The following is a 122,474-nucleotide window of genomic DNA, read 5'->3' as shown; positions in this document are numbered from 1 at the left end:
GGTTTTGTTTTGTTTTGTGAGTGCTTTAACATGTATACAACCACCAATGCAGTAGATTTTAATGTGTATTCCAGGGGAAGAAAAATCTGTTGTTCAAGTCTCAGAATGCACTTTACTCTTCTCCCTTTCTAATTGGAAGACTATGAGACTACAAAGAAAATTCATCAAAAATCAAAGCCCTGCTATACTAAGTATACATATATAACATACAGTTCTTATCTCAAAGCAATATTTGTCTGTATATTTTAATTATATGATTGCAGAGCCTGTTGAAACAATGAAGCCTCTTTGATAGCCACAGCCTTTTCAGCATATGCATAAATAAAACCTCACTTGTGTTTCCTTCAGTGCAGTGGCTAACTGATGAAAGAACAGTGGGAAAGCCTGTTTTCCTCTGCCCACTGTCCTCTGTTCTTGATATGAAGCAAGACACTTTGAGAAAGGAGCACCTCTACCAGTTTTGCAATACCAGGGGCATTTTAATCAAAATTTCTCAGCTGAATTCTTTAACTGCAGCTAATATTGTTAGTGGGGAGAAGGAAATTGCACAAATCTTATTTTCTTGACTCATCATAGAAGCACTGCAGTAATTACATTTAATATAATGAGCCATCACCAGACTGACTTCTGAGGCTTTTGTGTTCATCAAAGTAATGAAGCAATAATCAAGAACTGGGAAAGCAGCGCTGTCATGATCTCTTAGTCCATGCACAGTGACTCCCAGGAAGTCCCGGGCACAGCCCACCTAAACCCTCCTGTCGAGCTCTCCTATCTGCAGCTAGCTTGCTGGGAACAAAGCCAGGAATATTTTTATTGTTCTTAGATTAAGGTGTCCAACCCGTACCCTATCTAAGTCTTGTTTAAATCACTGGGGTGGTCCCTCTGCTTTTCTGCCTGACATCTGGCTGCATGCTGTGTCTCCTTCAGGCAGACTAGTCCCACACCAGGGTGTCCAGGCTTCACGAATCAGTTTAACCCCCCACGCCAACACCCTGCACAGGGCTTCAGAGCCAATGTGCCCCTTCCTGAGGCTGGCATTACCAGCACCAGACACATCCCCAGCAGCTGCAGGTTCCTGATTTCTGTAGTGGCTGCCATGCCCCACGCTCCAAAGTGTTCAAAATCATTCCATGATATTTATGGGGGCTCGTCAAACCAAAGGCTTTTGAGGTTTTCCATTCAGGACTGCTAAAATCAGCAGACATGCAAGGCACAGCCAAGCTGTCTGCTGCGGGTAGCCAGCTGCTACCTTGCTTCACATCACCCTGAGGTGTGGCACAACCAGATATGATTTTTCTTCCTCTGCTTTCAAATGGAAACAGGAAACAGGCCGTCGGTGTACATTTGAACAAATAAGATATCAGGTACCTGGGAGACACGATAAAAGTTCAAACCATGGCCAAGGCCCAGCCCACACCAGGTAACAGCCCCAGGAGACCTCTGGACAGAGCTGGGAAGACAGGAGCTATGCCTCTTGGCAGGTAACAGGGCCTTGCTGCTTCTGCATTTCCTCTTGCCCTATTAGTACGGTGCTGCCAATGGAGCACTTAAAACCATGGAGAGATAGGGCTCACAAAGACACAAATGTCTTTAAAGAGATACCTTGACTGGTAGGTGGCAAAATCTCCCACGGTGATAACTTTCCACGCTAGGAGTGTGCTACCATTGCTGTGCACCCGGTGTGAAAAGCACTTTTTTTTTAACATCAGCACAGCACTCAAAGCCGTTATAAAGCCATAAAGCTATACTTCAGCCCAGTGGCTGTTTTATGGGTGTATCTCTACAAAATGTCATATTTATGAAATCACTATTTCTTTCCAACACTGCAGTGAAACAATTTTTTTTTAATTTAAAATTTGGATTAGTAAGCTGTGAGATAAAGCAAAGCTGCCTTACAGGGTACCCAACCTAATATAGAACATGAAAATATGATACAAAATTTATAATAAAACATGTTGTTGCAACTGTTGAGGTCCCACACGGCGCCCAGGCCGGGCGCGGGCTCCCGGCTGCACGGCACCGCCTCCCTGCAGCGCGCAGCACGGGGTGCACCGGCGGCTGCGCGGGGTCTGGGGCCACCGAGGGTTCCGGAGTGCCCGCCTCCGGAGCTCGGCACCGGCCCCGGAGTAAGGACACCCCGCTCCCTCCTGCCGCCCGGGGCGCAGCGACATGCGCGTCCCGGCTCACGGCACCGCCGCAGACACGCGGCAGCCCGACCCGGGGCACCGGTCGGCAGCCCGACCCGGGGCACCGGTCGGCAGCCCGACCCGGGGCACCGGTCGGCAGCCCGACCCCGGGCACCGGTCGGCAGCCCGACCCCGGGCACCGGTCGGCAGCCCGACCCCGGGCACCGGTCGGCAGCCCGACCCCGGGCACCGGTCGGCAGCCCGACCCCGGGCACCGGTGCGCCGCTCCCTGCGAGTCCCCGCCCCGGGTGCCAGCTCCGACTGCGCATGCCCAGACGCCCCGCCCCGGGACGGGGGCGCGGCACACGTGCCGCCGGCGTGCGCGGGGGCAGGACAGGGCAGGAGGGAACGGGGCGCAGCGCGCTTGCGCGGGCGGCTGAGCGCATCCCGGCGCGCATGCGCTGTGGCGCGGGGGCGGGGCGGGGGACGTTATAGCGGTTCTGCCCCGGTACTGGCTGTGCTTCCTCCCTCATCATGGACGAGCAGAGAGTGAGTGCTGGTGGCGGCGGGTTGGGTTGAAAGGTGGGCAGCTGGCGGTGTCGCCGGGCTGCGGCGCGGGGGCTGCGGTCAGGAGCCGCGGTCAGGAGCCGCCGACGAGGCAAGCGAGGCATTTTCCCGGGTTGTCGGCGTCGCTCGGTGCTCGGCCTGGCTGCCTGAGGAGAGAGGCGGCGGGGGAAGAGTTGAACGTTTCACGCTGCCTTGTCTGCTGGCAGCAGGGGGGGAAAGGCGCCAGCCTCCCTGGGCTGTCATAAGAGTTCGGAAACTGCCTTGAGTGGAGCGGCACCGGAGCTGCGAGAGACCCCTCCGTGTCCGCTAGCTCCTGCAGTTGCTGCCTCTGAATGAAGTGCGGCCCTGGTGTAGAGCCCCTTCACACTGTGTATTCCTGTCATAAGTAATTACGGGCTATACATAGGCCCTTCTGTTTCCCATTGATGTAATCCTGTGTTGAAGGGAACTAATTAATAAAAGGGGTTTTTTTCTTTTTTTTCTTTTTTTTTTTCCCCCCCCTCTCTCTCCCTGTGCCTGCTATGCTATAATTATCTCCTTCATTTACTTGTTATCTGCTCCCTCAGGGGAATCACTGAGGAGCAGGCATGTGTCAAGCCAAGTGCAGGGCTTTCTAAAAATGATACTCTCTCCAAAAAGTTCTGACTCAGCCTTTCGGCCTTCAGTCTGTCATCCAAAAGGGCTTCTGTTACTGCCTCTGTGAAGACTATCCTTAGCTTGGAAGCTGGTTTGGGAGTAGGGTCTGGGTAACTAGTGCTGCTCATGGTTTGAAATGTGTAGATCACAGATGCTTGCTCTTTTAGTTGTTTGTGCACTGCCACTCCATATGCATCTAGGCTTTGGAAGATGAGATGTGAAATGCCAAAAGAGTGTGCTTCTAGTAGATACTATGTGAAATTGAGTCAGTCTGCCTTTGCCTGCTTTATGTAAGATTAGTCTCAGAGAAGGAGTAAATGAGGGCTGTAGTTGTTGTGGGTGCTCTGAGTGGATGTTCTTGAGTTGCATCATTGATCATACTTGAATTTCAGTGCTGCTCAGAGGTTCAGAATACAATAGTAAAATCACAGTTGATCTCGTATTTTAAAATACTTCGTTAATTTGCTGTTGTCACTGGTAGTGTTTTAAGTACTCCTTCAAACTCTGGCAACTTCAATTTGTGGACAAGTGCAGAAGATCAAATTAATGGAGGCTAAGTAAGTCCTCCTGCTTGAAATTCGGTCTGCACATGAAGGTTTGTCTGACACAGGATTTTGTCCTAGGCCTGACGCTGCTTCAGAAACTCTGTTTTGCATCTAATGATGTAATAAGACTTCAGTGTGATCCTGAGCAAGTTGATAAGTTGTTTCTTAAACAGAACTAATGTAATTATTTTGTTTATCCAAGTTTATTCTTTAACTTTTATGAGGTGCCTGTCTGTTTCAACAGGTGCTATGCGATGTTAGTTACTAGCTATTCAAAGAAGGGTATATTGTCTACTTGCATGCTCCTGACAAGAGTAGAAGCCACCACATGTGGGAGGTCTTCCTTTTCCATATCCTTCTATGTTCTTCATCCCATGTATATCCACAGTTACTTTACAAATGCCATATCTTTTTTTTTTTTTCTGCAAAGAGCGTATTTGATTCAGAGAACAAGAACAGTGAAGAGCAGTATTAAGCTTACTGACAGTAGCAAAAACAACTTCTGTAATGAACGTGCCATGATGTTTTTAAAACGAATTTGAAACTGACCTCAATATGTGCTAGCCAGAGAGAAAATAATGAAAAAATTGTTCATAATAGAATTCTATGAAGTACCATGTCTGTCAATGTGCCATAGATGTAAATTTCCTCCAGTGTAGAAATACCAATAAGCTTTAATGAGCTTGAAGTAACTTAGAATGTAAGCTTCAGCTGCTGCTTATGTTGGCAATTTCTCTAGCATGCTTTTAATTACATATAGTTGTAGTGACTTCTCAGAAAGTCCAGTTAAAGGGAGAAATGGCAACAGTGCATTGCTTTGAATTTGGCATGTGTCTTGGTATGTTCAGAAGGAAATCTATTTGTTATGTATTAGTGATTAGAAAAATACATTAGAAAATATTATGTAGTGGTTCCTAAAAGCTGACTTGTGCATTGGTGTTGAAGAAAAATTCTGTCTACAGCTGGTTGATATTTATAGGACTCTTTCATCTGCATTTGTAGAAGTCATCTAATCTTGTTAATGTTTGACCAACACTGGTGAAACTTCTGTTTAGAGAAATTTATAGCATGCTTTTTAACAGCCCTACTAATCCCTGTTTGGTTGGTTGGCTTTACCTTTAGTTGTAGTGCAAAACCTTGTTTGACAGCTGTCTTCTGGTTGCTGCCATATATTTGGCTCTGTAAAGGCTTTCTGAGCATTGTAGATCTTCACATGTAGATCTCTTCCTTTAATCATATATAACTATAAAAAACAAAAGCATTGTTCTTCAGTAATATGTACAAGAAGGCTTATTTTTGTTCCTTGTGGTGGAACAGACTAAGCACTAAAATCCTAGTTGAAAGAGGATTGAGAGTTTTCTTGTTCATCCAAATTGACAGTTATGTTTATAGGATCTAAGGCTTAACTGTGGGCTGTCTGACATGCAAAAACAATTGCCTGTGGTCAGTAGTGAATGCAGAAGCAGCTGGTTGGACAATGGTGTTTCATCTGCCAGTCCAATATGCACAAAATTGTCCTCGAACGTGTTCAGTTTTAGCCAGGCAATGAAAAGATTCTGTAATGAAGTGATCAAAACTGGCTATACTCTTTCTGAAACAAGCCAGTCGGATCCTGTTTTTCTTTCTTAGAATTCAAATTTCTGTCATTGCTCACCGATGCATTATATCTTTACATAACACTGTCACAATGCCTGTGGTAAAAGCAGTAAAATTTCACTTTCCTCTGCTAGTGGTTTAACTTTGTGAGCATGACACTATGCAAACAGGCAATGAGCTGGTGTACCAGATTCCTTACACAGGACGTAGTGTCAATGTTTGCTGTGGATGTTGTGAAAGGATAAAGTATTTTTCTTGTTTTTTAGCAAACAAATATGGTCTAAGTACTAAAGTGTTATTAAGAAATTGCTTATGGGAGGGACCTCTGCAGCATCTTTTTGGTAGTCTGGCTGTTTTTAAGGTGTGCTTATTAGCTCCCCATGCCTCAGTTTCCTAAATATTGTCAAGTAACAATGTTAAACTCAGCAGCTTGAAACTCTGAGTCCAACTGATTAATAATGTCTCAGTTGTAATTAAGCTAGCTTTCACTTTTTTGTAAGAGCCAAATATAGCAGTTTAGGGTCAGCTTTTTTTTAGAACTTATTATCAAGCAACCTGAATTAAATAACAGAAACTTTTTAGTTCCCTCCTCAGCTGGTTCTTTAATTGGAATATATAAATTATTCACTAAAATATTTTAACACTTATTCTATAAGTTTGTGATTCTGTGATAAGTTTAAAAATCACTGTTACAGATTTATTCTGTATATAGAAAAAGAAGTCAGATTAACTATTTAACGTGAGCTTCTTTTGACAATAGAGAATGATAGTTTTTCTTCTGTGTTAATTTTTACCAGGTTTTTTTGTGTTTGTTTGTGTGTGTGTGTGTTTTTTGTTTTTGTTGGTTTTTTTTTTTTTAATTGATTCTCTATTTGGTTGCACAGGCACTAGCTTTCTCATCTGGAGAATTATATATGGCAGAGTGTGATGCCAGTAGGTAGTCTGGTTTAGATGACATAGGAGTTGTAGTAACATTGCTAGTAAAGCATGTGAAAGAGTCGTGTATCACAAATCATTTTGATTTAACTTAAACAAATAACTGGAGATTTTTAATTTGGTGGAATGCTTCTTGGACCTTTGATGCTCTCTTTTCTAACATAATGTATTTCCTGATCCCATCTGAGTAAGAGCTGAATTCACCACAACTGGAATGTGTGCAATGAGTTTCTATGTATGTTGAAATGGTGATAGTTCAAAAAAGTTAAAAGGTTCTTTTACAACTTATGTCACTTCTTTTTGTAATTCTAGGAGACCTTGCAGAGGATTGTCTCTACTCTAGCAAACAAAAATGATGAAATTCACAACTTCATTGACATGCTGAACCATACAATAAAAAATGTTCAGGTATATATATTAATACTCATCGGTTGTAGCTGAGAGGGGAACAGCTTTCCAGTTTTGTCAGTTTTGTACTGCTTGGTTAGTATATAAGGCATGGGCTATAAGAATCCAGTTTAAAATATATTATCATGTTGGAACCAGATAGAAAAGCATTTTATTTTTGAGTTTGTCTCTAGTTGAAAGGTATGATGATCTTGCTTTTCATGCCAAAAGCTGTTGTAGGATTTAATTTGTATGGATGAGAGAATCTGGATTTTTATGCCAGAACTCAAACTCCTGTTAGGTGGAAGTAGTCTCTTTTTTAGATTTTTAGTCTGCTTGGCAGACCGAAAAATGATAGCATTTCTGATACTTGAGAGAAAATGTTTTGCTTTTTTGTTTTTTGGTAGTTGTAAATTGAGAAAATTATGTTAGACCTATTTTTTTAGAGCACCTACACTAGGATGAGGTTTATGTTCCTTTAGCCCATCAATAAGCCTTAAGTTGTTTGTTATGGGTTAAAGCTGAGCTAATTTAACTGCAGAAATGGAAGTTATCTAGCAGATCTTTAAGCTGGCTTTTTGAGTGCAGTTTTTGATGTCAAATGAAATAAATTTTATATGGAGCTGGATAACTATCTCCTTACAAATATCTAGCAATCCATGTATAACTTTGAGAGGGAACGAGTTTGAATATAATGGAATTTTCATGGATTTCAGTCTTCAGGGTCCTGATGTGAAGTCTGCTTAGGAGGTGTCCATCATTCTTATTTTTTTTCCTCCCTTGGTAAGATGAGGAACAGTAACAAGGAATATAATGGTCATAGTAAAGTATGTTTGGACAAACAACGTGATTTTCAGTCTAAAAAACTAGTCTGCATTTTTTCCAATACAAATTGCAACAATTTCAATTCTCTTCTTAGATAAACTCTTCTAATGCAATCAGCGAGCTGGATGAAGAATTTGATGGTCTGTATTCTGTTTTGGATGAGATGAAGGGGAGTATGACCAACACTATTCAGCAAGAAGAGGCTTCTAAAATTCAAGCCCTACAGGTAACTGTGTAACTACATCTGTAAATTTTTGCAGCTAAGTGGAAACAATTTTAAACTGCTATTTTAAATCTCAGCTGAAAGTAGGATTTTGATAGTGTTGCAAGAAATGCAGGAAGTGCAAGGTAAATGTGTTCTTTGATATAAGTACTCCTCTGCTCCCTTCTTCTAGGGTACTTTATAGTCTCTAGCATATTTATGTTCTCAATCTTGTTATGTAAAAAGAAGGTGATATTATCTGTAGAGCTTCCAGCTGGCAAGCGGCTGCATAGGAGCAAGATTTGGATATGTTTACTACCTTCAAAATTGTGAATATCTTCTGGACTGAAACTGGTTTCTTTCTCCAGTTTGGAATATGAGCATCTGATCCTGTAAACATGCCTAAGTGATATGCTCAGGCTTGAATTTGGAGTCAAGAATGATACCAGGTATCCTAAGCACAGAGGCTAGTCTCCTATTGACAGAACTGACCATCCTCCACCTGTTAATATCAAGCAAATTGTATATGCACACTGGAAGACATATGGGAATTGCTTGGGCGCAGGTTACCGTGGAGCCTGCTACTAAACCTACTACGTGAACTTCACCGGTTTGTAGTTGTACAATTTCATGCCGGCAAATCTTTCCAATCAGTTTCAGAAAAATAGAAACAAACATACCTTTCTGTATAAAGTCTGTTTTTCCAGTAGCCTGTATCAAGTTGGCTCTAGCTTTCAGAAAGACGGGTTGTATGGGACCAAAGGACAGTTAAATCTTTTAAGCAGAAGCTCTTTCTCCAGCTATTTTCTTTATATGATCCTAGTTGCAACATTCTTCTGTCTAGTTCTTCTTGCTTATGCAAAGCTATAAGGAAGATGTTTGTTTCTGAAAAACTTCACCTTCTCATGTCTAGTCAGCTTAAAGAAGTTTTAGGAGCAGTGTCTGGAAACAAATCCCATAGACTTCTTTAAGGACTGCTTTATGTTCATACTTAAAGACTAAGTGTAAAACATTCCAGAACTTCTGGGTGCACAACTTAAGTTAAACATGTATGTGCACTTTTCTATCTGCAGTTTAATCTTTCTCCCCAGATGTCTGTCTTAAGTCCTTCTGAAGCTTCTCAACAGACAGAGGTCTACCCACATCCAGGGACACTGAGGACTTAAATGCTTAAAGAAAGTGCTTCTAAATGACCAGCTCACAGAAGAAATTCAACTGTGGCATCTATCAATTATTCTGTCTTCTAGTGAAGAAAAAGTAAACTTAAACTTGCAAGTAATGATTCTATAGCTGAAAACTGGTTTGATAGTTACTCATCAGGCAGTTTGACTTGAACATTTAAGTTTTCTTTTAATTCTGTTACTATCTGTTAATTTTCTGATAATTAATCTGATTTGATCAAGCTTGGGTGTTGTTGAACCGAGTTCTTCTGAAAGTTTGTTAGAGTGGTACGGCTCTATCAAGAACTGTTGCCTGGTGTCTGTGTTGAACAACTGAGTTGCTGCTTGGTCAGAAGAAGATGAAGCCAAGTGGAATGTTACAGGTCACTGACACAGATATTAAGTGCCCTAATTATCTTTTGGTTGAGGCTGTTCACTAGCCACAGGCCCAAGGACATTCTCTTTACTTGATGACAGACTAAGGTTCCTCTGTAACTGAGGCACTGCAGAAGTGCTTTTCATAACACTCAATCCACCAAACCAAACTAACAGATGAAAACTGTTGCATTGAATGTATTAGTCCAAGCTGTTATCTTTTACTGGAACTGGAAATTAACTTTATATGAAGGAAATAAGGAACTTCAGTGAGGTATAAACATCCTGTTTAAAGGAATTTACTTGCTTAATTTATTATCCTCTTGAAGTGCTTGTACTGTAATTAGCCTTTTGTAGTTGATTAGATGTCCTTGTTGAGAATAAGTTTTAACTTAAAATACTGGGGCTACATAACGAGCAAAAAGGCTGAGGATTTAATTTTTAGACTGATTCCTCCCAAATAATTTATTTGGAAGTTAAGGCTGAAAATTAGAAATTCTCCTTAAACTCTTGCTTTGAAAAATATATTGCTACATTTTTGGGCAGTGTATTTTAATGACACTGAGGTATTTATTTTCAACTTCCAAATGTTGATACTTCTCAGTGCAATGCTAATGTAAGCATTCAGTTACCATGCCATTTCTGCAAAGCTGTTTAAAAATGCCTCTGGCCATTTGCTTTTCTCTTTTGAGGTGTTTGCCTGGGATGTTTTGACAGTATCATTGTATATCTGAGTTTGTGAGTGCTGGATCTCCCTCAAAGAGGAGAGCAGCTGTTTTAGATGAATGCCAGCTTGCATTAATGGCATGCTTCAGAAAACTGCGTACAAACTTCTAGCTGTTGGACTGTTCCCTTACTGCTGTTTTATTCTTATCAGTAAATCCAAGAAGTAGCTGGCCCAAGTCAACTTGCCACACTTGCCAAAACTAGTTACACTTCTGAAGTGCTTGAGAGTGGTCTGGTCTGAAAATTGATGCAACTGTTGGTTTCTTTTGAGACAGTGACTGCTTTAGAGCAAGCTGTCTTTCCTGAAGTGTTTAAAGAAAAAATAATTACTTGCTCTTGGCTTGTTCTGAGATATTACAGTAATGTCACATGAGTAGAAAAACAGCTGTAGTTTGAATGGCACTGCAAAAGCTGCTCTCAGGTTTGAAATGTGCATATTGTTTAATCTACAGTATGTCTAAGATCTTTCAGTGTAGTCAAAACTAGTCTTTCTAGGGGTATATCCATAGTATGTAATACTGGAAGTTCTTTGTGGTCTGTTTTACATACTGTAAATGGTAGTTTACTAATGACAGAGTTTTAGGTAATCTGAAATAAATTTCTGCCCTTCTTCTTCTGTTCCCCTTCCTCTACTATACCTATTTGTTATGCAGCAATATTGATTTTCAGGATTGTCTTGCAAAAATTTTAGAGCTGATTGGGAATAAAATAATTGCTTTTTTCAAGGCTACTGCTACATTAAACAATATCAGTTCATTGAAGTGCAGGTCTGTAAATAGAAATTGTAGTGCACACAGAGGTAAGCATTTCTTTGCTTCTGAAATCCTGATGTTGGGAGAACCAGGTCTTAAAAGGAAATCTGGTTTTTAAGTCAGACTTCATCTCCTGTCTGACTTTTCCTTCTTTTGGATTTATAGGATATGCCATGTATCTGTGTACAATTCCCAAGCACAGTGAAGTTCTGCTTATCATGATGTGACAGAGGTAGTAGCCTTCATTAGATAAGGTAACAAGTTGTTAAAAATGGATGACAAAGCCACAAGATTCAAGTACAGCTAGTTTATAAACCACTTTTTAAAATGTGAATACATCAAATTATTATTTCTGTTTTTACTTCAGGATCAGCTTAGCCAGTGTAATGATGCCCTAGAGAGTTCTGAAGAGCTGCTGGAACTTGCTGTGCAGTCACTGGACATAAAGGACCCTGAGGAATTCTTGAAGGTAGAAAACATGATGTGCATAAGGCAGATGTTGGTATTTGTCTCAGCTGGAAATATCCTTTGCATTACTGTACTGGACCTTGCAAACTTAGCAGAAATACTGAGAGTAAAGATAGAGAGGCATGTAAAAATACAGTTAATGCTCTGTTGAGAAGGCCAAGTCAAGCACTACAGTCTTGAATTCTTATGCAATCTCTAATAAAATTAGTTTTTCTTATTTAGAGTGAGGGGGCAGGGAAAGGAATGCCTTCTCCTGGACAGCTGTCTGTGTTAAACAAATCTGCACTGATGCTAGCTAAGTGAGCCCAGAAAGTGAGGGTAAAATAAATCTCTATAAAACTGAACCAAGACTTACAAAATGTGTGATGGCCATTGCTCAAAACTGTGGCAAGTGACCCATCAGTTGCCCAGTACTATTAGAATATACCTGCAGAGAGCCTCTATATTCTAGCTGCAGTCATCTGTGGATGATAAGGTGTTTCTTTTGCAGAACTTAGTGCAAACTTTAGTTTGCAACCCTGAACTCTAAAGCTCTCCTGAAACCATCCTGTGAAACTGAATTCAGGGCAACTCTTTCTCTATTCCCCAAAACCTTCTAATGGATTTGATATTGTGTAGGCAAGTGCCTGATTTGGACCTCACATTGTGATTCCAATACAAATAATAATGTACTTTACTACAGCAGACTTGCAGATAAGGTGACATGTATCTAACTGGAAGAATATGCTTACAAATTAATAAAACAGTTGTACATATACACACTCAGTATACTAGGCTTGCTGTTATCCTCATGTTAGTAGTGAGGTCAGCCACACCACATCCAAGACCTGATTGCTTTTGCCTTCCTGCATTTTAACAGGAACAAGGACACAAAGTATTCCACATATACATATTCCACATATATTCCACAAAGAGCAAGCAGGAAAGCCATTTTACTCTGCCAGTTACACCTTTTTGGCATCATGTTTATGTGCTGTTGTGCTTCCAGAGTGTCAACTATTTTTCTTGAACAGTGACAGTTGCTAAACAGAGTATTTTTCTTAGTATTTCAGTTTGAGTTGTCCCTTCTGTCTTGCCATAGTGATATGTAAAGATGAAGTTAGCTCTTGAGCATTATGCAGAATGTTGCTTTGAATTAACTGCAAGTTGTTCCCTTTCAGATGTCTCTAGTGCTTTTTAAAATTAAATATACTAAGGAAAGTTATTTGAGTGTTTTCTGGGGAGAAAGTCTCTTTAAATTTGGGGTCTGAGCCTTAAGACACTGAAATCCAATTCAGTGAACTCTAATACCCAGGATTTGAAACTTGTATTACAGTAGCTTGCACTTGTAAATGTGCCTTTGGGTATGGCATTTAAGGCGTATTGCCTTGGCTATTCGCTGGCTAAATCTATTGCTCTGCTACTAAGAATACCAAGCATTCCTGAAAGGGCAGCTCCAGCTCTGACTATCTTTTATTGTCACAGGTTTTCTTTGGATCCTCTAATAAATCAGTTCAGGAGAAACCAGCATAACACTAAACTATGATTATTGGAGTAATTAGTTACTCCTGTGGAGATTCCAATTGGACTTAACAGGGAAATTGTTCATGGTGAGAACAATCAGCTATTGGAATCATCTCCCCAGGGAAGTGGTGTGTTCACCAACATTGAACACTTTTCAAATTCAGCTGGACAGGGTGCTATGCCATCTTGTCTAGACTCTGCTTTTGCCAAGAAAGGTTGGACCAGATAATCTTTGTGTTCCCAACCTTGTGTTCTGTGATTTTTTTATTTTTTTTTTTAAAATACGTTTTTTCAATATTAGATTTTTGGTGGCTTTATTCACTAAACTGGTTTACCTGGAAGTCAAAAGAACATGAATACCAGCACACAAGAGGGTTCAGTGGTTAAATAGGATGTGATTTGACACTGCTAGGCAGCTCATCTGGAATGGGCTGATATCCTTCTTTGGTAGTAGCGTGGAAACAAACTAAATTCAGATGAGTTAATCCAGGACGGTCTTGCAGAAGACGGTTCATGGAGTGCTGGGTACCACATGTTCTGCAAGATGTAAAGGTTATGAAGAAGGCTCTTGTTTTTCAGTAGCTCTTTTTCCTCTACAGTTGTAGAAAACTACAGTTTCCTCTACATGTAGGAAAATCAGTCAGTAGTTTTTGCAGTAACTTTGGTTTGAGGTAAAACAAAGCTATCTCTTAGGCTAAATTATTTCTAAACACTTTTTTCCACTCCTACTTTGTGAATACAAAATTGGTTTTACAGCAGGAACAACTGTGATATGTTGGTGGTGAGTATGTGTTCACCCCTATCCATTGAGTGTGCAGTGTATTCAGTGAAAAAATTGGAAGTCCTCCACTTCTGTTTGATTTTAAACTGAGAAGTTGCCTAATGTTTCTTGTCTCCTCTTTGGAAGGGAAAGTAGTTCAGCTGAATGGCAACTAGATCAAGTAGGAACATGAAATCCAAACATGGATTCAACACACCTAACTAAGCCATCTCTGCTTCAATAAGATTTTGTCTTAGGTTTGCAATTCCTCTTGGTGAAGGACAGAGATTTTGTCTTTCCAAATGCCAGTTAATGTTTATCTTTGAAATATGCCATCACCACTTTTGCATCTGCTTCTGTGGTGTCATTTAAATTCTGTGAAAAACTACATTCTGTGTTTTTGAGCAGGGCCGTATGGAGAGAGCCTTTTAGGAAGCTTTGCTGGAATAGTACAATGACTTTCAGAGGAAAAGTTAAAGCAGGTCCTATTTTTTTATTCTCTGTTAGAGTGTACATACTATTATGTATGGCCAAACAAGTTGGGTATAGTTATGTGCCACTAATAAGCACTCTATAGTTTCACAGAAAATACTATATTATTACTGACTTGGTCATGTAGTTTTTAAAATGTTGTGGAGAGTAACTTAACTGATAAGAGAAACTAGAAGAGACGAAGTCACACCCGGAAAGTTGAGTAATTTGGAATTGGTTTGGTGTGGTTTTTGAGATCATTTTTTCCCAGGTTACAGTTCTAACCTATACTATTAACATGCTGTATAGGAAAATGTAGTTTGATACAATTGTTAAATTCATTTTAATGTTCAAATCTGACAAATACAGCTGAGATTGTCATAGACTTCTTGCATGGTGCTGCCATTGATATTTGCATGGAAATACTAACTACTTTCTTTCTCTTCTCCCTGACATGCATCAAGACTGCCAGACAGATCAAAGATAGGTACAGTACAAAGTCTATCGCTTTTGTGTCTTGGAATTAATCTTAAATTGCTTAAAAATGCCTTTATTTTGAAAGGGTCATAGTCAGCATATATAAATTCATTGACTCTTTCCTAAGTGTTTGTTGTGACAATATGACTTTTGAAAGAGAACTAAAATCTTTTATGCTTCTCCTGTAGTGTTTTTCCTTGCAGGCTGGTGACCTTTCATACCTTAATAAAGAGAGGGCTTTTTTTAACACAGGGAAGTAGAGCCCTGGAGCAACGATGATGATGATGATGATTATCATTTTTTTTTCTTTAAGTACATATAAGTATATCATTAATACACTATATAATTACTTACTAAACTTCTGGTTTATTATTAATACCTGATGGCTGAAATTTAATAATGTGTCAAGCTGATTCTGTCCCTTTAAATTATGGGAAAATCTAGTTGTTTGTTTTAAGTACTTACTAACGTTTGCTAACTAATATTCTTTTTGAATATAAAAAGTCTTGTAGCTGTTGAAATATTTCTAGTGACACCACTGACTGATGTCAGTGAAATTGCTATTTCTTGTAGCTTTTCTTTGAACTGTCTTCAAACTATTGTTTTACTGTTTCAAAATAAATGCTAGGACCATTTTTCTTCACTTGGAAGAATAACTACATTCTGGGAGTGTGACCTTCTCATTCAGAAAACTTCATGTGATATGCTAATATTTTGGAAGATGGCTCACAAGGTGTTTCCAGCATATGTTGCTTTTATGGATCAAATATGTTGGCTTTCAGTTTACAGGTTTTCAGGGAAGGATCTAGTTGTCTAAATTCTATGAAGTTTTGTGTAAAATGAGTAATTGCTAGAAAAATCAATCTTTTCCAAGGGGTATGGGGATATAGCGGAAGATTTGGCGAGGAGATTAGTTGAATGTAAATACGCTCAAGTGACTTGCACCTGTCTGTCGAAAAAGCACATATATCACACTAATTGTTTTACTGACCTTGTGTGCTTGATGAGTAGAACCTCTGTGTTAGATAACATAGGCCTGTGAGAAACTCTAGGCACCTTATCACTGTCTGAGATTCCTGCTTTGTTGTGAGAAAGAGTGGGAGGCTGTGCCTGCCTGAAGCCTTGAAATACAGGAGGCCTCAGCAGGCCCAGTGATCTTCCAGCAGGGCTGAATTTACCAGCACCTGCATCCCTGCTTGTGTCACCTCTGCCTGGGAGCTCAGGTTTGGCTTTGGAGATCCCCCGGTAGAGAGGTTACTAAAGTAAAACTTGCTCTTTGCAATGCATTTGTGGCCTCTGGCTCTTTTTGCAATGTGCCTGTGTATGTGTACACACAAGGGTAAAGATTTAGTGTCCTTAACAGATTAGAGGGATAGTGGCAATGATAGGAATCTTAACACTTTTTATCTGTAATAAGCGTCATCCTACTCTTTTAGTTTCTTGAAATGCTGTGTGATCTAATCCTTTTTAGTCAATTGTGGCTGGTTCTCTAAGATTGGTGCCTAAGTAGAATTCAAAAAGCTTTCTGAAGCTGACTACTCAGTGTTCTCTTACTGCTAACCAGAATATTGTTATTCCTTAAGAGGTTTACTCTACCTGTCTGGCTGGCGATGGATTCTGCTAGGCAACCCATACTGAATTTCAGAACATCAACTGTTCTGAAATCAACTGAACATCAACTGTTGCGTGAAATGAATTGATCTCTTTTATGAGGTTCATTTCACTGCCATAACTGTCTTATATCCACAAACTGTTACGCTTGTCACTCTTGACATGCTTATATCTTTAATACTCAACTTCATACTTCCTCTTTCTTGTTCGCTAGCTAATTTTTTGGGGTTTTTTGCCATTCTTTAATGTACCTGTAGTTAGCACTCAATCTCTCATATGTACTAGTGAAGTACTTAATGCGTATCACTACCTGTGAGCTATTAGGTGTTTTGAAAGTTCCACCTTTAAGGTGTAAATTGAATAAAAGTTTTTTACAGTTGACTTTCTTTTGTGGTGTGTATATCACTTTCTAGTTAAAAATCTCTTTTTTTAAAGCAGGAGTTAGAACCTGTGTGGTCTGAATCAAGATTATTCAAATTCTGTGTGGCCTGTTGTCTTCAGAGTTGCAGAACTATACAAGAGACTTGTCCTCCTCTTTTTTTAGCCGTCTAGTTGATGGAGTACAGGAGTGTCTTAGGACTATTCAGAATAAATACTAAGTTAGGACTTCAAAAGTGGAAGTGAGAGCTGTGCTTCGGTGTCTCTTGTAAGACTGATCTGATACTTGAATCTTCCAAAATAAGGTGCTGTCTGCAATCTAAACATTTCTTCCTCCCCTGATGAGATCAGAGGTAGATATGAAATCAGAATATTCACCTTGTTCACTGCTATTTATAAATATCTCTAAGCAATATTTAACAAGTGAAAACATGTTCCCTGTTGGAGCTAACGGGTGGATCTCGTCCAGAAAAGTATTTGGACTGTCTTAAACTAAAGTTTTAAGTTTCATAGTTCTTTGTATATAAAATGTGATCCTGATTCTGTGGTGCTTTAGATTTTTCGCACTTCTTGATTTTGTGTAAAGTGATGAGTTTTGTGTTGTCTCCTATCTAAGTTTTTTCACTAGTAAAAGAAGTTGTAAGCTCTTCTCTAGTTGCTTCTTGTGTTGCTTTACCTAGTAATATGGAACAACTAGGATGTTGCACAATATTCTCTTTGAGACAGTCACACTAGCAAAACTTTCTATTTTGGAGTCTGTGCTGAATGGTAAAGAGTTATCTATTAGAAAAATCTTATGCTCTTTGATCAGTATTTTGGTTAACAGTTTGAAATTAACGATACAGATTATCTGATTGCTGTTTTTGAAAATGGCTGTAAGACTTAACCAATGCAAAACACATTTTGCTAATGATGCTTTCTTGACTTCAGAGTCACAATGGCTTCAGCGTTCCGCATTTCTCTGAAACCAAAGGTCAGTGATAGTATGTCTCATTTGATGGTGGACTTCACTCTGGAAAGGCGCATGCTCCAGGCTGTAAAGTTTTTGCCAGGTAAAAACTGTACACAGTGAGTTTAGTTTGTTACTACATTAATAACTTACATTTACAAAAACAAGCAAAACAAAACCACACCTCTTGCACCCTAATAAGCAAATTTTTCAGAGTACCTAAACTCATTCTTATTCATTGGATGTTAAGCTGGATGGATACCTTACGGATAAAAGAGTTTTCAAGCTTGATTGTGTTAATTTCTGCATAGTATAGCATTTCAGAAAATAGCATTGATCTCAGAATTGAGAATGAGTCTTCCACACTGTTTTTTTTTTCTTGAGTTGTCAGTTTCTCTTCCTGAAGTTATCTTAAATTTCTCAAGGCTGTACATGCTAGCTTGATGTTTAGTGATACTCTGAAGTCCTAGTTGTCTGCAGTAGTGTTATGCATGGAACTGTAAGCTGATACGTCACAAGAGTGTAGATAGGGTCTGAAATGCAAGAGAGGGCTAATCTACTAGGGCAGTGATATTACCACAATACAAAATGTGTATTGATGCATTTATTTGTTTCTGTTTGAAAGTAAAGTGCAGTATTCCAGTATATATCTTTCACAGCTTTATATTCATATTGCTTTCCTATTTGAACCACTTTGCCCTTGACTGATACCAAGAGTATATTCACAAGAATACTGCTGGCAGGGATGTAAATTGTTTTGTCTCTAGGTCACTAATCCAAATCTGTTATGGACTTGGCAGCATCAGTTTACATTTCTACCCATTTGTCTTGCATGCTGTAGATACAGTATGTGGTAGCAGGTGTAGTAAATTACCAATGTTATTCTTGGTGGTCAGCTAGCAGTGTCTTGGCAGATATTCACATTTTAGTCTTAAACTCTGGGTGGCAATCATTGCTCTGTACTTCACAGATAAGGGAACAGGCTAAATAAGCTGATCATAGTGCATCTATTTAACAGGAATGGGAGTGTTAAGATCTAATAGCAAGCATGAACAAAATCTTGTATCTACATGAAGGTACTATTTAGTATGGCCCTTCTTATACATGCATTTTCCTTATCAAATATGTAGAAATTTAAATTGTTTGTGCCTTTGATTTGTAAACAGGAACACTAATTCTCTGGGTATTAATTTGTATCAATCTTGCTTTCTTCTACTGTAGTGCTGAGCTATCAATGACACCAGATATGGATAGTTCAAACTGTTGCAAGTGAAATTGCATTGAGCACTGGTAGAACTCCATACATCAGGAAATACTCATGTCCTGTTAGGGGAAGTTGAAAACAGGTTTGGTGGTGTGGTAACACAGGCATTTGAACATTGCTTGCCAGAATTAAATTGAAGATTTGGTCATTCCAAACACATGTGAGACTATCTGGTAGCTTATATTATACCACGACAAAAATAATTGGGGCAGTTAGCTAAATTTATGGGTACTTGTCCTCATCTTTTGTCTAAGAAGACAAAACACAGGCTTGTGTTCTGAAATACTTGTCTTCATCTTAGTTTTTCTTTTGCCTGAGAAGAGATCTTACTGATGTTATTCTGAAATTATTGTTGGATGACTTTGAAATTTGATGGAAATGTGTGTGATTAACAACTTGAGAATTAATCATGGTTTAACTCTGGCAAGCAGGTAAGCACTGCACAGCTGCTTGCTCAGTCCCCCCTGCTGCAGGAGGATGGGGAGGAAAATCAGAAGGGTAAAAGTGACAACTTGTAGCTTGAGACAAAGGCAGTTTAATAGGTAAAGCAAAAGCTGCACATGTAAGTGAATTCATTCACTACTTCTCATTGTCTGGCAGGCATTCAGCCATCTCCAGTAAAACACAGTTCTGTCACATGTAAGAGTTACTTGGGAAGACAAAATGCTATCACTCCAAACATCCCCCCCGCTTCTTCTTTCTGCAGCTTGTATTGGTGAGCATGATGTCATAGGGTGTGGAATATCCCTTTAGTCTGTTGGGGTCAGCTATCCCAGCTATATCCTTTCCCAGTTTCCTGTGCCCCCACTTGCTGATGTGGTGGTGTGAGAAGCAGAAAAGGTCTCAATGCTGCTTGGCAACAACTAAAACACATCTGTTATCAAAACTGTTGAAATCACAAATTCAAAGAATAGCACCATGCAAGCCTCTGTGAAGAAATGTAACTCTGTCCCAGCCAAAACCAGTACAGACTTGAATATTTTTGCTTTCAGTCTCTGCTGTTCTCAAGTTTTTTATACCTATACCACTAGTTTCAGTGTAATTCCTGCTTGGCTTCAACTGCAGGGATGTGAAAGGAAAAATGGTGTGTTTCAGTAGTGCTAGGTTAGAATATTCTTCCTGTGCAGTGTTTTTCTAAATGTAGGTTCATAATTCTAAGACCACTCCAGCATGCCATTTTACTGCTTCCAGAAGGGGAGCAGGTGAACTTATTGACAAACATCTAGAAAATGTGATGCAAATGTTCGCTCTAGAGCTAATGCCTATTTGTTTTGTAAAATGCTTGTTAAGTTAATATGTTATGCACGTGCTTTGCTAATGGAATAGATTCTCTAAAAGGAATGAGTGTTCCTGGGCCAAGGGCAACTTCTGAGCTCTATAAATCCAAGGAGAACAGATTAGTATTTAGTCCATTAACTTCTTTAAACTGAACTGTATATTTATCTTTCTGCAGTCCCTAAAGCTCCAGAGATAGATCTAGCAGCATGTCTGGTTGCTGATAACTGCATAACAGTAGCATGGAGAATGCCTGAAGAAGACAGTAGAGTTGATCATTTTATACTAGAGTATAAGAAAACCAACTTCGATGGGCTTCCACGAGTAAAAGATGAACAACGTTGGGAACTCATAGACTATATTAAAGCCACTGAATATACGTTATCAGGTAAAGGTTTTTTATACCTCAGACCCAAGAATATTTATTAAACTCTTTATGGTTGGAACTAAATACCCATTTTCCGGTATGTAATGTAGCTTCCATTGTTTCATATTAGTCTTGAATGATTTGTACAATAATGGCTCTGCTTTTTATTTTGACTTTGAGGTTTTGTAAAAAGTTGTGTATTAAATGAAGTTCACACTGATATTTAAGCTTGCTTTTTGCAGACTGAGAGAAATGGAAGACAGTTACATGATAAAATGTGTCAGTAATTAATCTCAAGTCAAGTTTCTAAACATTTACTTTTTAGGACTGAAATTTGATACAAAATACATGAACCTGAGAGTACAAGCTTGCAACAAAGCTGTGGCAGGGGAATACTCTGATCCTGTGACTCTGGAAACCAAAGGTAAAATTTGAAAGACTCTAACCTTAGATGTAGTCAAAACACTGCTCTTACTGTTTTGCCTTCATATAGGAACTTTTATGTTCAGTCTGCTTCTGTATGAGCCTGCTGAAAGGTGTCATAAGTGAAAAGCAAAGCAAACAGTTTGGCAAAGGATTGAGAAGCTCCTTGGCACAAAGCTGGCCTTTTAGCATTCAGACACTAAAAATAAGGAAGTGATGTAACTTTCTCCAACAGGGATTGACACTGGTTGTTTCGAACTGTAGATTGACAGTATTATGTGCCACTACATCATGCCAACACATAGCAAGAGAAGATGGATGTTTTAACTAAGCACTGATAGGACTCTTAGAGCATCTAAACAGTTGGTGTGTAGTTGGCTGGTTATTGATACTTAACATTTGGCAGGTAATAGCTCTCTGTAAACAGAAGGTGCTAAAAAGGACTTTTTTTGACTTTGTAGTTGTAGATTCTAGCCATGGTCAATATTAAAAAAAAATAGGCAGCTCTGAATTGCTGAAGTTAAGTCACTGTGTTAGAAATCAGTTGGTCTGAGGATGGTGGCTTCCTAAGATGGTTTTGTAAATAAACTAGATGAAAAATTTCTTGGAAGTGATGTTTTGTTACAGAACACAAATCTTAACTATTATGGTGGAAATAATGATCCTGAGATTTTAATTATAGCCAGGTCTGTAATGTAAAGGGCAAAATGCCTGATATGAACTGGATAATTAAAATACACAGTTTGACTTGTGAATGTTACTTCATAAAAGCAAAGCTATATGCAATTTGAAAGTGCTGATGTGCATTCTGGGAACTTGTATAGAACACTTCTAATATTCAGAAACAACAGTCATTGTCAGATATCTAGTATCGATTTAATAGTCACTTACATACCTTATTCTAGTACCAGAAAAATAATTCTGATTTTGATTGTTTGGGCAGTTACCTTGCTTCCCATGTAATTTTTGTTATTTGTGTGAACATTTTGTTCACTTTCTTTAATAATCAGCACACAGAAACTCAGTATCCTTTTACATGTGCATACCTTACTGGTTTTTTAGACTTGTGTACTGTTGAGCTCTTCTCTCTTGAAATCGCAAGTATACTTTCAGAGTCAGACTATATCTGATGGTATTAGGACACAGAATAGTCCATAAGTAAACAACTTTAGGGCACTTGGCATGTTGTGTTAGTTTTGTTTTCTTGGATGAAGGGCTTGGCTGTAGCAAATACCAAGTCTCTTCTAGTTGCACGCGTCCTCTACTGTACTTGTACCTGCAAGTGACTTCACTGTTCATGTCTGTCTGTATGTGGTACCCTGTTGATTTAGTTTTCTCCAATTTGCAAGTCTTATTAATCATAAACACCTTGTTGGAAAATCAGTGCTGCAGAGCATGGAAAACAAGCATAGTATTTTGTGTCATTCAGGATTGTAAGAATCTATAGAGTAAACTAGCTAGCAGAAAGCACTAGCTGAATGAAATTACTGATACTGCAGCATTTGCAAGATGAAAAAACTTACTTTGATGTAACCTGTACTCTGAAGGTAGATACATGGGCTCTATTTAAATGTCCTTACCTTGACTACAAGTGTCAGACTAAAAAGCTGATGTTTCTATTAAGTCAAATACTGCTCTGGTACAGTTTTACTAGTGCTTCTCTAACTTTTTGTGAATAGCCACTGTTGGGAGATAACGTTACACCATTTCACTGTTTTGCATTTTGTCTTGACCAGCTTTTGTGTTCAGTTTGGACAGTACTTCATCTCATCTGAACTTGAAAGTTGAAGATACCTATGTTGAATGGGATCCTACAGGAGGCAAAGGCCAAGAAAAAATAAAAGGGAAAGAAAATAAAAGCAGGTAAGAATTAATTTCATAAACCTTTACATTGCCTGGGATGTCTCGTCTGGCAATTAAGAGAAGAAGGTGGGGGGAATTAAAGGGCTTGAGGACAGTAGGACACAAAAGGAATTTTCACTTTGAAATCTTTCTCTGGAAGAAATGCTATTTTTTTCATTTCTCTCCTCCTTCACACATATGTAGAGCCTGTTTGTGGAAGCTATTAGAAATGTGTCTTAATAATTTAAAAGAATTTAAGTGTTTTTGAAATACACTTCTTAGGCTTACATTCAAGGGACTAAAATAAATTGTAGATGTGGTAGTTGACCTTGGCTTGCATCCAGGTGCCTGCTAAGCTGCTCTATTGCTTCCCCTCTTCAACTGGATAGTGGGAAGAAAAATACGATGGAAGGCTCATGGGTTGAGTTAAAGACAGGGAGATCACTTCACAATTACTGTCATGGGCAAAATAGATTTAACTTGGGAAAATTTACGTTATTGTCTATCAAAAGTCACAGTAGTATGAGAAATAAAAACAAATCTTAAAATACTGCCCCCCCACCTCCATTCTTCCCAGACCCCACTTTACTCACAACTTACCTACCTTACCTGTGTAGTGCAGGGGGATGGGGAACAGGGGTTGTGGTCAGTTCATATCTCTGCTCCTTCTTCCTCATGTTATTCCCCTTCTCCAGCCTGGTGCCCCACCCATGGGAGACAGTCCACAAACTGCTCCAGCAAACCTGCTTCAGTGTGGGCTCTCCTTAAGCTGCAAATTCCTTCAGAGCACATCCACCTGTTCCAACATGGGGTCCTCCATGGGCTGCAGGGTGGCTATATTCTCATTCTTCTTGCCCAGCTGCTCTTGTGTAGCAGTTTTTACCCATTATTAAATATGTTATCACAGGCACTACCACCATCACTGATGTGAGCAGCTTCTGGCTTCTTCACACAGAAGCCACCCCTGTAGCCTCTGTCCTACCAAAACCTTGCCATGCCAGCCCAATACAGTAGATAAGGTAAATGTCAGTAAGCAGTGATATAATTGTATGTTTAGTAGTGTTGCAGGTCAGTGCTCATGGATAGACAGCTTTTATACTATAAAAAAGAGCTGGCTGCTGTGTCCTTTCAAAAAAGCTAATGTTAAATAAAATCGGTACTTACAGGTGATGTTTGAATTTTTTATCTCATAACCCTCACTGGTAAGGAAAAGGTACCAATAAAACAAACTAGATAGCAAAAGATAATGGATAACGGAATATAATTATTGTAAAAGTAGCAGTCCTAAACATATTTACCAGCTAATTTAATCTAGGAAAAGTTCTTAAGTAACTGCAACAGAATTCTTAGTAGGTTGAGTGTTAGGCACTTGGATGTGTGCTGTTCAGGATCACTGAATAAATACAGTTGGGTGAACATCACTACATCAGTCTACTCTGGCTGAGCCTTGAGTATGTCCAAGGATGAAGAATGTGTTAACCCTCTGGCCTCTATTCCAGACCACTTTAATGGGAGGGGAGGGATATCCCGATATCTGACTGGAACTTCCTGTGGTGCAATGAGTACCAGGTGCCCCTCAGCTGTCAGTGTATGCCCTGATCAAGCCTGGCTCGATCTTCTCTGTGCCTTCCGGTTATGTCATTGAAGACAGCAATTAGCTCTTGTCTTCTTGAGGCTGAGCAAACCTGATTGTTTTCCTGTGCACCGGTCCCTTAATTGTATTGTTGACACTTCACTGGACTTGCTCTAGTATGTCACTGTATAGTCATGAGAAGCCCAGACCTAGACACTGGACTTCAGGTTCAGTCTGACAAGTGCCAAATTAAGAGGAACAGTTGCTTGCCTTGGTCTCCTGGTTGTTGTCTTGCTCCTGCAGCCTGGGTTGTGGTTGGCCAACTCTTCAACAAGGGCACTGTACACTGTGGTGTCTGCTGTTGTATGCCTCGAAGACAAGTAATGGACTTCCAGCATGCGCTTTTCAGTATAAAGAGCACTGCTTAAGATAATTTGTGAACAAATACCTTCCCTGTAGGCATATGCTGCCAGAAGCATGGTAAAATAAGTTTTAGTGGTGTCTTAAAAATGGCGATAACTTACTGTAGTAATAGAACAGTTGTTTAATGACTACTTATTTCTGTCAACAGTGGCCAGAATCCTCTGCTGAAGAGCAATAGAAGGTGATAATATACCTTTTTTACCTAGGATCTAGCACCTAGTTTTGCTGGGAGTCTTTGCTACTTCCCTTTGCTTGATGTAGTGAAAAATAAATCTAATAGCCTTTATCAGTAACAGTGTGCACATGCTTTTAAAAATTAGTTAGAAGTTTAATTTGAATTCATAGCTATTATGTATATATTTTCCAGTGACTGAAAAAGAGTCTTCTTTGGAGGATGTGTCCTAGCGCATGGGAGGCCTGATATGCAGTGATTGGAAGTGCTTTCTTTAGTGTTGGTGCAAAGATTCCTGTTATTTACAGATATTTTGATTCTTTCTTAACCTTCTGGAACATCACGGCAGTCTGAATTTTTTACAAATGCAGGAAAGAGTTCCTTTCTGAGAAATTTAAATGGTTTTGTTTTCTTTAATTCCAAAAATCTTTTTGTCCCTGGAGTTCTGCTGCAGTTGTTGCTGGACGTCAGAGGAAAAGAAATAAGTGTTTTTACACTTTCGAAGATGATGTTTAGCCTGACGGCATGTGTAAAAAGCTTCATGGCAGAACAATTGTTCAAATTAGTCTTTTCTGATTTGTAAAGGCAGCAAAAATATTCTTCTGTTCCTTGTGCAACTGTGTTTTTAGTGCTAATTTTTTCATTCTTTTTCTAATAAAGCACCTGTTTGAGAAATTACTACTTCTTTTGTTCTCTTGGTATCTTTCACTGGTTTAGAAGTTCTGTGACCTAACCAAATGCATGGGTTTCTAATTTCTTGTAGGTTTCAAACAGTACCACTTTCTGCCAAGCTAAGTTGTCTTGTCTCCACTGTCTTGGAGATACAGCTACTTCCTCAATAAGCTGGGAGTCTTACAGCCTGATCTCTCTGTAGTTGTCAGTAAGGAATTTCCCTAGTTCTGGCCTTTGCTTTGATAGAAGGACATGGTCACATGTTTAACTTTGCATCTCAGGCTGACCTTTATTAGCAGGAGATTTAGATGAGCTTTGGTTCTTGCAGGAGGCTTTTATTCCAAGTTAAGAGGTGTCTGCATTAAAAGGAAGATTTGAAGCTAGCGCCATAGTTGGGAAAAGTTGCAATATAATTGTTTTAAACATCAAATGTGCAGCTTTCAAGGGTTGGAAAGATACAATAGCAATAAAATGCTTAATGATCTCTAACATATTTATTAGACTAGAATAAAGCCTCTGGATAACTTTTGCTGTCCCTCCATGGACAACTTCTGATATTGGTCTTTGGCCTTTCTTCTCGAAAAGAGTATACATATGGCTTGGAATATGTTTATTTGTTGGGATGGATGAGAAAATTGAGACTAATGCAGTGCTGTAGGCAACAGTCCTAACCCTAAGATGAGAGTATCTGGTCAGTGAATGGTAGAAGAAATGCAGCAGTTACTACATGAGCTAATGAAGACTGCTGTACTGGAAAACGGGCCCCAAACTGACATTTTGCTATAAAATTTACTGCCTTTCCCTATTGAAAGGGAGACATCCTCCAGGACAGAAACAAACAAGCAAACAAAACCAACCACACACAAACAAAAATCCCCAACCAACTCTGTTTTCAAACTTTTATACCAAATATTTAATGTCATTGTCTGAACTGTTAAAGGCTGTTAGATTTCGAGTGGACAAAGCACATGCAGTGGCCATTTATAGAAGACTTGAACAGTATAAATGTTATTGTCTTTCTAATTTTGAGAAAATACTAACAAAGGTCCTGCATGTTTTTTATGGTGATTCTCTAAATGGCCACATTGCTTTCTGCGTAACTGATACAGAATCTGATAGAAAAATTTCAGCAGCTTTTGTTGGAAGTGTGACTGAATAATCTCTGGTGCACTTGAAGCAGGATGGAATCTGAAAAGGGTGATGGTTCCCACTGAAATTCTGCTTTAATTCTTGGCTTTGTCTTTTTTTTCATGCTATCACTTGCTACCTTTTTCTTTGGTAAGTAAACTACAGCTGCCTCCATGTTAACAAAATTCAAAAGCACTTGATGTGGTTCATGTGCACAATATACAATTACCTCCTTCATGTAACTCTTCCAAGCAATTTAGAAACTTTGTTTTCTGCTCAGTACTGGCAAACATATGTGCTAAATGCTGATGCTAAAGTTAACAACTTTTCATCACTGATTTCTTGTAGACTTCTGTAACTGGAATAAAAGCAAACACAGAAGATGAATCAGAGATTCTTGCACACTTATGTATGACAACTTAATTGCAGTCAGCTTTTGATTCCCATGTGACTTTGTTTTAATGAAAATATTAGGCAAAAAGGACATTTTTCTAACCCTTTATGAAATGGTATTTGAGAAAAATTCCGGAAAACTTTAAATCAGTGTTGAATGAATCAGAAAGGAAACAAGCTAAACTTCACTGTATTAGTGGACATTTAAGTAGCAATTAGCTTTACCAAATTGTGGTTGAAGGAAAAGTTGGAGAGAGAACTTTCCATTCTGTGTGGTAACTCTAAGGCTAATATATGGTAGGGTATGGAGGATAAAGATTTGAAAATCACTTATCACACATGTATTTTGGAGTCTTATTTCATACATATTTTTGTCAATGAAATTAAAATGTAAACTGTATAGCTAATTCTGAGAATTTAAAATTCTTTACTACTGATTGCATTTAAAATAATAACCAGACATGATCCTCTGGCTACTGAGGTTTAAAATTCACTGTAATTTGCAAATAGCTTTCATTTTGTTTAATGGTTAAATGGCTAGGAATTATTTTTAATGGCATAAGAGGAAAAATCAAATGTTTGAAAACCTCATTAGGTTAAAATTACTCTTTCATGCAACTGATTGGTCATTAGAATATTCTCCAGAGCAAAGTGTCTTCATTTATTTTGCTATTGCTTCCTGAGAATGCTTTTGAAAAGTATTAGAAAAATCTAAGCTTTTCTTGGATTAGACTTTTAAATGTTATAATGATTCTTGGGGAGCTGCTGTGTGCTTCTCAGCACAGTATGTTGTGACAGAATTTTATTTTCTGTAGTTTTTGATAGAGCTAATGTAGTCAAATAAAATCCCCACCCTTCAGTACACTTTTTGGTGGTGGTCGTTTGGTTTTTTTTTTGAGGAGACTTGTGATACATTAAACTCTGCAAATCTCACTACATCTTTTTGAATATAAGTTGAGTTTAGATTTGATGCTGTTGAGTTTTGTATCATCTTCAGTGTGTATCTTGAAATAAAATAATCAACATTTTTCTCATTTCATTGGGTTGCACTTATTCCAGGCATTTCAGTCATTGTACAAGTCAAACATGCTGAAAAACCTACCTTTAGCACAACTGATGTTATTTTCCCATTCACCGATCTTTAAATTGTAATGAAAATTAGGCATTTCAGCATTGAATATCAGCAGTGTAGTCATACTTACCTGACTGTTGTAGCTGGTTCTTGCTAGAAATCTTATCCAAAATATCAGAAACATGAATTCTCTTAGGTTCTGTGTAGTACTGTTTTGTACAGCATTCTTCCAAAACACGTGCCACACATCTGCTTTTTTCCTCTCCTGTTTCCTGTCTTAGCTGACACTGAATTTGTTTGTTATAATGCCATGCATTTTTTTCTGGCTGTCATCTCTTCAGTTATTGTGCATGCATACTGTTAGAGGTGTTAAATGGCAGAACTAATGTGTCATTTCGGTAGCTTATAGATGTTTATTGCACCCTAATTTACTCAGGAAAATATGAGTGTGCATTTCTATAATTGCATCCAAATCTTGAATGGTTCTCTTTTTTCTTAGAAGTAGTACGTCGTCTCCAAAGAGGACATCTATTAGCCCAAGATCCTCAGCGAGGGGCAGCAGAGATCGTTTTATTGGTGAATCGTACACAGTGTTGGGTAAAGTGAACTTCTTACTTCTCTCCCAAGTGTGGAAGAGCAGATTAAGTAAGAATTTGAGGGAAAATTTGTGGTTGTTCAAGGCTGTGTACTTGATGCTTTCCTGGATAGAGGTAGTTTTGCCTGTGTAACACCAGAATTTTGTGCTACAGCAAGTGTCTTCAAATCTTTTGAAGCTTTTTATCACAAAGCTCTTAGTGACTGACATCCACTGTTATTAAATGATATTAAATATCTCTGTGAGTATAGGTCAAACCTGTCTCATTCTATTTTATATTTATATCATGTGTTCTTGTACATTAACTTTTTCTTCTTTATAGTTCAGATTTCTTTTTATTTCTAAGCCTTCACCTTAAATAAAACAGAAGACACCACTGATGCATGTAAGAAAGGAAGCGTTGCAAGGTACCCTTAGTTACAGTGACTAAATGTATTTTTTTGGTAGGAGATACTGCTATTGAAAGTGGACAGCATTACTGGGAAGTGAAAGTTCAGAAGGACTGCAAATCCTACAGCGTGGGAGTAACTTACAGAAACCTGGGGAAATTTGACCAACTGGGAAAGACTAATTCAAGCTGGTGCATTCATATCAACAACTGGCTGCAAACCACGTTTTCAGCAAAACATAATAATAAGACCAAGATTCTCGATATACCTGTTCCAGACAGAATAGGAGTGTATTGCGACTTTGATGGAGGTAAATTACAATCTTATGAAATTTAGCTAAAAGCTTACTTAGTTATCTGTGTCAAGTTGAACCAGTACAAAGCTAAAGTAGTACACTACTTCCAGATTAATATAGTATTTTATGAAAACAAGGCCCAGAGCAGTTTGTGCAGTAGTGCTTGTAATGTCAAATGATTTTGGTTCATCTATATGACAGAGCTACTGAGAATTTTTCACTTATGTGGACTGTATTTAGTGTATTCTGGAAACTCTTACCTCAAAAAGAATCCATTTTACAAAAACGTATACAGCAATAGCATTTAAACCTGTATTTCAACTTGTTTTCTTCTTTTAGGTCACCTTGCATTTTATAATGCAAACTCAAAGGAGCTGTTACACACCTTCAGAACAAAGTTTACCCAGCCGTTACTACCAGGCTTCATGGTCAGTATCTATAAAACTCTGTTCATTTTCTAGCACTGAATTCAGTTTACTGAAGACTTCATTTTTTTTTAAAGGAGGGAACCTGGAGCACTGGTTTTGGCTGATTAATGTTTTCTTAATAAAAATTAAGTATTTTCTTTTTGATTTTATATGGTACTTATAATAATACTCCAATAGGAGAACTCTTCACCGGGATGTCTTGGCTATGTAAATAAAGTAATTACATTTTTGTAGGGTAAATTAATAGCACGTCCTGGTAGCTGAAGAGCCTGCTACAGTAATTGACTCAAACTGATGCAGATAGATGCCCAGATGCTGCAAGTTGTCAGAGCAGGTGTCATGAGACAGAACAACTCCAGGTGCTTCCCTCTGAGATACAAGATTCTGCCTTTCAAATCTTAAAAGCTCAGTGGGATTTTCCTGCCAGTCATTTCACTGGCCTTCATAACTTTTTTCTGTCTCTAATCAATAAAAACTTGCAGCGATTCTGAAGACTCAAACCTTGCAAAAAATGTGCAGGAAAAGGAGTAGTTACTATGTATTTTTTTGTTTGAGGATTTAAGTAATTTTTTTAAAAGTAACTAAATTTGGAGGCCTCAGCTGTGTTGAAAGGTTCCATTGCATGCATAGTTACTTGGGAGCAGGGCATAGGTCTGGAAAAACTTAGGAATCTGGAAGAGGCTAGCATGCTAGTTCATACTAACAACTCAGCTGCCTAGGCACTGATCTCTAGCCTCTTTTAATTCTTCTCATAGAAAAACACAGCATGGCAATTTTAAAGTGTGATTAGACCAGTTAATAAAGTTATTCTACTTTTGGGCATGGAGGAGGAATGGAAAAGAAGTAACTTACACAGGAAACCATATAGCTAGCCTTTCCAAACACCTGATTTTTCACTTGTATCCGATAGAATTCCTTTTTTTGTAATTTCTGTTTCTGGTTAGATGTACTAACAATAGGGGTCTAGATTTTCAATAGCTGTTTATTGGGAGGTGGCTAAGCAAGTTGCCTTACTGATCCTTTTCAATATTCAGGGAACAGCATAGCTTCAGAAATGTTGGGGTGCATGTCTTAGTCATCCCTCTAGCTCTTGAACATATGCATTGCAAAGGCTGACAAATTTAGTTCCTAAAGCATCCAAAGAAACATTTCCTTGCCATACTTCAGCCTGTTAGTCTGCATCTCATATAGCCCCTAGTACTTAGTGATAGCAGTCTTACACTACTTGTGTTAGCATGAACAGTTAAAATAGAATTGACAGCAGTAATTAAGTAGTTTGTCATATTTATTCATAAACATGGAGATACATCCTTTCATGTAATTCAGTTGTAAAATAGAGATCACTGGCACGTGTGCTTCTGAAGCTTCTCAAAACTCAATTCTTTTGTACTATGTTTACATTGACATAATTCTGCCATGTCATACTAAAACTAGGTACTGCTTTCAGACACTGGAGCATAGTGAACCTGTTGCTTTTCATTGTCACTTTAAGTACTTGCTGCTAGTGCATTGGCCTTCAAATAAGTTTTCCTTGGGGGAGCAAGTCTTTTAGTATTAGATCTTTAGGGAGCAGTTATGCAATCTGGACATTCATAAATCCATGGGTCCGGATGGGATGCACCCACGGGTGCTGAGGGAGCTGGCTGAGGTCATTGCTGGACCGCTCTCCATCATCTTTGCCAAGTCTTGGGAAATGGGAGAGGTGCCTGAGGACTGGAAGAAAGCAAATGTTACTCCAGTCTTCAAAAAGGGCAAGAAGGAGGACCTGGGTAACTATAGACCAGTCAACCTCACCTCCATCCCTGCAAAACTGATGGAATGACTTATGCCTTGAGATGGCACCAAGGATATTAGGGATAAGAGGGTCATTAGGGCCAGTCAACATGGCTTCACCAAAGGGAAGTTGTTCTTGACCAACCTCATTGACTTTTATGAGGACATAACAAGAGGGATGGATGATGGCAGAGCAGTGGACGTGGTCTACCTTGACTTCAGTAAAGCATTTGACGCAGTCTCCCACAGCATCCTCACAGCTAAATTGAGGGAGTGTCGTCTGGATGAACGGGTAGTGAGGTGGACTGTGAACTGGCTGAAGGGAAGAAGCCAGAGAGTCGTGGTCAATGGGGCAGAGTCTAGTTGGAGGCCTGTATCTAGTGGAGTGCCTCAAGGGTCAGTATTGGGGCCTGTATTATTCCATGTATTCATCAATGATTTGGATGAGGGAATAGAGTGCACTATCAGCAAGTTTGCTGATGACACGAAGCTGGGAGGAGTGGCTGACACGCCAGAAGGCTGTGCTGCCATCCAGCGAGACCTGGACAGGCTGGAGAGTTGGGCGGGGAATAACCTGATGAAATTTAACAAGGGAAAGTGTAGAGTCCTGCATCTGGGCAGGAACAACCCCAGGTTCCAGTATAGGTTGGGAAATTACATATTAGAGAGCAGTGCAGGGGAAAGGGACCTGGGGGTCCTGGTGGACAACAGGATGACCATGAGCCAGCACTGTGCCCTTGTGGCCAGGAAGGCCAATGGCATCCTGGGGTGGATTAGAAGGGGTGTGGTTAGTAGGTCAAGAGAGGTTCTCCTTCCCCTCTACTCTGCCCTGGTGAGACCACACCTGGAATATTGTGTCCAGTTCTGGGCCCCTCAGTTCAAGAAGGACAGGGAACTGCTGGAGGGAGTCCAGCATAGGGCAATAAAGATGATTAAGGGAGTGGAGCATCTCCCTTATGAGCAAAGGCTGAGGGAGCTGGGTCTCTTTAGCTTGGAGAAGAGGAGACTGAGGGGTGACCTCATTAATGTTTACAGATATATCAAGGATGAGTGTCACAAGGACGGAGCCAGGCTCTTCTCAGTGACAACCAATGATAGGACAAGGGGTAATGGGTACAAACTGGAACACAGGAGGTTCCACTTAAATTTGAGAAGAAACTTCTTCTCAGTGAGGGTGCCAGAACACTGGAACAGGCTGCCCGGGGAGGTTGTGGAGTCTCCTACTCTGGAGGCATTCAAGACCTGCCTGGACGCCTTCCTGTGTAACCTCATCTAGGTGTTCCTGCTCCGGCAGGGGGATTGGACTAGATGATCTTTTGAGGTCCCTTCCAATCCCTAACATTCTGTGATTCTGTGATCTTAGACTTGTTTATAAACTTAGTCATAAAGCATAGCATGTGAAGCATGTTAGACTTTATGGTCTTAAAAACTAGCTGTGTGTGATTAGAATGTTTTACAGAGTGCTGTGACTAGAGAGCAAGTGAGAAGACAAATGGAGCTGCAGGATAAGTTTCATATTATTTCTATTGTGGGATAGGAGAGATGTAGATGCTTCATAGTGTTCAGAATATTGATTCCTCTCCCCCCTCTCCCACTTCTTTCTTAGATCTGGTGTGGTGGGCTTACTGTGAATACTGGATTGCAGGTGCCAAGCCCTGTGAAAACACTCCAGAAAAATGAAAATGGATTGAGTGGTTCAACAAGCAGCCTAAACAATATCGCCTAGTAACGTCTATTAAAGTCTTTTGTTGCTGAATGTTTCTTTTTTTCTGTTTAGCTACTACAGAAGCTTATGAGTATTGGATTGAAGTGGGTTTGCTACCTGTTGCTGTAGTAAGGCCTGGGTACTGATAGTGCAAATGTTTGGGGCTGAAGAGTTAGGAACCTACTGACTATTCTGAGAGAAGACGGAACTGTTGCCTATTTGAAAAGTAAGTGGGAAAATCAAGAGCTGTAACTATGTACTTTTCTACTACTGTATTGAAGTATTTTATTATGGACTTGAATAATAATTTTGTTACAAATATTATTTCTCTATAAAGAATATAACAAATACCATTTTCTTAGCTCTCCTAAAATGAATTACTTGACTGTGTATTTTGTTACTGAGCTTCCCATTAGAACTTGTGATATCAAACGTGCATTTCAGAATAATATTGATTTGCTCGCCTAGTCTTGCAAAATATCAGAGCATATATGATTTCGAAAGAATATCATAAGAAGTTTTAGTCCTGATATAAAGAAATACTAAAAACAGTCTTTGATTTTTTTTCTGATACAAAATCATCCCATTTCTGATGAGTAACTCATTTCATAGAATCCTAGAATACCAGGTTTTCAGTTTTGTGGCATTATTCTAATTGGATTCTTATAATCAGCAATTCACATTGTTAATCAGATTTGAATGACAGATGTGAATGAGAAATTGAATCTTTGTCTGCAGGTAGCAAAGTTGCAATGCAGTTGAAGCTGGGAACAAGTGTATGAGAGCTTCAGTTCAGATGCATCTCCATGGAGAAGATGTGGGGGTAGGGGAGCTATTGCTAAAACATCTTACAGCTTTTTCTTAAGCCATCTTCAGAACTGGCTAAGACTTCTCAAACATCTGTGTCAATATCTAAGCTGGCTTTGAGGAGAAGCAGCACCGAATTCCTGGTGATAGGGCGGTACTGTCTGGGCGCAGGCACACATTTTTGCTAGCTGTTTTGACTAGCCTAGTGAGGATTCCTGGAACTTTCTGGATAACTAGAGAAGTCAAAAAATTGCATGATTTCTGTATCCAGCAGACATGTAGCTTATATATAGAGCATCCACTTTTAACTTGGTAGCCTTGTACCGTATGCCACGTATAAGTAGCTATGAGACTACGTTTCAGCAGATTATATTCTAAAGGATCTCTTTATGGGCTCCAACTTAACCCTTTCCCCTTTTTAAGGGCAAGGAAAAAGTAGGAAGTGAGAAAATGGTTTGCCAGGTAACATACAGTCTACTTTTGGATCTGTGGTTATAGATTTTCATTCACAAATCAAATGAAATGTTGAGCCTGGCTGTTCCTTCATCTCAGCTCTTAGTTGGAAGCTTAGTAATAATAGTTTAATTACTCAAATTAGTGGGAGAGCTAAAAAAAAAAAATCATGTTATATTCTTTATGGAAAAATCTTACTTTTCAGTGGGAATTACTTGTGTAATATAGACTGTTGAAATCTGCTTTCTCTCTTCTAATGAAGTCCAGGAGCCTAGAAGTAATTTTCAGATAATACTTGAATCAACTGTTTCTTAACTGAGGATTTTTTTCCTAGTATCACCTGAAAACTGTTTCAAATTCACACTGATAGGGTCTATCATGAATTGGCTCCTTTCCTACAGCGCCAAGGTACTTTTTCTTCTATACATCTCTTAGTCTGTAAAGACATGATCATCTAATCATGTTAAATCTTGTTAGTATCAGTGGGTCCTTTGTCTCCATCAAGGTTTCTCAAGAGAAGGAGAAATTCCTTGAAACAACTCATAATAAACTGGTTATGATGTTCAGTGGAAAACTTAAATTTTCTTCATAATTTCAGTACCTGCTCTAGAAAGTTTTGTTTCTCTTGAGAAATTGTGAAGTTGACAGGATGGTTAGCCCTTAATGTTCATTTAATATTGGAACTTAAGCATCTTTAAATATTTGTATTGTGAACAACAGTAGCTGTAATCTGTTTTGCAGAGGAAAGTGCAAAGCCATTCCCAGTTTAACTGTACCTTCCTTGGCCAGTTTAGTGTTTTGGGTCTTGAAACTAAGATACTGGAAGGTGAAATGTTTTTTAAATGAACAGCATCTGAATCTGTTTCACGTATAATTTATGGAATGTTATTACCCAAGTAGTGTGTGTAGTAATCTTAAATTTTTCTTCCTCACTTCTTCCCTTTGTACTGCAGTGAACACGTCTGGCATTTCTAGGGGCTCAGCTACTGGAGTTCAGTTGTATGTGAGAGAGTGAGACCTGTGTGCTTGGAACCTGGCGGTATTTAGTGAGAGAAGGGTTAACGAGAGAGAGAAGCGTTGGATGCTGCTTGTTTTGGGACTTGTTCTATTGAAGGATAGGGGTAAGCAGACATCTAAATAGGGTAGTGCCAGTTCCCACTGCCCAGTCATCAGCTTGATCTTGGCTGTTCAGCTACAGTTTGTATTTAAATTTCCCTGTTTGGAGAGAAAGGGAATGTTTACAATAAGCTAATGTGTAGTGAGAAAAAAACATGAGTAATCTCCAACTCTATATAAAAGCATTTAAATTATGAAGTGTGTTAGCAAGATGTAGTGCAACCAGTGAGATAAATCTGATATGCGCAGTGTAAAAATGTAATTTTTCTCTAACACTTTGAAGAAATTCTGGAGTATTTCATAATGTGACTTGTGACTTACAAGTTTTAGTTTAACTGATGTTCTACATAAGCTTGTGACTTTTTACCCTTAAAGGATGAATTTGTAATAGTTTGCACAGATGTCAATTTTTCAGCTGCTAACAGCTAGTATTATTATTTTTTTTTTTTTTTTTTAGTAAATGGGGATATGAAGAATTGCCTTAAGCACTTTAGATTTTTTTTAGCCTCTTTTTCTGAGCTAGAATCTGTCCAGTACCAATGATATTTTGTTGCAGGTGGTGCACTGTTTATACCTGCAGCTAGAAAGGGATACATGCAGCCTGTGAAGTTACTTTTTCCTAGGGGAATCCACTTCAGGGGTTGGAAGGGTTGTTCTTTGGCAATGAATTTGACCTTTTGAGGGTCTGTGATTTTGCCCAGTTGGTAACACTATTTCATATTATACTCCTGGAGCCTCTCTGCTCTGAAGTTTATCCTGTTTAGTGGCTAGACAGGAGTAATCTTCTGTATGACCAAAATGAGATTTTTTTTTTTTCTTTAACTGATTACTGGTAGTCTTTCAGAGTTAAAATAACTTCAGACTAACTTGTAAGGAACAGAAGGCTTCCCTTCAGTTCTTAGTACATCAGAAAACTGTAGCTTTCATTGTTTCTGTGGGAAGCTGTATGAACTGCAGCTAGAGGTGTTAATTTCAGAAAGGATGCTTTAAAAGCATCCTGGTGATAGGTGCTTCTCCAAATATCAAATATGGATGGTAGAGGGTGACAGGTTTATTTCTTTAGCCATCCTCTGAGCAGAAAAAGGAGAGGCTAATGTACAAATGCTGTTTCCACCCCACCCTCACTCCTCCGTGTTACTTCTGTTTCATTCAAAGACAGACTGAGGAAACTTAACAGGTTGCCTCAGGGAGAACATCTGACTCAGCAATATCTTACCCTGATAAGGATCACGAGTTATGAACGTGATGCATAGTTTGACATACACTGGTAAGAAGTTCTGTTGATCATCTCCCCCCTGCCTGAGCCTCGCTTGAATTCGAATATTGTAAATGCCGTGCTCGAAGGGGAAGCCTGGCTGGGGTTTTCCCTCCCGGGGCGAAGGCTCGGTGCTGGGCCCAGCAGGGTGATGCTCCGTTGCGTGCTGCCCCACCGCCGTCGCCCAGGGTTCTGCACCGCCTACCCACGCCGCTGCACCACCCGCTGGCGTCTGCTGCGGGGGTGCCCCATCCTCCCCCGGACACACCTCAGGTATTCGCCGCCAGCGCGTCGCCCCTCGCCCCTGCGGGGCGCACCCGAGGACGGGGCCTCCACCGCTCACAGGAAGCGGCGGAGCGGCCTTAGAGCCCGCGCGGTGTTTTCATGTCTTTGACTTGTGTGTGACGCGAGCTTTTTGTATTAATACAGAAATTTGAAATCTGACGTGCCTGAGTTTTCCTCCTTTTATCTTCTTCCGGGGAGGGTTCGGCGGCCGGGGGAAGCAGGGAGGTGTCGGGTCCCCCGGTGGGGCGGGGCCGAGAGACCTTCGCTGCCCGCCGGCCTGAGCCCGAGCTCCGGCACGGCCCCGCGGCCGGGGCGGGTTCGGGCCCCGCCGCGCATGCGCCCGTGGGGCGGGCGGTGCTTTAGGGCCGCTGCGGAGCGCTGTCGGTTGTTGGGCCGCTGCTTCGCGGGTGAGGGCGGGCAGGCCGAGGGGAGGCCGCGTTGCCCCGGCGCCGCGGCCGGTGGGTGTGAGCGCAGAGAGGGTCGGCGGTACGAGTGAGGATCCCCCGCGGCGGGTCCGCAGGGCTCCCGTGGGCCGCCGCGGCGTCCGGTGGCGGGCCTGGGGCTGCAGCTGGCGCCGCGGCCTGCTCAGCGTCCCGAGCTCTGCCAGCGCGCAGGGAGGAGCTGCGGAACCGGAGAAGATGAGCGACGCCGCGCTGCCTCTCGGCGGTGAGCGCCCCGAACACTGATGCAGAAAATCAATAAGAACGTGGTCCTGGCGCTCCTTTCTCTGACCAGCCTGGTTTTCCTCCTCTTCCAGCTGTACTATTACAAGTTCTACCTATCGCACAAGGTACGAGAGAGCTGTCCTGTATAGGCTTGCTTTGTGGGATAGCCGAATATAATGCTTATTCTTTTCCGACCATTTAACGGCATTAATACTATGCCCGAATTTCCCTCATATGGGTAGCGATTCCTATAATATTGGCATATTGCCCGGGCAAGCTTCTGGTGGCAGGCGTGCAATACTTCCTGCTTGTGCTGATAAGTGACTTTTATTGATGGCAAGGTCAAACCAAGCATTATCTTAGGCCTTTTCTGAAGAAACAAGGAAAGCAGCATTTATTGGTTGCATGTTTTTCAAAAGAGGTGTTTTTAAAATAAATTCCTGCTTTTTCTGCAGTTGTCTTAGTGCTTTGTGATTCAGCTTTCACACTTCTCTAAAAGTTATAGATCAAATCCTGCTGTTATACCACCCATGGAATATTTAGCTGAGTGTGATTTTTCTGTAGCCGAGGTAAATGTTACTACACCAAAAAACAGTGCATTTCATTTGGCTTCACAGTTCACAGTTGCAATGCAGATTCAACAAAGGAACTCCTTGCAACTGTAAGTCTTCATTTTATTTTTACAGAAGAGCCACGTGGGTATCATATTTCCTGAATTTATTTTATTTTGATGAGGACATTCTTAATAAATGCAGGCAGCCTTTGTGCTGGGTAGTACCACAATCTTTTACTGCTTTCTTATAGTTTTGTATTGTAAACTACAAGGCTGTGAATGAGAAATTCTGCATACTTTTGAAAAGCTAAAAGCTGAGCCACCAACTACCTTGGCTTTATGATAGGGTTATACTCTATTTCACATTTAATTCTGTAAGATTACATCTGGAGAGACTGATGTAGGGTCCTGGTGTCTTTCCCACAGGGGTATTTGCCTAACTGTGTTTGTCACTTTCCTATTTTACATTTGCTGGGACATTGACTTAGAAACTTGAGGCCCAATCATGCAGTATTTGCATGTCTCTAAGTCCTCAATGCTTGTTTTGTCCTAAATACACTAAGCTAGAGTAGTTGTTTACGGCTTCACATTCAGTGTGTTGGGTGACCAGAGGCATATAACCAAAGCCTGTACTATAAAGTGCTATCTGCCTAAATGCCCCTGAATGTCTTCCTAAGAAATCCTAAGTAGGAATTCAACTGAAATTGACTTCTTTTTTTAAATTTTCTTTCTTCTTTTTCCCCTCTCATTTTTTGGTTTTGATAGAATGGAACGGTTTTTTCCAAAGTCAGAGGAAGCCAGTCAGGCCAAGACATCACTAGATGGGTATGTACAATGTCACTGCTTCATACAGTTCTTCTGCAAGTCTCAGAGAACTCTCAGAATTGCAAACTTGGGGTCCAGTTCTCTTTCCTCTGCACTGGGAATTTTCTAGTATTAAGGACGAAGAGATACTCTCCTCACTGAATAAAGTTATGAGGTGTTTCAAAACATCAGTTTAAAATAGAGTAGAGAAGCAGTTACAGCTTAGCAGCCTTTGTTATTAGTATTTTAAGCAGAAAAAGTTGTTCTTTCTGATACAGAATATTTAATCTGGGCTTCTGTGTTCTTTCAGACTGGGTATGGAAAAGATTGGCTTATTTGACATGCAGCTCATTTGATAGTCAGTACCATGGTAAAAGAATTGGCTGCAGGTCTCAGATCACAGAATACCTGTTTGGTTCTGCTGGGTCATAAAACTCTTCAGAAGCAGGAAAATGCTACATTTCAGCATTCACAGTTGCTGTATTCCAGTGTTCAGGAGCAGCATTAGGAGTGCCATTAGATAATTGAAATTGGGTGTTTTTTGTTGTGTCTCACTTAAAGTTTGCAAGATGGGGTACAACCAAAATATCATGTTGTCCTCAGGGAATCAGAAGCTCAGTTATGATATTTGTAGTTAGCATTTGTTTGAAAACACTTTTACAGAAGTATTTAACAGATCACCCAGCAAAAGAACAGCACAGGTGGTTAAAGAGAACAGTGCCCTGGGAACTGGCTGCTGTTCTCTTTAGATGCAATATGATAATGTTTCTAGTTAGCAAAACAGCTGTTTAATGCCTTGTTCCTGCTTAGCAAGAGGAAAGGTGCTGTGGTTAAGAGTTGTTGTTGGGCGTAATCCAAACCAACTGCTCTGTGGGCTGCTTGGTTGCTCTAGGGACGTGTCACTATAATTGGAGGTGGCGCCCCTTGGACCTACCTACTAGGTGTTAGCTGACATGGTCAAAGTGGGCTTCTAATATGCCAGTCTGTGGACAGAGTTTTCATTAAGCTTTAAATTGATCTTACAGAATCACTAGTAATAAAGCAAAATGCTCCACAATGCTGCCAGGGACCTGTTGCACTCCAAGCTTTCCTCGGAGTCCCTTTGTGATGCATCCAGAATTCTCTATTTGAATGCATTTCTGTTAGCTGCTTGACATCATCAGAGTCTCTTTCTACCAATGATTTAAGTTTTAGCTAAAAGCACTTGTTCCCCTGGAGAAGTGATGGGGCTGGGGAAGGAAGCACATTTTTTGCACAGATTTGCTTCCTGTTGATTAGTCTGTTCTGCTGTTTTTAGTCACAGAAATAATGCTAGCACATCCCTTACCTTTCAGCATCCACTTGAAATCACTAAGACGGTTGTCTTGTCTCTGCACGTACAGCACTTGTAGTGTTGCTGCCTGAATTCTGTTTGTTGATCCACATTCTGTCTTAATTCATGTTTTGTGCCTCTCTGAAGCCAAAGCCCCATGCCAGAACTGGAGGTTGGCCTGTGGAACCTCGTTGAACAGACTCATTGCTGGTCAGGAGTAAGGTTAGAGCTTCAACTGGAAGGCCAGCGTCAGCTTGCTGAGCAGGTAGCTTGGGCAGTAAGCCGTGGTGTTTCTAACTTGTGATTTTATCTTCTGTCAAACAGCACGTGGTTAGGAAATTCCTAGGCTTAGCAGCCAGTTACAATATACCAGTGTATTTGATCGATCCTTTCATTCTGGGACTGGTTGCTAAAGACATCGAACAGATCAGAAGTTCTCCTGAAGGTCCTAGTCCAGAATGCAAGTACTTTTGTGCTCCAAGAGACTTTACTACATTTGCACTACTGGACAAAACATGGAAATATGAAGTAAGTGCCTTTTATTCAGCTCACATTTGTGTGTTGTAGTGCATTCATCTGTTCAATGATTTACAGACACCAAGTTCAGCACAAGAATAACTTTAGAGAACCCTTTGAGGGTGCAGAGAAGGGTGCTGTGGGAAGGCGAAAACCTAGTCCAGGCATGGCTTACAACATTTATTTGTTGTTTTATTGAATAGTTTGAGGGACAAAATTGTTTGTGGTTGCTGATCTTTAAGGTCTTAGAAATTTTGGAATATTTTGTGCTTAAGTCTGATTATTAAATGAAAATTGGGAATAAAGTCAGTTAATTACAAGCATTTAGCATTCAGTTTTGGTTTCTCTAATCTTTAGCTTCTCTCTCTCTTTCCGTCTCTCCCTTTCTCTCATTTTTAGGTGGGACTTTTTAAAACTGCTGAGAAAATGGGGTTCCAATGGCTAAAGATTATAAACAAGGACCCCCGCTTGGATGGGATGGATGACCTATCTGGGATTGAAATACCCTTGCACTACATATTTAAACTGGCATCTCATGCCGTTCACCTGGTGGTCTTCTATGAGAGGAGTGGTAATTATCTCTGGCATGGCCCCCTGAGGCTCAAGCAACACATGGACAGAAAGTTTGTGCCTTTCCGGAAACTCCACTTTGGTCGCTACCCTGGAGCATATGAAAAGTGAGTTCAAAACAGAGGAGGCAAAAAGTCGTTATGGCACTTCCAGAATAACTTATTCATCCTGTATATAAAATAAATCGCTTTTCTAAAGTGAAGTTGTAAAATTTAGCTCATGTATAGTTCAGATCTCAAAGTGCTGGTAGATTAAGGTATGAAGGTATGTCCAATTCTGCTTATCTGAAAACAAGAGCTTCCCACCAGTTATACATTACGAACTATGATTTAGACTAAATTGCTGTGTAGCTAGATTGGAGCAGGTGGGAAGCTGAGAGAATAGGTCATGACTACAGTCGAGTGTACCAGAGGATCTCCTGCTGGAGTCTGTGGTTTACTGTTAATATATTTAAAAGTTTGAAATCTGTTGGTAGCCATCTGTGCTGTCAACACAGGTGAAGTGAAAGTGGCAGGAGATTTGGTACTACCTAGTATTTGGTGTTCTTTCTTTAAGGATATGTACACAAAAGTTGAACACAGGTGTGGAACATTAGATGAAAAGGGGAAGCAACAAAGATCCTTTCAGTAATTGTCTAAATACTCAGTGTTAACTCAAATGAAGAGTAGTGACATTTGTAACACAAAGACACGTGCCAACTGTTGCATTTAACCCATACTGCTAACGTGTTGAGGGGACTCCTTTCCTGCCTAAGTGTTTGAAATGGTGATGTTACTTTTCCACAGTGTTATGCTTAAACTTTGCATTACATTGGTAAAATTACTGTAAAAGTCTGCCTTTTGTTACAATGCTTTCAATAGCAGTATTTCAGGAAATACAGGTCATTGCAAATCTTGACATTGTTTTTGAAGCCATGCACATGCCAATAGGCTCTGAGAACAGTATTCCTGTAGGATGTGTGTATACAGGTCAAGATAAATCTGTTTAACTTTTTATTTTAGAATGGCACCATTCTTTCTTCCTTTTAAAATGTGGAATCGGTACCAGTTGTGTGCGTAAACATTTGAAATCGGCTGTGTAAGCTGTTGAATATCACATTTCATTCATTGTGAAGGCTGACAATTTCTAAATTTTAAATGCAAATAGCCTTGAAAGTACAGGGTAAAATTTGGCTCTTAAATGCATACCATACTTGAGACAACCAAATAAATAGTCTAAATTTTCAAATGCACCAAACAACAGCTCTGAACAAATTCAGTGCAAGTCATGAGCCAGTAAAGGAATCTGTGATCTCACAAACTAACTATAGGCTTAAAGGCATCAAATGTCTTTTTGAACAAATTTGGAAGTACATGGGGAATTTGTTGACACTCTTGTTGCTCTTCTTTTACGGTGTTTGGGTGTATTTGGACAAAAGAATCACTGCCAGCATTATATATTAAGATTTTAACCTGAGCTAGAGGAAAAAGTGTCTTGTAGTTTGTAAAGGATTTGAATGGGGTAATGTATCATCTTTGTTTCCTTGCAGGCCAGAACTTCTCCTTGTTTCCATTGATGACTTAAAAGTTCAAATTCCAAAAAATCCATCCAGTTTTCTAGAGGAGATGTTACACTCTAGATTTCTTGAATGTAGGTACAGAGAAGCTCGGTCTTTCTTTCAGGTTAGTGGTAATCAAGTAGTGTCTCTGAGATGTAACATTCTTTTTCACTGATTGACCAGTTCATTGTTTTTTACCTAGATGGGACTGTTCACATACATAAAGCTAAATACAGCCTCTGAGACTCAATCCACAGAGTTTAGTAAGTGGTAATAAAACTAAAACTTAACTGAAAATCATGGTCTGTCTTTCTTACTTGTAAGGACATTTTTTGCCACTTTCCAAAACTTTGAAGAAGAAGAGGTAGCCAATATGTCCATAGTTATCACACATTTTTACTTTTAAATAGATTCTGTGTAAATAAGATTAAGATCTTCTGTGTGTTTGTGGCTGAATTTTTTCATTTTGGCAATTCTCAGGTTTCTGAGTAATATTTCATTTTATGTTCTTTTGAACTGTGCACTGCTCTCTCACATTTCCAGTTTGTTTTATGTGAAATGGTATATTAATTCTGAAATGACTTATTTAATTGCTTTTTGACCAAGCTAATGTTTTCACCACTATTCAAAGCATTATTTTTAGAATATTGGTACCTGATTCAGCAGATGGTGGAAAATTTTCTTCTGCAGTATGGGGAGCATTTTGTCCTAACTTGAAAATGGCCGAGACACAAAGTGCTTACGTGTTAGCACCATTAAGATTGTGGAGTTATAATCAAATCACTGAATTTCAGCCATCTCTTGATTTCATGAGAAGGGAAAAAAGAGGACACTAGAGTTTCCATTCTTCAGACATTTGAGGGGCTCTAATATTGAAATGAGCAGCTAGCATTTGTTTTGAAAATGAAGTATTCATTTCAGCTGCTTGATGCCTGAGAGCTCTTAATGACATCAGTTGTCAAACTGAATGGTGCATTGCTCCAGTGTTTGATTTGGTAATTTTTGCCCAGACTGCCGTGTTGGTTTTGGCTTTGCATTGCAGATTTTGCCACAGTTTTATCTGGAAGATTGCCACGATTTTCTGTTCATGTTGTTTCTGCTATATAGCAGAACTTGTCGAGATCCAGTTGTAACACGTGGTGGCGCCAAGTAAACTGATGTGCTGGAAGAAACTCTGATTCTGTCCCTGTTCTCCCCCCGGGCTCTGGGTATCAGCTTCACCGTGTTCAGAACTGGGGTTCATCTGTGTTTTTGCCGAGTGCTGAGAATCGGTGTCTAATACATGATTTCTTACTCTATTTTACTGTGACTTTACATTCTGCTAGTTTGAAAAAACTGAAGATTGATGTTTCAGAGTTAAAATTTTAACTTGTCATTCTAGTACATGTTCTCAAACTGGTCTTTATATGTGAAAACAGATACTGCCCAGATATTAGTTAAGTAAAATTTTAAAGATCATTTTTTCTTAGGACATTGAAAAATTAAGGGATGAGTTTACTTGCAGACAACAGCTCTCTTATTCTTCCTTTGCCTTCCAGCTGTATCCTGATGATGCCTCTCTTGACGCAGTGGAGTTCAGAAAAAAGGCAAAATCCTTGCTCCATCTGGCTGCCCTGACACTGAATAACTTAGGAGTAAAGTTCTGGCTGAGCAGTGGAACGTGCCTTGGTAAAACATTTGTGTTGTGTTGCATTTTTAAACACATCTGAAATTTTAAACTTTTCATCCTCTAGTGCTTGTGATGTCAGCTGATGTTAGCAACTAAATGTACCAGGTTGCAAGGTAATAATGTGGCATTAGCGATATTGAAATAGGCCTTTTTGCTCCAGACAAAATGCTTTTTCTTTAGAAGCTGGAACCTTGGAGATGCGGAGGAAATTTCCAGTGAAGCATTTAATGTTATTAGCAATTATCTGTGTAGTGCTGATCACTGCTTAGAAGGTATTCAGTGATCTAAATTGTGTGGCTTAGATTTACTGAAACGCAAGTTGGAAAGCACAGTGACGGGCACGTATTTCTACTGTCCATGTAGTCTCTCACGTAATTTTTCTTCCCATCCAGTTTGGTGCTTATCACTGACTTTTAAGATACAATTCACATTTATTTATTTTAAAACATGTCCTCTTAATAAAATATCAGCCTGTTAGAGGAGGTACTGCAAATTTTCAGTTCTGCTGAAGATGGAAGTAGAAGGTTATCACAGGTGAAGATTCTCGTGTTATTGAAATAGGTTTTGAAAGCTCATGTGTGTGCATTTGACTTGTATTTGTTTTGTCCTAGAGAATATAATTAATTTTCTGAATGAGCAGCTACTAAAAGCCGCTTTAATGAAACAGACAAAATGATGTCCCACTTCTTGTCTTACTGTTTTGCAGTAGTGCTTGAAAGATGATTAACATCTCAGATACTATTTAAATAATAGTTTCAAATCAAAAGCACATCTGTAGCCCTGTAACTGTTCGTTGCTGGTCAGATTTGGACCCAAATAAAGAATACATTTTTGTAAAAGACATTTAGATTAGGAAACTGAAGATATTTTATCATGCAAAGAGTTAGGGTTTTTTCTCTCATTCTTGGCTTTCTCGAGGAAAGAGCTAACTATAAGTGGAGTAATATTAGTTTTCATTGATGTGGTTTATTTCATAGTAGAGAAAGGCAGAAGTCTTGTTTATGGCCTCATTCAAAGATCTTTGCCTAAGTTCATTTTTATATTGCTTTTGTTCTGTTTATATATTTCTTATGTTCCTAAATTAACTAGGTTTGGTTTGGGTTTTTTTCTAAACTCAGGCTGGTATAGACAGTGCAATGTCATTCCTCACAGCAAAGATGTGGATTTAGGAGTCTTCATAAGGGACTACAAAGCAGACATCATTCCGGCCTTTCAGAAAGCAGGATTACCACTGAAGCACAAATTCGGCAAGGTACACAGATAATGAACAATTTATTTCATTTGACTTTGTGTAGATTCACAAGTTGGAGTACAGCTGCAGATTACTATGTAGAAGTGGTATCTTGAGTCTCCTCAGCAGACATTTACTTATTAGGGTTTTACCTAAACATATAATTTCACTGATTTTTGTATGTTGGACACTGTGTGAGGAAACACTTTTCTTACTAGGTTTAATCCTGTTTGGGGAGTGCGAATTCCACCTCAGAATAAATTTTTCTGAAGTTTTAAAGAGGTATGATCTGTGAGAGTGATGCTAGGGAAACTTCAAAATCAAGGTAGAATTTAGAGTTTGAGATTGGATGGGCCTCATCATATGGGAGGACTGGTGATAGCTCTCATTATCTGTAGCCCTGTTTGTAAAACTAGCAGAAAGGAAAGGTTGGCTTGAGGTGGGCACTGAGCTTGTTCATCATTAGCTTATGTGAATATTTCTTTATAATAGCTTTTTCAGAGTGTGGACTGCAGAATGGTAGAGAGAGGAAACAAAATTACAGGAGCATGAAGGTTCAGCAACAGTTCAAGTGATACCTCATTACTGGTGCTACGGAGTGTTTCATCATAGAGGAAATCTGTTAAATGAAGACACCTACTAATCATGTGTTTATTCACTGAGATGATTTTGCTTGTGACAGAGGACAAGGAGATGGTGCTGAAGCTTTTGGGGCTAAAGGGAGGAAAGATAAGGTAGTTCCACTGAGATGCAGATTTCCAGTGTTCTCAAGGCATCAAAAAAACCCCAAAAATTGCAGAATTAGTGTATTTTCTTCAGTTAGGATAGGAGTCACTCTTCATACCTGACCAAAAAAAAAATCTGTTTTCTGAAACCTGCTAGCAAGTAGCCTTGGATTTTTCTGAGTATATACAGTATGTATTTTTGTCTTACAGGTAGAAGACAGCTTGGAACTCTCTTTCCAGGGAGATGATGATGTGAAACTTGATATTTTTTTCTTCTATGAAGAGGATGACCACATATGGAATGGAGGAACTCAGGCCAAATCGGGCAAGAAATTTAAGTATGAACTGGATTTGTACCTCTAATAGCAAAGAAATAGAACAAGTTAGTGCTTAGTGTTGGCATTTTATGCATTGTATGTTGTTGCCTGGCAAAGGCCATGCTCTTTGTGGGGAAGGCCGTTAACAGAAGAGAATCAGTGGAGATGTTGCACTTTAAGACCAGAGAAGCAGAACAGTACTATGCCTTACTAGATATGTACTGGGCTTGTCAAATGTCAGTTCTCTTGTGAAATATAAAGCAAACCTGATATGTCATATATCAAGCAGATCTTATCTGGGCTGTGACAAGCTCTGAGTTAAATAAACAGAAAAGAAGAAAAGATAAAGAAGTCTCTAAAACTGTATTTGTTACATAGACTAATTTTGCAGTAAAAAATGAATTTTTAGACATCTGTTTTGATGACAAAGCATTATGGCAGAAAGTCTCAACTATCCTTGCAAAGTAAACTCCATAGTTTAGGATTTTGTGGTGATGATTTGGAATACTTTATTGACTGTGATGTTGTGCCAGCAATGCAGATGACTACTGCAGACCTTGTTGTTATTCACGTTCTGAAAACTGAATTTTAAATGGGATCCCACATTTCTTGCCTCATACTTTTCAGTGTTAAATCAACAAATAAGTACAACAGCTTCCTGATCTGCTCACCAAACTGCATGTAGGTTTTGAAAATTAGATTTATTTCTTTCCGTCACCTACCTTAACTCAGAAAGAGATAGTTGCAGGCTAGTTGAAAACCTTGTTGACTTCTGTAGGATTTAATGATTGTTGATATTTTGCCTGAACAGTGTTTGCCTGTATTTAGCTAATGGGAACTTAGTGAACACTATCATTCAGGCGTTGATAACGTCTGAGCCCTTGTCTTAGTTATCTTTCTTCTGAAAGGATAAACAAAGATTGGGGAAGATATTTTGATGACCAGACTCAAAAGGCACTCTTACAAGTAGACAGAAGGAAGAATCCTTGAAATATACCCCCAGAAAATGTGGTATGTTGCAGAGTGTTTTTCTTAGAATACAGCAACGATTTATAGTTTCCCAAACTGGGCTTAATGTCTTTTTTTTCCATATAAGATTTTAGAGGATCTTGTATAATGCATTCAGAGGAAGAAGCCGACCAATTAATTCCTTTCCTTTTCTTTGTGCTTCTCTTGTGTCTAAATTGCTATATATGTTTCCATGCCTGTGGAGCTGACATGCTCTTTCAAAATTCTGTTGTAGCATCAGATCTGGGGTACTTGAGACCTGTTTTTTTTCTCCTTTTAGATATGACTGGTCCAATGCGTGAGAATAGAAGGCAGACGTGAAACAGTGCTATGCTCCAGCTCCTGTATTGTAGGATATCACAGGTCTTTGGGAACTCCAGCTTTCATAAAACGCTTTCCTTTTCTTGTAGCCTAGTACTTATTTTTGGTGGTGATTTTTTCAGGGTTTACAAACATGGCTTTCTAGTTCAATAAGAACTAATTTTCTTAGTCATAGTAGCATAAGCATGATTCTGAACTGGTGTTTCTTAGGCATACTTTACTGTACTTAATATATACAGAAATGGAGCAAGGGAGCTGCTTGTTTATTATTATAAAGGCCCCAAATCCTGACAGAACATGCTTTTCAGAATGCTTAGCTGAATAATTCCATATATGCATTATCCCAAATACCTTCTCAGAAAGAGGAAAAAGATCACAGCTTTTTATCTGTGAGACGTGATGATTTAGCATGCTTGATCTGAATGCCTGCAACACCAGAATGACCCTCGATTTTGCTTAGTCTTTCACCCTTCCAAAATTTTGGGGGAAGGTAAAATGAGGAGGGCAGTCAAAAGAGAAGTGATCATTTGATGATGCAGAATCCTAAATCCACTTTAACAATTTTAAAGGAATCTCACCAGCTGTTTATGTGTGTCAGAAGATATATTGGTTGCTACTAGATCATCATAGATAAGGGTTGGAGTTCTATTCCGAGATACGTATGTCTTTTAAGAATAAAGGGTAAAAGACAGTTTCTTCAGAAAGCTAAATATTTCCACAGGCATATTTTCTATACATCTTGCTAAATAAAAGTAGAAAGAGTGAAAGTATTTCTCATTTAGTCTCTAAAATACTTTTCTTTAGTCTCCGTTTCCTTTGAGATCTGGTTTCTAAACCTTAGAAGTCTGACTGTATGGACTGAATTTTCATCTACATTAAATACTTGCTCAGCATTGCATGCACAAGCAAGCATGTAAATCCTCCTTATTTTGTCTTGGAGTTACAGGAATTGAGACCTTCTGTTTGTTTACAAAATTGGTGCTAGGCAGTTGCATGTTGCGTTCTTCAGCAGAGAATAAGTATTTACAAAAACTGAATCTGGGAATCAAATCTATACTATATGCACTAATCCTTAAAATCCGTTAATTCTGTAGGTTCTTAACAGAGAGGACTTCGCATAAGCATAAAACCTTTTCAGTACTTTTGTATCCAAAGACTGATGAGACTAAAATTGGAAGGAAAAATGGTGAGCTGTGTCTATGTACAAGCAGTATGTAGCCTTATCCCAGCCACTTGGAAGGAGTAAACCATAAGCAAGGATTCCAGGAGTGTGAAGCATCACTGAAAGCTACATTTTTTCATCAGTGAATGTGAATGTTTGATTTTAATAACAAATTGTTATTTTGGTGAAATTTCCAACTAACTTTTTGCTTTCCAGATTAGTTTATATAAATCATCTGTTGGTTCGCCTTAGAATTCTTTTTCAGAGTTCATTCTCCAGAGACTATATTATTTCAGTTTTAAAGTTCATTTACCTGTTTTCCCCTTGGTAACTGGCTTTTTAAAATTTACTTTTTGGTTTAGTTTAGAGCTAATCGGTAGTCTCTGCATATGTATCCAGAAGTGCTTGATCCAAATCTTTCTCTCCTTCCATTTAAAGTATAAAAGCAAGGTTGTTTTATTTTCTGAAAGTGTTTGCGCAGTGCTTAGAAATAAAATTAACTTGATTCTTAGAGGAACAATTGAGGTTTCTACTTCATGCAAATGCACAAATGTTTCAACCTTATTTTTCAAAAAGTCTAAGTACTCATGGTTTCATTCAACCTGCGAAAAGGAATTTTAACATTACTTTTTCTAGTGGAAGAATTCACAGCTTCAGAAGTGTGAGTGATCCTCTGCAGAAATAGTACACAGTCTTTTGGTATTTATTTGTTTAACACATCAGCTCTGACACTGGGCTCCTGTAGGATGTCATTCTGATCAAACTGTAAAATTACCGGTGAAGTTCCACTGGTGTAAGCATACTTATAGGTAGGGCTTGTGTTGGCACTTCTACAGAAAACAAACAGATAAAGAACAAGGTCAGTTTGGTAGAATAAATTATTTCTGAAATTTGAATGGGCAGAGATTATTTCAGAAAGTACAGGGTGGCAGCTGTATCTTAACTATGCATTTGCTGCAAGCCTGGCACCATGTTTAAACAACAGTACTGAAGGGGAATTGGATGCCTTTATTTGGTAAGATTGAAGAAAAGTAAAAAGGCCTGATTCGTAGTAAAGTATTTAATGCTGCTTTTCTCAAAATCTCCCCTACCAAATAACATCGATCATCCTCTTGACACCCTTCTAAATGAGGTAACTGTTAAATCCAGTTAAGCGGAGAAGTAGAGACAGGAACTAAGTGATTTCTTATAGGTAGTAGAATGATATGAGACTAAGCAGGAAAAGAATTAGAAATGCTCCTTCCTAAGAACATGTGGCAAATGCTCTCCAGTTGCTATTGATAAGAACCCCCCAGTCCAGTATGTAAATAGTATTTCATGAATAGGAAGCTATGAAATAAGAAAAGATATTATAAATGTAACATGGGCACTCGCTGCAGTTTCTTGCTTTCTCCAGGAACTTATTTAGGGGTGCATTTCAGTCTTCTGCCAGTAACCATGTTCTTTTGTTGTGACACAGGTATCTCTTTCCAAAGTTTACTCTGTGTTGGACTGAATTTGTAGAACTCAAGGTACATGTGCCCTGTGAAACCCGTCAGTATGTTGAAGCCAACTATGGCCCAGACTGGAAGGTTCCTGTGAAGATGTGGGACTGGAAGAGCTCACCGTCCAACGTGCAGTACAACGGTGTCTGGCCTGTCGATGAATGGGACGATGTAATTCAAATCTACTGACCACCTGCCTGCTAATAGAACATGCCTGCTGTCCTTGAAACTGTCAGTTTGTAATTTCCCAGAAGCGTCAAGATCTGTTCCTTTTGTAACTTCTCATCTGTTTCCTTAGGAATCGTTTACCTTTATTTGCTTAAGAGGTATTTTTTTCATCTTCATTGTCCATTTTCCCGTTAGCTAAAGGAAAAGATTAAAGGCAGGATGTGGCAACTGAAGAGAAGGGAAGCTGAAAGAAAAGCTTCACCAAGAGACTAGAGAAGAAATGTTGTAGTGAACTTATGGGCCATTGACTGTTTAAATGTCAATGGTGTCCAGGTGGCTTAGACTTTCCTGGGATCATGAAAACCTTGAGACTGTTTGCTTCTCAGGCTGAAGACAGGGATAGGATGGAAAAATCCCAGAGAAAATCCCTCTTTTTTTTCAGAGGAGATCCTGTGAATATTTAACTTTAAAAGACCAGAGTTATGAGTACCTCAAATGTGCTTGACTTGAGACTGATACATCCATCCCTACAATAGGTACCATGTTGCTGTTGGGACTGGAGCTTTTCTGTTACACAGAACCTGTGTGACTCACCTGCTTTATGCGGAGGAGGTAATGGTATAATAGTACATGAATGAAAAGAGAAGCTGTCCATATCAGAGATCTTCCAAAAACAGTTGTGTTTTTTGTGAACTAACCACTGCACGCAATTATGGCAGGGAATGTTATCTTCTTTTTATTTTTCTTGTTTTTTTTTTCTTTTTTTTTTTTTTTTTAAGAGCAGGAAGGTGCATGCCACAGGGATGTCTTTCCCATGGAAAAACAAATATTCTGGTTTTGATATTTCAATTTTAGAAAATTATAGCTATCCTTGCTTTCTTACAGATAGATAGAAATGGGGGTACGCATAGTTTTCCGTTTAACATGGGCTCACAGAACAGAGATCTCAGGGAATCACAGCTCTTTTCTCGAAGTGTAAGTAGAAGCATGTACAAATACCAACTATTCTATCAAATTTGCAGTAGCATAATTGCAAATGAAGTGTTAGTGTAACATTAGGCTTTGGATGAGAAGAAGGTGGAAGCTTGACAGCTCTTTCCTTTTGCTTCTGCTTTTGGTCAAAGAAGCAAGCTTGCTTCAGTGCTGTGTAGAGGGATCATAACTTTCGTATGAACATGTGTGTCCGAGTTTGTTCCAGTTCTGCTGTGCAGGGAAGACAAGGGCGCTAGAGCTACTAGTTACTATCGCTGTAATACATGGTACAGAGCAAGGAGTACTTGTGAACCAGTTTCAAGGTACTGAATAGAGCACATCTTGACTTGCATCAAACCTGTATCTATTCTTTCCTTGCTCAAGCAGAAAGGTTACCTGTGGATCGGGGCTTTTCTGCCTTTCACTGGGTAGAGGTAGGTTGAGTCTGTGGTTTGTGGTGTTCGTTGATTTGCAGTTTTCAGCTGTCTGTTCAAATGTGTGGATTTCTGGAGAGATGAAATGGCTCCCATGTGATGGTTTTACTACTCTGTCATTCCAGGTACACTCCGGGGCTTCCCTGCTGTTTTTGTCCTGGAGTGTGGTGCTTGCTGCCAGTCCTCCCAGTTCAGCAGTCTCCTGTCACCGAAGCCCTAAAGTAAATGGTTATACTTCTGGCAACAACTTGTCAGGTTGGCTCTTCTGTTGCTGTGGTAACTTTGTTAACTTTGCCCAATTGAGAAGAGAGAGATGTGAAATCCTGCTAATGCAGTTTACTTAGTAAACATTACATCATAAGGTATAATTTTTCAGGTAGAATTCTTTCGTCTTTTTCCTTAAAATAAAAGAAAGCTCATGTCCTTCTGGTTTTTGTGTTCATAACTCTGTTCTTGTGAACTTTTTTGGTTAGTAATGTACAGTAAGCCTGTAAGTTTTTCAAATGTGATAGATGTTTAAGAGTGAAAGAAAAGCTACTATCAGAAAATTACAATCCTGTCAGATTGTTGACTTTGTAGATAGAAAGACTAATGGAAAAAAATGCATATCCCTGAAAGGGAGGATGTCTGCAATATTTAATTATACCTGTAAGTTATTCTTCAGGTTAAAATATTTTCTCTTCAGAACATACAAGTGCATATTTAACACTGATTAAGAAGAGTCTAATTTGCAACACAAGATGTTGTTTCATCCTTTATTCAGTAATCTTGGGCAGCAGTTAACACACTTCATTCCGGTTACTGTGACATAACATGCAGAGAAAAATTTGGAATTGTTTTTTACACTATTTATTGACTGTCTGTCTTGAGTGTTTGTGTCCAAGCATCTCTATTAAAAAACAATAAAGATACTTTGAATAAAGCAGGTGCCCGTATGTAGAAAAAAGGATCCTTGAATTGCACGAACACATTGCAGCTTCTGCATGTCACCTGTCATGCCTTGTGCGGTGCCCTGGCTGCACGTTTTCTGCTTGAGGATTGCATCCTAAGGAGTGGTGTAAACATTGCGGAACTGGTGCTCTTTGAAGGCAGGCTCTGAGGCTGAAACCTTACGATTGCCCACAGAAATACACAGATTTAGGCATTTGTTTCCTGTTAGGCTCTCCTGGATTTCCACATCTGAAGTGGATTCTTAATTCTGTGTTACTTTCCCAAACACCAAATACCTTCATTTTTAAAGTGCTCTGGAGTACAGGGCAATTTCTAAATTTAATGGCGTGCATTTATGGTCTTAAGCAACAACACACAAAGTACCTTGACTTTCAGGTGACAAACAAAGCACATTCCATATGTGTAACTGCTAAAGACAGCAGAGCCTCTTCAAGCAGTGCCCATGAGTTGAGAAGATAGCAAGATGTTCACAGCTCTGAAATACTTACAAAGTTTGAAGAAATAGTGTTGCCTGAAGAGAAGGGACCATGAAGAGTCTTACTTTCACCTTCCTTTTCCCTTTTCCTTTCCTCCCGTAATGATGCAATGACTTTCAGGAGCTTAGATCTGTGCTTTCTTACTGATTGGTAGAATTCTGTTGAGTTCATGCAGCAGTTCAAGAAGTTCAGGGGCAGCTACCTCACTGTTAAGGCATATTTTCTTTCTCTCCATGTAATTCTATCACATTATTGCAGAACAAAATGCGGTAACTTGGAAAACTGCACACAAACCCTTCAAAGACTAGCACTTGTATCTAATATCTACATCCTCTGTTTTAGTAAATAGGCACCAGCAGCTGATTTACGTCAGCTGAAAATCTTGTTTAATAGCATTAGATTGCCTAATGCTAAATTCTCTACTGATGCTTGTGTTATACATAGATATGCTATTGATTTAGACTGCAACAGAGCACATGAGTTATGAGTTGAATTAGTCTTTTGAAATCCAATACATAGCTGTAATTAAGGGGCATGGGTGAGAGCTTTCACTTTGGAAAAAAAAAATGGACAATGAAGGTTTTGTTCTTAAAGAAGGGAAACTAACCCTGTTGTGGTTGGGCCTGTTGTCCTGAAAAAGTAAAAGTTTCCTGCAGGTTACTGGGGAAGTCACAAAATTTACTGGGTGAAATATTATGCCTGATGCTTTACAGATCATACGGCGATCTCGTAGCATTCCTCTTCCAGCCCTAAAACTTCTGAATACCTTCTTTTATCAAAATAATTAGCTTGAGCATGGTGGCTACAATGTTCCTGTATTTCAGACTGCAGGAACATGAAACATTGGTATCATTCAGGGCAGTAATATGTTGGAGGCAGTACTTGATGTGCAAAGATTCAGGTTAGTTCTGAAACAGAAAGCAATTTACACCTGTGGTTGACAGGAAGCTGAATACCTGGTTACACAGGATGGTGGTGTAAGCAAACGAAATGGATGTGGGGAAGAGCGCTGGCATCTGCAGGAAGAGTGAAATGACACTTATGGAACTATGTTCAGCATTTCAGCTAGTGTATAAAGATCAGCGCAGCCTTGCCTATTAAGGTGGTAGATCAGTTGGGGAGTGTTTAGAGGAAAATAGTGGGCTATAGAAAACGACCTAGAAGGAAATGTTGAAAGAAGTGTGGTTGTTTAGGCTGAGAAGGATGTAGCAGATACTACATCCTGTTCGCTTGGTTGACAATGCAAGAATGAAGAACCCTAAATTTCACCAAGGAAGATCAGACTGGACTGTAGGGAAAGTTTTGGAATTTAATGATATAATGAGAGGTTAATAGCTTGGGGAAGGACATAGTATCTCTACCCTTGGAGGCCTTCAAGAATGTTGTTGGTCCATAAACATCTGGAAGAAACTGATTGTGTGTCTTCTTGCTGTCACCTGGAAGAGGGCCTGACTGAATTTAGGAAGTTTTTTCATTATTTCTTTCTCTTGGTCTTGTTGAACTTCATTGGGTTTACACAATCCTACTGTCCGTGTTCCCAACAAAGATGTGAAATAATACGGGTCCCAATACAGACCTCTGAGGGACACCAATCATCACTGGTCTCCATCCAGACATTGAGCAGTTGACCACAACTCTTTGAGTGTGACCATCCAGACAGTTCCTCATCTACCAGAGCATCCACCCATCAAATCCATATCTCTCCAGTTCAGAGACAAGGGTGCTGTGTGGGACAGTAACAGTCCCCTGAGCAGCAGTTGCGCACACTAGACCGCAGCTCATGCTTGAACACACACCAAAACCCCCACCCCAGAAAACTAGTGATCCAGACAGCAGCTCACACTCAAATACAATCACGTGCTCTCCCACTGCAGAAAATGAAGAGGAAACTGGATCACACTTTGAATCCCCAAGCAGTGAGTCCCTCTTCCCATCTGGCCCCCCAGTTTTATACTGAGCGTGACCTCATATGGGATTGAATATCCCTTTGGTGAGTTTGGGTCAGCTGTCCTGGCTGTGTCCCCTCCCAGCCTCCTTTGAAAATTAACCCTATCCCAGTTGACCCAGCACACTGTCCTGAATGCAGTGCTTAGGAACAAGAAAGAACTGGTCAGGGCTGTGATAGTGAATAGGAGCCATGACTGTGATGACTGTGATACAGAGAAGTTGAAGATCCTGGTGGGGGTTAGGAAGGTGAGTAGCCCTGGACCTCATGAGGGAAATCTGTGGCTGGTTCAGGGCAGAAGTAGGTTGGAGGCAGTTCTTGTGGGAGCCCACTCTGAAGAGCAAAGGAGATCAAAAGGGCTATCAGGCCTTTAGAGATAATCTCCAAACACAAGGGAAGTCCTTGTTGGTGCTCAAAAAGAAAACACAACAGATAGCTCAGGAGACTGGCATAGCTGCAGGACAGTCATCCACACTTCTGATCCCGGGGAAAGTATGGACCAAGTCCTCTTGGTGGCCATTTCTGGCCATGAGAAACCAATACAAGTGGTGACAGCAACGCCAACCTCATTGTTAGAAACACCAAGCCTATTTCTGTAGTTTTCACACATTTATTGTACTATTTGATCATTAGTTTCCTAGTCCCCTTCGGGGCTGGCAGGTGCTCCAGCTGCTGGCCCAGCCCTGGTTTCGCCAGCTCCTGGGGCACCCTCCTACTGTCACCGATGGGCTGGCCTCTTGTTTGGTGGTGAAGTGGCCTCAGGGCTGCCGGGCCTCCTCTTTGGGGCTCTCCCGGCCCTCCCAGGGGAGCATTGGCTGCCCTGGATGGGAGTGGAGGCCGTGGGCCCCACCTCCTCTGGATCCTCGCGCAGCTCCTCTGGGTCCCCGTGGGTGGGGACGGGGACAGAGCGGGTGCTGCTGGGACCCCCACGAAGGGCAGCCGAGGAGGTGCTGGGGAGCTCTTCTGCCTCAGATCTGTCAGGGCTGCTGGAGGAGGCTGGACTGGGGGCAGGAGAGCCCCTTTGGGAGGCAGCAGGGCCGGGAGCAGCTTCGGGGCTGCCCTCCCGCTCCTCGGCAGCCCAGTTGTCCCTCAGACCCATCCAGCGTTGGGCCTCGTTGCTGCACCGCGCCACCACGGTGTCAACCAGCTGGCGCACAAAGCTGCTCGTGTGTGGGCCCAGAGCAGCCCGCAGCAGCTGGCACAGGGCTTCCTCGTCCGGGCCAAAGAGACTCAGGTTGGACATGACCAGCCTCTGCACTGATGCTGCTTCCTGGCGGGCACCCTCGAAGATCAGCCACAGCTGGTGTCGCAGCCAGAGCACCAGGTGCCGCAACAGAACCGGGTACTGTCGGAAGAGCGATGCCCAGACGTGGGGGTGGAGGCCGCCCACAGGGGCCCTGGGTATCGGCCTCACAGCTGATGGCTGGGATGCTGCAGGGCCATGGAGATTGCGGGCGTCTCGATGTCCAGGAGCTCCTGTCAAGTGGGTGACAACGGATGGTGCTGCGGGTGGAGAGATGACGTGCTCCTGAAAGTTGTCGTCCCCTTGCACCGAGTGTATGATGGAGTGGATCCTCCTCTTGCAGAGGGGGCACTCAGGCTTGCTCTGTGCCCACCGCAGGACGCACGTGTAACAGAATTGGTGGAGGCATGGCATCACGTAGCTGGCCTCCTCCCAGCTGTCCAGGCAGATGGGACAACGGTTGTCCAGCTCCGTGGCCATGCTGTCCACTTGCTGCGGTGGGCTCGGGGGAGCTGGGGATGTGGAGCTGCTCCCTCGCACCGTTGCTGCAGCAGCCGCTGTTGTGCTGGAAAAGGAAGAGAGGCCACGGTCACTGGCTGGCCTGGGGAGGGGTGGAAGGAATGCCCAGGTTCCTCCAGAAGGAAACCCTCCCAGCTCCCCGGGGTGAGGTGTCCCTGCCCAGCTCACCTCTGCTGCTGCGAGCTGTCTCCTGGGTGCCCCGGCTGCCTCAACCTGGCAGGGCCGGGGAAAATCCTCCAGTGGCTCTGGGGTTGTGCACTGAGAGCTGCAAGAACAACTGCCCAAGCACAGCACCAGCACCGACAACAGCCTCACTCAACACTCCAAACCTCGCAGACTCGCTTGGCTGGAGTGCGGTCACAAGACGGCTGGGTGAGACTCAACGCCCGGATATAAGCAGTGAGGGACGCCTGGTCACAATTGATTGCTCGGGAGTGTCATAGTCCATCGCTAGGTGACATCAGAACTCACCACTGAGGACTGCCACTTGGGGACATCATGACAGACCATCCTTGCCCACAGCACTCACCCGGCAGCACTGAGGCCCCAGCACATGTCTGGGGTTGCCACAGAGCCACTGTCCACTCCATCCCCGCATCTCTTGTCTTGTGCTTGGCATCTGTGTTTCACACCAGTCACCGAGGCCTTGGCCGTGTCTTCCCAGGGCCCGGTCAGGTTGCTCTGGCTGGGACAGGCATCTCCAGGCCCATAAGGCAAGAGGATTCACTCACTAACACCTGGTGCCTCCCTGGGAGGCTGCAAGACAAAGCCCACAGGTTGGATATCAGAAATAAACAACATTTGACTCTGAAGTGCGCAGTGTGACATTTTCCACCAGACTGTCCTTCATGGCTTTGGGAGAGAGAAAAGGTCCCTTTGAGCTACGAGAGTTTACTGATTTTTTTTCTCCTAAGGTTGGCACGTGGACGGAACAATCTGTTCATCTGGTTTGCATTTCAGCCTTTCACAGCTCTGGAATTATTACTTCTGCCCTAGTTGAATTGCTTGCTGAACACTGGATTTTGGAGGTGTCGAGGGTTAAGATGACAATAAAACCCTGGCAGATGTATTGTTAACCTCCTCTCTCCCCGCTCCCACCTTCCCCCTCTTGCCCCTCCCTCTCCCCCCTTCCCACTCAGGACAGGCAATCGGGAGGGAAAGAAGAACAGAGAGAAGAGAGTTGGAAAAATTAACAATGTTTTACTAATGCTACTAATAAGAATAGAGAAAATAATACAAAATATACAAAACCAATCTTGAAAGTCTCAGCAACTGCAGAGCCGGCACCCAAAGTCCTGGATTAGACTCTGCAGCCAACCGGAGCTGGATTCAGTCTCTCACTAGGCCTCAGTTCGCAGGGACGACCAGCAAGATCCTCTCCTAATGTCGGCCATAAGCAAAAGGGAAAGGGAAAAGGCAAAGGGGTGAGATCCTCGTGATCTCCCACTTTCATATGAAGTATTCACGTGAATGGAATGTTATACACAGCTGGTCAGTTTCTTGGTCAGTTGTTTCTCGTCGCCCTTCTCGCGAGATGTCCATCCGTGCTTAACAATAAGTTTGCATTCCGTTGCTAGGTTTACCAAAACATGTGTCTGGTTCTCCAGGAAAATGCAGTTAATATGAAGGCTTTAGCTGACAGGCAAATTCACTAGAAGAGAAACTTGTTTTTAACAAAACCAGGACAGGAGGTGATTGTCCCACTCTGCTCTGCACTGGTGCAGCCTCACCTGGAGCACTGTGTGCAGTTCTGGGCCACACAGGGTAAAAAGGATATAAAGCTACTGGGGAGTGTCCAGAGGAGGGCTGTGAAGTTGGTGAAAGGTTTAGAGAAGAAGCTGTATGAGGAGTGGCTAAAGTCACTTGGTTTGTTGAGCCTGGAGGAGACTGAGGGGAGACCTCATGGCGGCTGCAGTTTCCTCACAAGGGGAGGAGGAGGGGCAGGTGCTGATCTCTTCTCTTTGGTGACCAATGACACAACCCAAGGGAATGTCAGGAAGATGTGCCAGGAAGGTTTAGGTTGGACATTAGGAAAAGGTTCTTCACCCAGAGGGTGGTGGAGCACTGGAACAGGCTCCCCAGGGAGGTGTCACAGCCCCAAGCCTGGCAGTGTTCCAGAAGTGAATGGACGACGCCCTCAGACACATGGTGTGAACTGTGGGGTTGTCCTGTGCAGGGACAGGAGTTGGACTTGGTGATTCTTGTGCTTCCCTTCCATCTCAGAACATTCTGTGATTGCTGGAGTCATAAGGAAGAAAAAAAAACCCCTGAACCAAACAACAAGAACAAAACCACCTTACTTTGTTTTAAGATGTTTCTAGCTAGTGTGGAGCCATATTTGATCTCAGGATCCAGGGTGGACTGGAGAGGGATTTAACCTGAATTGCTACGTGATACGTGAATAACACCCAGGATCTGAGCAGAAATGGGCATCTACCTCCTGGACAGGCAGCACTGTCCAAATGGAACAGTCCTGGGTCTGGTACATTCCCTGCTAATGCTGAAATTGCTGAGAAGAAAAAGGGGAAAGGGGGAGTACAAGGGGCTTTTCTAATAGTCTTCCATTATTCAGCAAGTCTAGCTTACAGAAAAATGCCTGACTTAGGCCATTTTGTGGAGGGAAGACTGCCAGGAGTTTGGGATTCCCCAGTACTTTACATGCCAGGGGCCTTTTTTTTTTTTAATATGTGAGGAAAGAGGAAGACATGAAGTAGAGGGAAACACGTGTAAACAACTCCTTGCTGATCTGATGCTTAGCTAGTACAAAGGGAGAGGGCTGCTGATGTCAGCCCAGCTGCCATGGTTTACACCAGAAGTGGCAAATCCAAACCACCCACCAGGTGGGAATTGCAGTCCTCCCACATAGGGTGGATGAGGACCATGGCTCTAACAGTGACCAGTCGCAGCTGGGATGTTGCAGGCTATTCTCCCTTGTCCTCTCTGGGCCTCCTCCACTAATTCTCATCCTCAGTCTGTGCTCCGAGAGAGCTGGGACTCAAGCAGAGACTGTTCTTTATAGGGGAAAAAAAAATTGTCATCATGGGCATGCAGAGAGGTGTGAGTGGAAATGAGTTGTGCTGATAAGCCTTCTGACTGTATTTTATTTTACTGAGGTTCTTAACAAATAATCTTTATGCAGTGCAAACCTGGCTTATCAGTCTAATGCAGATAGTCTGTAATCCTTATCTCCACCAGCCAGTTAGCTGGAGTGATCCCCTTTTCATGATGAATAGAGAATGAAGAGCTGCACACAAGCTGACCCCTCCCTCCTTCCAATCATTGCCTTTTACTGGCAGTGAACTGAATGGCTCTGATTTCCAAACTCATAAATAACGAGGGGGCTTTAGAGCTGAGCTGCCCTGTGTTTAGAAACAGTTCAGCTGTGCAGGGGGCCTGAGTGGGCTGGCAGAGGCATAGAGGCAGGACAGCAGGGATGGGAAAAGAAAAAAGGAAGAAGTCCCTGTTTTGTTGCATCTTTGTGAGAAGAACAGTCTAAGTTCAAGCCACCTCTTAATGCTAGAGATAGTGCAATCTCCTCACATGCACAGATGCATCCTTTCCTTTAATGATTGTCAGCAGAGCCTGTCCCTGACATTTGAATGTTTCCTTGGCATGCTTTTTGCTCCATGACTTTGCCTGCTGTGTGCTGGGGAGAAGGTGCTGCTATTTGTAAGTTGAAGATTTATGGTGAGAAATCTGCCTGCTGCTCGGGAGAAGGTTTATTCTTAATTCTGTTCATGCTGTATATGTACTTTCTGTAACTCCTTTGAGTCAAGTTTGTATACATGGGAAATGGATGGCAGCTAAATAGCTCTGCTGCCTTTTCTGGGGACAGAAGCATAGAAAAAGTAGTGGCAACTGTGAGGAAGATTTGTTGTTCTGGCTGTTGAACTATTGGGCATATATATAAAAGTTCATCTCTGGGAATGCATGATGGAGAAAACAGATGCTGCTGTTTTTTCTTTGGTGGGACACCATGAGATGCCACATGATCTGTACCAGGTCCTAGCCTTTTAATTCCAAAATATAGAACAAGCCTGTACTAAAGTGACAACAGTGAAGAACGGGACGGAATTTTATCCACCAACACGTGCAAGTTCCCTCACTTCTGTTTTGCCTCTTTCCCTTTTGAGTGTTTTACTGCTCAAAAGGTGAGGGCCTAGATTCAGCATTTGGTGCAAGGGGACCTCACTAAGCTACAGCTGTGCAGAGAAATGAGGCTTTGTAGGAAATAGGTTTCCCACAACAGGCGACATGGAAAAACACTGATGATGTTGCTGTTGGTTCCTCCCTCCTCTTGGTATCTGGGCAGATGCCAGTGTGAAAGATTAGTTTAGCAAGAGAGGTAAGCTTTCTTGAAGCAGGAGAGCTTTGGTACCACAGAATGCAGTTTATGCCTTTGTATTTATACTAGTTAACTGCTAAATCTAGGAATAAGAATTACTCCAAAGCATGGAAATATCTTGGCAGTATCTCTACTGTGGAGTATGGAGATATTGTTACCATATGGTACACTGGGCACCTTACACGACATGCTATATCCCACAGGTGCAATTGCTGCAAGGTTTGGCACATTATGCAAGCCAAATCACATCAGCCAGCAACTGGCAGGAGTTGTTGTTTCCAGGTAGCACTAAGGTTTGAGCCCTGGTCTCTGCGTAACATACGGCGAGAGGGCACATCTCTCAAAAAAACCAAACAAACCACCCGCTAAGTGGAGATGACTGTGCATGTGCTGTCAGCAGACACAAAGTCTCATTTGGTGTCTGCTTCTCAGATTTGTTCTTGTGCTTTTTCCCAAAAAGTCAGAAGTGGTTTCACCTTCTTGCTTCAGAAGATGAGAAGAAATAGGAGAAACAAATGGACAGGATGACTTCATGATACTTTGCAATCTTCCTATTTAATTAGACCGCTATGTAACATTATTTATTCACAATACTGTTGGCAGGAAGAAGAAAGACACATTGCACTGCAAATCTGTTCAGGTAGTATCTGTGAATGGCAGCTGTCACACAGATCTTCAGAGACCTCCCAGACAAATTACAGCAGGCATGATTGAATATGTAAAGCAACACCATCTCCAGACCTAGCTGTGAGGATGGAGTATGCTCCTGGAAACAAAGACTTAAAATTAGCCTTGGGTGATAATATTGCAGCATTTCTACCGGAGAATTAAATGTAATCGTGTCTCTTTTCTTATATAAAGTCCAGTTGGTGTTTCCTTGCAAGTCTCAAAAACCTCTTACGGGTGCCTAGACTTACAGATGTCCCTCTGTAGAATGGAAAAAATGTCCAAATTCTTCCTCTTTCCCTAGCTTTGATGTGAATGTCTGTTGGAGGGTCCAGCTCATACTACCTGCTAATTCCCCTAATCTGGACATCTGTGTCCCCAGCTCCTTCCATTCTCCAGTTAACATGTTTCTCTGCTTGGAGTCTCACCCCTTCATCATGGGTGGACATTTGGGATGTAGGTCTGGTTCTGTTGAAACCAGCAGCTGAAATTTTCTTGTCTTGCCAGGGCCTGAACTTCATCACTCTCCCCATCTTCTTCTGGGAGACCTTGACTCAGCCCAAGTTGATGCCCTTATTTGCTGCTAGGTTTTGAAGTATGTCCAAGGAGCTATGGCATTTGCCTTCCCTTCTCTTCAGCCTTTTTTCAGCTGGCCCACTGATTCGTTACAGGAGAATTAGCTGCTCTCCTGTATAGGAGGCTGTGGACTGTGTTTGTGGGAGAGCTGTTTTGTGGGCTTATTCCTTCTCTCCTAAGACTACAGCTGGGTTCATCTGGTCGGTCCTGCTGCCCTTCCCACAGCTGGCACCTCAGCCAAGTCCCTGGATAACTGGACCATGTGGCAGCATGTAGGCAATAAAAAGATAACATGTCACTGCGTTTTTCCTGAAGGCAAAGGTGTGGGCTACACCCTGAGACGGTCTCTAGTGATGTTAGAGGAAGAGTTGGGTCTGATTTGCTCCCAGCTGAGCAGGGTACTGGTGAGCACAGAGGAAACTGCGCTTTTGGTTCTTACATGTGCAGGACCCTTCTGCCCAGATCCTTTCTGTGGCAGGTCTGGGTGAGTCCCACTGAACTACCCACAAGGAAACCAGCAGGACCCACACAGGCTGGCCCTTTTCAAGGGTGATGGCTGTTCCTGATAATGTCAAACCGGCTCAGCTTTCTTTTCAGCTTCCTGAAGACTAACGCAGACAAATCAGTTAGGGACTGCACACAAGAAGCTGCAGCTCCTCAACCCTCCCCCAGATAATAATATATAATATATCCCCGCTTTTCTCCTTCCTTGAAGTCCCCAGGAGAGAATTAGCTGGTGCTGCAGGTGCAGCCATCCTGCAGGGTGGTGAGAGCAATGAATAATAAGGTTTTTAGCTCAAGCACACTAAGGCTGTTCAGCAGCCATTGGATAATCCTCTGTTAATCAGATTATGTAAATTACTACTTCAGCATCCCTATCCCATCTCTTGTCTCCCTGCTCTCCAAGCCCGAAATAAAAGGCACTCTAAGAAGGAACATCTAAACTGCAAAAAGGCAGCACTGCTGAAAGGGGTTGGGCAGAGGGTGCTGAGACGAGGAGCAGCAGAGCCAGGCTTTGTTTCTCTGCAGACAGGCACAGGCGTTCCTGCTCTGCAAAACAGCGGGAGTCACCCGCAAAACAAAGGTCAGGAGTAGGCACTGCCAGTGTATTAATGGTGCCTCCAACCAAATGGGTTGAGGAGGGCAATGCTGATATGTTCCCAGAGGCCAGTGCATTGTCCTGGGATGTTACTTCTGGTACACTGAAAGAGCATCCCTGACCTCCTTGTAGCAAAGTGACTTCCCACCCTTTCTTTTGCACTCATGATGTGTTATGAGTTTGTTCATTCATAGTGTAAAGCCCAGCACCCCAAACAAGGTTAGGGTTGAGAGGCATTCTGTCAGCATTCTGGCCTCAGTCACTGACTGCAGTGACCAAACTGAATGAAAGGACGGATTATCAAAAATGGCCATGGAAGCTGTGTCTGCAAAGCCTGTACATGCAGGCACTCTGTCACCTAAAACCTGTATCTGTGCTTCAGCACATGCAAGGTAATAACATCCTCTGACTCTGGGTTTCATACAGGATTACATCTTCCTGAAACACCTGCCAGAAGCCCAGGCAATCACAACAGCATCTTACTCAAGTTTCGCCAGTACTTAAAATGTAGCTTATGGCACTTAATTTGCCTCTGAGGTTACTGCATTTTCATCTAGCTAGGACTGGTGGTTGTTGGTTTTGTGTGTCTGTGTGTTGTTTTTTTCGTTTTTTCCTTTTTTTTTTTTTTTGGGGGGGGGGGGGTGTGTGTTTGTTTTTGTTTATTTGTTTTGTGTGTGTGGTTTGTTTTGTTTTACAAACTGGAATAAGAAGCTGAGGAATGTGAGAGAGGTCAATTACAACTAAAACAGAGGAGCTGAGAGCTTATTTATTTGGCAATTCCTTTTGTTTGTGACAAAGATGGGGCTGCCTCTCTCATGGCAGATGCAACGCACCGGACATGAGGTTTTACACCCAAGATAGGGTTTTCCACTGGCCTTTTGATATTCACTGATCATCAAGTGAATTTGTTCCCAAGTCCTTCTCTACACTGTTGAATCCTCATATTTACATCTTGTTCGCAGTGGGTAGGCAAACCTGTCTGAAGGGCTACTTACAGGCTACTAAAAATATTGCACATACAGATTTCAGAGCCTGCTGCTCTGATGGGTCAAGCTAATCATGGGGCGTGTCTTGGTTTAATAAGCTCAGGTGACACGGTGGGGCTGAAAACATGCTAATGAGTACACGAAGGACTTTATTGGTGTTAATGGAACTGCTTCCCTATGTTGTGATGTGAGAGGCTAGGACATCAGCTCTGCCGGAATAATACTTACTGTCAGGCAGGGAATGGACACCCTGGTCCAAACAGTTGGGAGCTTCTGGCTGACCTTGCAAAATTATTTGAAAATGCAAGTGGTCAAATATACAGATTGCACAGTTGTCACCTTGAGAAATTTTGCCAAATATTTATCTTCCTTCTTCTATCTCCTTTTGGCTTTTGTAGAGCCAAAGGAAAGTAAAGAAATGTATAGCACAGTCATATGATGGAATACAGGTGAATTGAAAGAGTAAAGGAGTGATTTCTGCATTTTGTGGCTCTGTGCTGTTCTACAGTAACCAATGAAAGTACCCCAATTTACAACAGCTGAGCATCTGAAACATGGGCATGTATTTAAAAACAATGGAAACAGAGCAATTGAAAATGAAGTTTGAAATTAATTGTACCATCTCTCTACCATCAAGGCAGCAATAAGGGCATACATTCATGACTGAGAAAAGATAGGATGGCAGAACTTTAAAAGCAGAGGAAGAAAGCTACCTTTCAGAGTCAGAATAGTGAGCAGGTCTGGGGTTTTTATGTGAAATAGCATATATGATCATAATGAATCACTGAGAGGCTGGGCTTCTTAAGTTTCTCTTTGCGCACACATGCCCTGCTGGTCTTCCAAGTGAAGCAGTCTCAGGCCAAATATGGATTTCAACCTCAGGCATTCCCAAGCAGCAATCTGTACTATGAAGATATATCTGGGAGATCGAGAGCGAATTCCCTTGTTCTTTGCAAAAAGCAAGCCACATGGTTTCATATGAAGAAAGAGAACTTGCCAGACTATGCAAAATCCTGGCAACTCCCAATGCATCGAATGAACATGACTGGGCGTTGAGTGTTTTGCTTGAAGTCATACTGGAAATTTAATCTCTCAGTACCTGCTTTTTGTCATTAGTTGAAGGACTGTTGTAGGAGGCACAAATGCACCTGTGGCAAAGACACTTCAGGGCTTATAATCTGCCCAGGAAGGTTTTCTTCTATTTGACTCTGCATTTCTTTGAATCCTTGTTTTGAGTGATGCTTATGTGGTGGCCTTATTGCTGCATGCAACCTGACTGAGGTCAGTACTGTGTGTCAGTGAAAATGGCAGCTGCTGATTCCCTGAGATGACTGCCTTGTTTTTTTCTGGTTTAAGTGATTTCCAAAGAACTTCTAATGTCTAGATATGTCCGTGGCAGAGGGAAAGTGAGCTGCTTGTTTCTTCTCTCTTGCTGTCAGAGGAAGGTTTACAGAAATGTTAGGTTTTCAGTTTCTCCTGTGGCTAAACATTTTCTTCAATGTTATCAGCAAGTTTCAGCATTAAAAACAAGAAGATTCTTGGCTTCTGGAATTAAGTTGAAAAGTGTGGCCAGAATTTGAAGCACCCCCTGATGTGAGTGTTTTGTTATCACTATTGAGACATTCAAAATGTTTCAAAAAGCTTCGTATGATGGAAATTGAATATTTCAGTAGTCTGCATGCAGCTGCCGTTCTGAACCTCAAGCAGCCTCCTCCAGTTCACTGTATCCAAAATCTATTGATCTAAATTTTTATTTTAAAGGGAAAGAGTCCAGATGTGTATAATTGATTCTTATTGTTCCCATCTGCAGAGCGTGGCTCTGAATTCACATTGAGAATGTGGCTGTGTGTTTGCAGCCTCCTGCTGTCCTTTTTCTGTCCATCAATTTTTGTGTGCTGCTTTCATCAAACTGAATGGGGTCACCCCACAAAGAGGAAAAATAATTTGAACTCAGGCCCATCTTCTGAAATCTCTGTCCATATTTGGGCAGGATTCTCTTTGATTTCCTGCTCATCTGCAGTTACAATTTTGCTGGAGAAAGACATGGTTTGAAGTGAATTTTTTTAATTTTTTTATTTTTTTTTCCCCCCATCTGAGCATTACTCTGTCTTGGAGAGGCTTCTGTTGTCCCTGTAAGCTGTGTAGCAGCAGGATAAAACCTTTTGCTCCCGCTTGAATACCACACAGCCACATATGCCAGGAACAGCTTTTCTCCTTTCGGAAAGAGGAATAACTAGGCTAACTCCCCTAAGATATTTCAGAGGCTGGAATTTAAATGCTGGCATGCCCAATTTCAGAAAGGGAAATGGGAAACCCTGTTTTGAGGATTTTCACACTTTGCAAACACCCTCATGCTCTTGACATCTTCAAAGTGGCCAAGTGTCACATCTTCTGCTTTGCAGATGCACGTATGTAAATGCTGTTGTGTTAATGACTGACAATGAACGGAGTCTGTTGCTTCATCCAGGTTTAGCTGTTACTGGTATCTGTGGTAGTGAGACAAGTTGATATGCTGACTCTAGTGTGTCTCTTCAGAAAGTGAATGCGCTAAATATGAGTTCGGCACTGCCTCTGGTGGGAGAGCATGCCTGTGGTGATAGCAGAAATAGGGAAAAAACATGTCGTCTGGAGGAGGTCCACACCCATTCTCCTCTCCAGCCTCAGTTCTTACCCATGACAGGGCTGAGACTACATTTTCTTGTCTCTCCCTGCTCTTGTTTCATCAAACTTGCTGTGGAATGTCTCTCTTCTAGGAAGAATGAGTACCTGCCTGGCAGAGTGGGTCTGCACTTCAGTAAGGGCCCATGAGCACTGTCCGAATAAAACAGCAGTTTCTGAAACTGCAGACACAACAGCTGTATGTCCCTAGTTACCCTGCTTGCAGATGGAAGGTTCCCCACACTCCTCATTGGTGCTGTAGGAGCACTGGGAATCTACTTTCTGAGAGAAGTGGCTATATTACACCAGCAAACATACTAATTCCAGCTGCAGTCTGGAGGCAGAGTGCAAGCTGCAAAACATATTCTGTTCCCCCTTGACTTTTCATTAACTGATAATGGGTGTCTGCTAAAAACCAGACTGATTGCAGGTAAAGAATTCTCCCACACCCCAAGGAAACTGTCAGGATGGATTGCGGCAGAAATTTCTGTGAGGAAGAGCATGCCCAGGGTGCAATATTGCTTTTACAGCTCTTGTTCCCCTTTCTTTGCCCCTGACTAAGCTATACTATCTTGGCAGCTATGAATTGCTCTAGGGAAAAGTAATCCCAGGACTGCAGGAATGGATTGATAGTGTGTTCCCCCTGCTGCCATGGGACTGCCACATATGGAGAGGAAGCTGAATGAGACTGTTGTGCTTCATCACTGTCAAGAGTCATAGTTCAACAGGAAGTTTAATAAAGAGACAGTGAAGCAGACACTCATGTAGGACCCCTTTGGAGCAATTTGAAAGGGTGGAAAAGACCCTTAAAGTAGGTATAAAAGTCAGCATCCCTGTGCCATCAGAATTCTCAATGACTTGACACCAATGCTGGCTGAGCACTTGGGCCCACCTGCCTAGGGCCTGACAGTGGGTTGGTGTGTCCCATCAGTGCAGGAGAAAGTACCACTGTACTTGCAACAGATGCAAGTTTTGCTGTGGTGGCCTCTCAGAGGAGGTAAGAAGTTGGCCTTGCAGGGTGCCAGGGGACAGTGGGGAGCAGGAGAGCGAGGGGAAGGTGAGAACCTCCCAGGTGCTGCAGGTTGCACAGCCTCAGCTGGGCTGGCATAGATGTTCAAGAGGAATATTTCCCTCATGCAACAGGAGGCAGATGAGGAGACCTTGGAATGGGGCTGTACCACTGAAGAATCATAGAATCATTTCAGTTGGAAGAGACCCTCAAGATCATCAAGTCCAGACATAACCTAACTCTAGCACTAAACCACATCCTTAAGAACCTAGTCTATGTGCCTTTTAGACACCTCCAGGGATGGTGACTCCACCACTTCCCTGGGCAGCCTGTTCCAGGGCTTCACTACCCTTTCTGTGAAGAATTTTTTTCCTAATATCCAATTTGAACTTTCCCTGGTGCAACTTGAAGCTATTTCCTCTTGTCCTATCACTTGTTACTTGGGAGAAGAGACCAACACCATCCATGCTACAGCCTCCTTTCAGGTAGTTGTAGAGAGCAATGGGGTCTCCCCTCAGCCTTCTTTCCACCAGTCTAAACAGCTCCATTTTCCTCAACCGGTACTTGTAACACTTGTGCTCCAGACCCCTCACCAGCTACATCACCCTCCTGTGAACTCTTTCTAGTACCTCAATGTCTTTCCTATAGTGAGGAGCCCAAAACTGAACACAGTATTCAAGGTGGGGCCTCACCAGCACTGAGTACAGGGTGATGATCACTTCCCTAGTCCTGCTGTCCATACTATTTCTGATACAAGCCGCAATTCTGTTGGCCTTTTTACCCACCTGGGCACACTGCTGGCTCATGTTTGGTCAGCTGTCAATCAACACCCCAAATGCCTTTCAGCCAGGCAGCTTTGCAGCCACTGTTCCCCAAACCTGTAGCGCTGCCTGGGGTTGTTGTGACCCAAGTGCAGGACCCAGCACCAGCACTTGGCCTTGTTGAACCTCATGCAATTGGCCTCAGCCCAATGATCCAGCCAGTCCAGATCCCTCTATATGGCCTTCCTGCCCTCAAGCAGATCTACACTCTCACCTAACTTGGTGTTGTCTGCAATCTTACTGAGGGTGCATTTGATCCCCTTGTCCAGATCATTGATAAAGAGATTAAACAGAACTGGCCCCAGTGCTGTGCCCTGGGGAACCCCACTCACGACCGGCCGCCAACTGGATTTGACTCCATTCACCACAACTCTTTGGTCTGGCCATTCGACCAGTTCTTTATCCAGTGGAGAGTACACCTGTCCATTCCATGAGCTGCCAGTTTCTCCAGGAGAATGCTGTGAGATACCGTGTCAAAGGCCTTACTGAAGTCTAGGTGGACAACATCTGCAGCCTTTCCTTCATCCACTAAGTCAGTCACCTTGTCATAGAAGGAGATCAGGTTGGTCAAAGGACCTGTCTTTCATAAACCCATGCTGACTGGGCCTGATTGCTCGGTTGTCTTGTATGTGCTGTGTGATTGCACCTCGGATGATCTCCTCCATGACCTTCCCCGGCACTGAAGGTCAGACTTCAATTTACTGCATCCTCTTTCTGGCCCTTCTTGTAGATGAGTGTCACTTTTGTGACACAGCCAGGATTGCTGATAGATAATAGAAATTGGCTCAGTGATCACCTCTACCAGCTCCATCAGCACCCTTGTATCCTATCTGGCCCCACAGACCTATGGGTGTCTAAGTGGTGTAGCAAGTCACTAACCATTTCCCCTTGGATTATTTGGGCTTAATTTTATTCCCTGTCCTTGTCGCTCAGGTGGCTGGTTATCTGGAGCACAACTGTTCTGACTATTAAAGACTGAGGTAAAGAAGGCATTTAGTACCTCAGCCTTTCCCTCATCCTCTGTCACTATGTTTCCCCTGCATCCATCAGGGGATGGAGATTCTCCTTAGCCCTCCTTTTGTTGCTGATATATTCATAGAAACATTTCTTGCTACCTTTTACAGTAGTAGCCAGGCTCACGTCTAGCGGGGCTTTGGCCCTTCTAATTTTCTTCCTGCATAACTTCATGGTATTCTTGTATTCCTCTTGAGTAGCCTGCCCCTCCTTCCAAAGGTTATAAATTCTCTTTTTATTCCTAAGTTCCAGCCGCAGCTCTCTATTGAGCCAGGCCAGCCTTTTTCCCTGCCAGCTTGTATTTCAGCACATGCAATGTGGTGGGGCTTTTCTGAAGTACTTGGAAGGGGCTATAATGTCCCTTGTTTTCCCAGTGAGACAGGTTTCTCGCCATGAACCTGCCTCTGGAGACGGCATGGGTGACATATCTGACAGCAACAGGGGCAGGATCCAGCTTTCTTCCATGGATACGTGAGAATGCATAGCAGCCCATCCAGCCTCTCTCCCTGCAAGGACAGACACTTTCCTGGCTGCATATTTTATAGTCCTTCATCTGGCCAGGTTTTGAAAACCCTAGGCAGTGAAATATCCAAGCAGTAAGCAATAAAGAGCTTTAGCTGCCTCCCATTTCTGTATTGGCAAGCCCCCTTCCCTAATGTTGTCTGAGGGCAAATTGTGGTTAAATAATGGGTTGGTGTGACAAAGAGAAGGAGCACTCTGCAACTTTCCAATGTAAATTACATGGAAATTAGGCTTTTGTGAGGCCAAAGGCCCCTCCGGAATAGGGCCTTTAGTTAACATAACACTTGTGGTAAATGGAGCAGTTGACACAGCTTTCAGGCAGTAGTGCTGCTCTTAATTTACTGTGCAAAAGCACTGAACCTCCAGTCAAGCTCTGTGGGGAATGACTTGCCCCGGCAGGGACCTGGGGCTCATTCTCTCCAGAGAGCAGCCACATCATTCCACCACTGGTTTGTTAATATTTATGGGGGAAATCCTGTTAAACAAAACATTTGCAGTGCTTTTAAAAATCTGGTAGGTGAGCCCTACCTAGCAGCTTACTGTTCTGGGTGGGGTAGTATGGACAAGAGCTGAACATTATTGCGGCTTGGCAGAGGAAAGTGGTGGAGTGTGCTTAAAGTTGCCTTATCCTGGATGTAGGCATTTTCCTGCCCTGTGATTTTAGTGGGGTGATTAGCTGGGGCTCCTCCTTCCCCATTCCTTCCTTCCTTTAGTATCCTGTTGCTCCCAGTGTGTAAATCGATACCTTGTTCTGGTTCTCCCTATTTACTCTTACACCCACCCAAGGCAAACTTCCAGCACCTGAGGAAGAAGTGGTTGGAGGTGCAGATGAGGTCCTATAGGTCCCAAAGTATTTTTATGTTTGTAAGAAAGTTATGCCCTTATTGGCTTGTGCCTGGGACAATTTTGTGACTATTTTCCTGTGGAGACAGTTGTCATCCAGGGGAAGTGTGAGGCTGGATGGACCAGTCTCTCTCATGGACGAAGAGGTGTGTGCTCAGCTGATGGAGATAATGTTAGCCTTCTTTTTTTTTTTTTTTTTTTTTTTTTTTTTTCTTTCTTTTCTTCTCCCCCAGTCAGATGTCAGCTTGGTTGTCTGTTGTCCCTGAGCAGAGAGGAAGTTTTGGGGCCACCCCAGCAGTGCAGAAAGAAGTCTCTGTTTCACTGACCCTGCATCCTAGACACAGTGCTATGGAGTTGGCTCACCTTTGCTGTAAAAGCATGAAATAAACCTACCCTTAGTGCACTGGGTGGGCCCCAAAGTGAAGGACAGGCTGACAGATGTGCAAATTCATACCTGCGGCCTCCTTCTGTCATGCAGATTTAGGCAGACTTTGGGGCAGCTCTGAGACTGTGGCAGCTCTAGCTGTCCTCCAGGCTGCAGAAGGTGCTAGCTGTGACCCTAAGCACAAGGAACCTTCCCCAAAAAAGGCAGTGCAGGATCAATTTGCCTGTGCATGGTCACCCCCACAACCTCACCACACTTACTGTCAGAGCAGAGAGGGAATCTCCTGCTTAGGAATACATTAAATACACTAGCCTGTTCCTCAGTACTGAGTTATGTTAAAGCTGGCTTTTGAATGAGCACTGCATCTCTGTTTCTGGAAACACTTACAAGCTCAGAGCTGACTAATAAATTCATAAAAAAATCCCCTGAAAGAAAAAAAGAAGACGACAAAAAAAATTAGATTCTTGCCACGAACAGCTTCCATCCCTCTCCACAAAGTGCACCTGACCTAGCCGGAGCTGCTCTAAGGCTAGTAAGCACAGGCTCAGCTACCACCCCATACCAGCCCCAGAAAAGGGCAGAGGGCATATGGCGAGAAAAGAAAAGGCAGGATAGAGAGAATCTCCTGGGAGATGCAAAACAAGCTCCTTGGATTGCCAGGACTAGTGGTGACACGCGCCAGACAAAGGACCTGCTACTCTATAAATGAGGCGGCCAGGACCGGTGCTAGGCTGACTCCAGGGAGAGTGAGCTCTGCGGCCGGGCACTGCGAAAGCAGTCGGGAAAGAAAAATAGGAAGCATCCGATTTTACTGTCCATTGGTGCAGGTTTCAAGAGCTGCAAGTACCTGTGACCAGAAAAGTAAGTGACAACAGCCTCTTTATAGTGTTGCCTCACCCTCTTTGGGTTTATCTTGCAACTTTCTTAATAATGCCCCAGTTTCCTCTGGGAGCAGGGAATATTCTTAAAAGAAGGAATTTCTGCAGTAGCCTTTTACCATCCATTGGATTTTTCTTTCTTATCATGGCATCTCTGGACCTTGTAATCAAAAAGTTAAGGGTGAAGCACCTCATCTAGCAAACAGAATAGTTACAGAAAGAGCTTACAGGTAGCTACATTTAATCAAGCAAGGTAACCATGTTGCCTCATTTTTGTGTGCGGACTTTTCAAAATTTTAGTATTCTCAGAGAATCTGTGAATCACACCTTATGCCAGGAGAAATTATTAATCGGTTTTACTACTTTTGAAAGAAATGTTGATGTTTATATTGTCATCACGGAGTAAACTAATGGGATTTTAAAATCACTGTTCCTACTATTACCAGATTTTCTTACATCGTAATTGTATAATTACACAGTAGGCAAACTCATTTATACCACTGCAAATTGCTGTAAATCAAAGTTATTGCACTGGTACAAAATGATTACATGGAGAATCATATACTTTGAGCTTAGAACTAAAACTTAACAGAATTCTCCAATGGTGCTTGATACTTTAAACAAATCATTCGCAAAACCAGACATAATAATGCATTCGTTGGACTTTATTGTATGCTTATGCACTAGACTGTGTGGAAATCCTATTACAGTGCCAACAGGTGAAGATGTAAAGAATGAGTTTTAAATTTCAGTCTTCAAAGATTTAAAAATATCCCCACTACTTTATTGGTTGTCTGTCTTACAGTTGATGTGTGTGTAAAATACATAGGCCTTTGAATTTTGCTCAGTTCAGTAGTTCGTTTAGGAGGAAAAGATCAGAAATTTTATTCATTGCATTTCTGCTGGTAAATATTAATAATTCTCAGAAGTGTAAAAAAAAAAAAAAAAGTTGAAACTTCCAATCTAGAACATGTTTTATTTCCAGGGGTAACCTGCATAAAGCTGCATTTGCCCAAGCAAGTTAATAAAAAAATAAAACAAGCATTTTTCTGAAGCAGCTCTCTCTATGCTTCCTGATTTCCATATAACAGTATAGAATGATATATGATTTTTAGAACCTTTTTCCTGCATGTGTTTCTGTATCATTTCACAAAAATAACTAAAATTAATGCAGCTTGTTTTTATTGCCTGTTTACATAAATCATGAAAGAAGTTGTGATATGAGCAGCTGATCCAAGAAATTAGGTGCTCACAGACACAGCATGCCAAATAGGAGGCTTGGGGACTAAATGCAGGTGCCCTTGAGAGTGTGGTTGAGGCAGGGATGATCTTCCTATTGATCTTTCCATCAGGCGTAGCCTCACAGAGGTTAACAGCATGACATTTAGGGGAAAACAGGGTTGTGGTCCTTGCCTTGCAGTGGTTTGTATCACACTTTTGGAAGTTAACATTTGCCATGGTACTTCTGTTTTTCTGGGCTTATGGTGACCTCTAGTCTTATGCACAGCAGGTCAAATCATTTCCTGTGGTGATGCCATGTTGGTTAGTAGACTGGTTTTAACTTCTGTTTGGTAGGAACTGCACTGCATACAGCTATCTGGATGCTGTCAAACTTACAGTCTTGCTTTTGTTGTCACAGAGAGATTTGCTATCAGCCTCAGAGCAGACCTGGATAAAAAGCAAAAGCAAATATTTGCTGGGTGTCATATTCAAACATAATACAAGATCAACCTTCCCCTTGATGCTAATATCCTTACAGCACTGATTTTCGTCTCTCTCTGCTCCTAGCAACTCGTGTAGCAGCATGAGTTGCTGCAGACGGTCTTTTAAGTCATGCAGCATCTGGTCCCCCCTTTAGATGACAGACTTTCAGTAAGAGGGATGTGGACTTTCCTACATATGCAGGCAAGGCATGGAAGTTAAGGCAAATGGACATGTTTCTGCTATTAACAGCTACCTTACTGCCTCGTAGTGGCAGATGCAGAGAAGAGGCATGCTGAAGGAAGTGCTGTAATGAGGTGGGAGCAAGTATCTTTGTGGAATAGGGTTTTGCTCACTGGGTCTGGAAAAAATGAGTCCCTGAAGAACTCCCAGAAGACCACCAAGCTGTTTTTCTTCTCTGTATTAACCTGAAGCACAGGGGTAGTATTTGTATGTGGTATTTGGTAAGTTAATTTGACAGCGACTGTATTTAAAGGAAACACACTGGAACTGTAGTTCAGACCTTGAAACAACAGTTCCTCACTGGAGATGGGACGAAGAGGACAGAGAAGTGCTTTTCCAAGAAAGACTCTTGGATTTTCTTGAACAGAAAATAACACAAGTGCAAGTTTAGCCAATAAAGGCTAAACCTCCTGGAAGAGTGTTCCTTTCTCAGCTTTGCAAGCTGCCATGTCCATATCAATATGCTGGACCTCCATTTAGCATAAGATGTTGCAGCCCATGAGTGGGCTCTTTGTTTTGTGCAGAGCTGTGGTATAATTTGACCTAACTGCAAAAGAACATGAAAAGCATTCACAAGAGGGCAGTCACGGGCAAAAAGAAAACAAAACAAAAAACAGCAACAACCCTCTCCCAGACCCAAAATCACTCCCGTGTGCAGAGGAAGCCTTTCCTTGAGTAAACCTCGTCATCACTATTGGCAAGTTCTTAACCGCACATTATGTGCTCCCCCCCAATGCCTGCTGTGTGGTAGTACATTTATGGACCTACCTTTCCCGAGGCAGCCTTAGGGGCCATGATTCCAGGGTCTCCAGGTTATCAAGCCTGCAGGCCAGGCTGATTTCTCAGAAAGCAGCAAGCTCTCTCCACAGCTGGAAATCTTCACGGTCTAGGAAGGCAACAAGGTTACAAAGTTAAGCAACCCAGGGACAACAATGGGTCAGGCAGAAGACTTGCCTTTTGTAACTGTGATCACACATAGGCTAGTATTCCCAAACATGAAGGCTGACTTAAGCCTGAGACCTTTATACACACAGACACACACACACACAGACACACACACAGACACACACACACAGACACACACACACACAGACACACACACACACAGACACACACACAGCTGAGATAAACTAATTACAGGCAGAAGGGACATGGAAGTGCAACAACAAAAACTAAACCAAAGACAGCAACAAAAACCACACATACACACACACACATGCACACAAATAATTTGCCTGAGGCAAAGGAACGGCAGAAGTGAGGACAGAAGATCAATCCCCCGATTGCCAGACCAGCATTCAGCTCATTGCACTGCACTCACTCCCTGCCCTTGTCCACCAGTGCACCTGTGGGATTTCGGGTGGGAGGCACTTGGGGAGGAGTATAGTGTCGAGATACAGGGACATGTTGATGGTGAGAGGGGACTGAGGAAAGCTGGGAGGGAAGAGCTGATACCTAGAGATGCGGTGCTCACTTGCAAGCTGTCAAGCTGGGATGTATTGTTCATGCCCCTCTTCCTTCCCTTCCCAAATCAAAGGAAATCCTTGCATTTTTATTCCTTCTTGGGAATGGTGGAAAAGAAAAATGAAAACCAACCCTCACACATTACAAATAGGCAGTGTAACGTCATGTGACAACCATGCTCCATCTTACCCTCTGTGTGGAGCTGAGTCCCATGCTCTGAGGCTCACATGAAACTGAAGAGGGAAACAATGAGGTTCCTCTTTTTCCTCTTCTCCAGATCACACTGATGCAAAGTGAGCAAAGCACAGCAGTGAGGAGTGATAGCTGGGGAATCTTTGCTCCCTGTGGTAGATCAGGCTCACAAGCACCCGCCTGATGTGGGAAACAGGCACCATCTGCTCTTCTGTTGCCATTTATTTAAGAGTTGAGGGGACTTAAAATTCAAGGTAATGTGTTAAATAACCAATTTTAGCAAGCACCAAGTTTCACCCGTGGATCAACAGTGTAGGTTTACTAGAAACACTCCAATTCTTGCTGGCAGCAGGCATCTGAAGTCTGATTAAGATTTGCAGGAGTAGGTCTCCAGTGGCCAGTTTCAACATGAATTTAATTTCACTGAGGTCAAAGGTATAACTTGAGGGAGGAACTTTCTCATCCAAGCTCTTTATTTAATAGCAGCCTGCTAATTATGACTGAGTGCTGGTCTTCTGGTGAGGCCCTCAGACATTAACTGCTGGCTCGGGCACCGTTTGCCGGGGAATGTCCTAGCGGAGATGGTGCTTTGTGCCTAAGCTGCTCTGCTGCTGCCTGAATTGCTCTTGCATAGAGAGGCTGTGAGAACTGCTGCTACCGAGGGAGAGATCTTCATCTTTTCTATTGTTTAGTCTTTTGTCTGGTGACACTTGTGACTACATTAACCACAACCAGTATTTCCAGCCCTCCTGCCCCCTGCCATCTGCAGCTGCATTAACCCTAGCCAGGCTTTTTTTTTTTTTTTTTTTTTCTTTTTTCAAAGGGGGAGGCACGGGGGTGTAAAGAGCTTCAGTTGTCTGTTTGGTAGGTGGCGGTGATTTGCTTTTTTCTCATTCTGGCTGTTGGAGCACATTCACTGCTGGGCTGGGGTCATTTCCTTGCACAATTCTCTTTACACACTGCCGATGTGAATCTTAGCCCATGAAACTGTGCTTACCCACTACTTCTGGATGTATCTTCTTGATCTAAGCTAAATCCTGCCCTCAGTGGCGACATTTTGCTCTTCAGAGTAATTGCCTCAGTGAAAATGTTGTAACCTTCTGGATTTACATTCCTAAAAGCTGAATTTAAGAATTATAACTTAAACTGCTGTCTTCCTGGAGTTCTTTTATTGCCAGCTAAATGTGGGGCTGTTAACCTGTGGTTAGGGGAGGTGACCAGAAAGCATAAAATCCAGGCTTGCAAGTTAATGCAATTTATCTGTCTGTGATATATAAACCCAGCTGATTTCTGCACAGATTTAAAAGGCATCAGTGGGATGTAAGCTGCACACAGCCACTAGACCATACATATTTTGCATAGTGCACCAGAGAAAGCTAAAGAATACATTGCTCAGATGTGCAACGTTAGCAAAGACCTGAAGCGGCAAGCTACATCTTCTCGAAAGCCAGGCTTGATGGGGGAGGTTGGAGAGATCAGGAAGGGGGAAGAGGAGGAAGGGAATTAGACAAAAGGAATGAAATCAGATCCCTTGTCAGTAAACTGGCTGTAATTTAACTGTAAGGTGCCGTGGTTGCAGAGAACTTGAGGGCTGTGTAGGTGACAAAAAGAGAAAAGAAGCTGTGCTTAAACATTACAATTACTGCAGGATTAGACCGGGCTCGTTTTTCTCTTATGTTTCTGTCTAAAACTCTGAGGACAACAACGGGAAACCCACAACAGCAAAGGGAAAAAAGATAAAGGAATTTAAGGTGGAGAGATGTACGGAGGTGGATTACGCCTGAAACGAAGCTCCCATAGAGCTATCAGCACAAGAAGAGGCACTGGGGGAGGAGCTGTTGTTTACTGATCTTGCATAAATGTCAGAAATTCAAACATACGTTTTTGAAGTGTAAAGCAGGAGCTGGTCTCACAAAGGCATCTGTTTGCTGACAAGGCTTGTGACCACAAACGTTGTATTGTCCTTTACAAAGGCAAGCGGAGAGAGACAAAGAAAGCATGGTATGAAGTAGGCTGGGGTTATTTTTCCACCAATAAAACTGCTAACAGCACAAGATGACATGTTCACAGCATCAGGGCTGGACGATAACCTGATTTCCTGAAGTGCTGCACTGGGGACTGTCTGCAGCAGGAGAAAGGAAAGGAGCTGACTGTCTGTTGGTATTTGTAGCTGAGATATAAAGAGACATCCAGCAAACCCAGACCCATATACCAGAAGTACAGTGCAGAGACTGAAAGGCCTGGCAAAACGCAGTCCCCTCAACCCATTAGAAGAAAAAAAGGAATGCCAAATAACTTTCCCTATGTTATAAAAAATAACTGCCTTTGTGCATGGATTAATTTGTCTTAAAAGCAACAAGCCAACCAAGCAACCAACCAGACAAAAAAAAAAAAAAAACAACAAACACCAAAAACAGAAGAGAGAGAAGCAGGTGTCACTCTGAATTTCATATGGATCCAAGCATCTGCTTGGAAGAGTAAAACTGTAAAAAGCAAAAGTTTTGCCTTGGGGAGTGAACATGCTGCAGTACAGAGGATCACTAGAAAACAGTGTTTATAATCCATATCACTGATGCAGCAGCATTCTTGCCATAAGGGTACATGATAGCTGTTTTAGTAGGTGCAAAGCACAAAGTGGATTTGTTCCCATAGCACGAAATACACAGACTAGGAGAACAATAATAAAAAAAAAAAAAAAAGGAGAGATACAATACCCATCTGGATCAATCAATGGGTCTCATTTTAAGTCTACAATAATGTGAAAAACTCTCAGTAACCTGAAATATGAGGATTTGTTTTTCAAATGAGCCTCTCATGAAGCAAGAACATTTTGATGAGACAGTTTTCTCGTCCCCTAAAGGCAGTGTAGACAACTGGGCCTGACAGTAATTTGAGACGTCTACCAAAATAGAAATCTGTTAGCTCTGTAAAGGTTACGGCTGAGAGGAGCCTATGAGGTATGGATGGCATGAGCGGAGCCATATATGGTATACATGGGTGCACCTGTATTACCTGAATCTCTGACTGAGGTCTCTGAACACAGCCCTGACACAATTTACGACACGGTAACTGTATTTCCCTGGTGATTTGTAATCAGCGCTGGACTGGGACTTGAAGGATCTGGGAGGGAACTTCTCTGTCTGCCGTGCATGTCTTGTGTCCCTGCCAGGGCACACCAATTAACTTCTGAGTCATGGTGGGATTTCTTTATTTACCCAGGCTATTACCACATACTTGGGTGAACTCTGAGTGTCTTGCATGGTGAGAGGCTGCTTCATATGGACATAGGATCACAGCTGGGCTGTCACCCTAATGTTTCCTCTTTCTAGGGGTAAAGGGTGTTATCCCCCAGTTCTCCAGTCCCCTATGACACTGCTGTAAGGATGGGTTTGCCAATGAATATAAAAAGCTGAGGTTTTCACATGCATAAGAGGGTAAGTGGAAACATTTGTCCTTTAGTCTCTTGGCTTCCCTGCTCCAACTGTGTGTGTGCCATTAGCATGAAAAAGCAGCTTCGGAAATGGAGAAATGTCTCCAGGAGGGTGGCAAGAGAGAAGGGAAGACCTTTCCAATGGTGGTGGCAGCAGGGTTAGGGCAACCCCAGGAGCTTTTAGTGACTTTTCTGGTAAATGGCATTTAAAATTACTGTGCACCCCTTGTACAGCACTCTTGTGGTCGGGATGCCTGCAAGTTTTGTCGGAATCGCACTTTCCCTCTGCAGCCTGCACTCATGACACTTGTGGCTTAGTCTTGGCAGCTCTCAAAAGCTAAAGCAGAAACCTGGATGGATCTGACTGAAGAGTCTCTGCCACCAGCAGTAAGCAGGCAGTGTGGGCTGGGCAGGGAACCAGACTGTTGCTTCCCTGAATAAGTCTCCTGAAATAACCATAATCACATATGTCTGTAGTGTTGGCTGTCTGCTCACTGAAGACTCATGATGAAGGTTCCCCTGGCTTAGCTTCAGCCATGAGTCACCAAGCTTAGGCCAGTTGGGAGCAGACCCCTAGAATGTGTGAACTGGACCTGGGAAAGCATGGATGAGTTCTGCCCTGGGCCTGCCCCCACAAAAAGTGCCCGGGTGTCCCTCACGTGGCCTGGTGGGATGACTAATGCATTGGCTGTTGGGAATTCTGATGCAGTAGAGCTCTCAGGAGCCTGAAGAAGCTGGGCTCATAGCAATACCAAATATTTGTATGAGGAAATTAAACTCCGTTTTCTCCTTTATGAAGTCCCTACTGGGCTCTTGCATGTGGTTGCAGCTGCAGTGCTTATGACCGTGGCTGTGAATGGGCACATGACTTTAGAGATTAGGGTGAATCTCTGCAGGACATGTAGGACAAGGGCATCAGCCACAGAAGGCAAAAATTAGAAATGCCTGGCACCACTAATGTCTGCTCACTGCTGGCCCAGATTTTACAGTGCCCCCATAGCAGCAGACTGTGTGAAAGCCAGGGGTATCAAGCATTCACTCACCATCTCCTTCACTTTGCAGCACTTTGAGGATGACAAGGAAGATCATCACCAACACCAGGGAGCGATGGAGGCAGCAAAATGTTAACAGCGCCTTCGCCAAGCTGAGGAAACTCATTCCCACCCACCCACCAGACAAAAAACTGAGCAAGAATGAGACACTCCGGTTAGCTATGAGATACATCAACTTCCTTGTCAAGATCCTGGGGGAGCCTGGCCTGCAGCAGACAGCAGTAGCAGCACGGGGCAGCATCCTGGAGTTCTTCCAACAAGCCCCACACTTGCAAAGCATGGAGGAGCTGACTCTGATAGAAAACTGTGGAGTCTCATCTCCTGGCATGAGCAGCAACATCATAGAGTGTTTGTCAGAGACATCATTTCCCTAGCAGACTTGATGTGAGTCTGATAGACCTGCTCTTTCTGCAGAATCTATGGGTTTCTTCTCTAGTTACGGTGATTATTTATTACTGGTTTATTTGGTATATTTTTATCTAATAGAAAAGAAAATCCTTGGTCAGCCAACAACCTGCAAGACTGGACAGAGAACTTGCAGCCCCTGGGAACTTGGAATGACTTACTGCTGCCACAGCAGAGTCCAACACAGAAGGGCCTTCTGCCCTGATGTCCTCCATAAATCAGGCCATAGAAATTCATCCAGTGTTTCTGGCATGGAAGCAGATTATTCTTTCATGAGGAAACTCTGCTGAGCTCAAGAATGATGACTGCACCACAAAATTTGTCCAAGACAGACATCTGGCCTCAGTAGTGAAAGATTTTGAGAGATGCAATGTTTGCCACAGTTCTTCAACAGTGGTTCCAGGGGCTGACTGCACTGACTCTTCAGACTGTGGATCCTATTTCCAGCTCTTTTTTTTTAAATACAAGCCCTAGCCCTTGAACCTGGCTGCATCTTTCTCCATCATACTGGAGAGATCCCTAGTGTCAGAGCAAAATTTAAACATAAGGTTGAAAGAAAAATATCAATTTACAATAAAAGTAGACATAGTCATAGATGAGTTTCAGTGGTAAACCTCCTCTGTAGCAGTGACAGTGTGCAAGGCAAGAAAGTTGATCAGCAATGTTCTAGCTGCCTTAAAGGTTGTCAAACAGATTGGTAGCTAAATATCTTTGTTCTTCAACAGCTATAGCTATGGGTGTAGGTCTTCTTTTGGGAGGGAGGTCCTAGGTGAAAGGCATTAATAAGGCACTGTGAAAACCTTCAGGAAATGTCAGTGAGCAGTGCACCCTCCTATGCCAGAGTGCAGAAGGAGCTGCAGCATGTCTGGGCCTCGCAGAAGATTGCTGGGCATGCACTGCTGCTGGACTGCAGTGCCCCTTCAGCATTAAGCTCCTGAACAGCTCTGCTTTTGCTGCTGCAGGGAGCAGAACTGAGCTGCACTCAGCTTTGCTGTCACCTGTAACACCCTGGTGCTGAGATGCCAGGCTGAGTGAAGCTGGGTCGATGTCTGGCCCAGGCAGGGTACCAAGAACACGGACAAGACTAGGGGTATGCTGCTTGCATACCCAGCTGACTACCTTAAACTCCCTGCTTTCACCTGCTGTGCTTGAGGTTTCTGCATCTGGACACTATCCTAAATGGGCTGATGGAGCAAACACAAAGAAATTGGTGTAAAGGTCTTTCACTTGATTCTCTGGGTCACTTCCCCACAGGATATTCCAGCCATCATGCTGTAGGTGTTTAGATGCCAGGCAAGACGAAAAGAGGTCTCATGAAGGTGACCATTGTGGGTTGTTGCCCACAAATTAATTTAATTTCCTGATTAAGTTATAACCTGTGCCAACAGAGGTCTGGACTACTCATGCATGTTATAAAGTTGCCCAGAGCAACAGAAAACCTGACACCAGGTTTAAGTAGAAGTGCTTCCTAGTCAGATCCTGCTGTTACTGACACAGGTCCTTTTGATCTCCATGTGGACCAAGGTATATGTCAATGCTTAGAAAAGACAACTATTCACCACTGCTGAAGAAATGGAGCTCCCACGTGCGAAGGCACATCCCTGGGCTGTTTCTGTTTATCCTTGAGACAATGAGCTGCCTTCAGGAAGCAGAGATAGGGTTCCTGTATGTAACACATACAGCACTTCTGTGTGAGGGGATTTGGCACCCAAAGCTGAGCTGCCTTTCAAAGCCTCACCAACCATCAGGTGACCAAAGAAGCCAAGGCTGGCTCCTGCTAAGCATGTATTGGGTGTCCGACAGGAACAAAGCTTACCTCATCCAGGGCTAGTGCTGTAAAGCACAGGCTTGCCAGTGTACAGATTTTGACCAAAGGAAAAGAAAAGGAAAACCCAAAATTGTTCACGGTGATTTCATTTTGTTTCTGAACACTGCTAATCTTCAGTTTGCTTGCCCCTGATTTCTGAGCTGTCAGGGCTTGAGACTCCACTGGAGAACAGCTAAATGGAAATACACTGAATGTTTTTTTCATGGTCCATAAAATCAGTGCTGTTTTCTCCCCACCTCTGCCTGCTTTGATGTTACTAAATGGAGTCACAGACACTTCCACAGAGCACCTCAAGGGTAATGAGCCAAGTCCTCCTCCCTGCTTTCTATTGACTTACTGGGAGTTACACCAGGATAAATTAGTTGAAGTAGATGAGAGCACTTATTGGCAAGGTGTGGTAAGGGCTATTTGGTCTATCATCAGCCACTTGCTATCCTAAGAAACACGTCAGCAAGGCAAGTCCAAATATCTTGTGAGCAGAGTTATTGTCCAGGGAAGGAGAAGAAAACCTTGACATTTTCTAACATTATGTGCTTTTTATATTTTCTATCCTAAAAATCTTCCCTTCTTGTTATTGCTTTGGATAATATCAATGCTTTGTTTGTTCTTCTTTCCATTTAGAAGCTGTCTACTCTCATGTTCAGCATGTATTTGACTAGATCTATCTACCAAAGATTTTTGTTTTGGTCAGGTTTCTTCCTCACATTTTGTGGATTTCTTATCTGCATGATCATGAACAAACACAGTGTACCCGATCACATTTTGTACTATATGATGTTATTTGACATCTAATATATTCCAAATAAATTATTTAAGGAACTAATCTTTGTCTTTTTAAACTTCTCTAAAATATTTTTTTACATTTGCATACCACTTGGTAGAGGATACCAAAAACATTACAATGTATTTTCCAGTAGAGGATTGTTTTGCTGTTCAGCACTTACACAAGAGTCTTGATGTTAGAAACAACATTCTCAGATGATGAAGAATGACAGGAATTATTTGTTTATTACAATTTCCTACACTTTTTAGTTGAATTGTATTTCAATCTACATGCTAAGAAGATTTATGACCAGCGCTTGAAAAGTACAAAATTTGGCTGTGCAACACACTTGTGTTTGTCTTCCAAATATTCGCAATTCAAAAGATTTAATCAATTCAATTTTAAAAGAGAAATCATGCTAAGTAACTGATTTACACTGTGATTTGAGTCTGTCATTATATCTGGAGATGATCAGATAGGCACAACCTACAGACTTGGACTGGAGTCCAGGTTCAGATAAAAACATCCGAAGTTGAGGGGAGCTTAGGATGTAAAGCTGCTCTTCCTGGTTAACATCAGGTGGGAGCAATCCCCCAATTGAATATGAGGCTGGGATAGGGAGAGGAAGCACTGGGATGACAGCTGCAGAAGTTGTGATGAAAAGATGGGAAATCACTGGGACATAGGGCAAATTTCAGTTTCATGCTTTAACTGGGTATCTCACAGACCTAATGCTGCTCTGTGATATACCAAGAGAGGGATTTCTGCACAATATGTGCCTGAGAAAGGTATTGTGTCAAGATTTTATAAACAAAAACTATGAAATCAGAAAATGTGAGTTCAAAATATGTGTTTATACTAAGCAGGACAATGCCACCTTAGAGAGGACCCTGTGCTTACAACAGGTAATGCCAAATTAGTTAGTACACTCAGGATCATGTGGCAATACCTGCTCTGGAAGTGGGCATAGTATAGCCATGTTAACTTGGTGCTGTGCTAATGTGATAATGGAGCCTGTGGTATGGAGATGTACCAAGTCATTTGCAACTGACTGAAAATGTCTCACATATGTTGCAGCAGTTGCAAAATCTTAGTATAAATTACAAAAAATGTCCCCAGTCTTATGGCCCCTAATGAGCCCCACAGTTGTAAACAGTGGCACTAAATAGTGTTGTGTGAATAGTACTTTTTTTCTTTTTTTTTTTCCTTTTATAATTTTGTTGGTGAGGATATGGCTGTCAACATTGCAAAGAAGACCAGCTAAGGTCATATATTCTAAAGGCATCTTTGGTATCTCCTGGTACAAAGAGGCACGATGCAAATTTAAGAGAGTCATGGCTCACTCCAACCCCTGCTACGCATAACCTGCTGTCCTGGTTTGACTGAAAATTTTCTTCATGCAGTTAGAAACCTTTCTTTTTCACAGCGAGCATGGACATTATTTTGATGTAGTTTGAGAACAAGACATAACACTCCAGCACAGAGTTAATGTTTTCAATTGCTCTGATCTGAGAGCCAAGGACACTCTGAGTGCTCTGCCCACAGGTGTGAGGCATCAAGGAAGGGGGGCAGAAATGGGGCAGAGCTTGACTGACATCCAGACTGATCAATGAGAACATTCCATCCCATTAGCGTCATGTTCCAGATTTAAAAGTGGGGCCTTCTGGTTTCTCACACTTCTTCTTTGATCTTTCTGTTGGAATCAGTGGAGTTTTCAGTTGGGATGTTTAGCCTGGCCTGGCCTCTGGGCTTTTCTGCCTTCTTCCTCTCTTTTCTCTCTCTAGGATCGGCTTTAGGGCCAGGTATGGCTTGCTGGGATTGGCTGCTCAGTTGTGACCAGAGCTCATGAGGAATTGCCTTGAGTATCTTTTATTTCTATTTTTTACATATATATTTACTAGTAGTGTATTAGTATTTTGTTATTTTATTAAACTGTGTTTATCTCAATCTAAGTTTCTCCCTTCCCTTTTTATTCTCTCCCCTGTTGGGGGTGGGTGGTGTGTGGGGAAGGGGGTGAATGAGTGGCTATCGTGTTTGTATTGCTAGCTCGGGTTAAACCACGACACCTGCACAGAGGGTGCAGTTGTGCTCATGTGCCTTTGTGATGCAAAAATCCCAGTGAGAATTTCCACTAGGATCAATGGAAGAATATAGCTCCACATTCCAGGTCAAATAAGGATTATTTTCTTCAGAGCCTGGGTGCTAGGAGAAAAGTGCCACTCACCAGTTATCACAAAACCTATGAGAACTGATGCCAGGACAGGTGCAATGCACACTGTCCTTGAAAATAACCCATGTATCACCAGGAACAAGCCTGCTTTGCAAACTGCTTTTCATCATGTCTACTTTCTCAGTATCTCCTTTGTGGCTATGGAGTGTAATTGAAGGTTGGTTAAGGAAAGAAATACATTGAAACTGTGTCTTGCAAGGATGCTCTAGTCTTGTGCATCAGTTCTAGTGATGGCCAGCTTGTGGTTGGAGGAAGGTCAGATTTTGGCCTGAGATTCAGTGGATTCAAATTCTGACTGATGTGAACACACTGTATCTAGCACCGGACATTGTGCAGAGAAATCCTAGATCTGCACGGTGCCTTGTTTTTTCTGGAGTCTTGCCCATGCCAAAGAAGACTTTGTGGTGAGGCATGTACTCAGCAGACCTGTTGTACTGAGTCTAAATCAGAGAGAGGAGGGTACGATGAGCATAGTAGAGGGAGATTCTCAGGACTCCTGAGCCAGCCAAATGGCAAAACAGAGTTGTTTTAGGACACTAAGGTCCATCTTAGCATCTTGCTCTGAGCAATAAGTGGAAGCTGCAGGACTGGTGTGTTTCAGAGGCATATGATTCATGAGCCATTTAGAAATAATTTATCTTCCAGTATCAAACTGTCTCCTACAAATTTCTTTGCTGCTAGGGAATGATAGGCAGTGACCATGGCTGAAGTAGCGTGAGCAAGGCAGATCTGACTTTTGTTCTTTGAAAGCTGGGTGATGAAAGGAGGTGGAGAGAATGGGAGACTTAACTACTGACCTGTGGGGCAGGGGCCACTTGGGAGCCAGTCTTAAATCTAAAGGTCATCAACAAAGTGACAGAGTTTAAATCCATCACTTTTCAGGGGTGTAATTGTATTTTTAATACAGCAGATGCTGAGAGAATCAGAGGGGAGAAGGTGGGTGGAGGAAGCAGATCAAATAACTATTTGGGTTAGAGAAAATAGAGATTGCCCTGTATCTGCTTGATACATATATCTAGTTGACTTTACTCATTATTGTTGTGTTCGTAAGCCATGGGTATCATTTTCATTGCACTCTAAGCTCGTCCAGCTTTTCCCTTTAAGGAAAAGACTTAGTCTCATCCCATTGTATTCTCCCCCTTGCCATGTGTGCAAATGAAGGCACATCCCATCCCTCTACAGATTGCAAACCCGACAGTGCACAACTGAGGAGCCTGCAATAAGGCATTTTTGGGACCATCTTTTGTAAAAGGGAACCCCCAGACACCAAAAGCCAAAATAGAGGCCAAGAGCCACCAACCTTTCCACGGGTACATCTCTCCTACCAAGCATCAGTGTCACAAAATAGCACAGAAGAGACTGAGGATGAAGGGCAAAAAGAAGTCAGTGAGACTCCTGTGGATCTCAGCACGGACTGCACTGGGCCGCAGACGAACCAATGCAGAGGGCAGGAGCACAGGGCAGGAGACATTTCCCATGCAGCCACCTTTTGTCCCATTACAGCTTGCAGGGCTCACAGTGAACAACTCTGAATATCTCAGACTTGGGGAAGATCTCTCACTTTCTTTGTAATTCCCTGCTCTGCACCTTGAAAGAAGAACTCTTTCTCAGATAGGCTAAAACCTTAATGGAAAGCAAAAGGATGATGCCCTGCAGTCAGCAAGTCTCCAGGGAGGTGTTCTGCTTCCAGCCTTGGGTATAGATAACATTTAGCATTGATTTTCTCTTGGAGACTGTATTTAGGAAAGTGCAGTAGACAGTAGCGCTCAGTCTTAGAGCTGAGAAAGGCTAAGAGCAGCCAATATTAAATCTCCTTTCAAATCACAGCAGAATTACTGTGCTCTGATACAACCAACCACAATATAACCTATAAATTCCCCCAGTGCAAGCCTACATCATATTAAACTCAAGCTTTAAAAAGCTTTAGACTTACTGGAAAGACCTGAGGACTCTCGAGAGGAAACTACAATGTTTAAAAGCATCTTGAGTGGAGGCTAGTAGACCTAGCCAACCACAGAAGCTCAGGCCAGCTGTGATTTAAGTGTTTTACTGCCTGCACGTTAAAAGGTGTTTCAGAAGGAAGTATCTGGCTCTGCAGTAATGTCTATGGGACTGAATGGCAAAAAGTCAGTTGCGAGTCCCTCACAAGGCAAGTGGGCCTGGCAGGTTGGACTTGCCAAAAGTGCTCAGTGCTGGCACAGTCCGCTTGGGTGGGAAATGTTCCCACCACTTGAACAGGAACTGAAATAACTTAATGCTGAGGGAGCTGCCCACCCTGGCTCTTCCTCCTGAGCTATGCTGCAAAAATTTTCCCTAAATTTTCAGGCACAGAAGAGCAGCCGTTTGCTCTCTGGTGAACATGCCCAGACGCTGTGTTTGGCACAGGACAGCCGGTGTCAAAAGGCCACATTTTTGCATAGACACGTAGAATGCAAACAAGCGTTCCCCAGCTCTCAGATTTGGATGAAAATGTAACTTCAGCAGCATAATTTTACCTGCCAATTTTGAACCAAGTAGCTGAGCAGATTAGAAAACACATATATATATGTATACATATGTCTGTATGTCTTTCTATCTATCTATCTATCTATCTATCTATCTATCTATCTATCTATCTGTCTGTCTGTCTGTCTGTCTTACCCTTATCATCTCCTTGAAGTCCATGTTGAAGTGCACTTAAGGTCACATGCAAAAGGAAAACCATACATTTTGCCTTTACAATCAAAATTGTTCTTCTTTCAGACTAAGGAAAAAGAAAAATGACAAGAACAAAAACAAGACAAATTTTCAGTGATAGCGGAAGTGGAAGAAAGCAAATAGTGTGGTTCTCCAATGTCTGACATACTTGAATGGACACTACTCTTGTTGTAGGGGAATAGACTTGTTCTGTATTACTTCTCTATATATCATCTACAGAAGACAACACCAGAACCTTGTTTCTGTTACTTCTAACAATCTGCTAGTTAGGTAATTCTTAAAGCCCTGATATGGTGGCCCCTAATAACTTCAAACTTTTCCCAAGAGCATAGGTGGCTGAACCAATACAGACATTCATGATATGTTTTTGATTATCTGAATGTTTTATATTTTCCTTAACAATATAGTTGTAAATAATTTCCTTAATTTAAAGTCAAATAAATGAAAATGCTGATAAAATAATAATAAAAAATAATTCCTTCGCTTTTTACCACAACTTCATCAGTTAAATACTTGCAGCAGTTCTCTGCTAAGTGCTGTTAAGGTAAATCAAACCAAAGACAGTTTGTCTTCTTGAAAATTGCAGATTCAAGTCAGCCAGGAGCTTGCCATAAATACTGCCTCAAAGCCTGACTTATCTTGACATATATGTTTGCTTTTATCCTGACTCTGCGAAGTACTGAAAAGTCTAGGACTAAAGGCTGTCAGTAAGACTCTTCCTCTTGAGGGGTCAACTTAAAACATTTTAGAGTTGTCATGACTGCTTTTCTGTGTGCTTTTCTTGTAATTTCTGTCCATGCGTGTTTCTAAGATATCTCAGAAAGATGAAGGTGACTGATCAGAGAATTCTGCTGCAAGAGTTGGCAATCTGGAAGTAGTCTTGGAAGGTATCTGAAGATTTTTTTGTTTAAACAGGCACCTTCAAGTCATGTCACCTCATTTTCCCAAATACATAAGCATATAAAGCCCCTAGCTGCTTTTAAAACCTCTTGTCACTATGGATTTGGTTCTTGAGTCCTCTGGGAGGACTTCTCCCAGCAAGGGCAGAAAGGAGAAAATGAGGGCAGGCACTAAGGCAGTCAAACGGATTGTTTACTACTCTTTGGGATGCAAGCTCAGCACAGAAAATACCCAGGGTAAAACTGAACAAAACAAAAAACCCTAACCAAAACAAAAAGACCAAACCAACCCAACTTTCCCCCATACAAACAAACAAACCCCACAACAACAAAAACCACATCCCACCTGCCCCTAGCTAGTTTGCTGTTTTCTACCACGTTTCTTATCAGTCTCCTGCAGAAACGCTAAAACTCTTATCTTGATAGGCCAGATTACCAAACTGATCTCTTCTCCATGATGAATAGGAATCAAGCAATGTTTTCAACTGTCAACAAATCATACGTTCCCAGACCAGATAATTCAATTAATAGAATCTCTCCTCTCTATCCCAGCTCCCCTGTCATCCTTTCTCTGCCTCCTTACCCTCCTCTCAATTAATTCCTATGCTTTAATGCCACCTAAGAGTCCTTAGTGAGAAGAGGATCTGCTTGCTATGCAGGTGCAAGTTTTCAGCACCACAGCACAACAGCAATACCACCCCCTTCTGCCCTCCTCAGGGCCCCTCTTTGTGAACCACTTTTTCTTTTTCTTCCTCTTCAGCTCCATGCTGAACAACCCGATGCAGCTAATCTGATTATGCTAATTTGTACTTCATGAACCCAAAGACTGTAACAGGATCTGTGGAGGGTGACCTGCTGGGCTGGGGGCAAGGATGGTGAGGACAGGAGAGAGGGTATGGGTGAGGGGAACACAGACAATGGGTTCAAGTCAGTTAACAAAAAAAGCCGTCTGTATTGCCAAACAAAGCACACTCTGGGTAACTCCTTGCTGCTTTTGACAATTTAGAGTGTCCCAAACTGGCCTGCGCTAATGAGCAGGAAAGGGAGCATGGAGAATATACAATGAAGGTGCACAATGAGAAGTCTGTTTCCTGTTGAAGGTTGCTTTTCTTTCTCCTTAACTAATCCTTCCCAGAATCTAGTAGTTGAAGTATGGTTCGCAAATTGTTCATCGGATGGTAGCTATGGCACTAGACAGCTTTTGAGCACATACAACCTCATCTGTCCAGCTAGATTGACACCGCACTTGAAATTTATCAAATAATGGGCAGTGACTTTGCAGACACACACTCACAACTCTAAATATGGACCCAGCCTTCACAGAAGCTGACAGTGTCCCCAACATGATTTTACCAATGTCAGCTTGGCTATTGCTGTAATTGGTGAGGAAAGAGTCCTGAGAGGAAACATGTAAAGGGTATGTTGCAATAAAGATAAAAAATATGCTACAGTAAAGATATAAAATACATGGAGGATGTAACTCAAGAGCCTGAAGCACATGCTTTGCCTAATTATGGGAACATAACCTAAGGGTATATGCTAGGGAGCTCCTGGCAGCAATGGCAACAAGCTGCTCCAGTCCCCAAACCCGGGCTTCACCTAGGAATCAACACAATGCTGCCACTTTAAAGCTTGAGAAGAAGATAATTTTTAAATGGATTCTTACATATTTCTGAGAAACTAATCTGGTGTGAGGGAGGAGGAATCTGAGGTGGATGTAAGTCTTAGCAATGCTACTGCTCAGTTTAAGATACACTTCCATTTCTCCACTTGCAATCTAGATCAGCATCAACTAACAAATAAGGAAAATAAACTAATGTTGTTGTAGGAGATAAAGGGCCATGTGAACTTCCTATGATTTTTTTTTTGTCAGCTAGTATTTTTCAAAGCACTTTAGCAAACAAGTTCATATAAAAAACTGAAAGGAGACAGGAGAAAGTGACCTGCTGGAGGAAGATTGTGGAAAACAGAGTGTAACAGTAGTGAAACATGAAGTTGGAAGGTATGAAGAGGTAAAGGTGAGGCCTGAGTATATAAGCATTGAAAGCATACACAAGAGTAAGGTGACAACAGTGAGATGAACAGGCAGATTCTCTGAGAGAGACAGGAGACTGAGAGGTGTACTAAGCCATGACTAAATGCTGAGGATGGCATGGAGAAAGCAAGAAAATCAAGGAAACTTGGAATGTGATAATAACAGTGAAGACTGACACTGAAAAGTAGACAATATTGATTAATACATGGTGCTAGAGAGAGAGAAAATAGAAGAAAATGTACTAGAAGATGAAAGTAAGCAGCTTGAGGGGGATAAGAGACTTTGAAAATGGGGAAATACGAGTGAGGCAGAAAACTATGGAGCACTGCAGGAACTGGATGGGAAGAAAACAGACAGCAGAGTGGCAGATGACTGAAAATTACACACATGGCAGGATGAAAGCAGACAATAGCAGTGTCCATGTACATACGTGGCAGAGATTACTGTTCTCATCTGACTTGATTCTTATGCATAGACTTGAGTTTGAGAGATATTCTAAGAAAGGTAAATACATGTTTTTTAATTATCCATAAAACAGGCATATTTCTAATTTCCTTATTTTGGGAAGTAGTATTAATATTACAGATATATGAGTTTTGAGGCATACTGATGACTAAAGAAGCCCTCCTTTTTCTTTTTTTTTCCTAAGGCACCATTTTTGGTATGAGGCCCTGGAACTGGATGGGAAAGCAGCTGATGCTGCTGATGAAAACCCTTCTGGGAAGGTCCTCTAAGCAACCTAACACCCTGCATGAAACCCAGCAAATCCATTAAAATCTCACATGTCAGAGAAATAGAAGGTAATTGTCATAGGTGACCCCCTTCTTAAGGGAACAGAGGGTCTGATATCCCGATCTGGCCCAACCCACAGGGAAGTCTGCTGCCTCCCTGGGACCAGTATAAGAGATGTGGCTCAACAACTCCCCAGGCTGGTAAGGTCCTCTGACTATTACTGTCTATTGGTTTTTAATGTTGGCAGGGAAGAGGTAAGAAAAAGAAGTCTTCATGCATTCAAAAGGGAATTCACAGCTTTGGGGTGGTTGATCAATGGCTCAGGTGCTCAGGTGGTTTTCTCCTCTATCCTTTCAGCAGCAGGCAGGAATACATAATGGAACAGGCAGGCCCAACTAATAAACACGTGGCTCTGTGACTGGTGTCATTGACGGAACTTTGGGTTTTTCAACCACTGGATGGTCAGTTCTTCACCAGGTCTTCCGACATCCAATGGGATGCAAGTCTCACAGAAGGGGAAAAGGGTGTTTTCTCAGGGGATAGCAAGGCTGATTGATAGGGTTGAAAGGGGGAAGGACACAGGTCAGTGGTGAGCAGCGGGATGGCATACCAAAGCTTGACGAGGTGCATGACAGTGAGATTCCTCAGACTGTGCCACAAGGTGAAGGGCACAATCAACCACACTTGAAGCGCTTCTTCACTAATGCACACAGCATGAGGAACAAACAACATGAACTCGAAGCCTTGGCCTGGTCCTGGGGATATGATATTATTGACATTAGCGAAACCTGGTAGGATGAATCCTGTGACTGGTGTGCCATGACAGATGGCTACAGGTTGTTCAGAAGGGACAGTCAGGGCAGGAGGGGTATGGGGGTGGCACTGTATGTAGCAGAAGGGCTGGAGTGCATGGAGCTGGCAGTTGATGATGGCAAAGTTGAGAGCCTCTGGGTAAGGATTAAGGGTCAGACAAATAAAGTGAATGTTGTCATGCGTGTCTACTACAGGCCACCTAGCCAGGATGATGACACTGATGAGTTTTTCTTTAAGGAACTAAGCAAAGCCTCCAAGTCATCTGCCTTTGTCCTTATGGAGGACTTCAACTTGCCAGATGTCAACTGGGAATATCACAGAGCTGGCACCAACAGGTCCAGAAGATTCTTGAAGCATCTGCACAATAACTTCTTGGTGCAGGTACTAAGGGAGCTGACCAGGAAAGGTTCCTTCCTATATTTGATACTTACTAACAGAGAGGGTCTCGTGGGAAGTGGTGACTGGTGTCTCCCTTGGCCACAGTGACCATGAAGAAGTCAGGTTTAAAATCTATGCTAATGGGAGGAAAACTGCCAGCAAGACTTTAACACTAGATATGAGGAGAGCAGACTGCAGGTTGCACAGAAACTACTTAGTAAGATTCCCTGGGAAGAAGCTTTTGAAGGTGCTGGGCTCCATCAGTGTTGGTTGTTTTTTAAGTACCACCTACTAAAAGCACGAGACCAGGCAATTCCAAAATGATGAAAATCCAGCAGGTGAGGCAAAAAGCCGGCTTGGTTGAGCAGGGATCTTCTTGAAATGTGGTGAAAAAAGAAATTACATGGTCAATGTCAGCAAGGTCAGGCAACATGGGAGGACTACAGAGATGCTGCTTGCCATTGTAGGGAGGAAATTTGCATGGCCAAAGCTCAATTAGAATTGAAGTTGGCCAATACTGCAAAGGACAATAAAAAAGGCCTTTAAAAATATCTTAATGGCAAAAGGCAAACTAGAAATAACATTGGTCCATTACTCAATGAACATGGTCACCTTATTAACAGGGACATAGACCAAATCAAGACGTTTAATGCTTTCTTTGTCTCAGTCTTCGAAACTGAAGATGGATTTGGGGGAAAACCACAGCTGTGAGAACAACAAACTCCCAATCAATCTGGAATTTGTACGGGATTTGCTACTCAAGCTAGATCCCTACAAGTCGATGGGCCCTGATGAGATTCATCCAAGGGTGCTTAAAGAGCTGGCTGACATCATAGCGAGACCTCTCTCTGTGATTTTTCAGTGCTCCTGGGAATCTGGAGAGGTCCCTCATGACTGGAAGCTGGCAAACGTTGTCCCATCCTACAAGAAGGGCAACAGGGATGACCCTGGCAACTGCAGGCCTGTCAGCCTCACTTGGGTTCCTGGCAAAATCATGGAGAAGATAGTTCTGGGAATTATCAAAAAACACTTGAATGACAATGCAATCATTGGTCTCAGCCAGCATGGGTTCATGAGGGGAAAGTCCTGCTTAACAAACTTAATTTCTTTCTACAACCACATTACCCACCTAGTTGACAAGGGAAGCCTGTCAATGTGATCTTTTAGGATTTCAGTAAAACCTTTGATACTGTCTCTCACAGTATCCTCCTGGAGAAGATGTCCAGCATACAGCTGGATAAACACACAATGCAGTGGGTGAGCATTTGGCTGATGGGCCGGGCTCAAAGGCTTCTAGTACATGTGATTACGTCGAGCTGGCGACCAGTCACTAGTGGGGTTCTGCAGGGATCCATCTTAGGGCCAGCGCTCTTCAATGTCTTTATAAATGACTTAGACACAGGACTTGAGGGAATACTAAGTATGTTCACCAATGACACAAAATTGAGAGGAGCTGTTGACACTCTCGAGGGCAGAGAGGCCTTGCAGATAGATCTGGACAAACTGGAGAACTGGGCAATCAACAACCACATGAAATTCAACAAAAGCAAGTGCCAGATTTTGCACCTGGGACACAGCAACCCTGGTTGTACATACAGACTGGGGGATGAGATGCTGGAAAACAGCTCTGCAGAGAGGGATCTGGGGGTTCTGGTTGACAGCAAGTTTAACAGGAACCAACAGTGCCCTGGCAGCAAAGAGGGCCACCCGTGTCCTGGGGTGCATCCAGCACAGCATTGCCAGCTGGGCGAGGGGGGTGATTGTCCCGCTCTGCTCTGCACTGGTGCGGCCTCACCTGGAGCACTGTGTGCAGTTCTGCACGCCACACTATAAAAAAAGATATTAAGGTACTGGAGAGTGTCCAACAGAGGGCTACAAAGTTGGCGAAGGGTTTGGAGAGAAAGCCGTATGAGGAGCAGCTAAAGTCACTTGGTTTGTTCAGCCTGGAGAACAGGAGACCGAGGGGAGACCTCATGGAGGCTACAGCTTCCTTGCAAGAGGAGGAGAAGGGGCAGACGCTGATCTCTTCTCTTTGGTGACCAATGACACAACCCAAGGGAATGTCAGGAAGGTGTGTCAGGGAGGTTTAGGGTGGACATTAAGTAAAGATTCTTCACCCAGAGGGTGTTGGAGCACTGGAACAGGCTCCCCAGGGAGGTGTCACAGCCCCAAGCCTGACAGTGTTCAAGAAGAGACTGGACAATGCCCTCAGACACATGGTGTGAACTGTGGGGTTGTCCTGTGCAGGGACAGGAGTTGGACTTGATGATCCTTTTGGGTCCTTTCCAGCTTCAACATTTTGTGATTCTCAGAATCAACACATTTGGTCCATGGCTGAACAGGATTATCCTTTGTTATCTTTATTCCTGAAATATCTGGGACAGCTGGAAAATCAATGACCAATTTTAAGTTTTCTTATTTGTTACTCTACTTTTACCACACCGACTACGTTCCTTGATCTGATTTCTCTTTGGTGGGTTCGTCTGTCCTATGCTCTTCTATGATGCTACCCTGAACACACAGAAATCTCAGGAATCTCTCCTCAGTTATCAGCAAACGTAGAGGAAATGCTATTCTTATTTCCTGCTGGTGCTGGAGGCAGAAAACCCACCAGAACTTCTTTCTAGTTTACTTGTGTCAGTTAACACACATTTCCAACGTAACTGCAGTGAAGGTGGCTTGAGATGTACCTTCACACTAGCTATCTCTGCTTTGTAAAGCAATGCTTCGGGTGCAGTGAAGACCCCCTGAAAGAAGACCCGACTAACGGTTCAGGTAGCTATTGCCAACCTGCTACATGATAGCACTGGTAGCAGTAGCATTGCTGGCATTTTAGGAGAACTTGGGTGTATCTACACAAGTTGCAGGCATGGCGGTAGCTATAATGCAGACATTGCCATCATGCACAAGTTGCTTGCCCAAATTATGATTTTCTTTCATGTCGCTATAGATTTGTTGTGGTCATTGCTATTTTTATCTCTCTCCCTCTACTCCTATGTTCATACACAAGATAGTCTGAAGAGTTTTCACTTTTTAGCAATGAACCTGACGCCACTCAGTGGGAATAAAACAGTACTGCAGGGAGAAGAAGCAGTCTGACATTTCTACAACCTATGCATAGAGGGCGGCTACATTGCATAAACTGTCAGTAACTACTCTGTTGCTGCAACTGCACCTGTTTAGTGGGAAACAAAACGATGCTGAACTGATTTCTGCCAGAAAACACAGCTACTAACTTATTATATCTTACCATCTACCAATTGTGGCAAAACAGTATTCTGGTATAGAAAACAAACTGTAGTTTCCTTATCTGCACATAAGCACAACAGGAAATATAGATTAGAAATGCTAACAGTAAGATGGGTAAGTGTCCTGGTTTTGTTAAAAACAAGACAAGTTTCTCTTTTAGTGAATTCTTTCAGCTAAAGTCTTCTTAGTAACTGCACTTTTCTAAAGTTGGATACATTGATAGAAACAGCAATGGAATGCAAGGTCACTGATAAGGATGCACGTCCTGTGAGAGGGACAAGGAGGAGCAAACTGAACAGGTGCCTAAAACTGACCAACTAAGTATTCCATCCCATTCATGTGATGCTTCATATAAAAGTGGGAGATCACGAGGGCCTCGTCCCTTTTCTCTTGGACTATGGCCAGCATTAGGAGAGGACCTTGCAACTCATCCCTGCAAACTGAGGTCTAGTGACAGACTAAATCCAGTTCTAGTTGGCTCCAGAGTCCAGACCAGGACTTTCGGGTGCCTGCTCTACAGCTGCTGGAGCAGTTGCCAGGATTTAGAAGATTGGTTTTGTGTATTTTGTATTATTTTATTTATTTTATTAGTAGCATTAGTAAAACATTTTTATTTTTTTCCAACTTTCTCTCTCTTTGTCCTTCTTTGCCTTCCTACCACCTGTACTTAGTGGGGAGTCAGGGGATGAAGAGGGCTGGGGGGAAGAGGAGGTTAATAAAGCATCTGCCACGGTTTATTGTCGCCCTGCAATCAAACTGTGACAGTAAGAGATCACTTTGGCTAAATCCTGAGCTCTTCATGCAGATGAAGTGCAGGATGGAAATGTCCAGAAAACAGAAACCAGGTACAAACACATGGTGCAAGTGTTAGGGAGAAAATGCGTCACTGGACAAACAGAAAGGAATAGGTGTTGAGAATAAAGAAAACTTATTTTGTGAATATGGTAATGATGAGAAGAAAATAACTGAAAAGGCGGCTCTCTGTTCAAGGCAAGGTAAAATTATTCTGGGAAAAGTTGAGGTATTTGCCATTTTTCCCTGCATATACCCTTCCGCCTCACCAACTAATTTTACAGTAATTCCAGTTATTTCCTGAAATTAGTTCTTGGTAGGCAAACAGCAGGTTCAAATGTACCTGTGGAAGTTATGTTTTCAAACTGCTTACCTTCATTAACTTCACCACACTGTTCAAATCTTAGAGCCATTAGCTATTCTTTTCACCAGCTTGTGGAAATTGAATGGAAAAGGCAAAAATTGTGCCTTTCCTTATTAGGAAAAACAGGACTCGCAAAACAGCAAACTTAATTTCCATTCCCAGGGGGAAAAAAAAATAAAAATAATATGCTGAAAAAAAGAGGAGACCAGCAATCACTTACATGTATCCATCAAGACCAGTGTCATATCAACATAATTTATCAACATAATTTCCTTTTATCTCAAGTTAGCCAGTCTGGCGGACAAAGGAAAGTCAGATGTTATGTATCGTGGAGTACACAGATCTTTGATGTTTCACTTGGGAGAGTGCTCATGAGCAAACTAGTTTTGTTGGAGATACTGTAGGATTGATGCAAAACTGGTTAGAGATCTGCTTTTAGAAGACAAAACAGTTAACAATGAATGGCATTCGCTATCAAAATGGATGTAAAGACATATTAAAAGGGTTTCTAGTGAGGTCTGACCAGGATCTGGTATACATAAATGCAATCAGGTGACAAACAGGTTAAATCAACCAGGGAAAGACCACATGTTGAAGAGCACCCATGCCAGTAATCTTAAACATTCTTGATGAACTGAGGGAACATTCTACAGGGATGAAAAAAAAAAAAAGGAAAAGGAAAAAAAGGATAAAGAGGAGGTATCACGTGCCTGGTAAGTCTAGTGACCTGTCCATTTGAACCGGCAGCTGCAGCCAAGTATGACAGGGAAGAAGTGGGAAACGTAGAAAAGGGGCCCACAACCAACCTGAATATGGTCATGAATAAGGACTACCAGGATGTTCTAAAACAAGGCAAACAGAAGACCCAGTACAGATGTCAAGCGTTCACGTAGGCGAAATACGGCTATAAAGGCAAAGCCAACCAGCCCGGAGCCGCACTCGAGGCTGCCGGCACAGGGTGCAGGGCAGTGCGTTCGGGGGAACACCTCGCAGCATCCGGTGCCGATCCTCCCGCGAGCCTGCAGACACAGCCTGCTCCGGCCCGGCGGCACCGCACGGCTGCGGTCCCGGGCGGGTGAGACAAAGAGCTGCAGGCGATGCCTGCACAAGCTCCCGGCGGCCATCGCAGGGGTCACCCCGAACTGCCCCCGAGCTGGCAGCGCGGCGGGAACATCCTTCAGGCCCTGGGGAGGGCCTGGGCGAGCTCGGCCGGACTAACAGATCCGGACAGACACAAGCCCAGCGCACCGAGGCCTGCGAGCTACCGCCGCCAGGCACAGCAGCCGCACGTCCCCGCCGCCGCCTGCAGGGCGCCCTCCGCTCCACTGCCTCCATCGGCCCGCGGCTGCGTAAACGCGTGCGTGAACGGCGGCCGGCAGGGGCCAAGCATCCTCGGGGCGGGGCGGCCGCTGCCACCGCGCTGGGCGGCCGTTCCCGGCTCCTGCGTCCCGCCGCCGCCCGGCCATGGAGCTGTGGCAGGTGCCGCTGCTCTTCTCGCGCCTGCCCATGTTCCCCTTCTTCGACCTGGCACACTATGTGGCCTCCGTCATGGCGCTGAAGGAGCAGCGGGGTGAGCGGCGCTTGTTGGTGGGGCGGGACGGAGCTCTCGCCCGTCCCCACCGTGTTCCCCTGTTGTCTCCCTGCGCTTCCCCGTGTCTCTCGCCGTGGTCTGCCGTGTCCCTCAGCCGGGCTGGCCAGGCCACAGGCGGGGGCCGAGGAGCCCCCTGCCGCCGGCTGCCCCGGCTGGGCAGGATGGCGGGGGGCAGCCCGAGGGGAGCTCGGGTACCGGAGCGGGGCGGCCTGCGGGAGCGGGGCTGGGCGGGGGGATGCCGGGCGGTGCCCTGGGTCTGCCCGGGCTTTGCCGCTGGGATCTGCGAGAGCTGCAGGTGTCCCGCCCGGGGTGGGGTGTTAGAGCACCTCATGGGCCTTTTGCCTCGGGGCCTGTCCAGCCCGCAAAACGCTAGACAGTGGTGGTGTTTTTTTTTTTTTTTTTTAAACTGTTTTTGGATTTTGTTTTTAATGACGGCGAGTGGCTAGACCTCAGTTCCTGTGCTTACCCCCACAAAATCTCAGGTGGCTTGTGCTTCGTTTGGTGGAGGGAGAGGCTTGCCCGCGCTCCTCCAGGCTCTGAAGCAAGAGCTCCGCGAGCAGCAGTTTGAGCTTTGATGCCGAACGCTGTGCAGAGCGGAGCCGGGGAGCGCTGGGCTGCGCGGGGGCCGGCCGGCCTGCCTCTGCCCGCTTTGCTGGCGGCAGCGTCCAGGTGTTCTCTGTTAGGCCCTAAGACTGCAAATAAGATTGTCTGCAGTCTTCATTAGTCTGTCGATAAATAATGTCTAATTGACTGCAGGAGCCGCATAGGAAGCACCCAGCTGAACATTTCTTGCTTTCTCAGAACTAGAGGCATTGATGAAATTAACCAGGATTATTGTTGAAAATCTGTTTGCAGTTTAAGATTTGGAAAGTCCCAAGAACAAAAGGGCTGGACCCTCTGAAGTTAGGTTTATGCATGCAGAGAAGGACTGCAGATCACAGGCTAATGACTTGCTGTCGGGTATTACATCTGAGACGACAGCTGCTCAACTCATGGGTTTATATCCTCCACACGCCTTGGTTATGCAGGAAGCTGTTAAGGCAATTCTGACTTGTAGGAAACATAACTTGGGAATCCAGTGGGCAGGTTATGTGTTAGTGACTTTTCACAGACTGTGCAGGCTGATATAAAATGCTTACGTGTGCAAGTGTCTTCACCAATTTTTTTTCCTGCTACTGGAGTTGTTTCTGGGTGCTGACTTGTGGCATTGTGTAATATAACAGTTCCATTCAAAAAGGGACTTTCTGTCTGAACACATTTGACATTACCATGCACTATCTTTAAACTTTCCTCTGGAATGAATGTATGTAAAGAGCAGCATGAGAGGAGTCTCTGCTCTCCTAGCCTCTGCATAGCTTTAGTGGGACAGCACTGCTGAACAGTAGAAGTGGTGTAAGAAGTCTGGTCAGATCCATGCTGATATTTTTCTTCTGCTCAGCTTAGTAGCTGGAAAGTTCAGAACTCTTCAGTAACCTCTAATACTTTGAATTAATAACTGTAATTCAGGTGACTGCTTGCAGGTCTGTTGCTCACTTGCAATCCATTTGAGCTGGATATTGAATGATAACTGAAACAGAAGTAATTATGAAATACCCAGAATGGGTATATTATCATTGATGAATATTCTCTAGGCATTACTATATATTCTTTCTTATATATTCACAGGGGAATAACTAGGTGACCTTAACTGGCTGGTAGTGCAAGAAGTATGTGGTCAAGTTGGAGCCATTTTTGTTTTCTCTCTGATTACTGTCTCATTAAAATACCAACCCCCTCACGCTGTTTAAAATCATATTAATGTGGGTATTTGTAACAGGGATGGCCTCATGCTAAACTGCTATTTTTCCAGTCCCAGCTAGATTTTACTCAGTTGTGAGTGTGGGTGAACTACAGCAGTGAAAACTCAAGTGTTGCTTTCCATGTATTTTACTAAGTGTTCTTGGTTAGCGCGTTTGGGATTGCTTAGTAGTTGCTCCTTTGTAACTCCAGTCAGTTGTAGAACCAGCAATTTTCTTTTTTTGGGGGTGGAAGAACAGCAAAAGGTGTTGAGGGTTGAGGATGTGCAGTATTTGGAAGGAATGTGGTAGTTTTGTCCTTGCAAGTTTTCTTTGGCATGGTTCCAGTGATTTCAAATTTTTCCATAGTTGCTAAATTAAGTCTGACTCTGTAAGTCCTTTAGCCTGATTTATTTTGAATAGGGGTGTTAGAAAAACTTCTACAAATTCTTCTGGTTTGGTCCTTAGATGTTTATTCCTGATTGCCTACTTGGAACATGTTGAAAAGGTTAAAGCAGATCTTATTCTACTGACAGAAAGAGTTTTCTGGCAAGGGTTTGGTTTTTTTTTTTACTGTTGTGTAGAAACAGCATTTAAAACCCTATTCAACAACAGTCTTTGCATTTTGAAACCTTGTCTTTACTTTCTGATGTATACTATTCGCAGGACTAGTGGCCCCTTGGTGGATCATATTTTGCATGGTTGTATGATGCCTCATTAGTTTTGCAGGATGCATCAGAGGACAAATATAAATGACCACTTGTTTGAAAACATGTGACCTGCTTAAAGTTGAGTTTGTTTTCTGAAAGGTTACATCCTAGTCACAATTTAGGTAGCAACACTAGGATAGGCTTTAAATGTACATCAGCATTTTTTGCCTTCTATGTTTGGTGTATTCCTTGTTAGAAAGCAGGTATGAATTGTTAAATACTGGTGTCTGAGCTGAAAACATTCTAATGTTGATCAAAAGAAAAATCTTGAAGTCCAGTAGAGTTTCCAGTCCCTTATGCTTTTACACATAATATCTTAATGGAGAAATTTACATGCTTTGTTGTGGAGCTTGCTCATAAAAGGCAATCTGGTAATGATAAGAGTAATTTCTATATATGTCCTCAAAAGGGGAAGCCACTTGCTGCTAGTCGTGGGGGAAAGAAAGAGCAGAGAAATGGTGATTGCTGAAAGGCAGGGGAATGGATTTGGGAAGAGAACAGAGAGCTGACTAATTTAAAAACAACTCCAACTTTTCATTGTTTTGTTTGTTGTTTGTTTGTGTTTTTTTTTTTTTTTCCAATAATCTGGCCTTTAGTATAGGAAGCGAAAAATTATGAAAATGTTTTCACAAAGGATGTAGGAGAGAAGGTAAGTTGGACTAGAAACAGTGTCAAACGTACAGTAGAAATCAATTTCAACCTTTTAAAACCTGATATATGAGAATCTTGCATTTTTTCTGTAGAACTACTTGTCACTAGCTGTGTTTCATTAATTGCAGTGAATGTCCATGTGTGCGAAAAATAAACTACAGTGTGTTAAGCTCAAAGACACAGCACCTGGAATGGTGTCCTTGTGTTATACTGGTAATCTGACCGAAGATCCAGTGAAGTGAAGAAGCAGCTGAGTTTCAGTGATCTACCTCTCAGTCATATTTCGTGTGGAGGGAGGAGCTACTTTATATTCTGATGAAGGCTGCCAGTAAGATGTTAAGATGATTACTTCCCTGATAATGCGAGGTGGTGAGAAGCTTCATGCTAATGAAAAATAGGTTGGTGCATACTGACCTCACAAAGGATGTAAGATTTTTTTTTAAACCTGGTATGGAGGTTGACAGTCCTTGGAGGTGGAACCTTCTGTCGTGATCTGGTTACCAGTCTCGTTCCAGAACCCGATTACTGTGCAAATTATATCCTGTGTTACATCTGTCCAGGAGTTAAAGCTCGTGCATAATGCAACAGCTGATCTATTAGCCGTACATGCCAGTTCCAGCACACGTTCCCTTGTGATTTGTGATTTGCACTGGCAGCCTCTGTTAGCTGGCTTTTCTCATTGTTCTGTAAAGTTTGGGATATTTCTTCTCTACATGGTCACTTCGTGCTATAATGCTGCAGCAGCATTTAGTGGAGTTACTCCACAGAGAGAGTACTGCCAAATGTGGGGCTAAGATATTGTCTTATTTTTGCAAGAAAAAGTATTCAGTCCTTCAATGCTAAGAGTTTAATTAATACTTAATGCTAATGCTTTAACACTAATAAAATAAGTATATAGTAGTGCTTGTAATGTGACTGTGTCATCAAACGAGAATAATTACACATGAGAAGGAAGGTACTATACTTCTTTTGGACCAATGAGTGTCTACTTAATATAATTCTGGTGTTTTTTTTTTTTTCTCCTGAATGCAATGGCTATCAGCATTTTTAGATTTTTTTTTTTTTTTTTTTTAATTGAGGAAACCTTAACATAGTAAGTATAAACCATTAATATTCTGCAAGTGTCTTACCCTTTTCAAATACATTAGTGAAAACAGGTCCATGTTCAGTTATATGGGATTTGGATGTAGTGGCCCACTTCCTATTTTTCCTGTTAAGTAACATTAGCGGGCTACTTTTATGCACATGAACATAATTGATAGCTACTTTGGAGAAGTGATAATATGCTTTAACAAAGCTGAGCATAACCAGCTTGGAACACCAGGTACTGCACTATGGAGAATAAATTACACAATAGGTAATTTTTTTTCATTTAATATTCAAGTATTCTATAATGCCTAGGAGCGCTCTTTTTTATAAATTCGTTGTTACATAGGGATTTACATAGTGCTGCAATATGCGATAGCTCTGCCAGCACTGAAACTGTAACAATCTTCTTAGTACTATTGTATGAAGTAAATTGAATTGAGAGTGCTCTGTTCCCTTCGGTATATTTGATCTTCTCATCTTGGGTAAGAAGTTTGTTTTCTGACAGAAATGCCTGAAAACCCAAAAGCTTCTCCTCTGAATTGGGAACGTATGTCAAATTTCATTTTGGGGTAGATGCTATGTTTATTCTCTGCTTTTGTGGACTTCAGCCTTTGGACTATGGAAAATGTAACTAGTTCAGGCAAACAGAGTTCTGCACAAGTAAAGGGGAAGCTTTGATAATACGAGACTCTTGAAGTGGAAGAAAGTAGTCAAAACAACTACCTCAAGAGATTTCTGGCTTTGATAAGGTGTCATTTCACCCTTAAACTAGTTAAGACTACCCATTACCTCCAGCATAATCTAATATTGAATACTCTTTTGGCATAGTTCAATTACAGTTTAAAAGGGATAATTCATTTAAAACTTAACAAAATACACCAAACTGAACATTTTTATAACAAGGAAAACTTACATTTATTATTATGACATCAGGTAACCTTTTTTTCTCTGTTCAGGTTTGCAGGTGAAACTCTTAACAATTGTTTTGAGCACTGCTTTCATTTTGGTCAGCAGGCACAGTTAGCAGGACTTTATAAGGAAAAAGGAGAACAGTGACCGTGAATTCATGAGCACTCAAAAGCAGAAATGAAATTTGTAGAATAATCCCCCAAAAGTTACCAGTATCAATCCTGTCTAGGTCAGCAAACCACTTGTGTATTTTAATACAAATTTGAAAGCAACTGTATATCTATGCCAGATTATTAGCAATGCTCTGAAAGCTTTTTTTTCTTTGTAGACACATAGTCATAATAAACAAACCCACCAAAGATGTTCAGAGAACACAGTGTCAGTGTTTCACTTTTATTTAGATAGCATATGCTTAAGTTGGTGTACTCTGAAGTTTGTATTTCTGAAGACTTGTCCAGTGGAAGTCTACAGATTTCTTTGGGATTTTTCATTACCTAAAGGAAAAATGTTGGACTGAATTATTTGAAAAATACCGACTTTTAAACATGATGTGATTCTCAAATGTTTATTTCCATTTATGTGTTGTTTTTTTTTCCTTTGTTTCAGGAGCTGTGGAAGTGTCAGTCCGAAGTCCAATTGCCTGTTGGTTTAGTGCTATGCTTTATTGCTTTGGTGGCTCAGTTTTGTCTTCGTTGATGCTTGCAGAACCTCCAGTAGCATTTCTGGCAAAGGGCACAAATGTTCTACTGGCATCTTCAGTCTGGTAAGCAGCCACAATTGAGTTAAATGTGTAGTATTGGTTCTGAACATGCTATGCTTTGTAATCTGAGATTATACCATCAAGCTTCTGTGTTGATCAGAAGCTTAACTTAAAAAAGTTATAGATTTAGAGGCTGTCTCTTCATCCAGAAAGTCACTGCAGTAAAACAGGTGTTATGGTCCTGTTGTATATGAATATTATGCTTGTAAGAGAGTAGCTCTTAATGGCTGTTGTATAACAAAAATGCTCCGTCACTAGAATAGACTTGCCTTAGATTTTAATAGTATTCCTGGTCAAACAACTGAAAACATTATTTTGGAATGAAGTGGACTTCAGTTACTGATTTTATGGATATAAATAAGTAATAAATGCAGTCTAGTGTTTCAGCAGGAGCTCTGATGTAAAAATTTTAAATTTTTCTGTAACTGGGCATCTGTTACACAGACCTTATTTCTTCCCTAGTTTCTGCTTTCTGACATAATTTTTTTGAATATAGATTTTGCCCTTTTCCAAATGGACGGGTGTTGTAGTAGAAGACGGTAAAGAGCTGACTAGGAAGTCAGGTATGTGAACAAGGCAGCAATTTGGCTTGCTTTGGAACTCACAAAAGCACTGGAGTTATTTTCATATAAATGTAGCCTTCCAGTGGAGTTTGTTTGTTCCAGAAAGTGTTTGAAGAAACCCTCTAACTTAAAGCTTGTGAGCAGCAGTGGGTTTTTGAATTTAAAAATATCAGTTCCTATCTTAGAAGAGTGTTATCTGCATGGAATCTTTTAGTATCTGTTCTTTCTAGCCCAGTAGGTTTTATAACTGGAAATTCTTTAAAATGAAAGTAAGTGTTTTTATCTGTCTGTGTATATCTGTATATGAGTATTCTGGCTTTCATGTTTCAATGGAAGATGACAGGTTTCACTTAGGCATTTTGGTGAAATGAATAAGGTGCAATAAATAGTACAATATTAACAAAGCTTATAGAATCTGCTTATATTTCATATTAATCTGATGTGGGCAACATGACTGTTTCTTTTAAGGAATGGCACAAGCTAGAAGTACCCATAGATAAAATGTGATTTGAACTTCACATATGATTTGCTGTACACAAATAAAATGAGGTTTTAATGAGGAGCTATGAATATTATGAAACCTTTTAAGCTTCTGGTTTTACTATTTTCTGGTTTTGTGAGTATAATGACTTTAATCCTCAGTCCGAAATTATGTGAAACAAAGTTCCCTGAGCTGTACGTAAAACTGGAAATAAAAGGAGTTGTGTATGTTTGAGAAATGCTCCTAAATAGTCTGTAGGATAGCGACATCTGCTGTTAGCAGGTGTTGCTAGCAGAAATTACAGTAAAAAAGGCCGTGGAGGGACTGTAGTGTAATTTCAATCCAGTTACCTGTGCTTCAGGGTCCTAAACCCACATTTTGCAATTGTAAATTAATTCTGGTTAGTGTTGTTTGTTGGGTACATGGCCAAAATCACTGTTTGCAGTAGCCATTAAAAAATATGCTCTCTACATATCTTTGACTTCATATCAACTGGACCTTGGTTACATACAAAGGCATGTGACTTTACAATAGGAAAAAAAAAAGGAATAATATAAGTAGTTCAAAAGTAAATCTAAAACTAAACACCAGAGTAGCAGTTAGCTATTAATGTAAATTCCAATAACTTTCTTCTCTGTGAGAAATAGGCTATTGCATACTCTAGTCTGGGAGCTCTTGAACAGAAGAGCTTTAGAAGTTTGCAGTGACACAGTATTGTATCCATTACAGAAAAATAAAATATATAACTAGGACAGGACTCCAGCTAAACTTGGCCTTTCTTGGAAGGAAGCTTCCTAGCATTCTCTTATAAAGGAAAAGCACTTTAAAAAAAAAGAAAAGCCCCAAGCTGTCCTGATTTCTAATCTCTTCCTAATCTCTAACTGAAGCATGACTCTTCCTAGTTGTGGTATCTGCTAGTATTTTTAATGAAGTAAACAGATACGAGAGGTGCATCTCTGCATTGCAGCCTGAGTAAACTGGAGGAAGATGCAGCTTTAGAAATTCTTGTTAGAGAGGGTTGAGCTCAGAAGCCTCATCCAACAGGCAAGTATCTTTTTTTAGAAAATGAAAAAGCACCCTTCCAAATTTTTAAAGGCTTTTTCTGCTTATACTTAATTGTTACTCTCTTATTCCTGTGCTGAAATAATTTAGGTACTTAGTCTTGATTATTTGTTTTGACACCTTGAATGTCTGTGTAAGAATTTAATTTTGTTTATGATTGAAAAGATGCAATAAACCACCACATAATCTATTTTTAAAAAAATCTACTGTCATCTTACGATTTCATTGTTAGCCATGTTTACTTTGTTTTAAAAGCAAGTTGATAAAAGATACTATTAAATTTTGAGTACTGTGCTTTCAACACTTTGAAAAAACAAATGTGATTGTAATTGGCAAGGTGGAAAAGCTAGAACTAGTGGTTACTAAGATGTGAAATGTGTTTAAAAATAGCTGTGTATTTTGTCTGGCATGACACTAACTAGGGGAGGCATTCTTGCTGAAGTTATATAATTCCATGTACCTATCAGTATGAAAGCATGGTGTCAGCATGTAATTTACCACCTAAAGTCATCCCCCCAAAAAAACAAAACAAAACCCAAACAAACAAACAAAACCCCCACAACAACAAAAGCCACAAAAACAAAACAGAAAAAACAAACCACACAAAGTCGGTCAGACACTAATTTAATAATTTGAATTATAAAAACATGGTAGGTAAGCTATAGAAAAGATGGTAAAATGTAAAGCTGTTTCACATGTGCTTTAATGGATTCTTTTATTGAACAGTGCTCAGTAAGAACAATTTAATGTTTGTTGGTTTTGGTGCAAGAGCTCAAGCATGCTCAAAAGCATTTCAGATTTGTTTCAGTATGTCTGCCACACAAGACAGTGAGTTATCAGTAGGATATCATGCAAAGCTAGTCATATTCCAAAAATACCTTTAAAGGTTATTAGAAAGTTTATTCCATAGCGAAAACTTTTGAATGCTGCTGCTGAGTTTTCTCATGATTTTCAGGTATCTTTTCTTTTACTGCCCACAAGACCTATTCTACCGGTGCTTTGCCTTTCTGCCTCTTCGGCTTCTGGTTGCAGGAATGAAAGAAGTGACTAGAACTTGGAAGATAACAGCTGGCGTTGCACATGCAGACAGTCACTTCAAAGATGCCTGGCTTGTCATGGTAGCTGTGGGCTGGGCCAGAGGTAACATGCATAACGTCTTGTTCTGATGGATTGTGATGTTTTGGAGTGGTATTTAAATGGCCGGCCGTTCTGCATAAGTGTAGCTCCATTGCTTGCTGTGCTGGATATGATAGTTCTCATACAGTCTGTTGTCCCCTCAAGGGCAAAGCCTGTGCAGCAGTTTTCCTGCCTGGATTAAGGGTGACACTGCGTGACTTCGGGGAAAATTCATTTTATCTCTTCAGAAGGTCTTGTGAGGAATTGCAGGAGGGGCAGTTGATGGCAATCATGTAGCGTCAGTGCTATTACTAAACTTTCGAACAGCATATTTCCTCAAAGCTGTTTTCCTTACATGACTGAAGAAGAAAACTTGTTTTCTGAGCTTTTTGTGTTGTAACTATTAGCTGATGTAAAACACAGGAACAAACCTTCTGGCCTGCCTGCTGTTTGGAGCATGACTCTGGAAACTACCTTCCTAGCAGCTGCATTTGTAGTCACAATGTTAGAACCACTTTGGGAAGTAGTAGTGCAGCTCTTGTTTCTATTTGCTTGATTCTGTTCTGCTTTGGGAAACAACAGATGTTAATGTGATGATCTAACATATTATTTTCCCAGGTTATAATACAGACCAGTCTCACTGGCCAAAATATCTAATATCTCCTTATGTTTTGTATTCTTTTAATGTGAAAAATATATATCCACTTAATTTGCAGAGAGTCTTTGTACTTTATAGAGACTGTCTCTGTACATACATGATGACATTAAGAATGGAATGATACAAGCCTCTCTGGAGATTTATTACACTTCGGCAATTCAGGTGTTTGTAGTGAGGAGTACATCAGTTCACATGCTATGACAAAAGGTGAACATGAGGTTCTTTTTACGTAGCTAAACCTCTGAGGTTTCATGTTGGTTGCTCAAGTCGTGCATGTATAAAGGATTGGATTAGTCTCTTTAAGTCTGAGTTTTGGATACCACACTCGATACCTGGTATAATTGGTTTTATTTGGAGCAATAATAGGTTGTGCAGTAGTGGTAGCAGTCACCGGAGGCTTATTGTAAATCTCTGTCATTTCAGGAGCTGGTGGTGGCCTAATTTCCAACTTTGAGCAGCTGGTGAGGGGAGTGTGGAAACCTGAAACCAATGAACTACTGAAGATGTCCTAGTAAGTTTTAGAAAAAGGCTGCAAAATGACAACTTTTGTTTTGCTATCTCCTTGTGTTGAAACTCACTTTTAGTGGTTCAGATGAAAAAAAAAGTCAAACAAACAATAGGACAGGTTTGTAGTCAATGTTTTGGTGTGTATCTTGTGATGATCTTTGGTAATTTTAGCAGATGTTTTAATCATTTTAAGTTCACAGCACATGAACATGAAGTGGGAAGATGAGTCAATAAAAATTATTTGTCAGAAAGCAGTATTGAGTCAGTAGGAAGTTGTTGGAAAGCAGTATTGGCTCAATTTGTCTTACAAGGACTTGTCTTTTATCCAAAATGAATGAACAGTGGTACTAGAAGTATACAAGCGTAAGCTGCATTTTTGGTGCATGTTCTGAGCATCACTAAGATGGCTTCCTTTGAGCATTGTCACTCATACTTTCTCTGCCAGTACTGTTTTCCTCCATAGATATCAATTATTTGAGAAGGTGCGAACTGGTTGTTCAATATAGCAAAAATGTATTACACGACAGGAAACATTACTTCTCTTTCAGAAGGAAAGAATGGGAATATTACATGGCTCCCAGTTTAGTCTGCACAGCAAATAAGAATTAAGACAGGCTAGAAAGCCAAGCTATTATTGTAAGTCAAGTTAAGCTCACCATGCTAATTTCCTAAAACTAATTTGATCTTTTCCGTGTTACTCTCAGGCCTTTATAAATAATATTATTTTTAAAAAAGTTATCTTGCTTTTCTGCAGCCACTCTTAGCAGCAGAATAACAGAAGAGAAATTAGCCTTTCCTTTGGCAATATTTCAACTTTTTGTGACTCTTGTCAGTTGTTGGCTTTTTCTGAAAGTCCAGGTATGTAGAATATCTCTGTCAGTGCCTAGGTGGTAGTCTTGAAAGCGGACTTCCAAAAGGATGAGGTCACTGTCAATAATAGCACTGTAAACTGAAATAACACTGCACTTACAGGTACAACACTAGAGCAGCGCTTACTGACTGCAGCAATGCTTGCATATATTCTCCTTTTCCATGGTCTGTGTGGCTCAAAGTAACTTAAAAATGATTTTGAAAATTTTGTTTAATATATAAAGCTTAAGAATATTAAATAGAAGGTAGTTACAGAGTTAAATGGATAAAACATTCTGCAAATGGATGAGGTGCCTGTATAAACAAAGTTGCTTTTTGGACTTCCTAAGCAGGATATTGATGCAGTACATCTCTGAGTTACTCAAAAGATGGTGAAGAATGTGTCTACACTAGATGCTCTGCGATAACAGGAATGCAACCTGTACACGTCACATGTAGATGCAGATTAAAAAATGCACAGTTTTTCTCCCAGAACATTATTGCTGTTTCTTCAGATGACTATAGATAACTGACCAATGTTCTCTTGTTTTCTGACTGCATACCTAGCAAGGGATTTACCACCACAATGAAGATAGCTAGAAGATGTAAATCTCTGCACATGTCAGAAGTCAGCATAGCTATGTTGGCAAAACCTGGGTAACATAGGCCTAGCTCAAGTCAGGTACAAGCAGACTACAACCCTAGAGCTGCTGAGGTGTCACAGTGGACTGAGACTGGGACTATGTTGTTCTTCAACGCTAAGCAATTCCTTGGAGTAACTAACACCTGGAGTAGAGAAGAGGAACCTGTTTTTAAGTCTAGTCTGAATAGTGCAAGCCTTGTCATTTAACTCTTCAGTAAGATGTATTGGGAGATGAAGAAGGGAGGCAAGCTGACCTATAGAGTCTGGATAGAGGCATTTATTTGAGGAGGATTTGTCAAATATGAATTTGCTGGTTATGTAAACTAGTGCTGAACTTGATGCTTGTCCATGTTATGGACAGAAAGCATAACAACATAACAATAGTATATAAAGTGAAAGTCTTAGTTTAATTGTAGGTAGGTTTTGGATCTTCGTAAAGAAATTCGTAAGGAATTTCCACTGTTACCACAATTTGTCATTAATTCTATTCAGAAATAATTATTTTGCATGCTAAGAACATTTATTGCTTTCCAGGTCATGGCAGCTTTCACTGTAGAGAAAAGAAATTGACATTGTTTGTTTGATTTCCAGCCCTGTGAAGGTAACTTTGATAGGAGCAGTTCTTTTCACCCTGCAACACAGCCAGTACTTGCCAATAGCAAAACACAACCTCGTGTTTTTATATACCGTCTTTCTCATTGTCTCCAAGGTAAGAATGTGAAAGTGTTTCAAATAACTGAATAACAGAAAATATTTTATTTCATTATTTCAGGGAAAAAATATGCCCTCAAATATTCTACCACAAGTTAGAATGTGTGCTTCTGGATGAGAAGGCCAGCTCCTATTGAAGTCTTAAACCTGTGCTCAGTTTTCTGTACATGAGCAGAACAGAAAACGTATTCTGTTACAGTTCAATATGTGGAGAAAAAAAGGGAAAAATTTTAAAAATCGGGAATTTTGACACCCAACAGTTGATATGCCAGGCTTGTATGTCTATAATCTCAAATTTTATGCTTGTGGAAACAAACTCTCCTGTTCTCTGTCTCTTGCTAGCTGCTTAATTTCTTCCTTGTACCTGTGCAGTCATTGTGGGTTTGCAAAACAAGCCAACTAGGTTCTCATCTAACTTGAAGTGTTCGCAACATAAATGTGTAGGTGGGAAGAGAAAGTCTATCCAAACTGCTTTAAAGTATCTGTAACTACTTTTATAATAAAATATATAGTACTTCTCTACTGAATCCTTTAATTCCCCCATTCTTGTTCATTTTCAGAATGATGTCTGTCTTCAGCGTTATTAGCTAATAAGAAAGTGTAGTCACTGTGTTAGCAGAAGTCTGGCAATTTTAAGAGCTTCAGAGCTGCTCTTGAACAGACTAGAAATTGTCTTAAAGTGGTGGTTGCCAGTCTCCTTTCTGTGAAGTAGCTGACAAGTTTAATTCTAGAGTAGTTGTTTTAGGGAGCCAAGACTTCAAGCCAATGCTCATCTAAACCAATAAAGGCATTGTTGAACTGGGGTTGCTGGCAATGGAGAAGGGAAAGAATGTTTACTCTGGAAATGAGAAATTACAGCTGTCTTCAGAAGCTGGCTATCAGGCTGCACTGAGTAAGTTCTTAAACAGATGGTCATGCTAACAATCAGCAGCTTGAGCATCCACTTAACTAATAGAGCAACAGTTGTGAATCCAGCATAGTCCTGCAGTAGTGTTTTGTTTTAGAAATTTTTCATGTCTCTGAAAACTGTAGAAATGACTGCAATATAAACTTGTCCAGTACCTGGACCTACAAAAGGGGTTTTTTTCTATCGTGATGTATTTGTAAGGAATTTCCACATAAATCTCTCAACTTTATGGAATGAGTATGGCTGTCTGGAATTCTAACTGAGTCTGGCTGTTTGCATGTATTTAAGTGCTTAGACACTGCATTCTTTCAATTTAAATGGAACTAGCCACTATGTTACAGTATTTCAGTTTGAACAACGTACAAAACACACACATAAAAGGTCTTTATCTTAGTTGTATGACATTAAATGTGGTTTAGTCTTAGGTTGATTTTAGTAAACATACAGAAAGCTTTGGGCACATTTTTTATGTATAGCTTTGTGAAGACTGTAGGTCAGAAAGAAAAGCATTCTTTGATCAATTCAAGCTAAAACAAACATTATTTCTGTTCTTGGTGGTATGGCCTCTGCTCATATAGAAAGTTAGAAATGCCATACATCCATTCAGCTTTGAACTTGTTTTCAGTTGCTGTGAAGTCATTAAAACTTTTATTTTAACTTGATCCTTGTTCTTCATAGGTAACAATGATGTTGACAAGATCTTCCACATCTCCATTCGTTCCCTTTGAGGCTGCATTAGGCCATATGTTCTTTGGCTTGCAAAAGACACCATCCAAAGTGAAGGGTGAAGGTACTGCATCTTCCAATGGCTCTTCAGCCTGTGACCAGTCTCCTCCTGAACAGCACCGGGATGGTGTTAAGAAAAGACAGGCAAAGAAAACAGAATAAGTGGCTTAAAATCCTTGATGGTCATAACCTTTGAAGATGCTTGTATTTCAGATTAGAATGGCTGAGAAATTAGTTTAAAGAGAGAACAGGGCTGTATTCTATTGTGGCAGTGTTCAACTTTGGAATGAATTGTGTAAGCTACTGTTCAGATGTCTAAATGCACAAGTTGGATTTTTAAGTTTAAAAACGATAAGTTTTTATAGTGGTTTTAAGTTTACTAAATTTTGTATTTATGATAACATCAAATGCTAACATGCTAAAAAGATAGTTTCAAAATGTGACAATCAGCTTTGTTATTTTTTTCTGATATATCTCTTGTTTCTACCTCTTCCTGCCCCCGCCACACCCCTCAATTTTTATTTTTCATTTGGATAGGGTGGATTTGCACTGCCAAGTGTTCACAGTTGCATGTCCCAGATAGGAAAGTAAGGCTTAACCAGATTGCACTGTAAAACCATGAAAATGTACCAAACTAATGCCTTTAACTAGAAAAATAACTGAATTACTCTCACAAGTCACACTGCACTGGTCATAGATTTTCTTCATTTACTTAAGTAAATATTTTTCATATTTTTCTGTTTTTTAAAGTAAGTGAATTTTCTGGCACTTTAAAAAATCTTCACAGTTAGGAAGTAGAAACATTTCAATATTTAACTGTTGGCTTACTTTGGCACTTTATTTGCAAGCACTTGATATATAGTTGTTTTTCTTGTTATTTACATGTGGTTTGTAGTTATCTTTCAGTTTGACTGGGACTAGACATCTCCATCTGCACTTTTATCCAAGCATGCACATTTATTTCTTTTCAAAAAACAATACTAGACAGTACATTGATCTTGTTTCTCATGAGTTCACCCCTATTATGCCTGCTGTTAATAAATAGCAGCACTAGTTTGCAGCATTACCTCTGGTGCTTTTGAGGAAGAACTATTAATATTGGAATCACTGGAACTATTTATTAGTGTTTGCTGAAATCTGCTGCTTCCTGCTTGTTGCATCTTTTTTTTTGCACATAATGTGGAGCAGTTGTAAATGGCATACACTTCAGAACTGAAGACTTTGACATTTTAAAGATGTCACGTTTCATAAGAATAGAATCTTTTCATAGGAGTATTTCACTGATGTGCCAATTTTAGAATAAATTAAACTATTTTTACAGAATTAGATTGTCTTCAGAGAGTACTGCTTTTAAAGTATTCTTCAGCAAGAGGATGTGGGTTAATCCTTGTGCAGAGATGCGAAGGACAATGTGGAGGGGGATCTGATTTGAAAAGGCGAATTTCTAGTTCCAGGTACATATCCAAATTTAGAAAAATTGTCACCACTGCTGTGCTTAGAGAGAAGAAAAGAAAAGTACCCAAGAAATTTCTTGTGCCTTTCTAGTCATATTTCCACGGTAGTGACCGAAACTATTGAATTCTTCAGTTTGGAATCCAGCTTTATAGCAAATATACTGTCGTGGACAAAATATAAAAAAAATCTTGTATCAATAAATATCAGTTGTATTTCTGACATTTTACACTGGAACTCGGTATACAGCTATAAATAGTTATAGTTTTCACTTGCAGGGTGTCTCAGTTTTTTGTAGCTTGGTACTATGGGTGTATGGATAAACTTGAAGCTGCCAACTAACTAGTTAATGATGAACTAGTTATTGAGCAACACCAGCAAAAGTTGTATGTCCCTAGTTTTTAAAACTTCTGGATTTTTTTTGAAAAGGGGGAATTATGTATACTAGATCACAAGAGCCATACGGGATTGGATTGTGCTATGGAGCTGTGTGGCACAGCTGTGAAATACTGACTGGTAACTGGCTACTCTTAGCCCAAATAAATGTGAAAATAGGCTTAGACTAATTCTTTAACAAGTTTACAATTTGAAGGAAAATACATGGCTTTGTATTAATTTTGGATTTAAAGATGATAATATTAAAAAAAAAATGTTTTTCTTGATTGAACACCATAACAGAAAAACAAGTCACAATAAAAATGTATATTGTTGTGACACAGGAGTTATGCTGAAAGAATTCCCATTGTAAGCACCATGAAAACAAACCTTTTTTGTTTAAGGATCTCACAGGATGGATACTCAGAACTCCACATTTTTTTATGATACAAGCAAGATAACCGCCTGCATGGGGCTGACCTTGAAATCTGTATGAGACTTTAATACAGTCTGTCCAGGATCCCTTAAAAAAACAATTCTAGCTTTCATGCCGATAGTTCAAAGAATCCTTTTAGTTGAAAGAGACCCTCAAGATCATTGAGTCCAGCCATAACCTAACTCTAGCACTAAAACATGTCCTTAAGAACATCATTTATGTGCCTTTTAAACACCGCCAGGAATTTAACCACTCCAGACTCCACCACTTCCCTGGGCAGTCTGTTCCAATGCCTGACAACCCCTTCTGTAAAGAATGTTTTCCTAATACACAATCTGAACTTTCTGTGGTGCAACTCGAGGCTGTTTCCTCTTCTCCTGTCACTTGCTACTTGGGAGAAGAGACCCACACCCTCCATGCTACAACCTCCTTCCAGGTAGTTGTAGAGAGCAATAAGGTCTCCCCTCAACCTCATTTCCTCCAGCCTAAACAGCCCCAGCTTGTTCACTTGCTCATCAAGTCATCAGACTTGTGCTCCAGACCCCTCAACCAGCCTTGTTGTCCTTTTCTGAACTCGCTCCAGCACCTCAACATCTTTCCTGTAGTACGGGGCCCAAAACTGAACACAGGATTCAGGGTGGGGCCTCACCAGTGCTGAGTACAGGGTGACAATCACGTCACCAGTCCTGCTGGCCGCACTATTTCTGATACAAGCCAGGATGCTGTTGGCCTTTTTGGCCACCTGGGCACACTGCTGGCTCATGTTCAGCCAGGTGTTGATCAGCACGCTCAGATCCTTTTCTGCCAGGCAGCTTTCCAGCTACTCTTCCATGAGCCTGTAGCGTTCATGGTGTTGTTGTGTCCCAAGTGCAGGACGTGACATTTGGCCTTGTTGAACCTCATGCAATTGGCCTCAGCCCAATGATCCAGCTGGTCCAGATTCTTTTGTATGGCCTTCCTACCCTCCAGCAGATTAACACTCCTGCTCAACTTGGTGTCATCTGCAAACTTACTGAGGGTGCACTCAATCCCCTCGTCCAGATCACTGATAAAGAGATTAAACAGAAATGGCCACAGTGCTGAGCCCTGGGGAACACCACCATGACTGGCCGCCAACTGGATTTGACTCCATTCACCACAACACTTGGGGCCTGGCCCTCCATCCAGTTCTTTACCCAGCAAAGAGTATGCCTCCCCAAGCCATGAGCTGCCAGTTTCTCCAGGAGAATGCTATGAGAAACAGTGTCAAAGGCTTTACCGAAGTCTAGGTAGACAGCATCCACAGCCTCTCCCTCATCCACTAAGCAGGTGACCTTGTCATACAAGGAAATCGGGTTGGTCAAGCAGGACCTGCTTTTCCTAAACCCATGCTGACTGGGCCTGATCACTTGGTTGTCTTGCATGTGCCAGGTGATGGCACTCAGGATGATCTGTTCCATGAACTTGTACCAGTCTGATGCCTCTGGAGGAACAACGTGAAGCTCTGTATTGCCTACACTAGAGGTGGTTATATTCTGTATTTCCTGACATGACTTCTTTACTGCATACTAAGAAGCAAGGATGAATTTTACTACGACTATCTTGTTCAATGCCCTCATTTATTTTTTTCTGGCATTAATGAACTGCTCAAACATAATCCCACTCTTCTCCACATTATTTCAACCTGGCTAAAAAAAAACAAAACAAAACAGCACTGCTTAAAGCTATCAGAAGCACATCTCAGCAATACCTTGAAATGCCTGATCACATTCTTCTAGGTCACGCTGCAAACATACCCCCAGGGGTCTTACCCAGCTTGACCTTCTTAATCATTGCTTTTCCTTACAGTATCGATGATCTAATTTCATAGACATCCATTGTCATGGTTTAACCAGAGCTAGCAATACAACCACGACAGCCGCTCACTCGCCTCCTTCCCCACCCCCAAACTGGGGAGTGGATCAAAAGAGAAGGGAGTAACTTGGATGGAGACAAACACAGTTTAATAAATAACAAAATATTAATATACCACTAGTAAATGTATATACAAAATAGTAAAAGTATATAAAATAAAAGATACTCAATGCAATTCCTCACAAACTCTGTCCACACCAAGCAGCCAGTCCCAGGAAGTAGCACCTGGTCCTGGACAGCTGGTGCCAAAGAGAGAAAAAAGACAAAAAGGCAGAAAGGCCCAGAGGCCTCTGCAAAATGGCAAAAGGTCTAATTAAACATCCTGAACAGAACTGCCTCAGCTCTGACAAAAAGAGCAAAGAAGCAAGAGAGAGACAGGAAGATCCTGACTCTCCTTTAATATGAAGCACGATGCTAATGGGCCGGAATACTCCGTCCCATTAATCAGTCTGGATGTCAGTCAAGCTCTGCCCCATTTCTGCCCCCCTTCCTCAATGCCTCACACCTGTGGGCAGAGCACTCAGAGTGTCCTTGGCTCTCAGACCAGAGCAATTAAAAACATTACCTCTGTGCTGGGATATTATGTCTTGTTCTCAAACTAAGTCCAAATAATGACTGTGCTAGCTATGAAAAAGAAAGGTATCTAACTGCATGAAGAAAATTAACTAATTTTCAGTCAAACCAGCACATCCAGATAGACCAGCTACAGACTCAGAAACACAGCATCTCACCTCTTAGGTCAGCAAAAATAAAGTTTTAATAGTGTTAGAACCACATTCCTAGTTAATTTCTGACAGCAGTCTGTGTTTTCTTCTCTTGCAGTAGTAATAGCATGCTGTATAGCAATTCCGGGAGTTACTCCACTTTGTCCTGACTCCATGTGTGCTTGCTTCAGCTTTGTCTGAAGCTCATTAACCTTGTGCTCCACTCAGTTTGCATTTGAGGACAAGAGCATATACATAGCAATGCACAATTTGGAAATGTGTTTCCTGTGTATACAGAGACTTCTCTCAATAGCACTGCATGGGTCTGTTTTCTGAAATGTCTCTGCTTTTCTTAACTATAGCCTTTTAGCACAAAATTTTTGCTGGTCTTTTTTTGTAAACTCTGGCATTTGGCATCTGCATCTTCTTCCTTAATAGATCTTAGCATTGAAACTTTTTTTAACAGCCTTTGTGTTTTCAGCTTCTTCTAAACTCAATTATGAACCATTTCCTGCCCAGCTTACTTAAAACTTCAATCTGAAAGAGGCAGGAGGTTTAGGTAAAGATAAGGCAATGGAAAAAGTCATCAACACATTTGATTCCTAAGGAACTATTCTTTTAGCAAGACAGTTATAAACCAAAGCCAGCTACAAGACATCTGGATTACACCTGGGAGAGATGGATTCAGAAGACTCCAACCTGATCCTGAACTTTTTAATCCAGAAGGTCCAGTGTAAAAACAAAGCATTTGTGTACCAGTTACAGGAGAGAATACCTATATTATCAGAATCTAAATCTTCAGAACCATGCAATGTTGCTTCTTCACTCAGATTCAGATTTGGTGATAAGGTCACCAGCTTTCCTTTGCATATTATCAGACTCTGAAACCTAAATTGATCTTTAAAAATCCACAATCCCTATAGAAGAGGCTGTTGTTAAAGGGGCAATTCACTGCTGATCCTTCTTGATATCCTGGTTCTCAGTGCGCTGATGGAGCTAAACATATCACATGAGCCACCTCTCCTTGTTTTGAGCTGCTATAGTGAATTAAGGGGGCATAAAAATTTATTGGATAACTGGATTGAAGCCAAAGAACATGCCTCAACTAATACAAAGGCAGCTGCTCAGAAAGATGGCTCCCTCTCCCATGCTCCATTTTTTCATTTGGTTAAACTTGAAAATATCAAGTAAAGACTCTCTCCTGCTGTTTTAAGCGAGAAAGCAAACACCAAGGAAACATCACCTCCTCTGCAGGACAACAGCTCACTTTGGGAGTCAGAACCAAGTTTTGGTGCATGATGGGTGACTGGTAAGTACGGCTAGCAAAGTTTTCTTATAAACAATGTTTGAATGACGGAAGTCACTCTTGTGAGAGAAACATTGCCACGAAACTGTACTCCCTTCAATACAAAACTCATTTCTTCACCTTGGATTTTTCTGACATTCTGCTATGACAATAGAAGAACCACAGAAATTCATGTCTTCAACTTAATCAACATAATCTCTTTTTTAAGTGCCTTAAAAGTATACTCAATTTCCACTAACGGACACTCAAAAATACCTCCATATAATTCTGTAAACATCCCAGTACCATAAATGATGTAATTTTCAGAAAACAGGATGTCTGCCCAAGAGCTTTGGATCAAAAAATCTTTCCGTTATTTTCTTCCAAATTTGACCAAAAAAAGCCCAAGGAAAAAAATACATATACGCAAGACTATCTAATCCAGCTTTGATATTCAACTGTTTGATAGTGGTCTTCTTTTAAAGGAAGAAAACAATCTGGCCAAACTAAAGGTGACTACAACAAGGAACAATTCGTATAAAATTTACCATGGAAAAATATACCACAAATCTTGATAAACATTCAGCCAAAGACAATAGTAGATGCATGTTTCTTGCTTTTAGGGTCCTTTTGTAAGAACTACATGCCACTGGCACTACCAGGTTCCATGGTCGGTGTCTGTCTTAAGTACCTTGATTAGCATGCTTTAACCACTTCAAATAAACTTTTTTTCATAGAACCATAGAATAGTTTGGGTTGAAAGGGACATTCAAAGGTCATTTAGTCCAACCCCCCTGCAATGAGCAGGGACATCTTCAACCTGATCTGGTGGCTCAGAGCCCCATCCAGCCTGGCCTTGAATGTTTCCAGGGATGGAGCATCTGACACCTCTCTGGACAACCTGGGCCAGTGTTTCACCACCCTTATAATTAAAAAAATTCTTTCTTATATCTAGTCTGAATCTCCCCTTGTTTATTTTAAAACCATTACCCCCTGTCCTATCACTACAGGCCCTGATAAAAAGTCTCTCCCCATCTTTCTTATGGGACCCCTTTAAGTACTGAAAGGCTGCAATAAGGTCTCCCTGGAGCCTTCTGTTCTCCAGGCTGAACAACCCCAACTCTCTCAGCCTGTTCTCATAGGAGAGGTGTTCCAGCACTCTGATAATTTTTGCGGCCTCTCTGGACAAACTCTCTAACTTCTTTCCTGTAGTGAGGGCTCCAGAGATGGACACAGGACTTCAGGTGGGGTCTTACCAGAGCAGAGGGGCAGAATCACCTCCCTTGACCTGCCTGCCATGCTCCTTTTGAAGCAGCCCAAGATACAGTTGGCTTTCTGGGCTGCAAGCACACATAGCCAGCTCATGTCCAGTCTTTCATCCACCAGCAGCCCCAAGCCCTTCTCTGTAGCGCTGTTCTTAATCCCTTTATCTCCCTAGTCTGTATTGAGTCTGAGGGTTGTCTCAACCCAGGTGTAGGACACCTCGTGCTTGGCATTGTTGAACCTCATGAGGTACACCTGGGCCCACTTTTCAAGCTTGTCCAGGTCCCTCTGGATGGCATCTTGGCCCTCAGGCTTGTCTACTGTACCAGTCAGCTTGCTGTCATCCGCGAACTTGCTGAAGGTGCACTTGATCCCAATGTCTATGTCATTGATGAAGATATTAAACAGCACCAGTCCCAATATCCAATATGGATCCCTGAAGGACACCACTTGTCACTGATCTCCACCCAGACAACCTATTGTGTTCCTTCTCTATTAGCAACCCATTATATTCCTCCTTCACAGGAGCTGTTAGACATATGCATGCACTAG

General features: G+C 41.6%; 3 protein-coding genes and 1 long non-coding RNA gene across 26 annotated transcripts; 3 read left to right on the top strand and 1 right to left on the bottom strand.

Moving 5' to 3' along the window:
- Positions 1–2,607: 2,607 nt before the first annotated feature.
- On the top strand, positions 2,608–37,308 carry FSD1L (fibronectin type III and SPRY domain containing 1 like). Of its 10 annotated transcripts, none has more exons than XR_014186305.1 (16): positions 2,608–2,675; positions 6,719–6,814; positions 7,713–7,844; positions 11,201–11,302; positions 14,500–14,522; positions 17,432–17,553; positions 20,168–20,377; positions 20,682–20,780; positions 22,516–22,642; positions 24,766–24,798; positions 28,554–28,651; positions 29,097–29,348; positions 29,673–29,761; positions 33,312–33,465; positions 34,834–34,907; positions 35,453–37,308. XR_014186305.1 is itself a non-coding variant. In XM_082075587.1 (14 exons), exons 1-14 carry the CDS (start codon positions 2,661–2,663, stop codon positions 33,258–33,260), a joined length of 1,515 nt encoding a protein of 504 aa, XP_081931713.1. In that variant the 5' UTR covers positions 2,608–2,660; the 3' UTR covers positions 33,261–37,308. The 10 variants fall into 10 exon arrangements, 5 of the variants coding, with proteins under 5 accessions (XP_081931713.1, XP_081931716.1, XP_081931712.1 ...); XR_014186307.1 differs by having other exon boundaries at positions 33,141–34,062; positions 36,771–37,308; XR_014186304.1 differs by lacking the exon at positions 34,834–34,907 and having other exon boundaries at positions 36,771–37,308.
- Positions 37,309–37,541: 233 nt separating this feature from the next.
- Positions 37,542–53,026, top strand: FKTN (fukutin). 14 transcript variants are annotated; one of them, XR_014186151.1, is made up of 12 exons: positions 37,542–37,945; positions 39,139–39,198; positions 40,814–41,017; positions 41,405–41,682; positions 43,104–43,236; positions 44,651–44,780; positions 45,900–46,033; positions 46,948–47,075; positions 51,005–51,355; positions 51,734–51,809; positions 52,557–52,603; positions 52,729–52,820. XR_014186151.1 is itself a non-coding variant. In XM_082074296.1 (11 exons), exons 1-10 carry the CDS (start codon positions 37,841–37,843, stop codon positions 52,599–52,601), a joined length of 1,413 nt encoding a protein of 470 aa, XP_081930422.1. In that variant the 5' UTR covers positions 37,542–37,840; the 3' UTR covers positions 52,602–52,603; positions 52,729–52,866. The 14 variants fall into 14 exon arrangements, 5 of the variants coding, with proteins under 5 accessions (XP_081930422.1, XP_081930419.1, XP_081930420.1 ...); XR_014186152.1 differs by lacking the exon at positions 51,734–51,809 and having other exon boundaries at positions 52,729–52,814; XR_014186153.1 differs by having other exon boundaries at positions 51,005–51,809; positions 52,729–52,813.
- Positions 53,027–74,227: 21,201 nt separating this feature from the next.
- LOC309451642 lies at positions 74,228–98,981 on the bottom strand. Its single transcript, XR_014186286.1, has 3 exons — positions 98,816–98,981; positions 76,252–76,369; positions 74,228–75,207 (listed from the first exon to the last, which is right to left on the bottom strand). It is a non-coding gene; the product is annotated as an uncharacterized lncRNA (long non-coding RNA).
- A 1,197-nt stretch (positions 98,982–100,178) lies between these two features.
- On the top strand, positions 100,179–116,188 carry TMEM38B (transmembrane protein 38B). The gene is made up of 6 exons (XM_082074831.1): positions 100,179–100,376; positions 106,138–106,294; positions 109,353–109,537; positions 110,595–110,682; positions 112,762–112,879; positions 114,467–116,188. The coding sequence occupies exons 1-6, from the start codon at positions 100,271–100,273 to the stop codon at positions 114,674–114,676; spliced, it is 864 nt and encodes a 287-aa protein (XP_081930957.1). The 5' UTR covers positions 100,179–100,270; the 3' UTR covers positions 114,677–116,188.
- Positions 116,189–122,474: the final 6,286 nt, after the last annotated feature.

Source organism: Streptopelia decaocto, assembly GCF_964273445.1.
Source record: "Streptopelia decaocto genome assembly, chromosome: Z".
In the NCBI taxonomy this organism is placed as follows: domain Eukaryota; kingdom Metazoa; phylum Chordata; class Aves; order Columbiformes; family Columbidae; genus Streptopelia; species Streptopelia decaocto.
Note: the sequence above shows the minus strand (reverse complement) of the source record. Positions and strands in the feature narration are given on the sequence as shown.

Coding starts and splice junctions, on each gene's coding strand:
- FSD1L (XM_082075586.1), top strand. Junction 24,799..28,553: donor CTGCTGAAGAGCAATAGAAG/GTGATAATATAC, acceptor CTTTTTTCTTAG/AAGTAGTACGTCGTCTCCAA. Junction 29,349..29,672: donor GTATTGCGACTTTGATGGAG/GTAAATTACAAT, acceptor TTCTTCTTTTAG/GTCACCTTGCATTTTATAAT.
- FKTN (XM_082074293.1), top strand. CDS start 37,841: ATGCAGAAAATCAATAAGAACGTGGTCCTGGCGCTCCTTTCTCTGACC. Junction 41,018..41,404: donor ACAAAACATGGAAATATGAA/GTAAGTGCCTTT, acceptor TCTCATTTTTAG/GTGGGACTTTTTAAAACTGC. Junction 51,201..52,728: donor CTGTCGATGAATGGGACGAT/GTAATTCAAATC, acceptor CTGTCATTCCAG/GTACACTCCGGGGCTTCCCT.
- TMEM38B (XM_082074831.1), top strand. CDS start 100,271: ATGGAGCTGTGGCAGGTGCCGCTGCTCTTCTCGCGCCTGCCCATGTTC. Junction 106,295..109,352: donor CTACTGGCATCTTCAGTCTG/GTAAGCAGCCAC, acceptor CATGATTTTCAG/GTATCTTTTCTTTTACTGCC. Junction 109,538..110,594: donor AGCTGTGGGCTGGGCCAGAG/GTAACATGCATA, acceptor CTGTCATTTCAG/GAGCTGGTGGTGGCCTAATT.